Source organism: Physella acuta, unplaced genomic scaffold (assembly GCF_028476545.2).
Source record: "Physella acuta isolate Inbredline_101_S28 unplaced genomic scaffold, ASM2847654v3 ptg000648l, whole genome shotgun sequence".
NCBI classification, from domain to species: Eukaryota; Metazoa; Mollusca; class Gastropoda; family Physidae; genus Physella; species Physella acuta.
In genome coordinates, this window is record NW_026732167.1 from 27,479 (window position 1) to 148,385 (window position 120,907).

A 120,907-nucleotide genomic window follows, 5' to 3' on the forward strand; every position below is an offset into this window, starting at 1 on the left:
TAGTACTCAAGTTATAGGCTTTTGGAAAATTCAAAGTAGAAAAAGTACCACTTCCGATTATCGGAAATCGCTCAAAAGTTGATACGGATCTACGATTTTGATAAAATACTTATATATAAAATTTCATAAAACTAGCTGTAACGGTACTCAAGTTATCGTCTTTACACACACACACACACACACACACACACACACACAGACACACACACACACAGGTATACGGACAAGATTGCAAAATTATGTTTTTCCGTATCAGTGAGGTGTAAAACGTCGAGATTTGTAAAAATCTCGGTTTTTTTCTTTTTGCACGATTACAAGACTTTCTCTATACTTCGTATATACGAGAAAGTAAAAGTGAGAAAAAAAAAATCTGACGCTGCTCTTATTTTCCTTATTTTTCCTTAACTTATAGCAGCACTGTACATAACCGAGCTAAAATATACCTTAAAATATCTCTTTAAATTACTAGACAAAAGCCCAATAATTTTTTGAGTGGTTAAACTACAGAGATAAATGTAACTTTTTTGTTAAGTCATTAGACAAAACTACATGATAAATTTAGCTTTTTTATTCGTTCAACGGTTAAACCCAAAAGGATAAATTTAGCTTTTATATTCGTTCTGCGGTTAAACCCTAGGGATAAATTTAGCTTTTCTGTTATGACGGTAGTTTTCTGTTCTTACATTGGTTAAACCTACAGGATAAAGTTTAGCTTTTCTGTTATGACGGTAGTTTGTGTTCTTACATTGGTTAAACCTACAGGATAAAGTTAGCTTTTCTGTTACGGGTAGTTATGTTCTTACATTGGTTAAACCTACAGGATAAAGTTAGCTTTTCTGTTACGGGTAGTTATGTTCTTACATTGGTTAAACCTACAGGATAAAGTTAGCTTTTCTGTTACGGGTAGTTATGTTCTTACATTGGTTAAACCTACAGGATAAAGTTAGCTTTTCTGTTACGGGTAGTTATGTTCTTACATTGGCTAAACCTGCAGGATAAAGTTTAGCTTTTCTGTTACGGATAGTTGTGTTCTTACACTGGTTAAACCTGCAGGATAAAGTTTAGAAATGTGTGTCTCCCTCAGCGGTTCGTTCAAGCCGTGCTGGTGACCGGTGTCAACGAATTCCCTCCTTACTTCAACACGTCAGAGATACGGATGGCTGTCAAAGAGGTAACTGTCTGTCTAACAAGTGTCTAATACTCAGTGTTTCTTCCAGACTTTTTTCTCCGGGGAGGGGGGGGGGAGCGGCACTTGAAATTTTCAGGGGGCGGGGGAGGCGGTAGACTTTCTTCGGGGGGGGGGGGGAGGGGGGGTGGACACTGTTAAATGTACATATTTTCTATATAAATTCCATTTCGTTCGGGGCGGGGGGGGGGGGGGGGCGGTAGACTTTTTTCGAAGAGATGCCTGGAAGAAACTCTGGTGTCTAATAGGCTTGATTCACACACAAGGACATGTAAATACCTGATGTGGTATGGATTTTACCTCATCGGGTTTGGATGAATGGGGAAGCTTGTCGTAGTAAAAAAATCGGAAGGGTGGTGGTGGGGGGGGGGGGGGGGGTCTCAATTTGTAGGCGAAAATTTACTTCCGAATAGACTTTTGACTGCTTGTTTTTTTTCAAGCTCGATAAAGTAGAGGCCTTGACACAAAGTTATCCTGAACTTCAGATTATTTTTTTTTTATCTTATGGATGGGGGGTGGTATGTGTGTTGATTTTTATCGGGAGCCATATTTCCGACAGACCCATTTATCTGTTGTCAACACATACATATTTTATTTTTAGAGAGTTATTTTAACTAAAATATTTTGTATAATTAGCACTGGAGATTTAAATAAACAAGACACACAAGTATAAATCCACCCCTTCTATCAAATCACAGATGAAATAACTGGTTACGAGTGCATTTTTTAAATTGAAATAAATAATTGTTTCGTTTATTTAAAAACTGCTCCACATTTTCCAATCACCAGACAGCCCCGGTAGGAAAAACGTTGCTCAGTCTGATCACGTGGTCACGAGACGATGACGTCAACTTCTCCGTGAGAGAGATCGAGGGATTCAGCCTGACTTTTGCTGGAGCACCTGATCAGGTGGTAAATGCCAGAAGTTTCTCACTATACATATTGTATCTCTACTTCCTATCTGCCCACAGCGTGTAGAGTTTGTTTAAGTGTTCACTTGACGAATTGTCCGTGTTTTCATTTGTCCTATGTCTGGTGGTGGGTTGTACCTTTCTCCGTGTGTCCCTTTGTCCATGTGTCAATTGGGTCGTGTGTCCTTTTGTCCATGTGTATTTTTGTCCGTCTGTCAATTTGTCCGTGTGTCCCTTTGTCCATTAGGTCGTGTGTCCATTTCTCCGTGTGTTCTTTTGTCCGTGTGTCCATTTGTCTGTGTCCTTATTTATCTATTCTTTTCCTGTGTTCATTTGTCCATACGTACGTTTTTCTTTTATCCCATTATCCTATTTATCTGATTGTTCGTGTTTCCTTTTGTCCGTGTGTCCATTGATTTGTGTGTCATTTTGTTTATGTGTCCATGTCTTCATTAAGTGCGTGTTTTCAAAACGACTTTGGTTCATATACTCAAATGTTCATATGAAGATGTATCTTAACTCCTCGGATTCTCGATAAAATCACGTAATAGATATAACTGTTATCTAACCATCCATTGAGCAGAATGACAGCGAAAAATTTCTCCAACTTACCAATGTCTACAATGGCGACATCGCCTTGAAGGTCGGTCTGGATTTTGAGGCGTTTCCTGCGGGACACAAATTTCTTACTGCTGGCGTGGTAGTAAAGGTGAGGGAAACATTTTAAACTGCTGGTATTCAAGTACATTTAAATTTTAAACTGCTGGTATTCAAGTAAACTTAAATTTTAAACTGCTGGTATTCAAGTACATTTAAATTTTAAACTGCTGTTACTGCACTATAATCATCATCATAATTTTTTCCCCGTTCGTGCCCAAGACAAATGGGGCAGATGACGTAGAGCTCATCTGTTTCATTGACCGCGGCTTATGAAGGGATAGTGTATTCAGCACTATGCTCAGCCGCCTTTGTTTCCATAAAATGAGTCAGTTACTCATCATTGCTGAGTAGATTCAGGGACGTCTTACATTCACGAATCTGAACCGAGATCCGAACACTAGCAGCCGAACGCTCTACCATTCGACCACATCGTCCCACAAATTTTAAACTGCCAATATCACAGAGCAATAATTACCTCATAAACGCTAAATTATAATTTGCTGCGATTCTCGCAAATTACCTATCCATCTTTAACTGCTATTACCACAGCACAATGATTGCAGTGTTTCTTCCAGACTTTATTCTCCGGGGGGGGGGGGGGCTTTTGAAAATTTCGGGGCGGGGGGTCAACATTTTTCGGGGGGGGGGGGGGGGGCGGACACTAGTAAAGATGTATGTTTACTTCGGAGCCCCCCCCCCCCCCCCCCCCCCCCAAAAAAAAAGATGCCTGGAAGAAACTCTGAATGATTGTCTTAACATTTTAAACTGCTAATATTGCAGGGCCATACATATCTCAGTTAATCAGCTAACAATAGCACGCATTGTTCAGTAACCTCCTCTTCCTTTTTCAACAGGATACATCTGGGCTGACAGGGGAAGCTACTCTAAGACTTGACGTGCTAGACGACGATGATTTGCCTCCCTTGTTCTACTACCCAGACTGTGAAGAGCCCTGCAGCCCCTTGTACCAGGCCAGCATCAGCCCAAGCCATGTTGTACGTCTTTCTCGCTTTACTTCCAGCGGTTGCTATGGAAACCTGAAATCTGTCTAGGAAATACACTACCTAAAAACTGCTAAATCAGCAAAATTAAAAGCCTATAAAACTTGAGCTTATACAATTGATGTTAAATGTCATTATTAGGCGTTATATCGATTATTGTAGTATAAGAGTGTCCACCAAAGATTTTTTTTAACAGACCATTATTTATATCCCCTTGATCCCCTTGTCAATCCTCTACCCCCTCGTCCACCCTCCACCCCCTAGTCAACCCTCCAGGCTCGACCCCCACACCAACTCACTCGTCCACACTCCAGCCCCTCGACACCCCCCCCCCCCCTTGATAACCCTCTACCACCTCGTCTTCTGACGCTACAGCTACCTATTCTAATGTATTTTTTGTTGTATTTTTTTCCAGGGAGAAATTGAATCAATAACACCTGGACCTATAGCGGCTAAAGACGGGGACTCTCTCAACTACACGGTGACATTCTCCCTTGTTGACGGTAAGTGTCGTCTGTCATAGGTAGATGTCGTCTGTCATGGGTAGGTGTCGTCTGTCATAGGTAGATGTCGTCTGTCATAGGTGTCGTCTGTCATAGGTAGGTGTCGTCTGTCATAGGTTGGTGTCGTCTGTCATAGGTAGGTGTCGTCTGTCATAGGTTGGTGTCGTCTGTCATAGGTAGGTGTCGTCTTTCGTTGAACCTGTCTGTACCTGACATTGAATAGGTGTGCATATGACCATGAACTATTTTGTATATGACCTTAAAACGTCTTTGAACCGTGTGTTTCACCTTGAATCATTTTGTATCTGACCTTAAATCCTTTTGTATCTGACCCTGAACCATTTTGTATCTGACCTTGAACCCGTGTATCTGACCTTGAACTCGCGTGTATCTGACAGGACCCCCAAACTTTGAGAAGTGTTTGACCATCAACAGCAGCACGGGTCAGATGTACGTCATTCAGGCCTTGGGTCAGTTCTACACGCAGAAGGAAATACTGGTTGTTGTACAGGTAGGTGAGATGATGAGAAATACTGACAGATGGCACTGACAAGTGGCACTGACAGATGACACTGAAGTATGACACTGATAGATGACACGAAAATGATACTGTCACATGACACCGACATATGACAGCGACAAACGACATTGTCAGATGGCACTTTCACATGGCCCTGACAGATGATATAGAAAAATGACACTGTTAGATGATACTGACATAAGACAGTGACAGACGACACTGCCATGTACCATTAACAAAAGGCAATGAAAGAAGATGGCACTGACAAATGACACCGACATATCACTATATGATACATTAACAAGATGACAGGCCGGCAGGGTGTCGTCTGTCATAAGTAAGTGTGGTCTATCAGATGGTGTCAGATGGCACAAAACACGTGACATATGTCACATGGGTGACTGACGGCTAAACAGTCAGAATAAACATCAACGACACATAACGTTATCAAGACACCTTAATATCACTGACAACTAACAGAACATGATGAACCCACCTGTTGTAAAATTGTGTATACCAAACTCACCTGTTCTAAAATGTGTATCAAACTCACCTGTTCTAAAATATGTACACCAAACCCACCTGTTCTAAAATGTGTACATCAAACCCACCTGTTCTAAAATATGTACACCAAACCCGCCTGTTCTAAAATATGTACACCAAACCGACCTGTTCCAAAATTGTGTACACCCAACTCACCTGTCCTAACACTGTGTACACCAGGCGACAGAAACCTCCCCGCTACAGCACCAGACCAGGACGACCCTCCTGCTGGTGGTGGGGGAGGACCCTCCCACCTCTGGACTGACCACCCTCATCCTCCTGCCCATCACTCTAGTCCTCCTCCTGCTCGCTGTCGTGTGTGGGCTCTACTGGTGGATGAAGAACAAGAGACCTTTCCTGCACCAGATCGTCCCTGCCATAATGACCGGCACAGGTAGGTTATGTACACTTTTAGGTCAGACAAAAGACCTTTCCTGTGCTAGATAGTCCCTGCCATAATGACCGGCACAGGTAGGTCATGTACACCTTTAGGTCAGACAAAAGACCTTTCCTGCACCAGATAGTCCCTGCCATACTGATCGGCACAGGTAGGTCATGTACATCTTTAGGTCAGACAAAAGACCTTTCCTGCACCAGGTAGTCCCTGCCATAATGACCGGCACAGGTAGGTCATGTACACCTTTAGGTCAGACAAAAGACCTTTCCTGTGCTAGATAGTCCTGCCATAATGACCAACGCAGGTAGGTCATGTACACCTTTAAGTCAGAGAAAAGACCTTTCCTGTGCCAGATAGTCCCTGCCATAATGACCAGCGAAGGTAGGTTATGTACACCTCTAGGTCAGACAAAAGACCTTTCCTGTGCTAGATAGTCCTGCTATAATGACCAGCGCAGGTAGATCCTGTACATTTTTAGGTCAGACAAAAGACCTTTCCTGCATAGTCCCTGCTATAATGACCAGCACAGGTAGGTCATATACACCTTTAGGCCAGACACGAAACCTTTCGAACCTTGTGTTTTGGAAAATCTGGCAACTGCTTTTCAAGCAATCGTCGCAGACGTCTGTAATTCATATTAGTCATAATTGGACATTTATATTTCTGTTTCTAAAAGTTTAAATTACAGAACTAATAAATAATCCGTTTTTATGACATGTGCTTTACAACTGATCTAACTATTTACAGAATCAACAGACCAATGTATCAGTACTGTCTCCGAGTATTCCTACATTGATACCATCTCCGTCCATGACAGAAGAAAACAGGTAGGTCAGTTGTCACAGATAGGTCATTTGACATTGGTAGGTCAGTTGACACAAGTAGGTCATTTGACATTGGTAAGTCAATTGACACAAGTAGGTCAGTTGACACAAGTAGGTCAGTTGATACAAGTAGGTTAATTGACACAAGTAGGTCAATTGACACAAGTAGGTCATTTGACACAAGTAGGTCATTTGACACAAGTAGGTCAGTTGACTGAGGTAGGTCAATTGACACAGGTAGGTCAGTTGACTGAGGTAGGTCAGGTGACACAGGTAGTGTCATGTCGAAGACGGTAGTGACATATCCATGAAGCTAGGAGTTTATCAAAAGTTTATTTTGTTCATGTCATTATTTCATCTTCAACATTACGTTAATATCTCTATGTAAAGTATCACTAACAAGGCTTAAACTTCTCTCACCGCATGGAATTAATTTTCTCCGTAATGATGTGGCATTAATTAATTGTTCCTGGCTAGGTCTCGTGTTCTAAACTCGTGGAGGATTGGCCAGCAGAATCCAGTACCCAGCAGACGCTGCACGTGATGGATCACAACAGTTCAAACGGTAAATATTAGGGTTGCTTTCAGACATTTTGTTCGGGAGAGGGAGGGGGAACACATGACACTTTTGGGACGTGATAAAACGGAGGGGGGGGGGGGGAGTGGGGGTTAAATGGTTTAAGTATATAATTTTTATTTTCGTTAAGGGGATGATTTACCAAAGGGAATAACTATATATAATTGGGGCGGGGGGGGGGGGGCTTAGGGGTCAAAATGAGTCGCTACGCCTCTGATAATCAAAACCATCTTTGGCAAACTTTGAAACAAGGATTCTTTCAAGAATTTATTCTTCCAGGGAGCGGGGACTTAAAACTTAAGTGGGGGAAAGGGGTGGGGGCAGATAATAATTAAAGTGTGTATTTTCTATTCAATTTTTTTCCTATTTCGTCCTGGGATTGGGTGGGAGGGGGAGAGGTGCGGTAATCCCAGTGATATGCCTGAAAGAAACACTGTTCTAAACGTGAAACTATAAAGTTGAATGAAATACATACACACATATATATATATATATATATATATATATATATATATATATATATATATATATATATATATATATATATATATATATATATATATCTGAAAGAAACACTGTTCTAAACATGAAACTATAAAGTTATATATATATATATATATATATATATATATATATATATATATATATATATATATATATATATATATATATATATATATATATATATATATATATATATATATATATATATATATATATATATATATAATGATATCAAAATTTTATATCTGTGTTGTTGTTTTTTTTATCTGCACCAGAATCTTCCAGACCACGGCCTTCTGGGCTGGATATTTACGACCAGTTAGAAACCCCAGCATCACGTGACGGCTCGTGGAGCAGGCAGACGTCCCCCGCCCCCAGCAAGTTCAGGCTGACCGTCGACCCTCCCCAGCCGTCAAGTTCAAGGTCGTCCCCCTACAGCCCGCTGAGGGACGAGGACGAGGGTAGCTCAGACTCGCACCGGGTCCAGCACAACAACCGCCACGCCCACCACCCACTTCCGGTTCCGCTGGCCGTCCAGGAACAGCGTCTGAGCAGTATAGATTTTAGGTTACATCACGACGCGAGGGACGGGCCCAGGGGGGAGGCCCCCCGGAGCGGGGACTACGCCCCGGATGTGTACGACGCCACGGCGGACTACCAGGAGCTGGAGGTGGATGCTGGGTTCTACACTGACGTCATCAAGCTCAAGCGTCAGAGGCACGTGACGGAGATACCCTTGGATACGCTGGAACCGCGGTACTGGACAACGGTCGAGGCGCTGGACTCGGCGGAGTCGGACATCTAGTGAAGCCGGTTGTCGGACATCTAGTGAAGCCGGCTGTCAGAGATCTAGTATAGCCGGCTGTCGGACACCTAGTGAAGCCGACTGATTCGGACATCTAGTAAAGCCGGTTGTTGGAGATGGAGTGAAGCCGGCTGTTGGATATCTAGTGAAGCCGGCTGAGTCGGATATCTAGTGAAGCCGGTTGTTGAAGATGGAGTGAAGCCGGTTGTTGGATATCTAGTGAAGCCGGTTGAGTCAGACATCTAGTAAAGCCGGTTGTTGGAGATGGAGTGAAGCCGGCTGTTGGATATCTAGTGAAACCGGCTGAGTCGGATATCTAGTGAAGCCGGTTGTCGGAGATCTAGTGAAGCCGGTTGTCGGAGATCTAGTGAAGCCGGCTGTTGGATATCTAGTGAAGCCGGCTGTTGGATATCTAGTGAAGCCGGCTGAGTCGGATATCTAGTGAAGCCGGTTGTCGGAGATCTAGTGAAGCCGGCTGTTGGATATCTAGTGAAGCCGGCTGAGTCGGATATCTAGTGAAGCCGGTTGTCGGAGATCGAGTGAAGCCGGCTGTCGGACATCTTGTGAAGCCGGTTGTCGGAGATCTAGTGAAGCCAGTTGTCGGACATCTAGTGAAGCCGGTTGTCGGACATCTAGTGAAGCCGGCTGAGTTGGATATCTAGTGAAGCCGGCTGTTGGATATCTAGTGAAGCCGGCTGAGTTGGACATCTAGTAAAGCCGGCTGTCGGACATCTAGTGAAGCCAGTTGTCGGACATCTAGTAAAGCCAGTTGTCGGACATCTAGTGAAGCCGGTTGTCGGACATCTAGTGAAGCCGGCTGAGTTGGATATCTAGTGAAGCCGGCTGTTGGATATCTAGTGAAGCCGGCTGAGTTGGACATCTAGTAAAGCCGGCTGTCGGACATCTAGTGAAGCCAGTTGTCGGACATCTAGTAAAGCCAGTTGTCGGACATCTAGTAAAGCCAGTTGTCGGACATCTAGTGAAGCCGGTTGTCGGAAATCTAGTGAAGCCGGCTGAGTTGGATATCTAGTGAAGCCGGCTGTTGGATATCTAGTGAAGCCGGCTGAGTTGGACATCTAGTGAAGCCGGCTGAGTCAGACATCTAGTGAAGCCGGCTGTTGGATATCTAGTAAATCCGGCTGTCGGTTAACTAGTGAAGCCGGCTGAGTTGGACATCTAGTAAAGCCGACTGAGTCAGACATCTAGCAAAGCCGGCTGTCGGGCATCTAGAGAAGCCGGCTGTGTCGAAAATATTTTGTGAAACTCGTTGAATTGTACAGCTAGTTTGGTCAGTTAAAGCGGGGATCTAGAAAAGCCATCTAAATTGGATATATAGCTTAGCCGGCTAAATCGGACATATAGTGAAGCCGGTTGATTCTCACATATAGTTAAGCCGGTTGAATCTGTCACCCAGAAGCCTGACACCAGTTTACAAAAGTCGTACAGGCAAATCTTCTCAAATCAAACATGTTTATTATTTACACAATGTAATGAACACGTCAACCAGCCATTGCGAATCTTGACCAATAAACAACACGTTTTCCCTACTAAAACTTGTCATTGTTTTTTAACAAACCAGTGTATAGGCCTACATCACACAATCTTGCTCCTTGACAATTATGGTCAAGCTATTTTGTGACCAAATTATAAATGAAATTACTAGTAGATCCATTATGATCAATTCTGCGAAAAAAGTCAAAATGATTTCATCCTAACCCTAACCCCATGGGATGTATTATCTTCAACGAAGAGTCTAGCTACCTAAGATTTGCGGGTAAACCTATGTCTAATCCAGTGGCGTTACACGGTCGGGCAGTAGCGTAGCGAGGGGGGCGGGGGGGGGGGGGACATATGTCCCCGGGCGCCGACCTTAGGGGGGGCGCCAAATTGAAAGTTTGAGGGGGGGGGGGGGTGCAAATGAAAAGTTCGAGGGGGGGTGCAAATCGAAAGTTTGAGGGGGGGGGTGCAAATGAAAAGTTCGAGGGGGGGTGCAAATCGAAAGTTTGAGGGGGGGTGCAAATGAAAAGTTCGAGGGGGGGGGGGGTGCAAATCGAAAGTTTGAGGGGGGGTGCAAATGAAAAGTTCGAGGGGGGGGGTGCAAATCGAAAGTTTGAGGGGAGGTGCAAATGAAAAGTTCGAGGGGGGGGGGTGCAAATCGAAAGTTTGAGGGGGGGTGCAAATGAAAAGTTCGAGGGGGGGGGGGTGCAAATCGAAAATTTGCTCCCAAGGGGGCGCCAAATTGAAAGTATGTCCCCGGGCGCCGGGAAGGGTCGCTACGCCTCTGCGGTCGGGTGTCACCCGGGCGGTAATTGGGAGTGTCACCCACGCCCTCTAAAAACATTTTTACATTTTCGGTTTGATGTCACCCATATTTTGTTATCGTAAATTGGATAAAATGGATTATAAAACTGGATTACAAAACTAGATAGTAAGTTATTATGATTTTTTGACATGGTGTTCTAAATGGTATCAACCGGTGCAGACTGCCACCCCCCCCCCCCCCCCATGTGTCGCCACTGGTCTTATATATACGAACCCAATAGTTTGGGGTTTCATAAGCTCACATATACAATTGATAACATTGCATCACTCAATTTCAAGGTTAAGGTTATAGATTAAGGTTTGGGTCAAGTTTAGTTTAGCTAACTACATCATTGAGACTACAGAAACAATTACCCCGAATACACCCCAAGTGTAAAAATAACCCATTGGGCTAAAATAATAATCCAAGCTGAAAGCACTTGAAAATCAAATTGGGCGCAAACTATTGAACGGAAGTTAATAAAAACAGGTAATGTTTCTAAATTAAAAGAATAAAACCACAAGTCGCTAATACATAACATCAACATTATAAGATCAACATTTAACAAACATGTATTAGGACTGTCTTGAATGTAGCGAGACACTTCACGTCCGCCGTTTGTGATGTTCAACTCATTCAAATATCGCAAACGTACGAAGTAAAATATTAACTGATTTCCAAATCTTAGCACTTGCGGTTTAGTCTAGGCCTGCAGTTTACAATTTTAAACTAAACTTACTGAAAATAGTAACTGAATTCAAAATCTTAGCACTTGCGGTTTAGTCTGGGCCTGCAGTTTACAATTTTAAACTTAACTTAGTAAAAATGTTTTTCTTGTCATCATAAGCAGACCGACAGAGGCGTAGCGAGGGGGGGGGGGGGGCGGGGGGGGGGGGGGGACATATGTCCCCGGGCGCCGACCTTAGGGGGGCGCCAAATTGAAAGTTTGAGAGGGGGGGGGGGTGCAAATGAAAAGTTCGAGGGGGGGGGGGGGTGCAAATCGAAAGTTTGTCCCCGGGCGCCGGGAAGGGTCGCTACGCCTCTGCAGACCGGTCAGCTGAAATATCATTAACGTTTAAAACACATAATTTAATTAGTATACGTCATCAATGGTACTTGAAAAAAAAAACGCAGATGTTTATTATAAGGTTAGGCGGTTATGGTTACGTGCAAGTATGGCGGTTAAGGTTAGGGCTAGGCTTATGGTTTTGTGTAGCTATACAGAGGCGTAGCTAGGGGGAGGGGCGGGGGATACATATGTCCCCGGGCGCCAAAATGGGTTTGAAAAAAAATTGAAAGCTCATTTTAGCTGCAGCTTTGGATTATTAATATTAAAAAATATATGGGGGGGGGCGCCAAATTGAAAGTTTGTCCCCGGGGGATGGGGGGGGGGGGCGCCAAATTGAAAGTTTGTTTCCGGGGGATGGGGGCGCCAAATAGAAAGTTTGTCACCGCGCACCGGGAAGGGTCGCTACGCCTCTGTAGATATACTATACATAAAAAAGAAGCTCCGAATACATTATGATTATGGTGTTGTTGTCATCAGTGTCCTTGGGTCGGTAGAGGCTACAGCTAACCCTGACATACTTATCGCATAACCTAGCCCTGACCCAATTTAATCCTGAACTTAGCTGAATCTGATCTTCAAAATAAAATATATTAAAATAGTTTATAGACGTTTAACTTAACTAAAAGTGACTTAAAATTGTTTGTTTAGATTAAATAGTAATGTGAATATACAAATATTAATTGGTTAGAAATTAATATGAATAAAAAAAATACTTAACTTAAATTAAAGTAATAAGAATTTATTTAGCTTGAATTAAAATAATAATATGTTATTTACCTTTGATTAAAATAATAAAAATAGTTTAATAACTTAAATTAAAATAATAGTACCAGTTTATTTAGCTTATATTCGAATAATAAAAATAGTTTATATAACTTAATTAAAATAATAATAATACTATTTCATTTTGCTGAAATAAAAATAATAACACTAGTTTAATTTACTTAATGTCTATAAAAACAACTTTTGTATTCGTAGCATTGGCCTGTTGAGATGAGCATCTGAAGAAAACATGGAGTCGATTACTTTAGGCTGAAGCCCGCATGGTATCGGTTACCCTGTGCTAGAGAAATCATGGTATCGATGTCTTTTGGGTGGCTGACGGACAACTGGCTTCTACGTGGGCTGTTGACGTCTCTATTCTCTGGCTTGTAAGTCACATGTTTGAGTCATGCGCATTCGGTCGGTAGACTCTTCTTCTTCTTCTCCGTTCTTAATTTTAATGTTGGGATCCCCCCTCCAACACAATTAAGGACATGTGTCAACTGGTTATGCCCCATTGAGGCCATTGGCTCCGATTTCAGCCTGCTTTTCTTTTTGGATTTGCTTCCATAACCTTTGTCCAACCAAGAACAAACTACAAGGCAGCAGTTGTTTGATTTTAAAGCTTTACCGACTCGACCACGCCGATCCATCGTCGGTAGACGAAATAAGCAATACCCCTGAGTCAATTATTTAAGAATAGAAAAAAACCACTGAGTCATACGGGATTGTGTTCTTGCTATTTCAAGTTTATAAAATGTTGTTATATTTCAGCGTTATAGAATATAATGACCTTTTAGTTAAAAAATAGTTGTAAAAATTATTTATGATGAAAAGGAGAAACACGAGAAACCAGTTTTTCTGTTAATTTATACTTCCAATAATCCAGAATAGAAAATTTAGCCGCATTAACTATCAAATTTCAGTTCGGGGGCCAGTTTCTTCCAGGCATGTCCTTGATTTTTCTGGGCAAAGTTCCTCGGTCATCACCAACAAACGATTTTTCCTTGGACAAAAAGATCACCGCGGGCCGGATCCCGCCCGCGGGCCGTAGTTTGGAGACCCCTGATGTAAACAATCAATGGCAGTTTAATATTGCTGTTTAACATGCCCTTTTCAGACAGTACACATATAAAAACCATTTACACTGGGCTACCCTCCATAATGTTGTACAACATATGCTTGCGTACACTAGCCGATATTTAGTACTTCCTCTAAGTTCAACTTAGTTGTGGAAAGCGGTTAATTCTAGAACATTGAATTTTTTAAAATGTGTTGATTGTTTAGGGGTCGGCATGGTAGAGTCGGTAAAGCTCATGGTTGCTAAACCGAAAAGTCTCGAGTTCGAACCCTCGGGCAGATGAGGCTCGTTAGCTGGGGTCAGCCACTGTTCTAGGAGAGACAACTCCAAAATAAAACAACTGCTGCCTTGTAGTTTGGACAAAGGCTATGGAAGCAAATCCAAAAAGAAAAGCAGGCTGAAATCGGAGTCAATGGCCTCAATGGCTCATAACCAGTTGACACGTAATCCTTAATTGTGATGGAAGCATGGTTGATAAATTCGAAAAAAAAGTCTCAAGTTCAAACCCTCTGGCAGATAAGGCTCGATCCCTCCCAACACTAAAAATTAAGAACGAAGAAGAAGAAGAAGTTGATTGTTTTTTAATTATAATATTATTCTCACGTTAAAATATCAAGCATTTTAAAACAATTAAAAATCCTAGTTATCAATATTTGTAATTTTAAAAAATCCCAGATGCCAAAAAATGTAACTCAGTTTAAAATCCACCATAATCAAGATTTATAACAAAAAAGTATTGTCTACAGTGGTTTAATGTTTATAAATCCAAAATGCCAACAATTTTATTTTAACTCATTAAAGAAAATCCATCGATTTCAAGATTTGTACCAAAACATTATCGTCCACAGTGGCTTCCTGTTTATAACGCTAACACTGGACTACGCCAAGAAATATTGCCGTAAGAAGAAACATCAGGACAAAGTGGTAATATATGTGGGATAATAGGGGATAAACAGTGGTAATACATGTGGTGGGATAATGGGGGATAAACAGTGGTAACACATGTGGGATAATGGGGGGGGGATAAACAGTGGTAATAAATGAGGTTTAATAGTAGGATAAACAGTGGTAATACACGTGGTGTAATAGTGGAATAAACAGTGGTAATAAATGTGGTGTAATGGAGGATAAACAATGGTAATAAATGTGATGTAATGGAGGATAAACAATGGTAATAAATGTGGTGTAATGGAGGATAAACAATGGTAATAAATGTGGTGTAATGGAGGATAAACAATGGTAATAAATGTGGTGTAATAGTGGGATAATCAGTGGTAATAAATATGATGTAGTGGGTGGGGGTGGGGAGTGTATAAAATGTTCTTCAAGTAATCTGCATAAGTAAAAGTTAATGAGAGTAATTTACAAATGTTAATTAGCAATCCAACATAACACAATTGTGTACTTGGACATCACATTTGGTCGAGTTTTATCATATTTAAAGCTGGTTAAAGATATTGTTAAAAATGAGGTGATTTGAGTTGTTCACATAGTATTACATTTCGTCTCAACAGATAATATAATATAGATACAACACCGGAGCTAAGCTAAACACGACAGAACAACAGATAATATAGATACAACACAGAGCCTAAACTAACCAAGAAACATCAACAGATGATATAGATACAACACCGGAGCTAAGCTAAACACGACACAACAGCAGATAATATAGATACAACACAAGACTAAGCTAACAACAGATAATATAGATACAACACAAGACTAAGCTAACAACAGATAATATAGATACAACACAAGACTAAGTTAACAACAGATAATATAGATACAACACCGGAGCTAAGCTAAACATGACACAACAGCAGATAATATAGATACAACACAGAGCCTAAACTAACCAAGAAACATCAACAGATGATATAGATACAACATAGAGCCTAAACTAACCAAGAAACATCAACAGATAATATAGATACAACACAGAGCCTAAACTAACCAAGAAACATCAACAGATAATATAGATACAACATAGAGCCTAAACTAACCAAGAAACAACCAACAGATAGTATAGATACAACACAGAGCCTAAACTAACTAAAAAACATCAACAGATAATATAGATACAACACAAGACTAAGCTAACAACAGATAATATAGATACAACACCGGAGCTAAGCTAAACACGACACAACAACAGATAATATAGATACAACACAAGACTAAGCTAACAACAGATAATATAGATACAACATAGAGCCTAAGCTAACCAAAAAACATCAACAGATAATATCGATACAAAACAATCCCAAAAAAAAATCAAGCAGAAGACAATCTTAACTTTCGGCACGCGTTCTATTTTTAGGTACTGCTCCACGAGTTACTCAAAGGTCAAGGCCTTTTGGACTGGGAGGACGATACACACGTGGTACCCCCGGGCCGCATGCTGGGGACAGGGTCGGCACTGAACCGGCGACCCAACCTCTTCCACGCCTACAAGCAGTACGGCTGCTTCCTGGGCATGGGGACGGGTTACTACGCGGATCCAGTGGACGTTAGAGATTCGAAATCTTCCATCTGCGACGAGCCCGCGTCGACCGCGCCCAGGTGGTCGAACCTTCAGCTGAGTCAATCGGAGTTACCGAACTTTATGGCTAGCGATAGCTCTAGATCTCAATACACGCGCTACGCCAAGTCCAACATCAAACTGTGGAGCCAGCCCAGTGTCGCCATCCCGCAACCCAGCGAGGCCAAGAAAGACGAGGTCTACATGCGAATGATCAAGGAGTACCCTTTCATCGCGCCGTTTCTCAAGAAAACGGATTACCCGCGGGAAGCCATTCCCAAGATGACGGTGAAAGGTGACGAGAAGTATCCTACGCCGCGCGTAAGTAAGGCCAACAACGCCAGCCAGTCTGAACTCTTCAGGACGCCGAGCAAGAAAACGTCACTCAAATCCGTGAAAGAAGCCTCGAGGACTAGCTTGAAAGGAAGGCCGAATTCCCGCGGTCATTCGCCTCACAACACGGGTCTTAAAAATATCTCGGACAACAAAACGGTGTTAAAAGAAGACAAGTCAAGTCCCGTCGATGCTCAGAGTGTTCAAAATAACCCGGCGCAAAAAACGGGCGCAAAAGTGAAATCTTTCTCGCGGTGCAAATCCACAGACAACATCAGATCTTTCTCAAGATCGAAAACTCGGAGTCTCTCATCTTTAAAGAACAGCGCACTGTGTAAGAAAACGGAACAAAAAAGTGAACAGCGTCGTGAGATCGCCACGGAGATTACCGCAAGTTTCATTGAAATTTTCGGCTCCTCTGTCGATTCTAAGCCTCGTGGTGATGGCGTTGCCTCAACAACGTCACTTCCCAATAGCCCCAAACGTCGAACGGGCGCCAAAATCAAAACGGAGGATGAGCTGTGGAGAACATTGAAGCAAAGCTTTGAAGAGGCTGAACGGAAGTCTAAAATTCCAACGTCGAATAACAGACAGAAAAAAATGAAAGTGAGTGAAATGAATACCCAGCTCAAGAAGTTTAGAAAATTTCAAATAAAGAAAGCAATCAATGCTAAACTAGTGCCGACGGAATCAAAGAACCAAGAAGTTACTAACCACTCTCCTCGATCTAAGCGTACTGCTTGTTCAAGAAAGTCTAAAGATATTGACCACGCGTCTCATTCAGAAGACACTGAGCATGCGCCGAGGCTAAAATACACTGACCATTCGCCAAAGTCTAATCCTGTTGATCATACGTCTCAGTCAAAAGGTTCTGATAATTCACAACGGTCAAAAGACATTGACCATACGCCTAAGTCAAAATATACTGACCTTTCATCAAAGTCTAAAGATAGTAATCATACATCTCGTACAAAAAGTAATGATGATGCGCCAAAGTCAGCATATAATGACCATTCGCCAAAGTCAAACGATACAGATCATTCGTCACGGTCTAATGAAAGTGACCATACGCCACAATTAAAAGCTTCAAAGTTGAGGTCAGAGCGCACAGAAAATGAATATCTGGATCTGAAATCACCAGATAAGACCCCACGAGGGACCCCAATAAAAGAACTGACGTCACAACATACGAACCTGACGTCAACAACAAGATCCTCCGAATGGACTTCACAAGAGCAGCGCGTGACGTCACCAGCCATATTTTCCGGAAGGACGTCACCACAGCAGTCCTTTGCGTCACCGCCCAGATCTTCCGGGAGAACGTCACAGCAGCAGCACGTGACGTCACCACCACGGTCCCTCAATTGGCCTTCACAACAACACCCACCTCACGTGACGTCACCAACAAAATCTCCCGGAAAGACGTCACAACGGAGTCACTCACCGACCGCCCCGTCCTTCGAGACACTTACAAAAACGCGAGATAAACAATATCTCTGTCAAGCCCTGCAGCGAAGCCCTTCCGACTTTACTTCCGCTGAAGGAACCATTGATCCAGCATCGGATGAAGAAAACCCTGTGGTAACATCACCGAAATTCGTGACTAAGAAAGAAAGTATTTACGTTGAATACACTTTTGATTCGTTATCCCCGCGGGACCCACGCAGGGAAAAAAAACGCGCGATTACCACGTCTTTGGAGAAGGATCGCGAGGACACCAAGATGATGAAAACACGAGAAGAACTCACCATAGCGAAGACTCCAAAAACATCCCACAGTACAAGAGACACAGCGCGCAAAAAGCAGTTTTTGTGGAGTCAACAGCGTGAGATTTCTGTCGAGAGAAACCCGCCTGAGCCCAACGTTTCTTTGAAACGTTCATCGTTTACAAAAAAATCGAAAAGAAAACCAAGCGCCAGCAAAAGTCCAGACCGCCCTAAGCAGATCGAAGACAACCCTAAGAGTAAAGCTCTTACAAAAGGTGCCGATGAAAAACAGGATAAAGAAATTCTGCCTTCGGATCGACTCAAAGCCAAACGATTCATAGAGCAATCGGTGTCTCGCAAGATAGTTTGGAGTAAAAAGGGCAGAGATTCAAATAACACGGGTGAGATAGAAAAGGAAGGTCCACGCTCCGTAGCGCTTGCACATGAGTTAAAAAATCATAAAGATGCTAAGGGTATGTTTTATAAGGAAATATCAAAACAGCTTAAATCAGAACTGAGGCCCAAGTCTGACGCGACGAGATCTAAACCGAACCAAGATCTGAAGCGCGGGGTCAAGTCAGAATTGAAGGAAAAAGTGCACACGCAAGCTGGGCCCTTCCCAGACGATCACAAAAGCCGCAAAGAAACCAGGGAAAAAACCGTTAAGAAGGTGCCAAAACAGCCGTCGACTGAACGAAAGCCGAAAAAAGACGCGGGTAAACTCAAATCGAACCCAGAGTCTGTATCAAACAGCCTTGTTAACGTAAGGGACAAAACATTTTCGCAACTCAAGAATGTAATTTACAAGCAGCCAGCAAAAGATCGAAATTCACCAGAAAGGAACCCCAAACTGCCGCCCAGTACGCATATCAAAGACAAAGTCCAAACACCCGATACGTATATCACCAAGAAAACAGATGTCAAACTAAAGAAAAGAGTTTTCGACACGAATACCTCTCTCTTCGATGAGCCGACTTTGAATCGTGTCCCTAGCATCCAAAATTATAGAGTCCTTATAAGGAACGAAAAGGTGTTGGACACTATAGTTCCTCTCGTAACTTACTCAAAAATCGAAACAAAACAAACAAAAACGAAACGCAGGTCGCCTTCACCGGAAAGGCTGAAAATAGAAAAACTGACCTCCGTTCCTAACAACGAATCATCGGACGATTATTTACCCCGAGTTAACAATACGAAAACCCCATCGTTTCATGACCTAGAATTAGAAATCAACAACCAAAACGAAAGTTCAAGTGAGATCGAGAATCAAAAAATGCCAGATTTAGTACACTCTAATCCACGCAACGCAGAGAAACCAACCGAGAAACAACTAGAGAATTTTTACTCGGACTACGCGATGAACACGTTTTCCTCAGGGCCCATGTGTGAAGAGGACGACAGCGATGTCTCGCAGTGTCCGGAAACGTCAGACTCGGAGAACATTGAAGAGTTCGGTGACCAGATGCGGAGAGAGTATTTCGACAATGTGGTCGCGCCACGACGCAAGCAAGACAAGCAGGTCGCGTTAAAGAAATCCGTGCTGGATGATGTCGTACGGGACTTACAAATATACCAGTAGGGTCTTCATCATAACCTGCGGGCTGGGTTTTTTTTTCAACATTAAATTACATGTTCTAGATCAGTAGGGTCATCATCATAAACTGGGATTTTTTTCAACATTAAATTACATTTTCATACAACTATTGTGCGGCTTTTTTTTTTTTTATTTTGAAATGCGTGTTTATTGATGAAATATAATAGAGTAACTATAATAAACAAATCTAGTCTTTCAATAGGTTTTTTTTTTGGAGTTGGTTAAGATGTTTTTTCCCCTTGTTTTGGAGGGGGGAGGGAGGAGTGTTAAGCCTTCATGTATCTTTTTAGATCGATCCAGAAATATACGTATATACATTCGGAACATAACATTTTATTCTATAACATAGTTAAAAATTACTAATATCCAAATATTTATTATTTGATAAAATTTACATTGTCTCTTAAATTGTTTTGTTTGGGTTTGGGTTTGGTTGAGAGGGTCCACCTACGAACAAGACAATACTATATATAGTTAGGCCTAGTTACTAAAACGATAACAGGAGGGAAATATTTATGTCTATTTCTGATTCTGAAGGCTATCGCTGACATAACACTGACCCTAATCATAACCATGTCCCGGTCCTGACCTTAATTATACACTAATTATAACAACAATACCAACAGAAAAACTTCTATTCGATGTTATATTATTCTGCCTGTAGTGCAAGTGTACTTTAAAATCGCACTTTCCATTTGATCCACTAATATGAAAAAAGGGGGAGGGGAAGGGTATCAATCAGAGGCCAACTATCAACTTTGCGGACCCCCCCCCCCTTCCTGTCATTTAAATATGTAACTCAGAAAGGTTTGGGCGCTTTTACCAGTCACTTTTCTTTTTTATTATTATGATGTCACACAATTAATGTAGAAAACAGTTAAAGAAATCCCTTAAGCCAAGTAGCCGTTTATTTTCTTAACGTCGACTGAATAATTCAGTTACATTGCTGATGATGATTCTCTTTTTAAGCATGTACCAAATGTTTTTCTTAGGTCAAGAGATGCGAGCATTTTAAATAAAGCTTCTGCAACAAACTGACATTGGAAGGATCTTATGTTAATCCGACAAAGTCGAGTAGGGGACGGCATGGTCGGATGGTAGAACTTACGCCTGCTAACCCGAAAGTCTAGAGTTAAGATCAAGGAATCGAGCCTGTAAGACATTCCTGAGTTCACCCAGCTCTGATGGGTACCTGACTCAAAATAGGAAAACCAAGGCGGCTTTGCAAAGTTCTGACCACATAACCCCCTCCCCAGAGGCGTAGCGACCCTTCCCGGCGCCCGGGGACAAACTTTCAATTTGGCGCCCTCCTCGGGAAAAACCTTTCAATTTGCACCCCTCTCAAACTTTCAAGTTGCACCCCCCCCCCCCCCACCATAACTTTCAATTTGCCCACCCATCCAACTTTCAATTTGTTTTTCCAACCCATTTTGGCGCCCCCTAAGGTCGGCGCTCGGGGACATATGTACCCCCTCCCCGCCCCCCTCGCTACGCCTCTGCCCCTCCCCCGGTATGCCTGGGGCACGAACGGGAAAAGATTATGATGCGTAATGAGCAAAGGCAACTAATTATTAATAACTCGACAACAATTATCCTGACCACTTACACGAATGATGAAGCAGAGGTAATACTACAGCAGACACATCTTACACAGACCACGTGGAACACCGCAACATCCCACTTCAGAAGAAACTGTTAATCAATTTAATGGTGTCTGCACATAGGCGTAGCGAGTAGGGGCGGGTGGGGCGGGTGGGGCGGCTGCCCCTGGCGCCGACCATAAAGGGGCGCCAACCATAAAGGGGCGCCAAACCGGGTAGAAAAGATTATTAAAAGCTCATTCTCAGCTGCATTACTGAATTATTCACAGTTTAGGTTAATTAGCTTCACGGACTTGTTGTCTACATCGAATGTGTGACATCGTAATAAAAAGTGACTGGTAAAAAGTGCCCCGACCTCTCCAAGTTAAAAAGGGGGGGGGGGCGTTTTTTCAACAACGTTAATATTTATGTGTAAATGGGATGGGGGAGGGCAAAATTGATAGTTTGCCCCGGGCGCCGTATCTGATCGCTACGCCTCTGTGTCTTTATTGACCAACAGCTGCCGAAAACATTATAGGCGCCTTCGCTGACCAACAGTTTAAGACAGAAGTCAACCTCAAGATAAGCGCATCTATTTCACTTTCATTTATTTAACTGACTGATCTTGTTTATTTTAACTCATTTTTATTTACCCAAAACGGCGGCAGTGTTCTAAAAATGGTCCTCCCCTGGATACGCCACTACATAATTGTTTTGGGCATACAGACTCAACACTTTTTTCACGCAGCAAATACCATAGCTTTATCTTATAATATAGACGAGCTAGCCCTACGTAGACCTGATAGAATTTAGATCTAAATATATTTTGTTTTCTTATAATATAGAGTATAGAGTTAAAATTCTGATTAATGTTTTTAATCTAATACTCTTTACAGAGTTTAGCCGAGCATTTTATATATGTTAAAATGTATTTCGTTTATTCCGCAAAATACATAGCACATACGTATATTAGAAAGATAAGATAATTTTGATAGAGCTTTTGGGTATGTTTTTTTTTCTTTCAAATTTTGTTTTAAATGAAAAGTTTTCAGTAGCCTTCTTGCTTTGAGAGTATTTGTTTACAAGCGGTTGCGATGCAAGCATAAACTTTGGTCCAAAAAACTACCATGACCGGATCGATAGCAGAAACAATGTAGGTTTCAAATAATTAGAAGAAATGTGACATTTTTTGTGATTTGTATTTGTTATTTCTAAACCTTTGTACATTAACATCTTTTTGGATCGCTATGGATCAAATCTAGATCTAGTTTTTGTTTTTTTAGAGTAGAAACTGTGAGATTCAGTGCACTCTTTGCACCGAAAACGGAAAAAACCGTGTCAAAACGAGCACGAGCTGCTAAAATAAATTAAATAATATAAATCGTTCTTCAAGAGGATCTAGACCTAGATCTAGGTTCTAATTCTGATATTTCAGTTGTTGAGAATTAAATAAGATTAACTGGTGAAATGGAAACTGTATTATTATTTTAATTTTTATAGTTTATGACTTTATGTATGTAGTATTAGTATTAGTTACTTATTAGTATTAGTGATGAAGGGCCTACAGTAAGCTATTGTACTTGTAGGCCTAGTATAAAAAAAAAACTGACTATATATAATAATAATATATACTGAGACTATACTGAATAAGTGATGCCACTGTCCTTTATGCCTGGTTTATGGCTATTTTCAGTAATTCTTAATCAAATTCCAGATTTTTATCATAGGGCCTTTAGCTACCTCCTCACATGAAATCACAAATGGGTTTGGCCATCAGTTTTTCCTACATGCAGGCCTATCAAAAGTAAACAAGGGGTTAAGTGGGCAGCTACCCCTGGCACCAAAATATCTTGGCTACTACTTCTGTGTGTGAATGTTAAGTGTCTATTCATTATTGTTTAAAACAGCTTTTTTAGAACATTATGTGTATTGTTATTTTAGTGTAAGCCCATACAGCTTATAATTTATATAATTTGTGTTTAATTGGTGTGTTGTTTTTTTTCATAGGTAACCGTTGCATGTTATTTTTATGCAGCTGTGATGAACAAAGATTTAGTTCATTGTGAAGAGTGCTTTTGAGTGAAACAACAAAGAATGCAGCAAAACTCATCAAAGAAGTCCAACAAGAAAACCCCACGTCGTCCAGGTACCATATCTCCGAGCATCTACTCTAATAAATTTGTTTTGTTTTGTAGTTTATCTGTACTTTTCACTGTGGTGAACACATTGTGTTTGTCTAGACAAACATGTAGTTTCTCAAATATCATATAGGCCCCGGGTGGGCGTGGTCGAGTCGGTAAAGCTCATGGTTGCTAAACCGAAAAGTCTCGAGTTCGAACCCTAGGGCAGATGAGGCTCGTTAGCTGGGGACAGCCACTCTTCTAGGAGAGACAACTCCAAAATTAAAACAACTGCTGCCTTGTAGTTTGTTCTTGGTTGGACAAAGGCTATGGAAGCAAATCCAAAAAAAAAGCAGGCTGAAATCGGAGTCAATGGCCTCAATGGCACATAACCAGTTGACACGTAACGCTTAATTGTGTTGGAGGCGTGGTCGAGTTGGCAAAAAGCTCATGGTTGATAAATTCGAACAAAGTCTTGAGTTCAAACCCACTGGCAGATAAATCTTGATCCCCTTCAACACTAAAAATTAAGAACGAAGAAGAAGAAGAAGAAAGACGATATAGGCCCACATGAGAAGGTCCATAAAATATCAGGGATGCCCACAAAGATCATTACAAAACAGGTCCATACAAATCTCTCATTCTGCGCACTAAATCATTAGAAAGCTTTTATATCAGTTAGCTTCTGTACCTTAATATAAAGTTGGTTAACACAACCTGATCACTGGTTGGTAGAATTATCATTGTTAATGCTACTGTCACACCCTTTTTATTACTTTAAAATATTGTCTTAGTTTTTAATGTTTGATTTTTATGTAATACAGAAATACTTGTTTTGGTTCCGAAGACTCTTTAATATGTCATAAAAAACTCTTTTTTAAATACATCTAGTGACCCCAGGGAAATCTAAAAATGGCAAAGAGCTATGGATGAAAGCATTGAAAAAGAGACAAACACGTATGTCATTAACGATAAGCGCTAAAACAACTAAACATTTGCAACTAAAAGGTGTTATTTTTAATAATCATAACAATAAAATTTCTTGATTTCACTTACTAAAATGAAGCTGCTCTGTTTTCAGTAACAATGTCTAATGCCTACCGACCAACCACCCCTCGACATAAAACATCCACAGAATATTTTATTGAAAGTTTACGCAAATCCGGTGTGGGTAAGCCACCATCCCTGTTTGAAATAAACTTGATCCTTCATGGGACTGTCACAATCACAATATTAGTGTAGATTCATATATTAACAAATTTCACTTTATTTTCACCACAACCATTCATACAAAATTTTATATAGATAAAAAGTTCTGATTTTTAAAAATTAACACACTATGAAATGGTTTCTTTTTTTTTTTAAACTGAAGGAATGAGAAGGGAGACTACTCTAACTGGATTACCACGAGCTAACAATGAACTAATGCCTTACATGAGTACACCCCATTATCTCAGGCAGTTCATGGGCACAGAAAAGATAGGACGAAATGATGATTTAACTGGTAAGAATGGTTATATGGGACGTTAAGTAAAGACACTCATTAGAGCTGAGTGGACTCAGTGACAGGTTAGGAGCTCTTTCCATGTATATAACATATAACAATCAGCTGCTTTGATGAAAATAGGTAACATTTTAGCCAAGTAGGTGGTCAGACACACTCAGGAAATATTTAGGGTAGAATAACAGCATCAGCTACCTACATTTTATTTTGAATAAATTAAGGTTGACAGCAAAAATCTGCAACTAGCAAAAAAAAGTTATTGAACTTTTGTTTCTTATCCTATAATTCTATATTTTTTTCACAGCTAGGCCTAATGTTGGAACTCCTGCTTATAAAACACCAGAGGAATACTATGATGAGGTCTTAGAACTTAGGAAGGTTTGTTTTATTTCTTTTAAAATTCTGGTTTATTTCATAATGCTTTTCTGATGATGAGCCATGTGGTAATGGGGGAGGGGGGGGGGGGGGAATGGGAGTGGTTAAAAATGGTACAGAAAAATCACCTAAACAAGCTATTTATGAATAACCCTTTATTATTTGCAACAGTTTTGACTTCCTGTCAAATTAAATATTCACATAATTTTATGTTGTTAAAGTCTGTTTAATTAGTAATAATTTTTCAAAAAAGTCTTTTTATCTATACTATTTAAAATACTTTTTTAAAAAGTTTTAATGGTTGTCAGTCAGTTTTGTAAAAGGTTTCTTTAATTTATAAATAACTTTGGACCACTTTGTAAATCTGTTACAAATTTAATCCCCAGCAAATTTCTGGTTTGGCGCTAGAAAGTTCAACAAACAAAACAAAAATTAGGCGACTAGAAGAAGAAAATCAAAAGAAGGCAAGATTTAATTTATTGATGTGGTTGTTTAAGTTTTATTGCTGCTTGTGTTTATTGATCTCTTATTAGTTAAGGCTGCCAAACTTAGATGATCAAAAGTGTTTATAGCCTATGCATTTCTTGTTTGATTTGGTACCAACATATAAATTTTTACTTATAATACAGGAAAAGGAAATAGAGGCTCTTCTAAATCCTGGAAAGGTTAGAACATCTAATAAATTATTGCTTAAAACTGGTCAATTTTTTTTTTTATCATTTACATTGTTTATTTATAATTGATTTTTTAACTGTAAACTATTTTGAATGTTATATAAATAGAAATAATTATGCTTAAGTAGGCCTACTGATTATAAAAAAGAAAATGTTTTAGATTAAAGTAATAAGTAATATAGCATGAGACTTGACCTTCTGTTTTACATTAAATAATTTAGCTTGAATTTTGACCTTTTATCTGTTGTAGAATGGTGAAATACGTAGAACAATGGCAGATAAAAATGCTGATTCAGGGGCAGTAATCCACAATTACAAACAGAAAATTTTAAAACTTGAAATGCAGCTGAAAGATAAAGAAGCAGCGTACAGGTAACAATTTAATAGTTATACATATTAATTATTATGCAGTAAACATGAACAAAGCTTACAGCATACATAATGCTAGTTATTTTTATAGTTGGAATTTAAAAAAAAAACAAGTGTGCTTAATTTTTACTTTAAAAAGTGAGTACAATTTTATTAAAACATTGATTAAGGTACTCTGTAAAAACAAAATACACTTTATAAATAGTAACCATAGTTCTGATATGCAAAAGCACGACTTGCACTGACAATGAATTTTTGTTCCAGCAAACTGCAAGGGGATTTGAAAACAACAAAAATAGAGGAAATGAGGGTTCAGCTGGAGGCTGTGTATGGGGAGGTGATTAGACTGCAGATGACAAAAGATTCAGATAAGACCAGGTAGGTCAAGGTCATTAGAAAAGTCTAGGCAAGATAAGGTCTTTTTAGACAGTCCAAGTCTCTAAGGTCTTTTTAAAAAAAAGTAAAGTCTTTTAGGTAAAATCAGGTCTTTTAGACAGTTTAAGTAAATAAGGTCTTTTTTAGTAGGCCTACCTTCTAGATAAAATCAGGTCTTTTTAGACAGTCCAAGTCATTAAAGTCTTTTTAGAAAAGTCTAGGCCAGATCATAGTCATTTTAGAGATATAGACATGAGAAGGTCTTTTTCAAAGCTCTAGACAAGACCATATTGTCTTTATATTAGAGATTCTAAAATCTTCTTACCTCCTTGTGTATTTTCTTCCACCTTGTTGATTTATTGGTTTGAATTTTTAAAACTATTAAACAAAGGAGTTTGACCTGTTTTATTAAAAAAGTATGGATATCTTTTGCAAATAAATTGTTGTGATTTTTTACAGTATAAAATTTTGTTGGTCTTATTATCTGTAAATATAGTTTTAAGTCGTTAGTTTTAATGGCTAAACTAACTTAAATTAACTTGGCATCAAAATCATAATTACTGAAAAAAATGTTTTTTTAAATTTTGAAAAATAATAATTTTGTCCAACACTTTTTGTACTAGTTGATACTAAACATCAGCTTTTTAAAACAAACTTCTAGGAAAGTAAAATATTCATTTATAAATTTTCCATCTCTTGTGAAGCAAACTTGTACTTGTACAAAAGTAAATTGTTCACTCACTACCTTCCAGTTCCACCAAGGAGTCAGCAGCCAAAGTGAAGGCTCTGAGTGAGACTGTGATCCGCCTGAGTAAAACCAATGAGCAACTGCAGATAGAGAACAAATCCTTGAAGGAGGACCTTCACAGGGCCATGGAGGATTCAGAGAAAGCCCAAAGTTTGTAGCCCATTATTTTTTATGCTACTCTTTAGTTTGTAGTTATCTGACAGAAATTGTGCTTCGTTAGTTTCTTCTCCAACATACTTAAGTATTAATAAATGCAGGTTATCTGTGTTTATAATATGTGATAAAACCTAATTTGTATCTGTAATTTAATTTAAATCATAATTTTTTTTACTGTTTTACTGGTATATCAATGAATATATAAATTGATATGAAAATAAATCTTATATATATGAAAATATATTTTCTAATTGATATCTAAAAGTATATTTTAATTGGTGTCTTACTAATTACCAGGTGATTTTGCTAATATGAAGAAAAGGGATCAGACCAGTTATACAGACAAGGTACATATTTAGTTGATTACAAGACATGTCTTGTGTCTTACCATATATATGTAACAAAAACTTTACTTAAATGTCATACGATTTACATGTGACTAAGAAACCTTCTAAATATATGTCATAAACATACATGTAACAACGAAACCTTACTTAACATATTTCCACTGATAGATATTTAACTAAACAAACCTTCCTAATGCTACACATTTTTTGTTTGTGTTTCAGAGAGTTTCAGACAGAGGAAGGGGGGAGAGAGATCAGCTGTCAAGTAGAAGTAGACATCAAGGTAACCATAGCAACTGTTGTTACTGTCTGTCCAACAGTCAAATATTTGGTTAGATGTAGGAGGATAATTTTGTGTTTGACTGACTTGTCTCCCTTTACACAGTATATGCAAGTCAATTGTTATCTAACAATGTATATTTAGGTAAAATTGACCTGAAAGGAAGTTTAGAGGAACGGTTGCATCAGCTTGATCAAAGGGAGACAGAACTTTTGCAACAAATTGATGATCTAAAGGCAACTCTTCAAAGAAATTTACAAGAAAAGCAGAAAAAAGAGAGGTAAATTAGTGTTGTTTGTAAAAGTGAAAAGCTATTTTAGTTTTATTAATTACATGTTAGTAATCCATAATATTGAATATATATGCTACATAAATTATTTATAGGAAATTTAACTTAAAAGTAAAAAATAAGATGAAAAGACTGAATGTGACTAAATTAAACATATTTCAAGAAACAAAACTAAATAGTTTATTCAACATTTCATGAAAAATTATAGACCTATGTTTATTCTATTAATATTTATTTCACTCACAGTATGTCATCCCTCCCACCAACACCAAGAAGAAGACAAAGGTTAGAAAATTACCTTCGTCTATGTCTTAATTAACATAGTTCAAAGTCTTAGTACTAACGTTATTGAAAATAAATCAGCCAATCCTATTTTTGCCAGTTGATTTTTTACATTTTTGTTTGATGTTTCTAGCTCAGCCAATCATTTTCAATCTGAAGATGTTGTAGATGGTAGACTTTACTCAGAGCCAGGTTCAAGGCCCAGCAGCTCCAGGTCAAAATCTTCAGAAGTTGAAAACTTCAAACAAAAACATGCAGCCAAAAATATTCAGCGTCAGTGGAGACAACACAAACAGCATCAGGTAGATCACCAGGTAATTCTTGACCCGATATTTTGACAAGATGATATTTTTAAAAATCTAATACTAACTAGATCAGGTAGATTGTTATACCTGGGTTCTATATGTGTCCCGCAGTTATGTAGTGAGAGGGTAGAACTACTTGATCCAATACTATATTTCAATACCACTACAATTTGATTATGTTTAGCTATGCAATAGTGCATCTTGAGACACGACGACATCAACGCTTACTAATGATTTGACAGAATGACATTGTTTGCTAATTCCATTTATTGCACTATAGAAATAGACATCGGACAGCTTGAACAAAAGATACTAAGACTGGACAACCTAACCCTAACATAACATGAACAAGACTAACTGAAGCTTCTTCTCCGGCAACAACGAACTCACCCTAAAACGTCACTTTCTTGCGTACCGCGTCACACTTTCACTTGTTCAATATTATAGCTTCGCACCAGCATTCATGCGCACCAATTTGTCTATTCAAATATACATCATAGCATAGATAACCAGGCAATTCTTGACCAGATATTTTGGCTAGATAATATTTTTAAAAATCTTGCACAAACTACATCAGGTAGATCACCAGGTAATTCTTGATCAGATATTTTAGCTAGATAATATTTTTAAAAATCTTACATAAACTACATCAGGTAGATCACCAGGTAATTCTTGACCAGATATTTTGACAAGATAATATTTTTAAAAATCTTACACTAATAGCATCAGGTTATACTTGACCCGAAATTTTGGCTAGATTATATTTTTAAAATATTACACAAACAGAATGAGGTAGATCATCAGGTAATACTTAACCAGATATTTGGGCTAGATTGTAAAAAAATCTTACACTAAGTAAATATCCCTTTAACCTGACACTCCAGAGGGCAGATGAAGTAGAGTTCATCTCTTGGTCAATGATTTTTCCAGTACAGCTTCCTAACACCTCTGCTTCCCTAAGTCTAATACCTCAACTTGATCAGTGAACATTTATCAGACTGGGCTAGGAAAGTAAAATATTTGGGTTAATAGTCCACACCTTCCTGATCCATAGGCTGTACATAAACCCTTACTAATCAGTTGGTATTTTAACTAATTAAAATTACTAATTATGGTTACCTATTGACCCCTAAGATTTTAAATTCTATTTCCAACAGATGGATGATGAAGTAGAAGCCTTTAAAGAAAATTTGGCAGCCAAAAGAATTCAAAGAGGGTGGCTGGATCACAAGCAACATAAATATAATGAGGAACTGGATGATGTGAGCTATTCATTCAGTCCACAAAATTAGCTTCTAAATTTGATGAAAATGTGACATGTGTTACTGCCCTTGCTCTATTTTTTAAACATCTTTAGTTGTTTTGATTCCTTAACTTTTGTATAAATACTCAGTTGTGCTTTGAAAATAGTTTTTTTAAGTAGGATACACAATATAACACATTACATTGTTTATAAACAAAATAGTGTTAGTAACCTAAAAAAAAACTAAAGGCAATTGCAAGTACTCTTCAGTCTTCTTCAGCACAGAACACTGATTACAGTAGAAAAAGTTCTACTTTATTTATACTTACTTCATTTATTTCACTGCAACTACATTGATCTTTATTACATTACATTATCATGTGAAATATTTTCAGGCTGCCTATATGATTCAAGGCAGTTTAAAAGCTCACCATACAAGGAAAAAACAAATGAACCAGTGGAGTTTCAAGTACCGAGATGTTGATGAAGAGGATGATGATGATGAGGATATTGACCTCATACAGTCCACTTTCAGAGGTCACAAGGCCAGGAAGCAAGAGCTAGGCAACTTAAAAAACATGTGGGTTTCCTGTTGTTGCTTTTTGCTCCAAGTGGTCAGATTAAAAAAAAAATTATCTGGCCACATGTTGAAGTTGGTTTTTAATTGATTTAATGTTACACACGAGTCAATTTTAGCATTGATATATTGGGTTTTGAATTAAATTTAAATGCTTGCCATACGTACTAGCTAGTTTTAGCTTGTTATCTGTTTTGCATAGCTTAATTTCTTTAATACCTTGAAACATACTTAACTTTTGATTATATTCAAATACTATCATTAGTAAATAAATAAAAGATTTTACTGAATTCAAAACTGTTAAATTATTGACCTGTTTTTGTATGATGTACGTAATACTATTTAATGATGACAGGTTGTTTTAAGTTTGTGTCTCAGCTGAATCTAGCAACAAATAAGTAGCTAAAGGATAGTTCTCACAGCACTTTACCAACTATTTTAACTACCATGCCAAAAGTAATGATTGGGCTCTAGTGATATCTTATTACCATACCATACCCACATGAGTTCATTGTTTTAAAAAATATTTTTACTTAGGTTGTCTAGGAGAGAAGAGTCAAAAAGTGCAGGCAGTGTCAGGAGTTTGTCACATCAGTCCCTGTCTGGTGCAAGAGGAAGTGCCTCTAGAGACCCTTCACCTATGGGGAGTCAGATTTTAGGAGACTCTCTGAGTCGACGCCCATCATCCGCTTCTTATAAATCCAAGGTAATTCTTTCACTTTAGTTTGTTAATGTGTGGGGGTTTTCAAGTAAATATATCACACATAGCTGTTGTTTGGGGTTTTAAATTAAGTAAATACATCATTTATGACAGTTGTAAAGTTAAATATCACAGAAGGATGTTATATGGGGTTATTTAGTAAACGTGTTACAGAATTCTGGTATATAATTAAATAAGTTAATTTGCAAATTACTTTTTTTTTGAAAACGCAAAAATAAACAAGTTTAATTTCTAAATGTTAATTAAATTTTTTTTTCCTAGCGCGGATCAGTCAGTCAAGTTTTTAAAGCCAAATACAACGTCCAACCATCCAACGATGATGATGATGACATCATGTTTTGAAGACAAAAGTTCAAATATTTATTTCATTGTACAGAAAACATTTTGATCTCAACATTCTGTATGACAGGCTGTGACATGTGACCTTTTAGTGTATCGACCTTTTAACATTCAACCTTTAACCTTGTCTAAAACAATCTGCTACTTTACCCTCAATTTGACATGCTATTATATAAACCAGCTGTCTAAAGCAAAAGCTATTGAGCTTAATAAGCTGATAGATTTATTTCCCTTTAGTTTCTGTGATCCAACATTTTTCTGCACTCAACAATGCACTCTTTTTTTTTTAAACCTCTTAAAATACAAAATGTAGGCTAAAACAACAATTGTAGCTAACATCAGTGGCCCTGCAGTCCTTTCTTTCTGACTGGTATGTTTTCTGATTTGTTGTACACAAACTTCCCTTCCCAATAATAGACCAGATGCCTTGTTATTTCAATCAGTTTACCAGACAGCTCTACTATATAGAAATATATTACAAGGGGAAGTAATGTCACCTAGCAGCTCGTTCACAGCTACTGCTAGTAAACATTTCAGTTACCTACCATACTCTTAAGGACACTGAATCTGCCTCAAGTGTTTGTGTGTGAATAGTCTCCCTTCGTTTGAGTAAAATAACCAGATTTTTAATACCTTATTGCAATAAGTTTTAAAAACCATCTAGATTCTAGATCTACATTTTCTGTTTTACTCAATACAATGGTTATAATTGTTATAATATAATCCATCACATCAAATCCAAAATGGTTTAAAGTACAGTAGATAATATAATAAATACTCTTAGTCATAATTATCTAATATTATTAAGAATCAGTACTAGCCTTGTTATATTAAACTTTAGTGTAATTTTACCAATAAATGTAATTGTTCATGTGATATTGATTTGTAAGTCAAGTTCGTGTAAATGTTAATGAACATTTTTTTTAGCTTATACCACTTGCACTTGTTATTATTTACAAATAAAGGACAATATTTTACACCATTTTATCAGGAGTTTGTCTTTATTTTGTAACACGTCTCTCCTGGAAATCTTAAAATCCCAGGAGAGTCCATTGGATGTGCTTGAGTTCACCCAACACTGCTGGGTACCTGAATTCCATTAGGTGTTTTGGCATAGTGCTGACCACTAAGTTCCTTAAACTGTCTTTAAATACTTGTTTTAATTTTAACAGAAGAAAAGCTATAAATCTAGAAAACTTTTTGCAATTTTCTAGTATAGATAGTGACACAACAAAAGCAAGCAAAAATGTCATGTGGAAACTAGTACACAAGAAAGAAATGAATGATATCAATATTTCCATTATTTTTAATTCCTAAGTTAACAATGGAATAGTCAGTAGTTTCCAACATATTACATACAGTTCTAATCTTACAATCTTTATTACTGACTTGTCTCAAGTGGAATTTCATTTGAGTAGGATTCTGTAGGACATTCCAGTGTCTTAGTCAATGTAGGACATTCCTCAGTCTTAGACTCTGTAGGGCATTCCTCAGTCTTAGACTCTGTAGGGCATTCTTGTGATTTAGATTCTGTGGGACATTTTTGTATCCTAGATTCTGTAGGACATTCCTGTGTCTTAGATTCTGTAGGACATCCCTGTGTCTTAGCTTCTGTAGGACATTCCTGTGTCTTAGATTCTGTAGGACATCCCTGTGTCTTAGCTTCTGTAGGACATTCCTGTGTCTTAGATTCTGTAGGACATTCCTGTGTCTTAGTTTCAGTAGGACATTCCTGTGTCTTAGCTTCTGTGGGACAACCTTTTGTTTCAGATCCTGTAGGGTGTACCTCAGATGATTCTTTAGGACCAAGTTTCTCTATTATTTTAGGACCCTGCTGCAGCTCTTGTAGGTTGTACTTACGCAGCCTGATATAATCAGGTGCTACCCCTATACAGCACACAGTGCACACAACTTCTACCAGTATAGCCACCTGGTAGTCATTCCATGAAAAAGTTAACCTGGAATTAACCTTCTCCACAGCCCGCGTGACAGCTGGAATTACCTGTGTTTTAGGACATGTGTTCCCATTGTTGTTCCTAGATTTAAACAAAACGGTGTACGAGGTGGGGGGATAATCACAAAAGATGGGATGTAACACAGTCAATGCAGTGGTTTCAATGTCATCTGTGTGTGCTTTGCAGGTGCCTACAATTGGCAAAATACGAGCTGCGTAACGAGCTTTCTTCAAACCATGCTGGGCTATATCTTCCATTATAACTGTCACCAGTTTTATAGGATCTTCCACAGTTGTGCTGATGAAGACACAATTTTTAGCATTGCTCAGTACATTTTGGAATCTTTTTTGTACTGGTGTTTCGGTTTTTAATCCTGCAACTTCTTTTTTTAGTGCTTTTTCCAGATCATCATCATCATCTTCATCATTACTGTCTTGATTTGTATTATTGTTTACCTGGTTGCTGTCTGTCATTACCTTAAGATGTTAAAAGAATGTAAGAGAGAAACATTAGCTTAACATACCTAAAAAGCAAATTTTAAAGGAAAAATAAAATAAAATTTAAGCATCTTCATAAAATTCTCTATATAAAATTACTAAAATGCAAACAGCCTATTGATCAGTATTTGTTAAAAAACTTTATGGATTACAATATTATAATTTTAGCAGCCATGATTTGAAATATGAGCAAAAGTTAACAAAAACTGATCAGTTTGAAGGGTATTTTAAATCTCTACTGACAAGTCTATTTGTTTTACAAAGTTATTTGATGCAGGAAGTAACTAAATATTATTTGTTGTACTTATACTTTTATTTTAAAAAAGATAAAACATACAAAATAATTTCTCTTGCTCAAAACACTATATTTTCAAATCTAAACAAATTTTAAAAGATCCAATTAAAAAAAACACAGCATTGCACTCTTGCAGATTGAACATGTTAGAATTAAACCAAAACTTGCGTTATGAAACAATTGAACTATATCTAACAAAAAAAAAACAGAACTTAACAACATTATCCCAGTTATCAGTATTCATAAAAAATAACTATACCTGACTTGGACCATATAACTGATCGGCATATTCATTTAGGATATTGTAGCACTCTCTGACTGCACTACTTTCATTGCTATTGCACATGACAAGAAATCCTTTCATGCCTTTTTGTAAAATATTAGCCCCAGGACGAGGACGCTTTGATCCATATGCAGATTTTCTATAGAAGGACTTGCTTCTTTTCTTTCCTTTTTTCTCACTTGACATTTTGCTGCACAGATTCTAGAAAAAAAAAGTAGCCAACTATAATATCATATTACATTTTATATTATATTTAATTTAGGCCTATAATTATAATATGACAAATTTGGTATAGGTAACTATAGGCCAAATACTTATACATGAAATTTCATCAATCTAGCTGTAAGTTTAACAAGTTATCATGTTCACAGACAGACAGATAAACAAACACAAACATAAACAAAATTGCAAATCTTAAGTTTTCCAACTAAGGGAGATTTTGTGAAAATCTTAAATCTGATTTTCTGCACGATTGCAATACTTCCTCTATTAATAAGAAAGTAAAAAAGTGATTAAAGTAAATTAATAAATTAAGTTGACCGGAACTCTACTAAAGTTTAGTGTACTAGATCTAACTAGTAAAAAAGTAATTAGTCTAACTAATACTAAATAGGCCTTAGGGGGTCATCCATAAATGATGTCACACTTTTTTTGACAATTTTTACCTCCCCCGTCACATATCGTTACAAAAAGCCAGACGCCCCCCTAAAATGACGTCACATCTCAGCCTACAACCCCCCTAAAATTACAGTTGAATTTTTTTAAAACATCAATATTTTTCAAAAATCTTGTCTGAACTCTGTCAAAATAGAGTATTTTAATCAATTCCTATTACAATTTATTAAAACAGTTTTCTAAAACGCGAAATAACGCCTACAATTCGGTTTCTAACATTGCTTTTTTATAATGCAAAAGTGTGACGTCGCAGCATCTGAACCATCCCCCCTCCCCTTCATCACACACCGTCACAAAATTACGGACCCCCGTACGAGTGTGACGTCATTTATGGACGACCCTTTAGCCTAGGCCTAACTAAGTTTAGTCTAACTAAAATTAGTTTAGAAAAATATCTATTTTCTAAAAACTGAGAATCTACTTGGAGTTAAGATTAAAGAGAGTCTACTGCTGCTTAATTTAGTTAAATTTATTATACAAAACTAACGTACTTCGTACACTACACCAACACGGTCCACAGGTATAGCAGACTGTTAGTAGTGTAGTTATTTAGTTAAGTCAGCAGCTAAGTGTAGTAGTACTAGAATCTAGATCTAGTGTAGTAGTAGTAGTAGTAGTGTTACAGTACTCAGTACAGAGAGACTCAGTATTAGTATTACAGTGTACTCTGAGTGTACAGTTACAGTTCAGTACAGTCAGTACAGGAATACAGTTACAGAGTCTGTAACAGACTTATTGATTTATTAATATAATAGATTGTTTTATTTGTTATTACTAGATGCGGCACATCATATCTATCGTTCTTATGATATCATATTGGAGTTGGACCAATGATTGGTAGATCTAGTTCTATTAGTTACTTTAGTTAGTCTATCTTTTTCTAAAATCAACTAGATCTAACACTTGACCAGATACATACTTTAAGATTCTAACTAAACGTACCTCCTATTACAGAAGAACATTTGTTTAGTGGCTAGTGTAATTTTCTAAATGATTGAAATACGAAAGGTACAGAAGTAGATTTCTAGATCTGGGCGATAATTAGTGATACTGGTTTCCCCCCCCCCCCCGTAAACGCTGTAAACATAACTGTAAAGGTGCGCTAGTGACAAATTAAAAGTTTAAATGATCTCGAATCGCATTTTCTTTCTATACTTATGATAAATGTAAATATAAATCGATATAGAAAGAAATACGATTCGAGATAATTTAAACTGTTATCTATAACTGCATAATTTATACAGCGTTATTCTATTGAAAGACTAACAAAAAAGTTAATCAATGACAAAGTAAATGGTTTTCTGTTCAAGCACATTTTTATTGTATTTTTTGTGTGAAAAATTGTTACAGATTGTGTGTGTAATCGCTTGTAAATACAACTGAAATTGCACCTACGCCTTTAAAATAATAAATATGGCTCCGTGATGATTGCGCATAGGAAATCCAAGCACAATGCCTGGGCAGTAAAGTGAGAAGGGTAAAATGATACTTTCATCTGATAGCTGATAGACCCAAGGAACAGGACGCTACCTAGAATATAACTTGGAATCAGAGTGTCGCAGGAACTACCGAAAAAAAACAACAACACAGGGCTGATAAACCAGTCGTCATATCGCCTGTGAGGTTCCACTTTTGTTTAATTTAGGAATTTTGCTATCCTATAAGGGTTGCTGTACCCAGCTAACGAGTCTTATGTGTCTGAGAGTTCGAACTCGAGACTGTGGCTATGGCAACCGCATGCGTTTACCCGCCCAACCACTCCGACCCTAAACTCCATTAAAAAGCATATCGCATTAGTTTCAAACCGCGTAGTTATTGTGCGCAATTTACAAACGTTAATGAAAAATATAACATTATATATTTAACAGTAATTTAACAGTATTTAAGTGAATACACAATTATCCGAATGAAAGGTGTGTTTTTTTATGCACCGGGAATCGCACTTTTGTCTGACACTTAAAAGATGTAATTAGTGTTTTCAAATGCGATTAAAAAATAACCTGTCAGTTTTAATTTATAACTCATGCATAATTAAACTCGAATCAAGAAACACATAATATGGGTGCCAGTGTTTCTTCCAGACTTTTTTCTCCGGGGGGGGGGGGCACTTGAAATTTTCGGGGGGGGGGGGGGGCGGTAGACTTTCTTCGGGGGGGGGGGGGCGGACACTGTTAAAAGCATATATTTTCTATATAAATTATATAAATTTCATTTCGTTCGGGGGGGGGGGGGGCGGTAAAATTTTTTCGGGGGGGGGGGGGCGAAACTCTGATGGGTGCAAGCAGAATATCGCCTCGGGATGTATTAATAACATTCTTTTCATGTTTAATATGTTCTGAAAATGAATCATCGTGGTTTTCATAATTGTATATTAGCGGTAAAAATATATTGATCTGATATAAAGCAAATTTCAAAGTATTGAAAGGTGTCTACTCAAGACGGATCGGGCTTGAAAAAAAATTAATACGAGGTCGTCTATAAATGATATTACACTGCTTATTGGTGGTGGTGGTGGTGAGACATATATTACAATGTGTTATGAGCGGGCGTGGCTCTAGCTGTTTTTTTTTTCTTTAACGTCGAAGAACTGTTTTGAAAAGATTTTTAGAGCTATCAAAGGTTTTTACTTTTACTATTCATCTCTAGTAGGTCTTAATTTAACTATAGCCTATAGCTTAAGAAAATTAATTATATACTTTCTTACGTTTATTGGGCACATATAAAAAGAGTTATAAATAGACCACTAGTTTTTATATAGATCTAGATTCTAGATTGTACTATTTATTTCGATAGCAATTCGGTAGTTTTCAAAAATGCACAGCAGTTAGTATATACGGTTTATAGATCTAGTTATCGTTTACAAACGCTGAGTATCTCAGTGTTGGAAACAGAAACAAATTCCTATATTTTATCGTAATAATTTACACTCAAAGCAAAGTAAGGGCAATTATGTAACAAATTTATTAAATTAAATATTTTCATTATGCGCAGAGAATTTTGTTGCCAAAGTTGTGGAGGATTTGACAACACAATGAAAATGGGTTAGTTAGCCGGAGCCGGCACACTCAACAGCAGACTGCAGCAGAGATTCAGGCTGGCAGTCTCCTCTCGTCAAACAAAATATTATTGAAAATAACACTAACTGAATCTAGATCTAGAAAAACCTAGTAATATTAGACATTATCAGTCTGGCATTCTCGTCAAATACTCGTACGATTTTAAGATACTTATTACTTACTTAAAATACTTAAGGCTACAACTACACTCTTCTTTACTGTCTTCTTTATTACACAATAGTAAATAGAATCTAGTAATTAGTACACACACTAGCCTACAGTTTTAAAATTCGAGTACTTGGAAGAAGCTTCTTCCTCCATGTGTGCAGGCCTTTAGACGGTGCAAAACTCAATGACCTTAGTGCATTGGGCTTGGGCTTAAGTTTAAATTAAGTTATCATTTTACAGCTGTGGAATGTGATCAAATTACCCATGGCATTTAGTATTTAGCCTTATTTTTCTGACAAAACTATCTGTACAGCCTGGTCAAACAGTTGCGTTTCGGGCAGGTTATCAGGGGTTGAGGGTTCAGTTTAGTTAATACCCTAACCCATAGTAGGGCCTAGGTCTAGTAAAGAGTTCTAATCTATAAAATCTATTTAAATTTACTATTTATCGAGTAAACCCCTGACCCATCAATCAAGAACAACACATAGGCCTAAACAATGTATGTTTGATGACAAGAAAAATCAGGTAGCTTTAGCACTATGCGCATGCTTCTTCCAGCTACAATCAGCCTTTAAATTTTTTACTTTATATGAGCTTGTGTTGTAAGAATAGCAGACTATTTTTTCGGTGGGGAGATTGTGCTGAACTTGAATTATTAACTCAAGTGCCTTAGTTAAAAGTAGCATTTGGATTGTCCAAATGACACCACTTCATTCTTGATATACTAGTACTACTAGGGCATGGTGCTTTGCAGGATTGTCCTTGACAGGCTGCTGGGTTGATTTATTTTTAAGAGAATCACGTATTTTTTAAATCTAAGATTGGTTAGTAGATACTCATGAATTACTTAACTCTTTGTGGGGGAGAGGGGAGAAGATGTTTTAAATAGGGGGAGGTACATGTTAGGAAAGTGGGATGCATACTTTGACAAGTTGAAAAGTTATTTTTTAAACTGAATTTTAGCAGTTATTTTGTATTTTAAAATATTACAAACTATTGTAAAAATAATATGTTTACGTAATAGAGGTACCTAAAAAACAGCTGTTTCAGTAAAGAAAATTTGCAGTTGTGGGTGGGGTAGGCTTTTTAGATAATGTGTGACAATGGTAATAGGGATGGAGGTGTTGCAAAAATAGCATCACATCTTTTATGAAGACCCCCCCCCCCCCCCAAATTCAATGCAAGTGAAAATTTTCTGCAACTATTGAGTTTTTATTAGGCCTAAATACATCTTCAAGTTTATAAAAAAGTCACATTCTTTAAATACCTTGCTTTTTATTTCATTTATATTTTTTAAAATAAACATTAAATGGTGTATAGAGTTTAAAGACATGTATTGTTTTACAAAAACCTTTTTCCTTATTGTCTTTTTCTTTTGTACACAAGTAAGATGTCAGAGGAAATGAAATCTTGTACAGACTTGTATGCTGGCCCTCAAGAGTTTATGGAGGCTGGCACCAGAGGCTTTCTTGTTACTACCTTACCAGGAAAAGAAGAGTTTGCTATTGATGATGCTATTGATTTGTTAAGACAGGCTTCTATCAAACTTTATGGAGGGATCAAGGTAACTCTATACATTGAGTGGTTTAAAGAATATACTATTTTAACTACATGAACATATTTTTATTGGCTAATGTTTAGCTGAATCTATCAAATGTACAAAAATGAGGAATTTGTAAATTGAAATATGTATGGTAAAGAACATGAGCACAAGGATAAAATGTTAAAAATTATTATAAATGTAAATAATACAAGTCACCATTCATACATTTAATTGAACACAAAATTATATTCTTTTAGAGTTAAAATTTAGCTGAAATAAATACAATGATTATTTGCAATAACCTTGAACCATTTCTAATTATTTGCAAGTGATAAATATATTTTTCTCTCTCTCTTAAAATGTCTAGCCAAAAGGAAAAAAGTTTGACCTTAAGTTAGGGTATGTGAAAATTGATTTCATGGATCCACAGCTTATCAAAGTGTTGCCTACTCCAGAGGGTGAAGAGACAGAAGAGGTTTGTTTTATTTCATTAGTTGGCACATAGGCTTTTAAAAAGGTTAGGTTGCACATAGTAATTATTAATGTGGAAGAATACTAGTCAACATATCTTTCTATGTTAAAAATATTAAAATGATGTATTCTTCTATTTACTACCAATTTGATTTTTATATATTTTAACCAATATTAATTTTTACATGCATAATTTATTAATTAACAGGTGGAAGATGACATAAAAACTGAAACAGAAAACAATGAGTCAACCCCAGTTGAGGAAGCAGACACTAAATCAAATGAAAAAAGTTCTGAGCCCAGTGAGTCTCAGCCAGCAGAGATGGACACAGAACCATCGAAAGATAAAGAAACCAGTGACTCAACTGACATCAAAGAAGAGTATACAGAAAAAGATGACACAATGAAAGAAGAGACAGCTAAGGATGACTCAGAGAAGGGTGATGCATCAAAGGAAGATAAAGAAAAGGGCGATACAGAAAAGGATGATGCAGCAAAAAATGATAGCGACCAAAAAGCTGACAGCGATAAGAAAGAAGTCAAGAAAGAAGAAGTTGAAAGAATGCGCAGTATTCACAAATTCAAAGCCTTTCGTACAGAAATGCGAAATGTGCTGTTCATCAAGTCAAACATTCCTGATCCTATGGAGTTAGCAGAGGCTGCTATGGAGATCATTATAGAGAGGAAGAAAGTTACTGGAGATGCTGTTTGTCAACTGCTGCCAGTGCTGGGTGTCTGCGATTTCAACAATTTTCAGGTTTGTTTATGCATTCAGTTTGTACTTGTAGTATATATAAATAAATAACATCAAATAAAATGATTGTATTACAATGTGAAGTTTATATGTTTGTTTCTGATCAGATTTTTCACTTTCAAATCTGATATTGATTCTGGTTTCATATTTGCTAATTAAAGGGGACAGCTATTTTGTTGAACATCTATTTCGTAAATTAAGTTTTATACTCTGAAAAATAATTTGTACTTTATTGTAGAAATACTAGACTGATTTTAAAATGTATAAGATGTTTTAAAACGTTTTTTTAAAGGCAAAATAAGCTATTTCGTTCTAATTTTTCTAAATTTCAGCTTGAAGTAATGACTCGTCGAGTGTTAGCCCACATTTTTACTGAATCTGAAGAGCCAAAGTGTTTCAGTGTCATGCTGTTGGATAAATTATCAGAGCCTGGTTCAGAGTTGTTAGCGGAGATTGTGCGCAACACTATTTGGTCCATCAACCCATCAGCCTGGCTCTCCTCACCCCTGACTGAACCAGATGTGATTATAAGGCTGGAGTTGATTGGCAGTAAGCTGGTCTTAAGCTGCCTCAACACGTGTATGCGGTATGTATAAATCTCTAAATGGCTCATCATTGTTGTTTAATAAAGTAAAAATCTAAAAATTCTAATCATGATATTATGATACTTTGGAAAGTAAAGTCTCTTTATGTCATATTTGTGCAAAGTTTCAATTTTTCTAATATTTCTATAGAAAAAAAGTTTTCAATGAAAAAAATTTATTTATTAGGAAATTAAAAAACGAAATTTCCTATACCATCTGTCAATATTTACATATTTGTATTGCAGCTATCGTCATTACAGTCCAACTTTACTTGTGGAGCTTGGAGTGGGTGAAGCTGAAGACGATGATGGAACATGGACGTCCACCGAACAAAGGAAGCAGCAAGAAGTCTGGAGGCTGGCTAAAGAAAAGCTCAAAGAGTTGGAAAAACAAAAAGAAGAAGAAAGGAAGAAGGAAAGAGAAAAAAGAAAAGCCGAAATAGAGTCCAGGAGAAAAGCACGCAAAAAGGATGACGAAAAAAATAAATCCAGAAAATCCAGTGAAAGAAAGAAGAAGTCAGATGAGCACAGAGACAGCGAAGAGAAAGATGAGAATCACCAGTCAGAAGATGATAAAAAACATGCATCGTCTCACAATTCAGATGAAGAAAGAAAGGAAGTTTCACCACCAAAAAAGAAACCAAAGCTGGAGACAGAGGAATCAAAAGAAGAGGTAACCTCAGGGAAAGAGGGAAGCGAAGAGGAAATGCAAGAGGTGGAGGACAATGAGACAGAACATTCTGAACAGACAAAAGAGTGAAAGAATCTGAAAGTAATTTTATTGTTAGATATTGTTGCATTTTTGTGTCAAATAACTTTGAAACATTTTGATATTTTGTCATGTGACATGGTAATACACAGAAAATATTTCTTAATTTATTGACTTGCATTGTGTTACAGTTCATTTCATAACATAGTCAAATGAATAGTAGCATAAACATATGTAAAATTTATTAGATGGCACTCATACTGAAGGCTAAAAGTAAATAAATAAAAATATGTGCAATTAAAATAACAAGATGGTGTAACAAAGGTCAAGGTTACAACAAAGGTTTCAATTACATTCCACAAAGGCACTTCAACACAGTTTGGAAAATATCACATTAAAATAAAAAATTCACACTACTTTTCACTCTCAGGAGACTTGGTCGCTCTTCTTTTCCAATGGTTTTTGAACTGGTTTTTAGGAGATCGATTGAGCCTGACCTGAGGTGGGCTTAAGGAAACTGTGTCATCCTGCTGCAATAAAGTTCTGGGCGTGCACGGCTTTAGTTTACTGTTAGGGAGTAAAAACCCCTGACCGTTTGTGGAATGTTGAAAGTTTTTAAAACCAAGCTGTGGATCAGGCAGGGGCCTTTCGTCATAGTGATAGGGCTCTGTGGTTTTCTCTGGAAATCTTTGATCACAGTGATAATAGGGTCTCATCAGTTTTTCATGTTTGCAGCTCTCCATGGCGATGTATGTGTGCAGCAGTAGAAGTGGGAACCGTGAGGTGAAGTAGGTAACAAACTCATCAGGGACAGTACCCAGACTCATCTTCACTGGCTCTGGCAGCTGTCTGTAGTGATGTTTCTGTTAAATGGAATCACAAAGTGATCATTTTTGCTTGGTAAAATTAAAATGCATTGTGACATTTCTGTTAAATGGAGTCACAAAGTGATCATTTTTGCTTGGTAAAATTAAAATGCATTGTGACATTTCTGTTAAATGGAGTCACAAAGTGATCATTTTTGCTTGGTAAAATTAAAATGCATTGTGATGTTTCTGGGTATAGACAGCCTACATATTACTATATTTTAATCAATTAAAAATAATTAGTTTTCTATTACTTCATAATATTATATCTGTTCAATAGATCATGCTACAGTAATCAAAATTCAACAATATCTAATGCATCAAATACTTACTTTGTTTCTCATTGCTCTCAATAAATCACGCACTGAATCACCTCTATAAGTTCTAAATTTCCTTAAATCTGAAATAAGTGAAGTATTAAATTAGAGCTAAAATAAAAGAGTTATTACTTTGGAATTAATAAGCTAACAACTTTTCTAGGCTAACAACTCTAAATTTCAGATACTTTTATAAATACAAGTAAAAATAATTCTGGAAAAATATCACCCAAGTTAAAAAGACTTTCTCAATTTTTATTGATTAAAAGCTTTTATATAAAAAATTATTTTTAATATCTTATAGATTTCCAAAAGAGAACTGACAAAATTTCAGATTAAGTATTTGCTCCACAGCTGCTGTTGCGGCTATTACTATTAGATATAAACATGGGAGACAAACCTTCCTGTAAATATTGACAGATGTGTTTCCTCCAGTCTCCACGAGTTACTACCATGCCCTGTTCTTCCAACTTTTGAACCAGCACACAGTCTTCCTCTTCTTTCTCTACACGGTCACTTACATCCTGTTGGCACCAATTTTTAGTCTTAACACTAATATGTAAATCTAACAAGTAAGTTCTAACTTCAATTTTTAGTCTTAACACTACTATGTAGATCTTAACAAGTAAGTTCTAACTTCAATTTTTAGTTTTAACACTACTATACTGCACTTAACAAGTAAGTTCTAACTTCAATTTTTAGTCTTAACACTACTATGTAGATCTTAACAAGTAAGTTCTAACTAGAAATGATTTGAAGACAAAATTCTGTCTTTCTATAATTGAGTTGAACAACAAAGACATACTCAGCTTGATCACACTAATCACAGTAACATTTCACTGACCTGGAAGAACGCTAGCTGTGTTGATTTTGACCAAAAGAAAGGATGTTTTAATACAGTATCTGCCAAAGGACGCTCATCAGGAGAATGAGAAATCATTTTGCCTATAAGTCGGCTAGCTGTGCAGTTTTCTGGTAAAAAAAAATAATATACAACTTGAGCACCTATTCTGGGAAATAAATATGATAAAAGACAGACAGTATGTATAGGTTTCCATTTGATGAAACTGATTCATAAAACTGAAGCTAACGGAAAACAGCATAGCAGAGAACATGAAACAAAAACATGTTCTCGTAGAATAATTTTAAAATTCTACATGCAAACAAATATAAGCAAAAGAAAATATAGTTTTACCGTCTCCTTGCAATTGTTGAAGATTTGATTCCCCAGTTAAAATATTTGCTTGCCTTCTTAAATTATTTCCAAATGGATGGTGGCCTTTTGTAAGAACATAGTAAAATACACATCCTGCAGAAAATATGTCTACAGCACACGTCTGCAAAATTTAAGAACAGAGTATTTAAACCAAAAAGCAAAATATCGATTTTTTAACATGTAGGTAACACCAGTTAAGAAAATAAGAGAACAAAATATTAACTTGTGAAACACTAGAAATTAGAAAAAATATGTAACACTTCAGTAGCATTTAATAATGACCTGTAACACTTTACAAATAAAGATCTAAGGTAACACATTACAAATTAATCAGTAAAAGAAAGACTTAAAGTAACACTATTTACAAACACAAAACAAAGTCATACAGTAACACTTTACACACATAAAACAAAGACCTACAGTAACATGCTTAACAAACACAGAAACTTCAGTTACACTTTAAGGTTAACACAACACAAAGATCTACAGTAACACTTACACTTAACAAACACGATGACCTATAGCAATACTCTATGGAAAAAAAAGACCTCGAGTAACCCTGTTCAAACACAAAGACCTACAGTAACCCTGTTCAAACACAAAGACCTACAGTAACCCTGTTCAAACACAAAGACCTACAGTAACCCTGTTCAAACACAAAGACCTACAGTAACCCTGTTCAAACACAAAGACCTCGAGTAACCCTGTTCAAACACAAAGACCTACAGTAACCCTATTCAAACACAAAGACCTACAGTAACCCTGTTCAAACACAAAGACCTACAGTAACCCTGTTCAAACACAAAGACCTACAGTAACCCTGTTCAAACACAAAGACCTACAGTAACCCTGTTCAAACACAAAGACCTACAGTAACCCTGTTCAAACACAAAGACCTACAGTAACCCTGTTCAAACACAAAGGCCTACAGTAACCCTGTTCAAACACAAAGGCCTACAGTAACCCTGTTCAAACATAAAGACCTACAGTAACCCTGTTCAAACACAAAGACCTACAGTAACCCTGTTCAAACACAAAGACCTACAGTAACCCTGTTCAAACACAAAGGCCTACAGTAACCCTGTTCAAACACAAAGGCCTACAGTAACCCTGTTCAAACATAAAGACCTACAGTAACCCTGTTCAAACACAAAGACCTACAGTAACCCTGTTCAAACACAAAGACCTACAGTAACCCTATTCAAACACAAAGACCTACAGTAACCCTGTTCAAACACAAAGACCTACAGTAACCCTGTTCAAACACAAAGACCTACAGTAACCCTGTTCAAACACAAAGACCTACAGTAACCCTGTTCAAACACAAAGACCTACAGTAACCCTGTTCAAACACAAAGACCTACAGTAACCCTGTTCAAACACAAAGGCCTACAGTAACCCTGTTCAAACACAAAGGCCTACAGTAACCCTGTTCAAACATAAAGACCTACAGTAACCCTGTTCAAACACAAAGACCTACAGTAACCCTGTTCAAACACAAAGACCTACAGTAACCCTGTTCAAACACAAAGACCTCGAGTAACCCTGTTCAAACACAAAGACCTACAGTAACCCTATTCAAACACAAAGACCTACAGTAACCCTGTTCAAACACAAAGACCTACAGTAACCCTGTTCAAACACAAAGACCTACAGTAACCCTGTTCAAACACAAAGACCTACAGTAACCCTGTTCAAACACAAAGACCTACAGTAACCCTGTTCAAACACAAAGACCTACAGTAACCCTGTTCAAACACAAAGGCCTACAGTAACCCTGTTCAAACACAAAGGCCTACAGTAACCCTGTTCAAACATAAAGACCTACAGTAACCCTGTTCAAACACAAAGACCTACAGTAACCCTGTTCAAACACAAAGACCTACAGTAACCCTGTTCAAACACAAAGGCCTACAGTAACCCTGTTCAAACACAAAGGCCTACAGTAACCCTGTTCAAACATAAAGACCTACAGTAACCCTGTTCAAACACAAAGACCTACAGTAACCCTGTTCAAACACAAAGACCTACAGTAACCCTGTTCAAACACAAAGACCTACAGTAACCCTGTTCAAACACAAAGACCTACAGTTCTTTCCTCAGAGCTGAGCATCTCCGGAGCAATCCACCCGTCTGTACCAGCAGCGCCGGATCTCCGAGAGAAAGAGTACCTCCCAGCAGCAAGTTTTTTACACAAACCAAAATCAGATATCATCACTCGAATCTCATGTTTAGCATTGGGTTGAGATATGAGAACATTTTGAGGCTTGATATCTCTGTGGACTGGAGTGAAAATAAAGGTAGCATTAAGCATCTATAGACAGAGCTTCATCCCAAGCCATGTTAACGTTAAGAATGTTTTAATTTCCTACTGTAAAAATTCCCTATTGAATTTTATTCAGACACAAAATTACGCTTAGATGACCAAGACTGCACAATTATACCTAGACAGACCAAAATTAAACTTTTAAAATATGGCTGACCCTTACTAAATTTTTAAAAATTTGGCTAACAAATCCACAAAATTGTACACAGATGATCAAACCTCATACATGAGAGATGAACCGACTCTACATAATTTATTTCCCACTGATTAACATAACCAATTAAATTTTATTTTACTGTTACATAAATATTTATGACTTTATAAGACATAACAAATCAATAACATTTTATTTGCTTAAACAAATCCAAACTATTTAAAAAATGTTTGAGACTGACCAATGTCAAGTGAATGAAGATGGGCGATGCCCGACATAGCCTGATGCAGTATGTCCCTTGCCTGCAGTGGCACAGGAGGAACGTACTTCCTTTCTATATAGTCATGGAGAGTGGCAACACACAGCTCCAGGGCTATGTAGCGAAACTGACTGTCAGATTCCTGGTGAAAAAAAAATATGATAAAGTCTCATGTCAATAAAATAAGTTTTTTTTCTTTTTCTTTATATAGACTTACTTTGCAACATAGGGAAAAATACTTTTTAATGCAAACTGCATTGATTACTGTATTTTAATATTAAATTTGTATAAATAAAAAAATTTACATTAAAAAAAATTAATTTCTGTACAATCTGAATAAACAAGGCATCTTACTTATTTAAAACAGAGTATCTAGTATGTGTGTCTACTTACCATACAATAGTATCTAATAACATTAGGATGCTGGTCAGATTCTCGTAGAAGCTCCACTTCTCTGTCAGCAAAACTAAAACACTCGGGCAGCAGTCTTTTCACAGCCACACTACGCTTGTCAAACTGTCCACTAGAATAAAAATATCAACAATACATATAAAAAAAACTAAAACATTCGGGGAGCAGTCTTTTCACAGTCACTTGTCAAACTGTCCACTAGAATAAAAATAACTCAACATATAAACAAACTAAAACATTCTGGGGGCATTCTAGAATAAAAATATCAATTCAACATACAGTCAGTTAACACAGATAAATATAGAGACCCAGAAAAAAATATAATATCAAGTCTGGCGGCTTTTATAAAAACTTAAAGCAAAACTGACCTGTATACAAAAGTACCCTCACAGCCATGGCCCAAGACCTCTTTTGGATTGAAGACAATTTTACCAACTTTTGTCCAGCCGTTGGGGTGGATTTGCACTGGTAATAAACAGTAAAGCTAGAGTAACGCTACTATTTAATGTTCATACTCAGTAATTGTTTTAAAGTACACTGTAAATGATGAATTATTTATTTGTTGTAAATTACAAAACACAACAACGCTGTGTATATAAAAGGTAGTTATTATAAACCTTATTTTTAAAATTTATTATTACCACACATACATATGTAAAGTAAATTTTTTAATGAATGATTTAAACTAAACTTACTATCACTAATTTCACTGTTGTGATCAGAATTCGTTTGACTGTGTTTTTGTTGCTCAATGTGTTGTGCTATGCTCCTTAGTGATTTTTCATTTTGCTGAACAGAAAAATGCAATCCAAAATAAAGTCTATTTCTTATTGAAAAATTTTTTAGAGAAGATAAATATGTACAAAATAAAAAGAAATAAAACTCATAACAAGAAAAATGTGATGAAAAAAAAAATAACTTACTTTCGAGGTGTAGAACAGGGCCACCAGCAGTATGACAAGGAAAGCACACCCAACTCCCACAACCAGGTTCCCTTCACTCATAAAGAATATTACCCAGAAGCCATCAGTGTGGTTTGTTTTATTCTCACTGGTAGTGGGTATAATTTTATCTTGGCTGTTGTCAGGCAGCTGGTAGGTTGGAGATATCCTTGACACTATTTTCTCTGGGAGCTCATGGTAACCTGCACAAGGGAAGGAATATTCTTTATTATCTTCTCCTGTATTTATAGAAAGAAATATAGTGTGAAACTATTAATTATACCTATGCGGAAATAAGATCCATTAATGAGAGAAAGGGAGACTTAAAAGAACAAAGTTTTATCAATAAAGCCAAACAAGTAAGAGACGTGATTATAAATAACTTTCATTCTTGCTAAAAATAAAATTGATTAGAGATTAATGATTATGATTAAAAGTAAAAAAGCTGAAATGAAATGTACCCATCATGTTAATACAGCTAAACACTTGTTGAAAGCCAACTATTGTACCTATCATGAGTACAGCTCCACCTCTTCTGACAGTTGTGGCTTTGATTACATCAATATGGGAATGTGTATTTATTTCTGGACTATCATAAGTCTTTTCTGGGATATTAGACAGTGGTCCCTCGATTTGAGGAATATCTGGCCATTGAGCCTGAAATAAGGTGTAAAGGTTATACTTTTCACTGTACCAAACATTAACTGCAGTTTTAAAAAACAAATTTTGTCTCAGTAAACTTGTTATTGCATTCTGTCAGGTCACAATTTTATGAGAGGTGTAGTGAGGCATTTAAAAACAACAATCTGTTTAAAGAAAACAAAACACTTACAGCAATTGTTCCTGTTGTTTCATCAACTAGTGTGATGATAGCATATGCACCATGTTGGGATTCCCCAACATATAGTTTTGGGCTAAGAGGATAAAAAAATAGCATTTATAAATATCAGTAAAATAACAAAACAATCATAATTTTTATTTTACAATCTAGAGGTGAAAACAAGCAGATGATTTGTATGAAATCCTGCAACATTGCAACAACTTTCTATATATACAGGCCAGACAGGATGGTTTTATAAAAAGACCCAAACTTACTAAAACGTCTGCCTGAGATTCAAATCCAGAAATCTGTTCTTCCACTGTGTGGACTCCAACTGGCCAGTTAAATGGTCAAGAGTGTCTGCAGCAAAGATGGCAAACGGCACACGCTGAAGCCCGTCTAGATGCATCTGGTACATGGCCACAACAGGGGATTCAAAATCTTTCTGCCACAAAATTTCTCCTACAGAAAATAATGCAAAGACCATGAATTAAAAACACAGAGGAAGGTTCTTTTTAATGAACATATAGTTTATTAATACTAAAATAAAAAATAAAAAACACTTAAAAATAATTACTCCAATACCTGTATCACTATCCAAAGTAACGGCCACTCCCGTCGAACTAGACACAAAATGGCGAAAACCTGAGAAATGAATTTTTTGTTTTTAATCCTTTGCACTAATCTGATTCTACAAACAAATACTAGGTGTCTGTCAATTAATGTGTCTTCATTCTATAAGTCAGTGGACAGTTAATTCTCAGTCATAGTTTTGTTTACACTGTGACTTCAGAAGATATGTAAGTCAATAATTCATGGGCCATGTTCTAGAACTTGGCTGATTTTGTTTTTTTCTAGGATTTACAATAATTTCTGACACAAACAGAATAAAAATCACAAATGTAAGAAGAAATAGCTGACACCAGGAGCAACAACTGTCATCGTAATCTTTGATATCAAGGGCTACAACTGTAAAGGCTTACCATAATCCCTAACATCAGGAGCCACATGAGAAGAATAATCCATGTATGTTGCATTCCAACTGAAAATAAATAACATATAAAGTAAAATTGATTTAAAAAAAAAAAAGAACAGTCTTCTGAAATAAAAGAAACTAAAATATCAAGTTTTTTAAAACAGCCAACTGAAATTTTAATGTTATAACATTCTAAACAGGTAAACTAAAAAGTTAAAAGTTATCTCTCTCTTTTTAATAGATGGCTACTGATATAAAAAACATTTCTGGAAAAAAAAACCTTTGGAATTCATAACAATATTTCACTGATTTTTTTTTACTTAGGCTAGCCCTGCCTGTAAATTATGAAGCTAGGTAGTAGACTTTGACACATTAGCTAACTGAAGTCTGAAATCAAATCATAATGCAATGCATTCCTCAGAAAATATAAACAATTGAATACATAACCCAATCACCACAATTTTTAATGTTGCATGAAAAAAAAAACCAAAATGATAAATGGTACCAGTCTGGTACCAACTGATGAGCCTCACCTCTCTTATGCCTCTATGTTTATCTATTAGTTTCAATAACAAAGCAATTCAAAGAGTGAATAAATAAGCAAAAAAGTTCATTTTAGAGAATATAATAATGCTGAATTGATGTACCTTCTGGGCCAAAAAAAAAAAGTTTAAAAAAATATGCAAAAACAATCTAACACATAATAATTTTTTTATATTATTACATTTGAAGTATACATTATGTAAAGTTCTGAAGCATCAGTTCAACACAGTGTAATACAACCATAGAAATGATGAGACCTACTCCTCTTCCGCTTATGTGATTTGAATTTTATTACAACACATAGGCCTACTCATCTAGCATAGAGAAAGCGTTAGGTAGATTTAAGGTCAATGAAATACACTGACAAGGTTAGATTCAGAAAATAATACAAGTACAATACTGTATTCTACCTTTTAGTTCCTGTCTTTCCATCAAACATCATTATAGAATATTCTAAAATAAAACAAATATCACATTGAAAGGAACATTTAGTTAGTATTTGATGATAATTTTATACAATCTAAAAAGAATTTGTGAATTTTTTTTTTGACTTGAAACTCTGATAGACCAGTTGAATCTGGTCAATGTGGGGCTAGGACATTAACCCCCCTCCCCATGGTTACCCCCCTTAGAATATGTCTGAAACCTATCCAACTCCTTACTTACTTATCCTTGACGACCTATCCCTACATAATTTGGGGATAATTGACAGGGAAGGGGAGGTAATGTCCAAATGCAGTTTATGGGTAGGGGGTATAAAAGAACCAGAGGGATAGTACCCTGCTCCCAGTAAATGTATCCTGTTATGGCACACAATTTTTGAAAAAAAAAAACATCCTTGTTGTTAAGTAACGCCACTTTTAAAGAAAAAAAAATGCAGTTTAAACCAAATCAGAGTAAAGTAAAAATATATAACATAAATAAAATTATTATCACCTGTTCGGCCAATGTACATCAGGTTCTCATTGGAAGAGGGACAGACTTTCTGGGCACCTTCAGAGGACAAGGTCTGAACTTTGGCACCAGTAGTTGGGTCAATGGCTATCCACAAATCCCTCTTGGATCCTAAATAAGGTTTTGAAAATATTATTTCAGCCCATTTAAAAATTTCACTATCAATATTGTAAATAGTGGGCCCAACTTGGAGAGGAATTGTTATGTCCCTTTGCTCCATAAGAAGTCCACAGGAATGAAGATGATTGTAAATTGTAACTTCAGTATTCTTACTTACCCTGTAGTTTATGACATGAGATTATTACAACATAAAAATGGCAAATATTTACCTGTATAAAAGATGCCCTCTGAACTCTTGCACGGAGCAGCCGTGACGAGTTCCGGAATAGTGAATGGAAGTTTTTTGATAGGTTCTCTAGAAGCACTAATGGCATACAAACTTCCATCTCTAGGGTCAGGAAGAAAACTAGGACTGAAAGAAAATACATTTGTCACATTATATCCAAAGATTAAAACTAATGCTGTGGATAGAAAAATGTAAACAAATCAAATGTCAGATATTTTCTGAAACCTAATGATGACATAAGAACGCCTAGAATATTATACTCAGTAGTGTTACTAGATTAAGGTTGAAATCATAAAAAATGAAATATGAAGGTTCTTTTTACCCAGCTGAAAAATCGAGAGGAACTCTTAAAACTGGATCTGTCGACAAAAAAAAACAACCCACATTTATTAGAATCAAGAATGATCTAATGTTATTCTTTTAGTAGTTAAAAAACTCTGATGTAATATATATTTAAATGTATATATACCTACTTAAAGGCATATTAATTAATTCATGTTAATGAAGATGTTTGGACATAATCTTATAATTTTTATCACTGCATTCTTTCAATACTGATAAATGTCTGACGTCCATTAGGGTAAATTTTAAAAAGACAAAGTATCTCGTATTAGGCCTATATCATTTTTAAAATAAAAAAAAAAACCAAAAAAAAAAAAACAACAACTATGAAATGAATAAGTTCTGTACCTTCTTTAAGAGACCAAAGAATTTTCCCACCACTGCGACTGACTGTATAGAATGAACCACTGAGAGTTGACACAAAAAGTACTGAGTCTTGTTTGCTTAGTTGATTTGTGATCTGAAAATAAAATGCAATTCTTGAAAGTTAAATATTATTATAGGGTTTTTTTTTCAAGATAAGCCGCTTCACTCATCTAAAAAGTGCTTGCACGGAAAGTTAAGCCCCGCCACTTTTTGCCAGCTCTATTTAATTTGAATATGCATGCATTCTTGAGGCTTAGAGTTAAAGTTACCAAAATGTAGACCTCTTCACTATTTATTATTTTTAATTCATAATAATTAATTCTTAATTATTATTATTAAACTATTAATGACATGTCCCAATTTCACCCTCTTGAATAAAAACTAAAAACATAAGTTTCATATCCTCTTTTTAAAAATCTTTTTTAGGTGGCGGGGGTCAACTTTTTGGCAGTGCTTATCAGGAAAAGATCCTCATTATATTTAACACAGAATGTTTTGATCATGAACACATTGCAAAAACAATTTTTTTAAAGAGCAAAATAGTATGGAAAAATATAGTATATAGTAAATATTATATCTAGATAGTTTTTCATGACACAAATCAGAGGACATTAAACAGTCCATTCAGTTAGTCTAGTTACCATGCTGGTGTGATTACCTCTTGTTCTCTAGAGGAAGCTGAATTAGCAATGTGTATCACAAAGAATACACATACAATTTTCCAATGCCTCATAGGTGAAAATAAAAGTGTTCGAATATCAAAACTGAATAAAGTAAACATCATCATTCTTGTTCATTGTCCACACAAGTCACATTAATTATCTCCACTTGTTTGAGAAATTACAATTTTTTTTGACCATATACTGCATAGCACAAATCAAAATTTAAAATATCTAGGCCTATATACTAATTCGTCTGTGAAGTTCTATAATAAAAAAAAAACAAGCTGAATAAAATTACTAATTTACTTGTAATATTTTTACACTATTTATTTAATTATTAATAATTAATACATAGAATGACATATCTTAATCAAGATCTCAATATGACTCAAGCCTTGCTCTAGGTCTAGAGTTGAGTGTATAATATAAAGTATAAGGTACTCTAAAGCTACCACTCTTTTAGCAGGATATAGTTGAAAACTAACTAAACTAATCTAACTACATTAGTTTTAAGGAGCAACCTACAATATTGAGAAGGCGGCACACGACATTAAATGATTAAACTAAGCCAGGGGCAGCACGTGGCGCCCCTACAGTAGTGTTATCAGGGGCTGATGACAGCGCCACTCTACGTCCCTGACACTCAGGTGGTGAGTGATAAACGGTGATATTACGGTGAGTGATTAACGTACACTCAAGGCTTTCATACAGCATGCCTTGGGGCAGGGCAGGTAAACCCATGCCCCGATAAATATGATCCAAGCGCAGGCATTGTTTACATTTAATTAACTCAGTTTTAGAAAACAAGATCAAACGTCTAAGGATATAGGATTGGTAAAGCATTTATGTAAACCTCCTAATATATTTCATCATACTTTATTTGACTTTTATGCATTACAACACCTTTCATCTGATCGCCATGAAACTTTGTTGAGAATACTCCTGAGGAGGTTTCTGTGGAAAAAGAAACTTTCATTTTGCATGGGTGGCGCCCTGGCAGGGTGCAATTTAGCGCCCTGAACTATCTCATGAGCGCTATGGCACCTACGTTTGTTTTAAACAGTGCAATAGATGGGGCGTTATAGTCGCTCATTATAAAAATAAAAGTCGGATGCGGACATTGTTCATCCGAGTGCTATGAAACTTAAGGGAGTTGATGAGTATACTCCCGAGAAGGTTTCATCAGGGGAAAAAATTCTATTTTGGACAGGTGGCCCCCGCCAAGGTGCGATTTTGCGCCCTGGTCTTTCCTGTGAGTGCTACCACCTCATTTGCTTTAAACAGTGCGAAAGACCATGCTTAAGATGGAGTATTAGAGTCATTCACTAAACATAATCAGACACATCACTCTGCGCCCGACAGGGTGCGATTTGGCACTCTGGACTATCCCTTGAGCACTATGGCACCTTTGTTTGTTTTAAAAGATTGCTCCTCTACATGCCTAACACCTGGACGGTCGCCAATGTGTGTTCTACCTCATTATTATATAATCTAGATCTAGAATCTAGAGAATTAGTAATGCAATGATGAAACCCTCTTAAAATATGATGTCATACTTTCTTCTGTGAAAGTGGCAAATATATAGTATATTATAGTAGTAGTACTAGTCTAGTAGGCCTAAACAATCATATTGTTGGATATTGACTATGAATGAGATCTGTGAAGTGGTAACAGACGGAGACTAGAGTAATCCATGTGATAGAATGTTACACTCCAATGTGTGCGCCCATCACAAGTAGACAACGAAACGAGTGGTTTGTTGATGAGACGCGAGTGTGAGTAATGAACTAAAACTAAACAGACAGCTTACTTCTCGTTTTTAATAATGACATATTAATTACTGCTACGATAAATAAAAACGTATGCGTACAGAATTTGTACTCGTTTCATAATAGATTAATAACCACAAAACATATTTCGGTTTAGCTTTCAAGATAAAATGAGACATTAGTCTGACGTAAACAAACACTATCGACATGTAACATTAACTCCGTGTCTAACAGGAAGCTAAATAAAAATAGATTCTGGATCTAGGTCTAAATTGTTTGGATTTTGTTGACATGAACTTACTGCTCATTTGAATTGTGCTACACTAGGCCTAGTTAGAGAGAGTAGGCCTAACCAACTACATACTAGAATCTAGATCTACATTCTAGATCTAGATAGTCAGACTAGACAGAGTCTAGATCTAGATCTAGATTCTAGTAAAGTTCAGAGTACATAATGAATCTAGAATCAAGATTCTATCTGATTTTTAATAGGAAACATTTTGAAATCCATTGTTAAAAATAAAAATGTGTTGGCTTTTTTTTAAAGTTACTTGTTCTTGTAACTTTTAGTTTTATAATGAAGAAATAATCTTTACTTTTTTAAACTAACCTAAGAACCAGATTCTACTTCTAGACACTGGAGTGACTAGACTAGATTAAAGATTATGATTAAAAGATTTCTAGACTAGATCTAGAATAGTAGAATCTACTACGAGTCTGGATTGTAGATTCAGTCTGCAATATTATATCCGCCCATCCCCCCCCCCTTTTTCTTAAGAAGTTAATGCTTTAGTTTAGTAGTTTAACTGTTTAGATTAAAAATAATAAATAGATCTCAACTTAATACTTAATAATAAGGGGTATGTGTTAAAGACTTAATCAGTACTTGTATACTGATACTCAAATATAATTAATATATTTACTACAAATAGCCCTAAGAAGGCTATTCGTACTTCGCTATTTTTAGCCGACCAATCAAATTTATTTTTAAATTCACTATCCTGCGCATGCATGCATAATTATTTTTATTAGTTTGTTTATGACATTCAAATTTTGTATCACATCGTAACTGTTCCGGTGGTCGAAGTGGTTGTGCATTGGCTAGTTTGTTTTCGAGGCGTGGGTTCAATTCCCTTTGGCTCAGAGTTTTTTTTTCTAATTTTTGCTTTTTTTAAAAAATTTTATTTAACGATTAGGGTTAAGCATTAGGGTTAGGTTTAGGGTTAGTGAGATCTAAAAAATAATTAGTTCTAGATCTATACAGTATGTAAAAGATGAAACAGGGAATTCAAGAATCACAGAAAAAATGCCTCACGCTGATTGGTCAGAGTACGAATAGCCTTCATAGGGCTATTTGTAGTTAAGTACGAATAGCAGCAGCCTATATATTATCATATATATTATATAATATATATCTACTAATCAGTAATGAAGGGTAATGTTTGTTAGTCAATGTCATACCAGATTGGTATCTGACATTGACTTGAGTGATAAAAAATGCCATGCCCATGGCACAGCAATAATACAATCTTAAAAAGAATAGTAAATACTAGGCCTACCAATTATAAATTAATTAAATTATAGTAGGGCTTATATGTATAGTTATACCAATGCATGTAGGGAATGAGGTGTAAATGTTAAAATAAACAAAAAAATAACTAAACATAAAAGTCTTAGGCCTAAATAAAATATATAAATAATAGGCCTCAGAGGCGTAGCGACCCTTCCTGGCGCCTGGGGACAAACTATTTGATTTGCACCCCCCCCCCTCAAGATTTCGATTTGCACCCCCCTCAACCTTTCAATTTATTTTTCCAACCCATTTTGGCGCCCCTAAGGTTTGGCGCCAGGGGACATATGTGTGTCCATCTGTCCCCCCCCTCGCTACGCTACTGATAGGCCTAACATTAAATAGAAGGCCTAAGTTAACTAAGTATTAGTAAATGCAAAGCGCCTACATAACACACGAACTATACATATAACATACACTCTTTCCACCTGTTCCACTGACACTAGAGATCTAATAGACTCTTCAGAAAATAGATGTGTTAGGTCGTTAACAGTATTGTAATTTTATCTAGTTTTATGGTTAGAAACTAGTGATAGGTGTATTGACAGTATGAGTATTGTATTATTTGTAGGACTGGAGTTAGGGATAACAAAGCAAGTTATATGTGTGTTAACTACCAGTAAACTAACACTCTTTTTTTTTTAAGAAGATTCTATTATCATGCCATTATTGGCCAATGGTATAATAAATTCAATTATCTTTTTGCAGTTGAAAGATGAGCTCCAAAAAAGTTGTAAAACCGGCCAACCCTTCAGGGTTGTCAAAAGGAGGTATTAGTTTATCTGGCTTCAGTTTCAAACAGCTGGAGAAGGAAGAAGAAGAAGATTTAACAGAATTTACTGGGAAATATGAAAAAGTTGTTGAAGAATCTCAAAAAAATTTGAAAAAAAATCATGAACGCTCTCCATCTACTTCTTCCATTTCATCTACTTCTTCTGGACAAGGAGATTCAAAAGGACTGGACAAAAACAGTTCAGAAGTGTCAAGTGATTCACCTAAAATTTTACAAAAACCACCCAGCATTCTTTCCCTTGACACTTCTAACTCTCCGCTAAAGAATGCTGCAAGGGCAAAGCTTGAATCTTCGAAAGAAATATTTTCAGGGCTAAAGGGTAAATTAACGGAGAAAATATCTCGTACGATTGAAGAGTTTTCTGGTGACTCTAATAGCCCAAGTCCAGATAAAGAAAAAACAAAAGCATTCCACTTGCAAAAAAGCAACAGTTTTGGGCCCATTGAAAAAGTAACTAATACTCAGGTACATTCAGCATCTCATGAAACAATGACAGTACCAAATTCATCCATTAAAAATCCTGAAGAATCAAACACACACTTGGAAAGTAATATCACCACGTCTATTATAGAACAAAAAAATTCTAATGACAAAGAATCTCTGGCTTCCCAGTCAGATTTAGATAAGACTTCAGAGGTAAGCTTAACATTCCCAGAAATTGTTGAAGATCACCCTTTAGCCTTGAAGGAACCCGAGGACAACTTTGAAGATGCCATTGAAGCTACGACGAACAACAGCTCCAAATTAAAAGCAGCTGTTAGTAATGAATCACTAGAATTCCATGATCCAAGAAATGAGGATTCCCTTGAGTTTAAAGAACATTTCACTAGTGAACCTTTTGAAGACTTCACAGGACTTCACACTTCAACAGAGTTTAGGCCTCAGTCTAGAATACGACAACTGATTAAAAAAAAAGAAAAAAAAACATCGGTCATCGCTACAATGTCCGGTTTGCACTCGACACCGGACGAGGAACTGGCAAAGATGTGGGAACCAAACAAAAGTGAAAAACCTGAGAAGACTGAAATTAAAGGAAGTAAACCAAATGAAACAATAAAGCCAGCAGTCGCTGAATCTTCGTCCAAAACTATTCTACGACAGTTGAGCCTTGAAGCTGCCTTGCCATATCAAAAGCTGGTATCTGTGATAGCCGCACTGTTTGCTTACATGATTATTCCTTTGCCGCCTTATATATCAGGACTATTTATGGGAGCACTCGTCACAGCCTTAGGCGGCTGTTTGTACATTTGGCTGATGAAGCCGCCCCCTGTTCCAGAGCCAGTTATTCTCCCTCCTGTTGATCAAGCACCCATTCCTGAAATGAAATCAGTTTCTGAAGGGGATGAATTTTCATATAAGGTAGGATACATACATCTACTACCTGGTAATACAAGTATTTTTTTAGTATCATAGTCAACCAATGAATAATCTATTTTTAGTCTCTATAGTTTTGTTTAAAAAAAAGCAAATAACTATCTACCACAATATAAGTTAACTAAGGCAACATTCTACACCAATTAAGTGACAACTTCAGTTAAACCTAATGAATATTAATTAGGATATTACTTAAGATAAACAATATGGGAGACAAGGTATTCATACATTAGCAATACCTACCACTAAAAATTTGAATATTTATTTTTTCACAACTGTTGAGTCTGTATCAACCAAGTGGTGGGATTTCCAGATTAGTATTAGGGTTTAGTGCTTTTGTTTGTAATACCACCATTAGTATTATTATATAATTATCAGTTTGTTTGTCGTGTTAAGCAGCATAGTAAAAAAAAAAATCCCCTTAATTTTTTTAATTTCATGTTTTGGTCCATTTACCTCCCTTTAAATACATAATAGGGTCTAGATTATTTTTGGAAAACAAAAAACCCTGTCAGACATGAACTGCTATTTTTAACTGTCCTCCTGCAGGGCTGGATGAATGAACTGACAGACTACAACTTAAATGACTACCACATCAACCGAACGCATTCTGTTTTTATCAGCCTGGAAGGCACGCGCCTGAGAATGCAGCGTCCAAAGAACCCAGTCCCTAAGCGTGCCATGTGGGACGAGCAACCTATCAAACCTAATTTCATCCACCAACGTCACTTTGATCTCAATGGTGCTAGTGTCTATTTACTTCCGGAAGGTCTCGTTAAAAAAAGAATTTGGAGTAAAAAATACCCAATTTGTATCACCCTGCCTAATAGTAAGAAGCCGGATAGTGAAGATGTTAAACTCAAGCACACTTCATCTGAGCCTTTGATGACTCATAAAAAAGAGGATCTCTCTGACATGGGCTTTGAGATCATCACAGAGGACAAGTGTGATCACAATGTGTTGTATCTGTTCGCCAGGACTGGGAGGGAGAAGGAGGAGTGGTTCAAGAGATTCTTTGCTGCTGCTTCCGCCAGGCCTTTAGGTAAAACTTTTTCTCAGCTGCCTCTCACAGCCACTGTTAAAAGCTTTAAACACTGGTAATGAACAACAGCTTTCAATACTTAACAAACAAAACGTACTTTCTGCTATCACTGTTAACAGATAATTAAATAATAAACAAGACTTTACAAATACACCCACCCACACACATATATATATATATATATATATATTTGTATATATATATATATATATATATATATATATATATATATATATATATATATATATATACATATTTGCACTTAAGTGCAATAAAGCTTTGAATACTTGTACTAGGATTTAAAGCTTTATTAGTACTTAACAAAGAAAGCTTTAACTACTAGTATTTAGCAAAGTTTTGAATACTGATAGATCTACTTAAAAGATTTTAAATAATAATAGTTAACCAGTTTTATATAAACTACTGGTAATAGTAAGAAAAATATAGGACAAAAATTAAACGGGCAATATGGTCTGGTGATATAGCATGATTATTAAACTTAAGAAATATCTTCACTTATATCATTTTATTAAAGTGTTTATAAAATGGTTTGCAGGTAATCATATTCTAGAGATGAAACGAGCCGTATCCAATTGTTCAGGTACACAAAAAAAACCAGTAGAGGCTCGACATAAGCGAGAAGGTTCAGTAGATTCAACATCGTCTGATACTGATTCTCCAAAAAAAGAGGTTTAAACTGATATTACATTATCATTAACATAGTGATTCAAAATTTTATGAATAGGTTAATTTTTGTAAAAAAAAATACCCAAGTGTACGGGACACTTTAGTATGATCAGACCACCTCTGTTCAGCTTAAACTTTAGTTGTTGTCTCTTTAGACTGTAGATATTGTGATTGTGCCTGTTTGATTTGTTGCTAATTATAAAAAAAAAATCTTCTGGTTTTCTTAATTAAAAACATGGTCTGTGTAGGTATTGTGGCTGTGCATATTTGATTTATTGCTAAATAAAAAAAAAATCTTTTGGTTTTGTGTAGGCTGTAGATATTGTGATTGTGCCTGTTTAATTTGTTGCTAATTATAAAAAACAAAAAAATCTTTAGGTTTTCTTAACAAAAAACAATGTCTGTGTAGATATTGTGGCCATATATATTTAATTTGCTGCTGCTAAGTATAAAACAAAAAAATCTTTTGGTTTTGCTAATTAAAAAAATAATTGTCCTTGTAGGCTGTAGATATTCTGACATTTGCTCACTACATGGGGAGGCTGATGCCAGCTGGGTCTGATGCTTCAAGCCCCGTACATTCAGCAGGAGAGAAAAACAAGGATGACAGTGGCAATACCTTGGGTTCAAGGGTCAGCACATCAGGCCCTATCATTTGTGATAGCCAGCTGTTCTGGGTCAACGCCTTGATTGGACGATGTTTTTTTGACTTCTTGCGTGATAAATGGTGGATAGACAAAGTGACTGAAAAGCTCCAGCGTAAACTTAGTAAAATACATGCAAGTAGTTTTTCTTATTCTTCAGTTTTCCTGTACTTTTAATTTCAACCGTCAAATTATTTATTTTTTTGTAAATTAGTATGTGTTATTTAATAACAATAGCTAAAATTTACATATATTTTTTAATCATTTAACTAATGTAACTACAAACTTACATTGGAATGGAATACATTTATTTTGAACTGCTAGTACTTTGAGGTAGGGGATAAATAGGTTAAGATAGTGAGAGATTTGTTCTAATAATATTTAAATATTTTACAATTTTTTTTTATTGAAGTTCATTTTATGCTAGTATTAGAAATTTATAGACGTCACCTTTTTCTGTTGAGCCTCTGTTAATTAAACTCGTAAACATACTTGAACTGACTTCATACAAATTATAACTTGCAACAGGTGCCATACTTTATAGAAGAGCTGCAGGTCACTGACATCCACATGGGCTATGAGGTTCCAGCCATTCGTCATGCAGGCAAGCCCTATTTAGATGAGCGAGGGTTCTGGATTGACATGGACATTACCTACTCTGGCAGCTTTAAGATGACCATTGAGACCAAGATCAATTTGATGAAGTTGAAGAAGTCACCTCACGTGTCAGCAGGGAAGGGTCATTCTGTTGACCATGCTAAGTAGGTTTAAAATCCATTGCTATATCACCTTGTTGACCAAAGTAGGTCTAAATTTCTACTGGTTGGTGACTTTTTTGTTGACCATGCTAAGTAGGTCAAATTTCTATTGGTGGCAGACATTTAAAATATCAGATTTGAAAAGTGGCTAAATATTTTTTTTTTAATATACTCCTCTTTTATTTTAATTAAAATTCCAGCTTAAGAATGTGAGATATTTTTTGTTTTATCTATCTCCAGATCTCCTATTACTGATTCTGAGGAGGAAGACAGTGCTGAATCCTCTACTGATGAGGAAGAGGAAGCGCCACCAAGTAATGAAGAGAGGTAGAAATGATATGTTTATTTATATATCTATAAAAGTTTTACTGTTATTCAAAGTTACAATTATAGTTTATTATCATTTGGATTTGGATTATAAAGAAATTATATTGAAAAGTCTGTCCTTTAAAAAAAATGTATATTAATTTCTCATGGACTATAAAGAAATTATGCTAAAAATTAAAACTAAAAAGTTTGTTTTTAAAATAAAAGTTTAAAAAAAAAGAAAATGTATCTCAGTTCATCCTAGTTTGCTTAATTGTTGAACTTATTTTCTCAGTCCCTCTGGCGGGGGAACCAGCAAGAAACTTTTGCGCTACCTCAACAAAATCACTCAATCCAAGTATTTTCATAAAGCCACAGAGTACGGAGTCATCAAACGTGCCATGGAAAATGTCTCAAACACACCTCTCACATTGACTGTCACAGTGAACAGTCTCATAGGGACACTAGCACTCAACATTCCCCCACCACCATCTGATAGATTATGGTAGTTTTATTTTTGTTTTTGTCATTTTTTTCTATGATACAATATACATTTTGAAAATAGGATGGGGTGGCTGGGTGGTAGGGCACTTGACTGCTATCTGGAAAGCCTTGAGTTTAAATATTGCATTTGTTTTAGAACATCCTTGAGTCCCAGCTCTGATGAGTACTTGACCTATGTTAGGGAAAGTAAAGGTGGCTGGGCACCACACTATCCTTTCATATGCCAAGGTCACAGAAACAGGTGAATTCTGTCCCATGGATCGACAGGTCCAAAAGTATCACTTGAAAACTTTTGTTTTGATATGATGACTTGTGGGTTGTTTCTGACCTAGACCTACTTTATTATCAGAGTGAGAGAGTGTTAATATGAATTTTTAAAAAAAATAGTGTATTTTTCAGCAACAAACTCGACAGTTAAACAAATATAAATTTTTAAACAATTATTTACTCTTCTTTGTGTGATTAAGTTTCTTCTTGTTGTGACTTCAGGTATGGTTTCCGTAGGAACCCCCATCTCCGCCTCTCAGCCAAGCCACAGGTTGGTGAGCGCGCAGTCACCATAACACACATTACAGAGTGGATTGAGAACAAATTGGCCATTGAGTTTCAGGTAAAAAGATATTTATCAAACCAACATTGAGTCAAAATATTCAATGAATAATGTTTTGTGATTATGTAATTAACAACTATTGTGGTAGAGAGTTATAAATAATCCACATACTCATTTCACTAGCATTGTTAGTTTAGGCCCAAAACATAAATTTAAGGAGCTGTTAAAGCTTTGGAATAGGGCTAAAGTAAATATCGTTGATGTTATACTAACAATTATAAAAGTCTATAAAGTTCATCAAGTACCTAAAACTGTTTTTAACTAATCTGATTTAAATACGTTTAATGTTTCGATTTAAAAAATGTGTTTACTTATTTGTAGCGTGTGTTTGTGATGCCCAACATGGATGATCTTGTCATTCCAATTTTGATTCCTGGACCTCAAGGTGCAACATGCATCTCAAGATCAGTCTCTTTGTGATACCCTGAGGAGCACCCGGTCCCCTTGCAGTTAACTGCCCACGCAGTACAGCTTTTGGCTGTCAGTATTTTCATCCATCTTTGTTTTACCTAGTCAGAACTTTTTGTTTTATTAAAGAGTGAGTAGTCCCCTTTTTTTAAACTGTGAAACTACTATAGCAGCTACAGTAGAATCACACAGATGTTATACATTTTTTTAAAATGTAAAGGTCTTTTTATTACTTTTGAGTTGGCAATATCAGTGCTGTAAGGTGCAAATTTGCTCACCCAAAGGTAATGTTCAGAAATTGATTACGAACTGATCTTTAATTTAAATGTGTTGTGTCCACCTTGCATTTATCATTATCTGATGAATGCCAGATAAATAAAGGATGCTACTGCTAGACATTATACAGGCCATACTATGCCTTCATATGCTGTGACAATAAAAATAAAAAGATAAACTACTTCATTTTTTATTAACTACATACAATAGGGTATTTTACTTTACTTTTTATTGCCTAACTATAGCTATCAGTAAGTTGTGTTGCTCATTCTTAGACGTTTTACATTGTATGACTTTGAATTTCTTGCATGTAGTGCCTCAACACAAAACGTGTACCTTAAACACAGTGCTTTAATTTATTTTAATCGTTAAAACATTACCTGAGTCATTTGAAGCAATGCAAATGAGAACTAGCTAAAAGTTAATGCAAGCATAATTTAAAGCAGTGCACACGGTTTTGTGTGAGAGATGCCACATAATATGAATTTAAAATTTTATTTAAAGACAAGCCTGTGATTCATGACAATTTATTTTTATTTATGCCTTCAATATTTTGTTAATTTTTGTTGCAATATTTTTTAAATTGGCTTATAATTTTGTTTTAATGCATTTTTTCACATTCGTGGAAGAAAAAAAAATATCAAGCAACTTACATTAACATGGTTGTGAATATTATGATGTGATTATTTTACATGCTGTACTCTATCAATTTGTTGAGCCATGTGTACTCACTGTACAAGGGCTCATGGTTACATTGCTTCTGGTAAAAACTAAAAGATAAGGAGCTTGAATAAAAGTGAGTTAAATATAAAAACTATGGACTTCTATTTACCGCTTTAGCCATAGAAACCCCAGCTAAAAAAAAATTTTTACGCAAGAAATTATTTGAAAAAAAAAAAAAAACATTGTTTATAAAAAATTCCTGATTTATAAACCTCTTATGCTATGTTGTATAACAGAAATACAACTGTAAGTTGATTGTTGATGCTAGTCCTGTGATGGTGTTGTTACACATATCAGCAAAGAACCTTGAATGATACAACCCTCCTTCCCCCCGCCCCTCCTCCCTGTGAGTTCAGTAGTCATGTTGCTGACCATTAATCATGGAAATTAATTTATATAATGAGATGAAACTGGCTAAATACAATAAAAAGATTGAGTATATCAATTAAATTATTGTTCATGTTGAATTTTATCCATACTATGTGAAAACCAGTAATAAAATAGTGATCTCTTTCACTAATTGATGTTGCTATGTAAGTGTGTCATCTGTTTTTTAGTGCATATGCTAGTAACTAGCTTGGTATTACAAAGTTGGTGTGCTCTTATGTTAGCTTGATGTATTACTTTCAGAAGAATTTGTGTGATGAATGCTCTCATGATGAATTGTCAGTAAACTTTATACATTGCTCTTTACCAAGAGACTGCCATGTGTGTAGATGCAGTAATGAAAATAAATGTTATCAGCCATTTTCTGTTTCCTTGTTATTTGACTTTCAGTCTTATTTAACGCCTCAATTGTCTTGGTTAATAGGGACCAGATAAGTGGAAAAAAAGTAGTGTTATCCTATCATATCAACATGCTTACATTTTTTGTGCATGTTTAAGGGGATATGCGCGGAAAAAAATCACAAAATTTCTTGTTTTTCCTCATGATGGGTTTCTTGCACTTTTGGATACTTTGTCCATTTTTGTATAAAGAAAATAATAACTTTAAAGAGAAAAAAATATTTTATGTGTTTGAATTACGATTTTTATGACCCTATTAATTAAAAAATAATCAATTTTTCCCAATCTTACAAGCTCTCTTTGAAAAGTTTTATATCCGTCATTATATTGTATTTGACATCATTGGAAAGCTGGATTTCTCATGTATCTAATAAACTTAATTTCCTACATCTCGGAAACACCCAAAGCTTACAATCGGCTTTGCAGTTTACACAGATATGGTACTTTCATGACCTAGTTTTCGTTACTTTTGGCTGTTTTTCTCAGTTTGCATGTTTTTAACACTAAAAAGCCTACTACTTTTTTATTTATTAAACAATGCCAACCATATTTTCAGAAGTTGTTCTTTGTGCAAAAATACAACTTTTGTCACGAGGGAATTGTGATTGCTCTCATAGAAAAAAAGTATTTGGTAATTAATATGCACGTTTTGAAACTTTTGAATACTAAAAAGGGTACGATTTTTTAGACCTTGTAAAATTCTTACTAGTAATTATTTCAAAAAGTTGTCGTGACAAAAGTTTTAATATATACTGAAATATAAGCAGTTTAAATTTGATTGCTATAGGTACATAAATAAGAAAGCCTTAGTATTTTTAAAAGTACCGAAAAATTCAAAATGGCGGCGGTTTTTTGGGGTTTCCATGACAACCAAAATTGTTTTCGACCTTTTTTTTTGCTGTTTAAAACTTACTTTTAGATGCCATATATGATAAAAGTATTCAAAAGGCTTTAGATCTTAAACTGTAAAAAATAGAAAAAAACATAGCATATCCCCTTAATATCAATAAGTGTATATGAAACTATATAAGTATATATGTTATCTTGTTTATCCTCATCAATACCATGGATTCCCTGGAGGATTTAGAGAGTGGAGGATGTTAAGCAGCCATTTTCAAAAGCACTATTTTCACAAAAAGACATGAACAGCAACAACAACAAAAAATCTGTGACATACTGAGGCAGTGTGATGACGCAAGATTACGTCAGACATGTTTAGCAGATATAGGTTAGCAGAAACAGACTATAGGCCTAGTTGGTTGGGTAGAGAGGCCAATGGGCGCACAGGGCTGACCGGTCACGTGGGACGGTCAGCTGACCACTGAGGCGTGGGGCAGTAGAGCGATAGGCCAGGAGTTGTTAGGTAGCGGTCAGAGACGGCCGAGAATGTAGATAGTTAGGAGATCATGATTAGCTAGCGAAGGTAGAAGGTGTTAGGTTGTAGAATGTAGAGAACAGTTAGTGTTAGGATTGGTCATGGGAGTGCGTAGTAGTAGGTAGCATGTGGTATGAACAGTCAGTAGTAGAAGTAAATAGTACAGTGTAGATCAGTTAGGTAGAAACTTTTAATAAAGAACAATTATAGTTGAACTTGAACTGTGTGTTATTGCACTCATTCGTTTCGCATCATAAAATCCCCGCCCCCACAGGCAGTGATAACTGAACCACAAAGTAGCGAGGGATTACTGTACATGTATTACATTATCTCTAGTGCTTTAAAGTTAAGTTTCCAGATATAATACACTCGCTCACATTTATTTATAAATTTGTTCTCAGATCCTTACTAATTTATCTAACATTTAGAAGTATTCTCAGACATTTATTTAAAAAAAAAAACTACCTGCCATTTAAAAACTCTGTCTAATTATGCAAGATTTAATTTTAAAAAAAAAGGTAGCTGCTTTTATGTGGCTTTGTGAAGTAGTAGTAGTCATCAAAGTTTGTATCACCTTTGATGTACAATTTAAAAGAACTTGAATTGCTTATACTGCATTATAAATATATATCTTAATCAGCTATGGCAAAACGATTAAATAAATATCAAAGAATGTCCCTTTGATCTGTTGTCCCTGATGTTACAATTTAGGCATATTATTATATTATAACAGATCAAGCAGAAAACCTGAATTTCTAGTATCCATATCAATTATAAGTCATAAGTAAGTAAACGGTTGCATAATTTGTGAAGAGATGTGTCCTGGGGGGGGGGGGGGGGGAGTGAAGAAAACTATTAGTGGTAAATTTTAATATTTTAACCATGACGATTAGGTATCATGACTATAATCAGTGGTGTCGCTATGTCGGGTGTCACCCGGTGAGGCACTGTGATGTCCAGTAGTGTAGCGGGGGGGGGGGGGGACATATGTACCAGGGCGGCAACCTTAGGGGGCGCCAAAATGGGTTGGAAAAATAAATTGAAAGGTTGAGGGGGGTGCAAATCATAAGTTTGAGGGGGGGGGGTGCAAATCGAAATCTCATGGGGGGGATGCAAATCGAAAGTTTGAGGGGGGGGGGGGGGTGCAAATCGAAATCTCGAGAGGGGGTGCAAATCGAAATCTCGATGGGGGGGGGGGGGTGTAAAAAATCAAAAAGTTTGTCCCCGGGCGCCGGGAAGGGACGCTACGCCTCTGGTGATGTCTATCTTTAATCTGTTAATAATACAGTTGGATGTAGCATTGTAAAGTTGACACGTTTACGTCATAGTGTCACCCCCAACCCTATAATAATTGTACTTAATAATTTGTACTTAAAAGACTATTTAACTTCAATTAATCATTAATGGAACTGGCAAAACAAGCATTTTTCTGCTGTACATGACGAATTTTTTGTCTTGGTGTCACCCCTCAAAATGGTGTCACCCGGTGCGGTCCGCACCCCCCGCCCCGCCCTCGCTACGCCTCTGACTATAATAACACACTACTGTCAGCACATATTGTCTCCTTAAATATAGGTCTAGGCTTATTATTATAATAATATAGATCTAAAGTTCATTAAAATTGTAATGAAAGCAGTGACTCTGAATCTAATTCTAATAGTCGAGAGTCGTTTTGCGGCTTTTCTATGGGTTTTTTTTTTTGCATGGGGAGGGAACATTTAAGGCAGGAAAAGTGCCAATCCAATACTCTGATGCCTTTCCATTCGCAAATGTATAGTAACTAGACCAGATCTATAGTAGATCTATTAAATTTGTAAAAGAAAATCGCGATTCCCTCTTAACTATTTATTTACGGCGTCGAGGGCAGTATCTCAACTTGACACGCAAACATTTTTTCCCCTGGTTGTCAAGGGAAATTTTTACTAACCGGAAGCACTTCATAACTGACTGCGCATACTCCTTACTGTTACCTAGCGGTAGCTTCCTTAGATACCAGATCCGAACTGGAGGAGGTTGGTGGTAGCATCGCTATTTAATACCAACACCAAGGCATTGGTTTTTTTAAAGGTAAATCATTGCATTTTATAAAAACCTAATGTTTTTACACCTAGAATTAGAATAACAAAATTTGTCTGATAAATTACAGTAAAATCGAACTAAATTTTTACTAAATCGTGGTTGGCTAGACCAGCGGTTGAGATGTTGAGTTCAGAGTTGTTCAACCAGTTCTTTCCATTCTAATGATATAATCTAGTTCAATAAGTTCGGTTGTACTAGACTGCTACTTGATCTAGACTCTAGATCTACTAGTTATAGCTAGTTCTACTTCTAGACTATGGCGTCTATGGATTGGAATGAGTAAATGACCATGAATGTAAATAAAAATATGTAATATGTATAAAAGTATAATTGTATATAGATCTATATGAGTATGTAATTAATAATTATGAATGAATCATTGAATGTAACTCAGTCAACATCCTCATCTATTCTTTATTCTTAGAATTGGAGGAGAAGCAGATAATTAGTATTAATATTAAAATTTTAACAGGTTCGGCTTTGGCTTTTGCAACCCCATTGATTAACTGAAATAAATTATCATATTAATTCAATAATTATAATTATGTCATGGACGGTCATAACATGATACAATTCAGCTTTAGTCTTAAGACAAGAGAACTAAAATTATAAATATTAAATAAAATTTTGTTAATTAGTATTGGCTTTATCATCATAAGCCATGTAAGCACACATTTAACTAGAATTTTTATGGTTTAATTTGTCTTTCAAAGTAGGGTTAATATTTATTTTTTCATTAAATCTCATAGTAGACTTTATATTCCAAAGGGTTTATCCATAAATGATGTCACAATCATAAGGGGAGAGGGGAATCCGTAATGGTGTAATTTTGTGACAATGTGTGATAAGGGGTGCTAATACTGTGATGTCACACCCTTGCATTTAAAAAAAGTAATGTTAGAAACTGAATTTTAGCGATTATTTCACATTTTAGAATACTACGTTAATAGAAAAATGATTAAAATACTGTATGTTGACAGAGCTTAGTCGATGTTTTAAAAATAAATCTGCAATTTTAAGGAGGTTGTAGGCTGAGATGTGTCATCATTTTAGTTGGTGGGGGAGTCTGGCTTTATGTGACGATGAGTGACTGAAGGAGGGCAAAAATTTTCCAGAAAAGTGTGAAGTCATTAGACATTTATGGATGACTCCAAATGAACTTCGTTTTATTTCTGTTACGTATTTTTCTCATACCTGTAGTGATGAGTAGTGCATATATAAACTTAAATTAGTCCTAACATGGTTGAAATTTATTTTTGTAATAGCTATACTTATAAAACTACTAATATCTGTCTTTAATTAGTTTGTAATCATATTTACAAGTTAATGCACATAGACTTTACTATCTTTACTGTGCCCATGTTTATTGTTGTATATAGGTATTTGGCTAATTAATTGAAACAAAGACAGAAAATACATCAGTTTGTAAATTAAAAACCATAGTATAATAAATAGACATAGGGGTATGTGCACATGATCATGTGCTCTATGTTATATACAGTAATTACCCTGTGTTTTTGTATTGATCCATTGTTTATTTTTAAAGTAAATATTTTTTAAATGTATTATTCTTCTTAAAGATGGAGTACCTTGGTCAAACCCAAACAGCAACCTATTTGACCGGCCCTCGCCTTGGTCCATACACTCAGTTACCTACAATTGGAAATGTGCAAAGTACTTTCAAGACAACTGATACCTACCCAGCTCCATCCCCCATGAGAAGGTCACTGACAACCTTACCATGGAGGCCAAGCACATACTACCAGTCTGGAAAGGTTATTTTGAAATAAATTTTTTATATTTTTCACAATACAGCAATATTATTATTTCAATTTTTAAAATCCATTGAATGCCATATATCGGCTTTACAAAAAAAAATCTTTTTGTGACTGCTGAAATAATGTATAGATGTAAAAATAGAAAATGTCAGTGTATAATATTTTGTGGTGCAATCAACACAATTTTGATGTTTGAAAACATGAGAAGGTACAATGAAACATTAAAGCCAAACTCAACACTAACATTAACCTATATTATAAAAGTAAAATTAAAGCAAAAACAATTTTTTTTTCTCTCCGCAGATGAATCCTTCCATAGCAGTAACAAAAAGTCTAGCAGAACCCATTTCACAAAGGAGTCAGCTCACTGCATTAGATGATATGAAGGTCCCACCTGTTTTTGCAGCAGCAAGAAATGCTCTGTACACACGATTCACCCCCAATGACTGGTTGGCTTCTAACCAAAGCAACTATCTTGCTTCAGATAGGGTCAGAAGTGGGGCTGAACGTCTTCGTTTGGATACTGTCCGCTTATGCAGGTAACACCTTAATTCATTGAAAAATTAACAGCTAAAATTTTATTTTAAAAAAGGTATTAGTATTCATATGAGTGTTATGATAAAGGTGAAAGAACAGTTTTCATTTTAAATTAAATTGTAATGTATTATTTTGAATTGTTTTTTTTTTAAAACAAGAATGGTGTAACTCTTTTTAGGGAAACAGATGACAAAACAAAACGATCACAAAGTGAGGTTGGAAAACGACTTGGGGAGCGTATTGGGGACATCAATTTTTGGAAGAATGAGCTCACACATGAGACAGATAACCTGATCACAGAGACCAATCAGCTTCAAGAGGTAATCAAAAAATGTGTATCTAGACTGGCTATTTTAAGTCAGTCTGCTTATGTAGTCTACAACACTCAGTTAAAGGCCTGTACGGGAATCAAATGTGTACTTTCAGGCAAAGAGAGTTCTGGAGAAGTTTTTAGCAGAGACTGAGAATCCCTTACATCTTGCTCAAGAATGCCTGTACCACAGAGAGAAGAGACAGTCGATTGATCTTGTCCATGATAATCCTGAGAAGGCTCTGATTAAGGTATCTTTATATTTTATAATTATCTTATTTCCTGAGCAAACTTGTCTAATAAACTTAGAGGATGCTAAGAAATAATACAGCAGTAGGTAGCTTAGCACATGTAGTAGTCATTGTATGTATTCACCCCAAACCACACACATAACTTATTAAACAATTAGGATATGAAATTTTTGGGACATGTTGGGGGATGGGGGTGGGGACAAGAGGATGCACTTGGAATGCCATGTAATATAAGGGGTGGTGATCCATGAAAATGCTATAATTAATAGTGTTTTATGAGGTAAAATAACATATTTCTGTGGTTCCCAGAGTGTGGCTTGATATCTACAAAACCAATGAACTCTTGAAAAAGTTAATTTTAACAAAAAAAAAGTTTTTGATTTTTTTTTTGTCTCCAGGAAGTTGATGTCATTAAAAGATGCCAAGAAAAAATGAGAAACATGGTTGATAAAGCTAATGTTCAACTAAGGTTAGACTAGAAAGCGTAGTTTATTTTTTCATTAATAATTTTAATATTTCTTTTGTTACTAAAATAAAAACATTCTCTTTCTTTAATTATCACAATAAAAAAACTAACAAAAGACAGTTGAATATATTTAACAAAACATGCCTTATGAACGTTGGTTGAACACTTCACTGATATTTAAAGCCTATAACATCTGAATTATTTTTGTGACATTAAAGAAGATAATGATAAATCAACATACGCAATTTATTAAGTATTTTTTATATATATACCGTATGCAATTGTATTTGAACCAGACCCACTTTTTGATTTTGTCACCATCTGTGAAGAATACTTAGATGAAAATTTGTAGTTGGCACTATAGAAAATCATCACCATTGGCGTTTGGGGGTTAAACTTTCTTCATATGAAGTTATATATAGAATGGTGCATTATTTACAAAGAATACAACTTACTTTCAGCTTGAACCGAGCATCCCAGCATGAACTTGAGAAAGATTCAAGTGACAAGTTCATTGCCGAGCACCTGGACAATGCTTGCCATGGCCTGAGGAACACAAGCAGGGGGTTGTCCTACCATGATGGTGTACACAGGGTTGATAACAGGTAAATATTGTCAACCATATTATAACCTGTTCTTAGAAGTATTTTATGTCCCTTCTTTTGTTTTCTTCTTTAGGTTTGAAATCTCTTGATTTGTGAAAAAAAGATTGATTACTTTATATTTTAGGGAGGAAAAATAGCTTTTATCATTCATATAATAAATTATTAGCTGATTTTCTTTATGCGACACAACTCTAAGATAGATGTGCAACTAACCCTTTTGTAGCTTTCTTTCAACTTTGTGTATGCAGCTTATCTGTGCCAGAAACCTGGGCTAAATTTAGTAACAACAACATCCAGAGGTCACAGGCTGAAAGGGCTGCTACCAAGAACATGAGGAATGAGATAGAATCTGTGATTAACGCTTGCAACAATGAAATGTGGCAAGAGTGGAATGCTGTCAATGTGGCATTAAACCAGCGAGCCCAAGAGACAACTGATGCCAGAAACAGGATTCAAACTCACCTGTCCAAAGTGAGAATTTTGTTTTGTTTTGTTGCAAAGAAGTTACAAACACTTTAATGTTCCCACATATCATATAGTTTTTTTTTTTTTTTGGTTTTGCAATTATTTCTCCAATGCTATCTATGAACATAGTCCTTTCCTGATGTAAAAGTGTGTTGATTATTTAGTTAGAAAATGAGTTTATGCTAATTACCCCTGTTTCATTAAAGTTAAAGTCTAATAAGTTTTAATTTGTAGTTTAACTTTTAAAAATATGAACGCATATAAACAACCAAAACCTTAAAAATTTAAAAAACAGGTGCTGCAAGAAACTTTTGAAATGGAGAAGAATATTGAATTACTTAAGAAAGCCATTCAAGACAAAGAGGCACCAATGCAGGTTGCACAAACCAGGCTGGACACTCGCCTGCGGAGACCTAATGTGGAGCTTTGTCGGGATCCTGTGCAACACAGGTATATTTTAATGACATGTCATATTTCTTGCAACCGTGTTCTGTCATTTTAGTTGGTGTTATATGAAGTAATAAAAAAAGTAAAGTACCCTTTCAAACCTTATGGGCGACTGGGCAGGTGAAGTAGAGTTCATGGATTCTGTGAAGGGATAGTATGGTTAGCATTATGCACAGATACCTTTACTTTATATAACTTAAGTAAGGTACCAAGAACAGCTAGGAGGACTCATGGACATCCTTTGGACTCTAAGTCCAGGATCCAAACTCAAGACTTTCGGGTTAACAGTCATATGCAACCACATCATCTAATTTTTTTCTCTTATTCTTCTGTTGCTACAATAATTGAGCTGTTGAATTATTTTATTACAGACTTGTGGAGGAAGTCTATGAGATCACTGACTCAGTGGATAGCCTTCAGCACAAGCTAAGGGAGGCCCAGAATGCTTTGAATGCTCTGAATCTCACAAAAGCCACACTTGAACAGGATCTAAGCATTAAGAACAACAGCCTGTTCATTGATCGTGAAAAGTGTTTGGCCATGAGGAAGACATTTCCCATGGCTCCACGCATCGTGTCAGTTTAATGGCTGTTAAACAGATACGCACTCATTTTTACATTTTGACTGTTTTTTAAATTTAAAAAAAAATTGGTGTCATTTTTAATGTAAATTTTAATAGTTTTGCGCAATTTACAATAACATGAGGAGAAAATGTAAAACTTAAATGTTTAAAGACATCTACATTCATCTGTGATATTTTTGGCAATTAAAATTTTTTGTTTTGATTCCAAAACTTTTTTTTTACAAAAATTATGAAAGTGTTATTTAACAATGATAAAATTTTGCTAAATTGTTTTGCCATTTTACTTTAATATTTAAAATCTATTTTTGTCTGCATGTGTGGCCTTCATTGCTGGTTTATTTCATGGGAATATATATATCTATTATTAGCAACCATAATAGAATGTTCTTGTTACTGCTTCTTTTGTTAACAGAAACCAATAGTTATCATTTTTAAAAATGTTAACAGTATTATTTATACTTTGTACAGTCTATATAATTAAATTATTACCTAAATTTCAGAAGTTATATATGCCAAACTGTACACATTTTTTAGCTTTTTATATAAAGTAAAGCCAAGCATTATTTTAAAAATATTCGCTTACATTATCATAACACAGGTTAACCATCTTTTTTTAAAATCATAATTGAAGTTAATCAGTTGATTGAAAAAATTCAAATTATTTTTTAATTAAATTCTTTTTCTAATACTTTTCAAACTGGTTTAGGTTGTGTAAGATATTTTATTACTTAAAACTAAGAAGCATTTTACCATTATAGTACACTAGTTCATGGTTTGATTCTGCGTTTGGAATTGTTTTAGAAAAATCATTGTAGTTTTATTTTTTAAATTCAATTTTTTTATTTTTCAATGGAAAAAATTTGCTCCTGTACAATACATTTGTTATTTTTTTCCAAGGCTAGTGTAAGCTTTTTTTGCTGGAAGCTTAAAATATCAGTATTACTATACATGTTCATTTCTATGTCTTTTAAATACAGCTGTTGTCTACAACTTATCCTTCTACACATTTGATCTTTTTAATGAAATTGAATAATTATAACTTATGCATTTCTAAATCACACATTTTTGCACTGTAGTTTTTTTAATTTTTGAAATGTAGCCATATGTAAAACATTTACAGGATGAAAATGTTAATCTTGAGTTTAAATTTTTAGTGTTCATCAACTCACTATAACAGTGGAAAAATGATGGAACAATTACATCTATACTAGCAGCTGTATAGGACGTTCACCCATGAAGGTGGCTTAGTTTAATCATCCAAAAAAAAAATAATTCTGACAGCTGAGTCACCTTGCCTGTAAGACTAAACTTGGTTTAGCTCTGTTTATCATTGATGTAGATGTCTGACATTATTTCAGATGCTTTCAGACACACTTTCGTATAGTACCATAACTTTGGATACTGTTGGAGTTGTGGATAAAATTAGATATGCTCCGTATGCTGCCAGACAGCTTCAGATAAACATATAAACAGCCAGGAAAAGCTAATTATTTCAGAAAATTATTTGTGCTACATATCAAAAAATATTTGGTCTTTGAAACACATTTAAAAAAAAAACTATTAATTAAAAGAAATGCACACTTTTTGTTCCATCATTTTCAACTATAATTATTGATCAGTTTAATTGTATTTATTAATAACACTCTTTTACAGACTTAAAAGCAGTTTCAAATCTCAAAAGAAAACATTTTCACGATTTCAAGATTGAAATAAACTTTTTATAAACAATAGAATATTATGTTGTATTTTTTAGAATGTGAAGGCAGTGTGATCAATTAAGTATTTAGAAATGGCATGGTAGAATAGGCTGTTAGTCCAAAGTTCTCGAGTTTGGATCTTGGTACAGACTTGTGACTGATGGAGTTCAACTTGCTCTGAAGGGTACCTGGCTTACGCTGGGGAAAGTAAAGGTGGCTGGGGCATAGTGCTAAACCACCACTTCATATGCCGTAGTCAAGATACATGATCCCTACTTCATCTACCCAATGGATTGCTAGGTCTAAAAAGTAATCTTTACCTTTAAATGGTTTCAGTTGATATGCAATGTACATAGATCTATGTTTGCAATGAAATAGTTACATCCTATTAGATCTGCTTACTAGGACCATTTCCCCTAGGTGTTAGGTAAAAGGGAGAGGTTGAAGTGGCCTTGAAATTATTATTTATTTTACATTAAAAACAAACAAAACAATAATTTTAGATGATTATACTTATAATAATATTGATATGAATGTGAAAAATTAGCAGGTAGGTTTCAGTTTGCTTGTGTTAAATCAAATCTTAAGATTTAAATAGGATGAGGTTCTATCCAACCTGATAGAGTAGGTCCCTTTAATTTTTACAGATACTGGACATTAACAAAACACTTGGAAGTACTGGAGACTAACACATTTCTTCGGTGCCCCCAGAAAGAGGCCAACCTAAATGTAAATCTACCATCAATGGTTCTTCAAGAGAAAATTTTCATGCTAGGACTTTCTTTACCTTTAGTATTTTTGCTACTTCTTTGTAATTTTATGATGCATCAACAAAAAGAATTGATTTAAAAAGAGATTTAATAGGATATGAAACAAATACTTTTTGATAAACTTCATTTTTGTTGGCTGTAAATTATTTCTAAAACTGTGGTGATGATCGACTCTGTTTGATAGAAGATCTAATTTTTTTCTCACGCAGAATTCCTGCTTTTGCCTTGGCTTGTCTGAAAAATAAATGAATCAAGTGTTAACCATAGACATAATTTGTATGTTATAGTTTCCAGGTAAGACTTACAATCGTAAGTTAAAAGGATGATATATTCTGAATAAAAATAAGGCTAAAGGTAAAGATTCACTCAATAATTTTAAACAAGCTGGGCCAGTTTAAAATAAATAAGTAATTTTGAGTAATTTTACACTCTAACTAAATTTAAAAAAAAATCCAAGTGATCAAGTTACACTACCAAAATACAGAATTTAAGCAACAAATGCTGGCATTTTAAAATCATTAAACAGGTAAACACAAAAAAATAACAAAAAGAAATCCTGTAAAATTATAATAAGATAAACTATACCTTTCTTCTCTTAGCTCAATTTCCTCTTTTGTTGGTTCGCGAGGCTCAACTGCAGCACCATAAATCATTTTCCTAATTTTATTGAGGCAATCTGCCTGATTCAACATCTGTTTCCTTGTCATGTCTGACTGCACCACCAGGAAGCCATCTTTGGTTAACCTCCCAGACTCCTAGTTTAAATCAAATGGAAAGTTTAAAACATGTTTTGGTTTCTGTTAATAGCTGAAGAGTTAAACAATGCAAAGCAAGGTAGTTGATTTGAATTTAAAAAGATAGCTTATCAAACACACATTAATTTAAAACAACTTTCTTGAGCCAGTCATGGTTCTTTTCCCATTTGTGTCCATGGCACATGGGACAAATAAAGTAGAGTTCATCTGTTTCAATTACCTTTATTTCCTAATTAGAGTCAGATACCCTTCACAGTTGGGTGGACTCAAGAAGTCCTACAGACTCAAGCCTGGGATCCAAACTTGAGACTGTGGGTTAACAGCTGTGAGCTCTACCATCCAACCACACCGTCCCTTGAGAAAATAGAGTCAGTAAATAAAATACACTTACCTGATCTGCAAGTTTAGGTTTGATCCATTCTGGAATCCAATTAGCCGATTCAAGGTGAAATCTTATTTCCACTTTACTATTTACTGAATATGAAATGGTAAAAAAATGTAATGTTCACAGTAATACAATAGAAAAGATGTAGTAAAAACAACTACATTTTGAGTTGAAGAATTAGTCAAACTTTTATAGTAAAGATAATGTGATTTAAAGCTCTGCATACCTTTATTGACATTCTGTCCACCAGGGCCACTGCTTCTTGATGTGGTTATTTGTAAATTTTCTGAAAGGAGACAGTTACAATGGTAGAGATGGATCTTGAAATGGAAGTTATCTCAAAAATCATTTAACATAAAAGTCAATCGAGTTAAAATATTATATGTACTACTTTTTTGTATAACTGTAATTACGGTATTTTACTGATCAATTAATATTATGAACACACATAGTTTTAAACTTACCTATAGGGATGTAACCAGTGAAGGGTTCTTTCTTAGGCTGAAATGGAAAATAAATTGACCTTCAATGCTACTTTGTAATTTTAGTATGGATGATTTATAAGCTTACGCACACTCTAAATTGTTACTAATATTTTTAAATGGTTAAAAATATGGTATGGATGTTGTCATGTTATTGTGTTGAAAGTGGTTTGTTGAAAATAATACTATGTACTTGTTTACACTGTTTGATTCACCATAATTTAAGTGAAAAAGTTTGAGTTGTATGTGGTTGGTTTAGTCAAAAGACAGGTAGTGAGATTAGCATAACAATTCACTTTAAAATTTGAGATTTAGAACTACTTTACATATTGAGGAAAGGAGAAGTGGACCTTGATGTTATTTGGAGGGAGTGGAATTTTTTTTTGGTAACAACATTTGAGAGTTGTGTTGGGGGAAGGGGAGAAGGGTGGAGAACTACTAAAATAGTGTAACATCATATGAATAATAAAATCCTTAAATGTGATAAGCTATAATTAAATTTGGGATAGATATTGTGATAGAAGACAATTTCTGGTAAAAGTCTGCATATAAAATATCAAGTATGGAATTATTTTAGGTTTAAGTAAAACATATTGACTGAGGATGAGCTATGGGTGTTAAGTAATAAAGCCTGGTTCTGCACAGAGGGTTGATATTTTGAACTAAACCTTTAAATCCCTGGCAGAATGAGGCTCCAGCCATGCCCAAAAATAATTATTATGATAGTTGACTTAGGATTAGATCTAAATACTAAAATAAATAGTAAATAGTGAAATACTAAATAAATATTATATATGTTAGTCAGATGCGTATCCAGGTTTTCTTTGTAGGGGGAGCCAAAAAGACCAAAAAAAAGGCGCAGAATTTCTAACACATTCTATATATGTGTATTATATTTATATATATATATATATATATATATATATATATTTTTTTTTATATATAATTACTAGCTGTATGTCATTACTTCGCTACGATGTAAAATAAATTGAAAGTAGCACTCTGAAGAAATAAGAAAAAAAAACACAATGTAGGCCGGCAAAACAAAAATTGTATCAATCTAAACAAAACAAGTTAATAAAAAGTCTAGTGACAATTTAAGCGCAATTTCCTTAATTAATGTTTTAAAAAATGTGAAAAAATTATTAGGCCTAGCGAAACAAAACCTTGTAATTGTAACTCCCTATCACTCTCATATAAATTATAAATAAATTAATAGGGTACAAAAATAACGTTTGAATTAATAAGTAAAAAAAAAAGACAACTATATTAACCTATATCAACTGAAATAGTTTTATTTTAACGAGTAGGCCTACAAGATGCTCAGTTTTAAAAAGTAGTAAATATAAACCTAGGCCTACACGATGCTCAGTTTAAATATTCTTAATTAATTTTTTGTGACCGAACGAAAGGATATTTTTGAAAACTTTCTTCGGCAATATTGGTCTAAATTATGGCAGGAATCGATTGGTAAATGTTTCAAGTCGCTAAGTGGTCTGGTTGCCGAGATATGGACCAAAAACTGCATTTGTTCGATGTTTTTTGGCTTTTCCGGGAAATCCAGGAAGGAATTCCGGGAACTGTTTTGGCCCACAATCATCCTTGGAACTTGCTTAACATATTTGCTTTTGGAACTAGTCCTCGATATTGCTTCGTTGAGGAGGAGATACGACTTAAAGCTGCGGACACACATCCATCCATCCAGAAATGACGCATTATTAAACGCAATTGCCAGTATGGAAATGGCGCTAAAAAAATATATACACACACTACAACCAAAAACAATGAACGTAACATAATCTGTTTTGTAATTCTTGTAAAAAAAATTTCTTACATAATAATTCCTAGGAAATTATTTAAGACAAGTGAAATAGGGGAAATAATCACTCTCTTAATATAAATGTGTATATATCTACACATTTAATTATATATGTCAAAACAAATAAATAATTACTTTAGAATATAATGAAATTGTTTAACACTATTTGTGTTTAACAAAATATTTTTGTCTATAATCAGAATTTAATATATCGTCATCATAAATGCTAAAGTATTACTGCATAATGAAAGTTTTTAAAATCAGAGTTGGCATAAAACCACGCTTTTCGATAAAATAGAAATACATTAGGAATAACAGCCTGCATTTAACTAAATATTGGTCTTTTAGTTCAGATCATATATTTTTAATTAACTACTGCTTCTTTGTGTTCTTTAAAGATCAATTTTTAACATAGTGATAGGTATGGGTTAGATCACTGTGTTGATCAAACACCTTTTTACTGGTAATTGCAAAAACAATATTCACAGAGTTTTACGTTTAAAAAGCTTATTTTCTGGCGGCATCATACTTTGGTACATCATTACGCGTTTTTCTATATGTACTTAACAGATCAGTTCGGGGAGGGGGGTTCAACTTCATTCACCACTGTCCGGTCACGCCTTTAGATCAATTATCCAACCCAGTGTATACCCAGGTGTGACATTAATTGTGGTGGTGGGGTGGGGGGGGGGGGGGAGAGATAACCAACTCAGAGTGAACGTAGCGTCAGTTTTTAGATGACTGTTCTAAACATACATATATATTACACAAATATATATTACACAATTATATATTACAGAAATAGATTTAAATAAGTAGCAGTGGTATTTTGACAATATTTTTTTTACAGAGGGGTCCATGGGGGAGGGGGGTTGTAACTGTTTCATATAATTTGTAATCGTAATCACTATCGCCCAAACTGTAAGAATACTACTACTTTATCGTGATGGCGTTGTTGACCTTGTCAAAATTTCCCCACCACTACGCAGTTTGCTCATAGGTAAATTTAAATAGAGGTGCCACATCAGTTGTATTTGTTTCTGTTTTGTAATTTAAAAAAAAATAATCACATGATTCAAACTGTATATATAAAGTAATTATGTGTGAATTTTATGTATAACATTTTCTAATTCAATTATTCGTAAGCAAATGCATTATACAGTTGCCTTAAATTTAACACCCCTCTTGCCAAGTGGCACTAACCGTAGAGGTTTTTTAAACATTGCAATGCATGCATCGTAATGGTTATTTTTAGAATGGCAAACTGATGCAGCTGTTAATACGTGTTGTTAACGTAGACACTACTAGACTAGTACAATCATGTTTAATTGCTGCGTGAAAAAGAAATCTTGTGATTTATATAGATGTGCCGACCAACAATATTTTTAACAAATATCCCTTTTTAAAACTTTGAGTTTAAAAAGTTTCCAAAAAGACGCCACTTTGCTGCTAAAAATGGCGAGAGGGGGAGTGGCCACTCCCCCTGCTCCCCCCATGCATACTCTACTGATGTTAGTAATAATTTAGATCTAGGTGTAGTATATTTATTATTTAAGTATAATATTAAATATTAATAGTCCTAGTACAGGAATATAGTATACTGTCATTTCTCAAACTCAAGGATAAAATCTACAAACTATTAGTACTATTACTAATACTATACTAGTATTTCTAATGTCACCTCTTAAAACAATGGGGTGAAAGTAAAAGACTGTAAAAAGAAATGTAATTGTAAACATCAAAAATGCACCTTTTCAGCCTTTTCCTGTTGTTGACTTTGACTCAAAGTTTCTGTTTGTTCTAGTTTTCTTAAAAAATTAAGATTGCTGTTTGGGTATAATTTTTCTACATTCACTTCGCTTTTGTACTGTGCTGTCAATATTTTAACATGTGTCAAACACTTATGATATCGCTGAAATGAAATATTATTTTTACAAAGTACATTCGCATAAATTCTTAAAATATTTAAGTTTCTCATTGTGAAGGCAGTCTGCAGGAATGAAATATCTCACAAGAAATGAGAATTTATGATTGAGTAGCATCCCTTGATTTTAAAAAGAATTGCGATAATTGCGGTATAAATATCATATTCAAAGAAACATAAGAAAAATCACATTGTGGTTTCATAGCAAATGTTAATTATGTTAACGTAATAATATCCCCATTCATAGCTGCTTAACCGTAATGCATATGCCTAATGATTATGCATATTTTCGCCTCAGCGAACAGTAAATTAAACGGGCCTAGGCCAACATTTCGTCAATAAATGACGTCACATTCCCAGGGAGAGGGGGGCAGAGTTCGGATTTTTTGTGAGGGAGTAACACGTCACACATATGCACTCATTGGAAGAAGAGATTTTAAAATCTGAAATTTAATAGTTATTTCACATATTAGAAAGACTTGTTCAAAAGAACTAAAAACGAATTAATATAAAGCCCATCTATTGTTGACCCAGCTCCGTAGCATTATAATTTTTTTCTTGGGAAATCGCTGGTTAAAAAATGCAATTTTAGGCTGTTTGGGAGGAAGGATGACGTGTGCATTCGTTTTAGGTTTTTTTTTAAACGATGGGGAAGCAAAAATTGTCCAAAATCGTTACATTATATATGGACGATCCCTAGACATAAAATAATTGCGTTTATTTAGAAAAAATAGTTCGGGAGTTAGCGACCTTTTAACCGTGAGTTTAGAAATAGATCTTAACATTTTCAATATACTTTACTTTTACTTTAAATTTACATTTTTTGGACTCACTTAAATGAGTCTTGGGTGATTTTTATAGCCTTTAACAAGACCTGCACCATTATCAAATTATTGTCCACACGTTGAGTAACATAAACATTATTTTTTGTTTGCTAAGTGGTCGTTTTTATTTTTTAGTCTAGATCTAAATTATAATGTGCTTAAAGCATGATATTGCTAATAAGGTTAGAAGGGTACCTATGCCCCCCAGTGTTTCTTCCAGACTTTTTTCTCCGGGGGGGGGGGGGGCACTTGAAATTTTCGGGGGGGGGGGGGGGCGGTAGATTTTCTTCGGGGGGGGGGGGGGGGGCGGACACTGTTAAAAGTATATATTTTCTATATAAATAATATAAATTTAATTTTGTTCGGGGGGGCGGTAAAAAATTTTCGGGGGGGGGGGGGGGGCTTTGCCGAAGAGATGCCTGGAAGAAACTCTGATGCCCCCTCCCCCCAGCCATAGGTACACACCCCAGGTCCACTAATGTTGAAATGTTATTTCATGTAGGCATCACTATTACTATTTTAACAAAAAAAAAACGAGATTAGCCTACTAATGACAAAAAGACGTAAAGGGCCTATACTATACAAAAATATATCAATTCCCCCCCCCCCCCCCCCTTTATATTATAAATCTAGGAAAATGCAAGAGTGACCTTCCCAGTTACCGCTCCTAGAAACTCCCAGCGCTGCATTGGTGTTTTGTATTAAAATCTACTTCCGGATTTGTGTGTACACAGTAAACTAAAAATATCTAGCCTAAGCCTAGCTTTAGCTTGCTTATTCATTATTTCATGAACCAGTTTTGGTAGGCTGTGTAGGAAAATCCGTATTGCATAATTCCACAGGCTGATTTTATAGGTAATATTTCCTTATAAAAATAATTTTTCTATTTGATCTCCTATCTATCTAGATATAGATCTAGTGTAAGTGTAGAATCTAAAAATTTAGTATTTTTAGTTTAGTTGTTTAGTTAAGTTTAGTTAAGTTTAGTTAGTAGTTCAGCTGTGTTGTCCGGGTGGGGAATGGGGGTATGATTCATGACCGTTCAGTTCAGTGATCTGATTACCCCTTTCTCTAGAACGCCAGTGAACAACTGTCACTGATTTTATATATTTAATCACTCATGAACTCATGATGTTGTGTTATTTTTTATATATTCTAGAATCTACTAGATTTCTAGGCCTAGTACTTAAAAGTTAGAATCTAGTTAGTTAGTTACTGTTGGTTAGTTGATGAGGGTTGATGAGGAGGCCTATCACTATGAATATGATGATCATGATACTATCATCTACTTAAATCTACTAGATCTATACCTAATTACTTAGTAATTACTAGTAATTACTAATTAGGCTTAATAGATCTATCTCCTAGTAACTTTTAGGCCTAAGTAAAAAGTTCCCATTTCAAACCTGACGATCTATAACATATAGGGCATAATATAATAGGGCAAGTGAAGTAGAGTTCACTTGTTTCTGTGACCTCGGCATATGAAGAGATAGTGTGGTCAGCACTGTGCCCAGCCACCTAACTTGAGTTAGGTAGCCATCAGAGCTGGGTGGACTCAGGGACGGTCTATTGACTTGAACCTGGATCGAACTCGAGACTTACAGGTTAGCAGTCCAGCTCTCTACCGCTAGACCACTCCGTCCTTAGGCCTAAGTATTAATTATTATTTACCTATAGAGGCCTACTTACTTAGGCCTAACTAATATAGCCTACTTTAGTTTATTAATAATACTTCAGTTAACTTTTAGTTATATTAGTTAGGCCTACTTTAAGACTTCAAGGCATAACTGTGTATGCACAATAATAGGCCTAAACTCTTCTTAAAAAAGAGGTGTTAGGTAATCAGGTTACTGGTAGTTAACTAAATAGGCTACACTTAATAATAATGACTTACAACTTGCTTTTATATCAATACTAACCCTATCTTCTAACCATACAACTAGACAAGAATACAAAAATACTATTAAAAACCTAACACCTATTTTTGTTTAGAGTCTATAATTGCACACCGGCATCCTCAATCATCAGGCATAACTATATACTTTATATAGTTATATATGACTGGACTAAGGATTTGACTTTCTACTGGCTCTAGCTAGTCTGGGATCTGAACTAAGACTTTCAGTTCAGGTTAGCAGTTGAGCACTCAATCACCTGAGCCATGAATAAGGTGTTACCAAAATGAATACTTAAGTTTATTTGTGTTTTATACTAATTTCTAGTTTTTTTTTTAATGAATAGAAAAAACAAACCATGAGTTACCCTCCATATGGTGGTGGCTACCCCCCTCAGCAACCCGGCGGATATCCAGCTCCGGGTGGATATGGAGGTGGACCTGGTTATCCACAGCCTGGAGGCTACCCTCCTGCCGGTGGTGTAAGTATAGTATGATTGTATCTGATATAGTCTTGTCTTGATTCAAATCTATGGGGTGGTGTAACTGTAAGTATGATTGTATCTGATATAGTCTTGTCTTGATTCAAATATGTGTGGTGGTGTAAGTATGATTGTATCTAATATAGTCTTGTCTTGATTCAAATATGTGTGGTGGTGTAAGTATGATTGTATCACATATTGTGTCACATAGTAAGGAAACTTGCTATATTTTAACATTATATTCTATACAGAACAATAAATATGGCTAAACAAGGTAATAATTTCATGCTTGTATGCTTAACCTGCTGGTTTTTGTGTTTTGCTGTAATGCATGACATTTATTTTTCTGCCCTTCAACAGATGGGTATGCCAACCCCTGAATCTGCTTCTGCTGCTGCATATGGTAGTGCCCCTGGTGGTCTCCCATATGCTCCACAACCAGGTGGAGCACCAGGCTCTATAGGTTTTAATGTAAGTCTTTTGTAACTCTTCACATTAGAGATCGCTGCATTTTAAAATATTTCTTTATGTTTTAGATTATGTTCATAGTATTTCTAGATTATATGGCAATTTATATTCAATGCTTGAGTACTTACTTTCATATTTTGGTGTTGGTATATCTTATAAATAAAATATATACTTCTCTTGTAGTTTGTGATTTTTGTAATATGCATTTATGCTGTTTGGTGTTTTATTTTACCTTTCAAGTTTATGTTAAACCACATTTCTGTTCCCCATCCCCTACCACTCTGTCCCTAGATCACCCATATTATGAACTCCTACTTGGCAATATTTTCTTAACGCAATACAGCTTGTTTCTGTGTTTTTAACATGTATTGACTCTGTATCATTTTCTGCAGAAATTTACACATTATTAAAGCTAGACAAAGCACATTTGAGAATTGTCATTTATATTGGTGCCGATGTTTTTTCTCTCATGATTTTAACAGTGTCAGCAACAGTTACAAAAGCAACATTTCTTCCTGTTCCGTCCCATAGTCTAGATGGAGCGCCACCCCTGTACTTCTGATCACATTCCTCCGACCTGCTGTTCTCAACTGTTATCCTCAGTGCCCCATGTCAAACCCATCTATTCCACTGTTGTCTTTTCCATTTTTATTCTTTTGCTGCCTCATTTTCAATTGCCAGGCACTGTTTCTCGTAAGAAATATTTTTTTGCTATACTTGATGACTTTGTGGCATGTTTGTACCATTTTTAAAATTTTTTTTGGTCAGCTTGTCATTCTAAAGACCAATCACCTGTCATGTCAGGCATAAATTAATATGGTGTCTTTGTATGATAGTCCTAGTAACTTTCCATTTGTATTAATCATTTAGTAACATTCCATGAAACCTCATTTCTCCAGTTAGGATTTTATTTTCTAATTAAGCGGTCAGTGTCAATGTCCAAGTTTCTTACACATATAGAAATGTGGCCAAGACTATTTAACACACCAGTCAGATTTGTTTGTGTCCTTCCTTACTGTCCTGAGCCATGTGAGTGCCACTTGTCTCAAAATTCTGGCTATACAGTTGTAAAAATAAAATACAAGTAGTTGATCATACATTTCATTTCACATTTCATCTGTTTCCAAATTTAAGCTGTTAATGTGCTTAACATGCAACACTTATTAGTTCCATTTGATTTATAAGTGAATAATACAACTCAAGTCGTTAAGACATATTTCAGTATTACGATTAAATGGTGATTTATGAAGTATTATTAGGTAGGGAAAAAATTAATTCTAAAACCTACTTAATCCTTAATTTTACAGGATTTGGCTGATAAATAAGGTATGCCATAGTTGTAGATTTGCAAGAGACCAAATACATATCAGCACAGATATGAGAAGAAAATTTCAATACTTGTGTTGACAATGTCATTTTAACATGTAACGCAACTCCCTTACATCAGGTTGGCGGTCCACTACCAGGTCTGGGATATCCTGTCCCACCCTCCATGCCATACCCTTCTCCCCAGGTTTGTTGTCAGCGTGTTGTGGCCTTCTGGAGTGTTGCTTGTGATGTTTAGATCCATTTTCCCATGTTTTAACTTCAATGTTTTAACTTTAATCTTGATCAGTGGTATAAAATTTATTTAAGTTGTGCTATTTTATACCATCAATTAACTGTTTTGCTAATGTTTCATTTGTTTTGACTATCAATTAACTGTGTGCTGTTAGTAATGCTGTTCAGTTTTACTAATATTTTGTATTCGGCTGTCAGTAAACTGTGACGTAATTAATGCTGTTCTGTTAACCATAATTTAATTTGTTTTGACAATCAATTAACAATTGATGAAAGTAATGTTCTGTTTTACTAATAATTTTCAGTGTATTGTAAATAATGTTGTTCTGGTTTGCTTATGTTTTGTTTTGACCATCAATTAACTATGAGATGTAATTAATGCTGTAATGATGTAGTAATACTAATGATTGAAAGTAACTATTTCAAAAGTTCCATCAACTTTAGTATACAGCACTTTGTCTGTGTATAACGCTAGTGTTTTTAGATGGAACCAACATTCCCACTATGGAGAAAAAAAACTAGTGTGCAAAATATATTTATAAATTATATTTATGTGCATTGATCTCAAAAACATCTTATACTATGTTATTTGTATTTTACTAAATGACTACACTTCAGGTTTGCAACAGCTGAACAATAGGGAACATTGGATACAACTCTTTGGTCTTTGTAAATACATCATTATATCCTTGTAATAAAACTATGATTTTTTTGATGCTTCATTAACTTTTTTAAAGTACACTGTTAGCTCTTCATTATATAGATCTGTAGCTTCTTTCTGAATTGTAATTTTGGATGGAATTTCCTCCAACTCAATTTAGTCTTTCTTAGAAAATCTAGTGTTTGCGGTCCATTCTTAAACCTTTGAAATAAAAATAGGATTTTAGTCTATTTAAAAAACAAATTTACTCAATTTAGTGTAAAATAAAGTTATCAAATAGTATTTGTTGTATATGCTTAATGCTATAGCCGCAAATATAAAAATATGCCAGGTGAATGCTTTTTTTTTGTTTTAAGTTTGGTCAAACTAGTGTCAGATTTAGTTCAATAGAGATAAAGCCTTATCTTTGCATACATAATTATTACCTGGAATTTGCATGGTTATTTTTGTAGGGTGTCATTTGAGTACCACGGCACATAAATCTTAACTTTGGCGTGCTGTTTGTTTTTAAAATTCTAATCCCCCCCCCCCCACCACACACACAAGCCCGTTTTCATTACCAAAGACCCATTCCAGAAAAGTTTTTACTGTCACCATTAATGCTTTATGCTGCATATTTTAACACTAAAAGAAAGACACTAACTAACCTTTTCTTTGTACCTACATGATCACATGACCACGTTGGTCTGACAAGGGGATACCACTCTTTTTAAATTATTTTACTTTTCAAAAACATGTTAATGTAATTGGTTAGTCTTACTCTAGCTTTCCATGTATGTGTATATATAGATGTATATATAATAATAGTCTAGATGTTTTAATTTCTTTTTTTAATATCAACAATAAACAGTCTCAGGCTAGTTATTTTAATTTTTTAAAGTCTATGGTTTTTATAAGTTCTAGTCAGTCGTTAACATCCAGCACTTTTTATCCCCACAGAGTGGCTACCCAGCCCAGCCTGGCTATCAGCAGCAACCAGCTAGTGGATATCCAGCTCAGGGCTACAATCCACCCCCACCCGGTGGATACGGTGGAGCAGCTCCACCTTACGGACAGACACAGGGTTCGGCTCCCCCACCAAGTCAGTATGGAGCCGGAGTCGGAGGTCCAGCCCCGGGGTACGGCGCCCCTCCCGCTGCCGGCTATGGTGCCCCGCCCGCACAGGCGGGTCAGTACGGCGCCCCCGCATCACAGCCTGGCGGGTATGGAGCACCTCCTGCGGGAGGCTATGGCGCACCACCCGCGGGGGGTTACGGTGCACCCCCAGCAGCAGGGTATGGTGCCCCGGCCGGTCAGCCTGCTGGGCAGTATGGTGGTTATGGGGCTCCCGGTCAAGGTCAGGGTCAATACGGAGGAGCAGGGGGAAATTATGGCAATGTTCCAGGGCCTGCATCTTATAAAATATATGTAAGTATATCAAAGTATCCACAGATTATAAAAAATCTTACAGAGCAAGCTTTTAAAAAAAATATCTTTCCATAGATTGATTAATTAACAGTTTTATAAACATAATAGAAGCCTAGGGCTTTAGATTTAAGGCTATTCATCCTATAGTCTTGTTTGTATTTTCCTTTTCTCCCCAAAATGTACACAGTATGTTTAGAGAATCAGTTGCTTGCTATAAACCATATCCTTAAGTTGTATGTAATTTCCTACTACTAGCAGTCAACAATCCTATTGCTTTAATTTAAATATGTGTGGTCTGTCATTGTATTGGTTACCCCCAGAGAGATGTTAAGCTCGTAACAATAGCATAATCTTTGGTTTATTGAATTAACATGAAATTTTTTTAACTTTGATTGCTGTGAACATTGATAGCTGCAGGGATGTTGTCATGGGCAGATGAAGCAGAGTTTCCTTGAGCACATGAACCACCTAAATAAAAAAATTTCATGTTTAGACCTAGTGATCCATCATACAGATGAAGTAGAGTTGATAATTTTCTTGACCCTGGCACTATGCCCTGCCGCCTTTACTTTCCCCAAGGTGAGGTACCCATCAGAGCTAGGTGGACTCAGGGACGTTCTACAGCCACAAATCTAAACTCGAGACCTTTGGACGAGCAGCCCAATGCTCTACCTTTGACAACGCTGTCCCTTGAACCTACATTTCCCAGTAGAAATTTTTTTTAGTTGAAAGCAATGTCCAAGACAATAATTTTGACTTTACAGCTGCAGATTACAGTCCAGTCTGAAACTGTTTTTACAAATTTTGTCATCATTTATATTCCATCCCATTTACTGTCAACAGGAGGAAGGAACTTTGAAGCCATTCCCAAATTTTAACGTAGAACAGGACGTTCAAATACTGAGAAAGGCAATGAAGGGTTTAGGTATGTAGAGCTGTATGTTTAGCGTACACATATATGAAATGTTAACACCTTCAGAGTATGTTATATTGCTGTTTGAAATTTGATAACGTACCTTTTTTAATAAAATTGCTGCTTTATAATAACCTATTTTTACTTATGTGGTTTTGTTTTAAAAACGTTTCATTCATGGGTAGTGGGTCACCGTTCATGGGGTGAGTCAAAATGACAGTAGCTGAGAAATATGGGAAAAGTGTAAGATAAAATATGATTCAGGTTGATAAGGACTGTGAAATTGGTTCAAATAGATAAGGATTGTGATATTGGTTCATGTAGACAAGGTATGTGAAATTGGTTCAAATAGATAAGGATTGTGACATTGGTTCATGTAGACAAGGTATGTGACATTGGTTCAGGTTGACAAGGACTGTGACATTGGTTCAGGTAGACAAGGACTTTAATATTGGTTCAGGTACACAAAGAATGTGACAATGATATGCCATAATTTGAAATGTTTGTATTCAGGAACTGATGAGAAAGCTATCATAGATGTCCTGGGTAACCGCTCAAATGACCAGAGACAGAAGATAAAGCTGATGTACAAAACTTGTTTTGGTCGGGTGAGTTGATTCTCATGCATTGTAAATTTGAGTTCACCAATTTTTGCCATCGATCGTATCAATCTTCTTACAACTTATAATCATTATGTAATGTAATTAAACATTTTTTATTTGTTCCTAATACTTTTTAGGTTACTGTTGCTTATTTAAGAAAGATCAACTTACTTTTTTTGGTGTTTTTTTTTAATATTGTTTTTTTAACGAAATTATTTTTTAATTATCACCATTAGTTCTTTTTATCTAATTAAGGTTGCTTGGTTTTAAGAGTATTTGCACTGTTAAGCATTCTTGACATAAATTATTGATAAATGTTGATAGTATTACTTATTGGTAAAATTAAATTAGAATTATTGGGTTATTTTTGTAATAACTGAACTAAATGGCTTTGTATTGTATGTAGGATCTAGTGAGTGACCTGAAGAGTGAGCTTGGTGGCAGGTTTGAAGACGCCTCTGTGGCGCTAATGATGCGACCTGATGAACTTGATGCCTATGAGCTTCGCCGCGCAATGCGAGTATGTGGCTAAAGCTTTTTATAAATTAAGTGACTTACCTGACTTATTCCTCTTTACTCCTTGTGGATCGTAGGACCTCAGCCATAAGATTCCATTTTATCTGGTCACAGCTGTTAATTTTTACAACCTTTCAAGACATTCCTTCTGTCTTTAGTTCTTAGAGAAGACTCAGCGTCCAGGTGTGTCTAGGATGCCCTGGGGGTTCCACTCAATTGTCTTGTTACTTATGAAGGCTGAATAAAGTTTGGAATAAATACTAGTGGGTATTACAGAGGCATATCAGGAAATGTGTATTACACGTTTTTTTTTACCTTTTTAAAGAAAAGAAAAAAAAGGAAATTATATATGATGAAAACACAAAAGTCAACTAACATACAAATAGGGAGATGAATGCATACAGTAAATATCCTTGTTCTAATGTTTTCAAATGTTCAAGCATGTAACACAATACAAATTGTTCCAACTTGTTCTAATGTTTTCAAATGTTCAAGCATGTAACACAATACAAATTGTTCCAACTTGTTCTAATGTTTTCAAATGTTCAAGCATGTAACACAAAACAAATTGTTCCAACTTGTTCTAATGTTTTCAAATGTTCAAGCATGTAACACAATACAAATTGTTCCAACTTGTTCTAATGTTTTCAAATTGTTCCAACAGGGTGCTGGTACAGATGAGGCAGCTCTGATAGAAATCCTCTGCACCAGAACAAATGACCAGATCCATGCAATAACAGCTACATACAAACTCAGTCAGTTCTTTGTTTTTTTTTTTTTGGCTCTATCATAGCTACATACAAACTCAGTCAGTTCTTGATTTTTATTATGGCTCTATCACAGCTACATACAAACTCAGTCAGTTCTTGATTTTTATTATAATGTGGCTCTATCACAAACTCAGTTCTTGATTTTTTTCCCCTGAAATATGGTTCCATCACAGCTACACATAAACTCAGTTCTTGATTTTTATTTTATTATGGCTCTATCGCAGCTACCTAGCTATTGATTTTCATTATAGTTCTATCACAGCTGCCTACAAACTCAGTCAGTTATTCATTTTTATTTTATTATGGTTCATAACATCTACATACAAACTCAGTTCCTGATTTTTTTATTGATCTATCACAGCTACATACATTTCTTGAGTTTTTTCTGTAACATGGTTCTATCTTATACATTCAAATACATCTACTAGCATTATTTTATAAAACAACTCAATATTTTAAAATTGTAAGATAATTTTTTTTGACATTGGCCTACTTCAAGTAGACAATTAAACAGGTGAATCCATTACAAAATTAGAATTATTCTTTGATAAGTTTTGAGATGAGGTAGAGGTAGTTTGTATTTTAAAATATTTCCTGATTTTCAGTGTATGGAAGAAAGCTCGAGGATGACATCATTAGTGAGACATCTGGACACTTCAGGAAGTTGCTGGTCTCTATGTCTGTGGTGAGTTGTGGTGTTTTCTTAATGTTGGGATTATTTGTGTACTGATTTTAAGCTCACAGACTTGTAATGTTTTTAATTAAAGTAACACTTTAGAATTTCAGGAACCCTTAATCATAAAAAAATTTAGTCTGAAAACATAATTAGTAGAAAAAAATTTAATTTAATTCACAAAATTCAGTAAAACTTATAGCTGTTAGCAATGAATAATTGTTTTTCAATCATAGAATACACAAATAAAAAAACAATGTTAAAACTAATGCACATTGAGAGTTTTTAAATTTTCTAAGCTTCTGGTGATGGGTCAAAATGGATTTTAACTTTTGTTCCTGAAATTTAAGCCACGGGTCACTTAATAGTTTTACTTTTTGACTTGCAGGGAGGCAGACAAGAAAATATGCCAGTTGATATCAACAAAGCCAGAACTGATGCACAGGTAATTATTTTTGTGTGTGTGATGGCTTGTAAACATCAATCTCTGCCATGTAAAAATGTATTGAATCCTGATTTCATTACTTACCTAGAATAATGTGTAAGTGCATTACGTCATCATGTTTCTTGTTTACCTTGAACTTGTACCATGTATATTTGTATTAAATCCTCATGTTCCTTACTTACTTAGAACTTGTACCATGAATATGTGTATTAAATCCTCATGTTCCTTCCTTACCATAACTTGTACCATGTATATGTGTATTAAATTGTGACCATAACTTGTTCCATGTATATGTGTATTCAATCCTCATGTTCCTTCCTTACATAAAACTTGTATCATGTATATGTGTATTAAAATCCTGATGTTCCATCAACAGCGACTGTACCAGGCTGGTGAGAAGAGATGGGGAACAGATGAGAACACATTCAACATGATCCTGGCCTCTCAGAGCTACGAGCAGTGCAGGGCTGTGTTTGACGAGTACAGCCGCATCTCCAAGCATGACATAGAGCAGGCCATTAGGAATGAGATGTCTGGAGATGTGGCAACAGGGATGTTAACAATAAGTGAGTCAATGTTGCACATACTTGACCCTCAGTCTGTAATTGAGTCAATGTTGCACATACTTGAGTCTGTAATTGAGTCAATGTTGCACATACTTGACCATCAGTCTGTAATTGTGTCAATGTTGAACATACTTGAGTCTGTAATTGAGTCAATGTTGCACGTACTTGACAGTCTGTAATTGAGTCAATGTTGCACGTACTTGACAGTCTGTAATTGAGTCAATGTTGCACATACTTGACCCTCAGTCTGTAATTGAGTCAATGTTGCACATACTTGACCCTCAGTCTGTAATTGAGTCAATGTTGCACATACTTGACCATCAGTCTGTAATTGTGTCAATGTTGCACATACTTGACCCTCAGTCTGTAATTGAGTCAATGTTGCACATACTTGACCCTCAGTCTGTAATTGTGTCAATGTTGCACATACTTGACAGTCTGTAATTGTGTCAATGTTGCATATACTTGACCCTCAGTCTGTAATTTTGTCAATGTTGCACATACTTGACCCTCAGTCTGTAATTTTGTCAATGTTGCACATACTTGACCCTCAGTCTGTAATTGTGTCAATGTTGCACATACTTGACCATCAGTCTGTAATTGTGTCAATGTTGCACATACTTGACCCTCAGTCTGTAATTTTGTCAATGTTGCACATACTTGACCCTCAGTCTGTAATTGTGTCAATGTTGCACATACTTGACCCTCAGTCTGTAATTGTGTCAATGTTGCACATACTTGACCATCAGTCTGTAATTGAGTCAATGTTGCACATACTTGACCCTCAGTCTGTAATTGTGTCAATGTTGCACATACTTGACCCTCAGTCTGTAATTGAGTCAATGTTGCACATACTTGACCATCAGTCTGTAATTTTGTCAATGTTGCACATACTTGACCATCAGTCTGTAATTGTGTCAATGTTGCACATACTTGACCCTCAGTCTGTAATTGACTCAATGTTGCACAAGTTGAATCTTCAAGCAGTTATTGAATCCATGTAATACATATTTGACACTCAGCAAATGAGTCAATGTTGCACATATTTAACACTCCATGACGGATTAAAAATTACCTTTTTCAAGCTTGAGTTGAATATATATGGGGGTGGGGGATGGGATCTTGAATGTAGATTGAGGAATATTAGTTACTATTGTTAAATTGTGGGAAAATATAAAAAAAAACACCTAATTTTATTGTCCTTTTAAAATAGAAAACTCATCTAAAAATTCAGATTTATAACTTTAAAAATTTTCTTTTAAATTTTGGATTAAACACACATTAAAACCCCAAACCAGCTGTATTTGTTTACTACTAACTGTTGTGGAGGGCACATGTTTGATATGCTTAGTGAACTTTTGATGTGTTGCGAAAGAAATATTTCATAAATTTAAATAAAAAAAAAATTTCTTCTTTAGTTCGTATGATTAGAAGCAAGCATGGGTATTTTGCTGAACGTCTCCACCAATCAATGAAGGTAAGTAAATACATAATCACTGAAATAAATAACAAATATTTGTCACAACAATTAATGTAAAAAAAAAATTATTAATTATTTAGAACCAATAAGTCTGTTTCTTATTTGTTTACTAATTTAAAAATTCCTCTCTTTTCTTTTTATATGTGTACATTACAGATCAAGCTAATTTATGAAAACTTTTCTCACTAAAAATAATTTATCATTATGTCATACAAAAAGTTACTTTCTACACACAGTAAAAACATTGTGGTATGTGTAACCACCTTAATCCAAGATCCACCTTAATCCAAGATCCACTTTAATCCAAGATCCTGTTGCCGTGTGAGTTTGTTGGCCTGTTTTAACACTACTGTCATGTTTCAGGGTCTGGGTACAGACGACAGGACTTTGATACGCATCATAGTGTCCAGGTGTGAGGTGGACATGAAGCAGATCAGGGATGAATTCCAGAAAAGATTTGGGCAGAGTCTTGATGCTTTTGTGCGGGTAAGCTTTCTGTTAAACCTGGTCTAGTGATGGATTGCATGCTTGCTGAGCCGAAAGTCACGAGTTCAGTACTCAGGCTTGAGACTGTCAGTTGAAATCTCAACCAAACTCCACTCATACGCAATTCAGTTGTTGAGATGTACTGTGGGAGGAAGAAAAAGCCTGTTGCAAACCCACAGGTCTAGTGGTTGAGATTTTTGGTGTAAGAAAAGCTTCAATGCTGTGGAGGTCTGGCTAATGAGCATTGCTTGAGACAGTTTTGCCTAGATAAGAGATGGAGCTTTTAGAACTAACCCCATAACCTACTGTGTGAGTAGCTTTAGTCACATGTTAAAATAATTTTAACTTCTTTAATAATATGTGTAGATAGAAATAGTAGCAGGTTTTAGTACTAAATACTACTAACTACTGTAAAAATATTACAACTAGCATACTAATTACAGTTATATATATATATATATATATATATATATATATATATATATATATATATATATATATATATATATATATATATATATATATATATATATATATATATATATATATATATATATATATATATATATACATATATACATATATATATATATATATATATATATATACATATATACATATATATATATATACATATATACATATATACATATATACATATATACATATCTATATATATCTATATATATCTATATATATCTATATATATCTATATATATCTATATATATATCTATATATATTTATATATATCTATATATATCTATATATATCTATATATATCTATATATATCTATATATATCTATATATATCTATATATATCTATATATATCTATATATATCTATATATATCTATATATATCTATATATATCTATATATATCTATATATATCTATATATATCTATATATATCTATATATGTAACATATATATATATATATAAAATATATATAATATATATACATATATATCTATATCTATATATATATATATATATATATATATATATATATATATATATATATATATATATATATATATATATATATATATATATATATATATAATATATATATATATTTCTTTAGTGTGTAGAATAGAAATGTATTAGACAAAGCACACAATAATCTGTTTTCTTAATATTTTTGTCTATAAATCCCCCTCACCTCCCCTTTTTCTGATGTAACCTCACTAATTATTTCTCTTTTAGGGTGATCTATCTGGTGACTACCGCACATTGATGCTGGCTCTAATCACCCCTCACTAACGGAAGTTTCTCTTGTAGGTTGATGTTTCTGGTGACTACTGTCTCTTGATGCTGGCGCTAATAACTCCTCACTAAACGGCTCTTTCTCTTTTAGGGTGACGTGTCTGGAGACTACCGTATGTTGATGCTGGCTTTAATCACCCCTCATTAATCGATGTCAGGCTGCAAAGAAAATAGATCATCAGAGTCTAGAAGGGTTTTTTAATCATTTTGACTGGAGCATTTTCGTTGAAGAATGCCAACACAATTATACAAGTGAACTTTATTTACCAGTTTTTAATCTATATTTTCATATATGCAAATTTCTGAGTTTGTTTAATCCATGCGTAGATTCTGTATGGTAATAAATGTTTTGTTGTTTTAATTATGGTGTCATCATATTTTTTTTTGTAAAATTAGATGTAACTTTTTTTGGCTATTTTTAAAATTTGCTAACTAATTTTAAAATTATATTTTACTTGAGAAAGATAGGGCAGGGATGATAATGATGAATTATGTTTTTGTTGCCTGTAGACATTTAAAAAAATTATTTTTAAAATTATTAAAATTATTTTCACAATTATTGTTGGTAGAAATTGGGAAAAAAAGATTTTAACATAGTTATCTACCTTGAACCTTGCAACATATCTTACTTGGCTAGCTGGGTTTAGCAGCTGGAAGGATCTAGAATGGCAGGGTCACAAGTGTCAACAATGGTAGAACTTCTTGAAGCCAACCAATGTCAATTGGCTAGCTGGGTTTAGCAGCTGGAAGGATCTAGAATGGCAGGGTCACAAGTGTTAACAATGGTAGAACTTCTTGAAACCAACCAATTTCAGTTGGCTAGCTGGGTTTAGCAGCTGGAAGAATCTAGAATGGCAGGGTCACAAGTGTTAACAATGGTAGAACTTCTTGAAGCCAACCAATGACAGTTGGCTAAGCTGGGTGTGTTTTTTAATCCGAGATCTCAAGGGAGTTGCAGTGTATTTTATTAGATTTAGTATCCCTCTTCGTTTACAATTTCAAATTATTTCCTGATATTTTTACATAACTTAACTAACCAACACTTAATGAACAATGCAAAAAAAACAAACAAATCCATTTAATTAAACTAATGGATAGAAAGCAAAGAAGCGCATAAATATTTTTTTGACTAATGGCTTAGTTTTTAAAAATAATTTATTAATATAAGTGAAATCTTCAACAATTGTGATCCTCATCTTTTTACATTTATTTGTTTTGTCTATTTTTGCTACAATCACATTTATTCAATGCTTTTGTTCTATTTAATCCAACCATTAGAAGCTCAATGTGTGCTTGAATGTTCTACTCCATGTCAACTATACTATTCTCCGACACGGTCTTCAGATAATGTTTTCCTTTATACTTATTTGTACTGTATGTTAAATTAAATTAATCATATAATAACCCTTTTAAAATTAATGTTGTATATGCTATATAATATCAGATATATTCAATACTTTTTCATCTAAAATTATTTTCTTGCTCCCAAAAATTATTCATAACATTAAATAAATTTCTTACTGTTAGGTGTTATTACTTCCAAGTTTTAAATGTTAAAATTCTGTTATGTGATGTAGTGTAGTTGAAACATTTCTTTTTTTAGTGCCTTGCCAACTATTTCCAATGAACTAGGTTTGGTTGTATGGAGAAACAGTTTCCTTAAAGGCTGTGTAATGTTTATTTTGATTATTGTTGTTGAGTGATTGCTTAAGGAGGTGAACTTAGATATTCAATCTTTGTAGCTTGTGTAATCCAAGATTATTTTTTAATTTAGTTGAAATAAATTATAATAATTCTGCGGTTTTTTTTTGTGTATTAATTTCAAGAAAGAAAACTGGTCGGTGAAATAATATTTTATAAATGGAATTGTTGCGAAAGCTTATCTGAAAGCAAGCTTATCTTAAAGCGGAAGGAAGGGCAAGTAAGACATAACACACCCATAGGAGGGCTAGAAAGACATAACATACCCATGGGCGGGCAAGTAAGACATAACATACCATGGTCGGGCAAGTAAGACATACCCATGGCGGGCAAGTAAGGCATGATACGCCTATGGTTTCTTCCAGGCATCTCTTCGGGGGGGGGGGGGGGCAGAGCCCTGAAGAAAGTCTACTCCCCTCCCCCCGAACGAAATGGAATTTATATAGAAAATATATTCTTTTAGCAGTGTCCGCCCCAGGAAATTTTAGTCCGCTCCCCCGAAAATTTCAAGTCCCCCCCCCCCCCCCCCTTGGAGAAAAAAGTTTGAAAGAAACACTGCTTTTTCAACTTTTCCACCGACCGCATCAGAACGTAACCATCGCCTCACTGTTAAACCAATTGTTTTTTTAGACGCAACGATTACAAAAAAATCAGATAAGTGCTTTTTTCTGAGGGAAAAATGTTTCCGTTTACGAAATACCCTAGTCGAGAAAGCTAACAGGAACAAGTACATTTTCATGAGCGGGCTGGATGTTTGCTGATGTTTTTTAACATGATACGTGTTCTCGGTATATGGGGGAGGGGGGGGGGGGGCAGGGCATGTGGTGAGGTGGGGGGTAATTGACAGGGGTAATATCTGTGAGGTTTTCATCTGGCTGTGGGTAGTGACACACATGGTAATGATCGTAGGAATGTAACTGACCCGAGTAATTTCTTTAGACCATTTATCAATACATATATAAATAAATAAGGCATAATTTTTATAACTACATATATGAATAAATAAGGCATATAGGGCCCTATATATATATATATATATATATATATATATATATATATATATATATATATATATATATATATATATATATATATATAACTTGAGTACCGTTTCAGCTAGGTTGACGAAATTATTTAGTTGAGTATCAACTTATTCTACTTTCGGCTTTTTAAAGTCTATAAATTAAGTACTATTTCAGTTATATAGACGAAATTTTACATATTAGTAAAATTGTGTCCTGTGGAGTATTTTTGTGAAAACACCTACATAGAAACTATGTGAAGTAAGGTAAGAGGTCACAACAACACATACCACGGGAGGTCAAGAAAGACATAACACACCCATGGGAGTTCAGGTAAGGCATAATTATAAAGAAAATGTTTCATTTTCTATAGAGTTGCATGACTAAAAACTATTGCGCGCCTATAAAGATGATAACGCTCGTGTAATAGTGCGGAATGATTGGATAAGTCTGCCTATTAATTTGGACAAAATTGTAATTAATTCATAAAAAAATAATTAGGCATCCAATTAAGTCAAATTTAAAGTCAGATTGCAACTTTGAAACGAATATGTCAGTTAGAAGTGCCCGAAATTTCGCTCGATCGTTTCGATCTATGACAACATACTGACGACAGACTGGACGAGGAAGAAAGTTAAATAAAAGCATGTGCAAATAAATATTAGTATAATATATAAGTATTGTCGATACAATTTTATGGCTTTGGATTTCTCTAAAATGCCGAAAACGGCAAATAATATTACATTTGCCATGTAATAAATTTTGTATTTAAAGATAATGTATTGTATTGGTGGTTGCATAAATATTTGGCAATATTTTTGTTTACTTTAGATTTATCTCGAATTGTATTCCAATCAGTGGCGTAGGCAGGGGGGGGTTAGGGGGGGTCATAACCCCCCCCATAGACCCCTCGGTATATGTAAAAAGTATGAGGGGGGGTGCAAATCGAAAGTTTGAGGGGGGGGGGGGTGCTAATCGAAAGTTTGAGGGGGGGGGGGGTGCAAATCGAAAGTTTGAGGGGGGGGGTGCAAATCGAAAGTTTGAGGGGGGGTGCAAATCGAAAGTTTGAGGGGGGGGGGTGCAAATCGAAAGTTTGAGGGGGGGGGGGGTGCAAATCGAAAGTTTGAGGGGGGGGGTGCAAATCGAAAGTTTGAGGGGGGGGGGGGTGCAAATCGAAAGTTTGAGGGGGGGGTGCAAATCGAAAGTTTGAGGGGGGGGGGGGTGCAAATCGAAAGTTTGAGGGGGGGGTGCAAATCGAAAGTTTGTCCCCGGGTAAAAATTGGAACCCCCCCCCTTGAGACGATCCTGGCTACGCCACTGATTCCAATAATCCATATTAGGTTTAAAAATACATTGTTTGCGTATTTGTTAAGGGGTCGTCCATAAATGACGTCACACTCGTAAGGGGGAGGGGGGTCCGGAATTTTGTTACGGTGTGTGATGAGGGGGGGGGGGAGGGTTAGATGGTGCGATGTCACACTTTTGCACAATAAAAAAGTAATGTTAGAAAACGAATTTTAGACGTTATTTCGCGTTTTAGAAAACTGTTTTAATAAATTGTAATAGGAATTTATTAAAATACTCTATTTTGATAGAGTTCAGACAAGATTTTGAAAAAAATATCGATGTTTTAAAAAAATTCAACTGCTATTTTGAGGGGGGTTGTATACTGAGGTGTGACGTTATTTTAGGGGGGGGGGGGCTGGCTTTTTGTGACGATATGTGAGGGAGGGGAGGGGGGGGGGAGGTAAAAATCGTCAAAAAAGCGTGACATCATTTATGGATGACCCCTAAGCATAATACAGTCCCTTTTTCCTAATGACAAATCAAAAGTTTATGCTGGCTTAATATTTACCAGATCGTAAGAAATAGTTTCAGATACTTAGATGAACCTTACGTTTTTACCTACATGTTTTAAATCTCTAATTTATTTCATACTACTAATAATTGAAAGGACGATAGTAATATTATTACATTCGTAGAGTAACAATGTATGTATAATTATATAAAACTAAGGATACTGCTTTAACAAGATTTTATTAAATGCCAAAAATAAATAATTAAAATTTAAATCGGCCTTATTTTTATTTCAGTGAAGGTTGCTGAAGCAGTGTGCGTAGTGGTATCCCACCAGATCACACCCTTGGCATGTTGTGTGCTTCCCCAAAGTCCGTTCAGATTGGACACGTGACAATATTTATACCACCAGGCGGCACAGTTTCCAGGACCAGCATCGTTAACTTTATCAAACGTGCTGAACTTCTGATCGTTGTGTGCCCAAGCAAAGGAATCACCAGCGTTTCCCGAGTAATCGCTGACCTTTAACCTGTATCCCTCCACCTCTCCATACACCCGAAACCTGGAATATTTCGCGAAGTAGTCCGTGTTGTTAAATTTAAAATCGACCCTCAGCTCGTATCGTCTTTGTGACGTCAGACGGTGAATGTTCTCGTTGCCCAGCCAAAATTCTCCGACATCCACATCTCCAAACCCATACTTGTATTCCTCCCACCCCCGATAGAAATCTGTTTGTCCGTTGAATCTTCTCTGTATCACCGTCCATACTCCACCGTCTGTCTGTGTGTCACACATCACCTCAATTTCACTTGATAGGATGACCACTGGTCTAGGTGAAGAACTGACCACATCCCTGCATGTGTCTGGTGTAGTTTGGCAGGTAAGGTCAAGATTGGGCACTAGTTGAAGTTTTATTGCCACTGCCTAGATAACAATAAAAAAAAGCGTTGTATATATTTTGTCTAATCTAAGAGACACCAACAAGCGGGTTCCAGAGTGTAAGTCTAACTATTGTAACAGAAATATATTTTTATATCAACACGTTTGTTGAAATGTCTTTGAGGTAAAGTTTTAGCTCCTGACAATTATAACGGGATGGTAAAGAGCAGTACTGCTAATCCAATTTCAGATCATGATCTCGAATTTATATAATGTCCTTAAATCGATTTAGCTCTGATAGTGATTTACTATCTTTAAGATTATCTGTCATAGAAGTGACCACATCACCTTGCATATGTCGTAGTCTTAGAAGGTGAGGTCTTGAGGCAGACCGTGAAGACATTTGTGGTCTGTCTACCATGCACTACACTGTGGCTCTACTTATCAGAATTATAGAGACCACATACAGCTGGGTATCAGTACCGCGAAATGCACATTAGCGTGTAAAGAAAACAAATGTTGGTCTGAAAACATTTAGACTAAGTAGGCGGTGACGTTAAATATGCCCAATCAAAAGCATAGTAACACTTATAAAACAGTTTTTTAAAATGTCAATAAAAACCCAACTTACTTCGTGCAACCATACTACAAGCACACAATAGCAGAGCAAAGAGTCTCACGATGTTCCAAATGCTTTTCAACATTTGCAGCAAGTTATGCTTGTAACGAGGTAGTTTTTTTCTGAAAATTTTTTTTTTTAAATTAAAAGTCCGCTTTCAAGTAAAGCAAGTTGTTTTGAAAGGTTTCATTTAATCTGCCTCCATTTATACCTGCCCGAACATATTTGTTTGACACTCTTGTTTGCATCAAATTATGTTAAACAAATATTGTCTTGTATGAAAAGTAACAGCTCTGTTAACTGAACACATAAAATATGTGACTTGTTAATTTACAAAAGATCACTTGACACTGTTGCAAGTCATAAGATAAAGCGAAACATATCATCTGGAACTGCATTTTGACATCCACGTATTTAACGGCCTGACGTAGCCTATATAAGGTCACATATAATGTTTGAAATAAGTTTCCATTCAAGTACCTAAATAAATATGACATACAGCTGGAAGAACTGATAAGTAGCCGGTGGGTAATTATAATCATTAAATACACCACCGTTTATTGGTCTAGCGACTCAATTCTCGTGGTAGATTCATGAAAAGATATGAAACATTTTACAAACGGTGAAGCACTTTTGTTATCTTGAAGTTGTTAAAATAATCGATATAAACAAAACAAAACCCCTAGTATACATGACATCCACATCTCCAAACCCATACTTGTATTCCACCCACCCCGATAGAAATCTGTTAGTTGAATCTTCTCTGTATTACCGTCCATCCTCCCCCGTCTGTCTGTGTGTCACACACAAACCAAAGTCCAAAATGACCATCTGTCTCGACTGAGAGGTGACCACATCCCTGCACGTATCTTTTTGCTGTTTGGCAGGACTGTTCTAAAGTATCGCGCGTCAAAGTTTTGGATGTTGACATTGTCTACTTAAATATTGAAAACACGGAAGCTAAAGTTAAAGTTTTTACATACTTAGCGTAAAAAAACGTATACACCGAAGTGTTATTTTTGCTTTCAGATAGGTAGAGTTTACCTTTATGCTAACTCGGCATAAACAAGGGTACTGTTCTTAGCTCCTTATGCAGCCTTTGTCAAACTAATCATATTATAGGAAATTTTAACTTATAATTTGATCGCGCATAACATTACTGATTATACTATGTTTGAAAAGAATAACTAATACATTCATGCTTTTGAACTGCTGCGAAATGCTTAACACTTCAGGCTACGTGGGCATGTACAAAGTCGTCGTACATCGTTGTACACACGAAAGATAAAACAAATATCAATCTAACGGTACTCGAGTCCTCATTAAAACTACAAGATACCTGACTCAACCTATAGGATTTTGAAAAATTCAAAGTAGAATAAGTTCCACTTCTGGTTACCTGAAATCGCTGAAAAGTTGACTCAAAACTACACATTTGATATTATACTTATATATGAAATTTAAAAAACCTAGCTGTAACGGTACTCAAGTTACCGTGTTCACAGACACACATACACAAACACAACACACAGACATAAGGAAAAGATTGCAAATTTATGTTTTTCCGACTCAGGGAGTCGTAAAACGTCGAGATTTGCAAAAATCTAGATTTTTTTTCTTGCACGATTACAATACTTTCTGTATACTTTGTATACGAGAAAGTAAAAACAACAGTTTTCATATTTAAACGATGGCATTCGTTTGACAGGCATTGGAAAATTTCCTGCAAGGTTGAATAGTTGTATGTTATTAAAAAATGCTTACGTTTTCTAGGCTATAGGGTATTGTATCACCTTGAACATTTTATTAATTGGAAATCAGGGAAATACTAGCTAGGAGTAATTTTAACAAAATGTGTTTTTTTAAACAATAAGGTAATTTAGGTAAGTGGTACATTAAAACAAGGTTAGGTTTCAATTTGTGTGTGAATAATGATTGAAATACAGTCTGGATGGGCATGATGAGAGAGAGAGAGTTATGTGGCGTAAAATAATCTGTCTGTATTAAACTCAATAAATTAGTTTGCAAAATCAAAAGGAGTTTAATTTTACTATATATATATATATATATATATATATATATATATATATATATATATATATATATATATATATATATATATATATATATATATATATATATATATATATATATATATATTAATACTAATAGTTTCGCTGTCTGTCTATCTATCTGACAAGAACGCTCTGTCTGACAAGAACGCTCTAGAGAAAACACAAGCAATTTAAAAACATGCATAGTATTTCGAAAAACGAAGTATGACGTCGACACATTTAGCACAGAGTAGAAAATAATCTCAAACCGGAGAGTGCACACAGTAATATAATGACGTCATTGATTATCGCGTAAACATTGAAAAAAAAAGGAAATTTTGTCTTATCTAAGTGGTCTGCGTGAAGAGTTTCTTTCATACAATTCTTCGGGTAGGGGCGAAGCCCCACCCCCGCGTAAGAACGTCTGAGCCCCCCCCCCCTCCCTAACTCAAAAGAAATTTCTTTATCGATACTCTATAATAAAATTACCGCCTAATTAATGTGTCTAATCTAAAAAGTGGTTTTCTTGCAATTTCTTTAATGCAATTCTTCGGGTAGTGGCTAAGCGCGACACCAGTGTTTCTTTCAGACTTTTTCCTCCCCGGAGAGGGGTGGGGGTACTTGAAATTTTCGGGGGCGGGGGTAGAATTTTCTGGGAGGGGGCGGACACTGAAAAAAGTATATAATTATATTTCGTTGAATGGGACGGTAGACATGTTTTGGGGGGTGGGGGGGGGGGGGTGGGGGGGGGGGGTGGGGGGGGTGGGGGGGGGGGTGGGGGGGCGCTGTGTGGGGTGGGGGGTGGTATGTGGGGGGGTGGGGGTGGTGGGGGTGGGGGGTGGTATGTGGGGGGGTGGGTTGGTTTTAGTTTAGAGAAAAGAGACAGCACTATCAGCCTAGCGCCCGTTGTACCCTTCCTCAACGGGCCATTTTTCTCGTATATATATATGTGTGTGTGTGTGTGTGTGAGTGTATGTTTTTTTGGCACTACCCCCATCATTTTCCAAATGCTACCATACGACCTGCGGTCAACTAATTGGTCGTCCTGCACAATTGTTAGGGCTCTGGGATTCTTCTTGAATCAACGGTAAAACTATATATGGGGTATCCTTTGGCTAGTTGGCGGTCATTTGACCCATGAGCAGTATGGCGCCTTCAATTGTTTCAAGAGCGCTATACACAAGGGGTACTGCAGCCTGCTATAAATCAATTTCATAAACAAAATAAGGGCTGGCACCTGCCTGCTATTGGGTTGATGTATCTTGTAGCTTTCCCCAACGAACTTTACATTTTCTACCTTAGAGTTGTTGATGTCGATTAAGTACACTCAAGGGTTTTCTGTAACGCGTTCTGGGGCTTAAAGGCAGTAGTATGGACGTACCAGTTTCCAAAGAACGAAGTTCCAAGGAATGTATTACCGATATAGTTTGCATTTCAATAACTCGAGCTCTAATCAAGATCATACTATAAATATGTTATTTAAGTACACCAGTGGTTTTTGTATGGTGAAATACCATTCAGTTTAGCATTTATTTTAATGGTATTTCAGCATACCATATTTATGTTGAAAATTAAAAAAACAAAACAACATATTTTATTATTTCTATAATGTTTTCTGTTTCAAAAAAACTAGTCACTTAACACTATTAGGGTTAGTAGCAAAAGATCATTGAGTATACGATCAATAAATATGTTAATTTATTAACATTTAGACCTCTACAAAAGGTAGTTTTTTTTTAACATCGTCGCCGTTACCACGGAAACCATTTTTTCAGAAGATTTCCTGATGCATGCACATTTATTCCTTAAAGTAAGAAGTTTTTTTTCTGAAGCCTTCCCCCTTAAACATCCTCACACTTACTTTGGGTATTAACGCCGAATTAGTAAGTTATTGGACAATGTCCGGACTTGAAATTGTTTTTTCTTTTTTACATTTAATTACCATAGAAAACCTTTCAAATAACGTTTGGTTTGTTTTAAAAACTTTGTCTAATCTCTATTTTGTCAACCTCGTTTCTCTATGGCGTATCATTCCTGTAATATATTGGGATTTGTGAGGTCAGGGGAACTCACTCTTCTTGTATTAGTTATATTTATAATGTTGTTATTGAGTGATGTCCCTTGTATTTATCTATTGTTACTTCCTGTTCCGGTCTTCCATCATGTAGTCGAAGGCCCAATAAAATCTAGATACAAACAGCATGGCTTCTCGTCAGTGTGTTATAATAGAACCACTCCAATCTACCTCAATTGGCGACGAGGATAAATAATCCACTAGAAAGGGCACCTACTTACTCAAAAAGAGGTTTGCTAGAGCATATTGGCTAAGTATTTCTAGAATAATGGCGCTGTATGGCCAAATAAAAGAATTTGATTCGAATGATGAAATCATTCATGATTACCTAGATAAGTTAAGCTTTTACCTTGAAGCTAACAACGTGACGATAGAAGCCAAAAAGAGAGCTGTTTTGTTAACAGTCATAGGGCCTCAACAATTTAGGCTACTAAAGGACTTATGCGCACCAGCTAGTCTAACTACTAAGAGCTTTAACGAGCTGAGCAAATTGCTAACAGACCACCATGCGCCTACCCCATCAAAGTTTCTATGTCGAACTAGATTTGACAGTAGGACTCGTCAACCAAACGAGTCAATATCAGAATATGTTGCTGCTTTACGTCATTTAAGTGAAATTTGTGAATTTGGAGACACGCTGTCTGACAGACTATGTGAAAAGTTTGTGACAGGTGTAAACAGTTCAAAGAAAGTTGCTGCTCGAGTCAGATCTAACATTGGAAAAAGCAATACAACTAGCAACTTCATTCCAGCAGTCATCCGAGGCGGCGAGATCTCTAGCACCTTCAGAGATCCATGCAGTAAACAGCAGGTTAGTCAACAAACACCAACCCCATCAGAGCATTCCAACTTATGCTAAACAGCCTGCACGTTTAAAGCCTAGATCTAAATCTAGTAATAATTATCAAAAATGTCATCGATGCAAAGGTCCCCATGCATCTCATCGGTGCAAGTTCAAGTTATCAACTTGTTATAAGTGCAGTAAGCAAGGTCACATTGCCAAGGCCTGCTTTGCAAAGTCTTCGTCTGTTGCTAAATCTAGCCAGTCAAGACAGTACCGCAACCAAAGGCAGCACTATGTTAACTCTCACCAAGACTACCTAACCCAACCAATGAACCACTCTACCTGTGAAAATGCTCAAACTGATTCGCAGCCGGATTTCAACCTGTTCTCTGTGAAATCAATAAGTCATGCTCCCATCAATGTACTAGTTAATATCAACAGTAAGAGCATCAGCTTCCAACTTGACACTGAAGCATCTCTAACAGTCATCACAAAGAAGGACTTTGACGCTGTCACAGGAGGATCAGTGCCTCTACAACCATGTCACAAGTGTCTAACAACATACACTGGTGACAATGTTCCGGTAATAGGAGAGTGTATGGTTCATGTAAGTTATAATGGTCAAAGTGTTAAACTTCCTCTTCTTGTGGTTGAAGGAAATGGACCACCATTACTAGGTAGGAACTGGTTAAGTAATCTTAAGTTAAATTGGGAGAGTATATGTTCATTGAACAATGCAAGAGAATCTAGTCTTACTTCAATAGATAAAGTTATATCTGAAAATAAATGTGTTTTTGGTAATCCAGGATTACTAAATGATAGAACAGTGAAGATAAGCATTAAAGACACAAATCCAAGATACTGCAAAGCTAGAGTTCCACCTTATGCAATGAGGAATAAAATTGAAAATGAGCTAAGTAGATTGGAATCTAATGGCATCATAAAGAAGGTAGACTATTCCGATTGGGCAACGCCCATTGTGCCAGTGTTAAAGAAGGATGGTTCTGTACGAATTTGTGGAGACTATAAAGCTACACCGAATAAGCAAATAGAGCTAAATAGGTACTCCATTCCTAACATTGAGGAAATTTCTTTGAATTTGGCAGGAGGAGACAAATTCACTGAATTAGACTTTAGTCATGCTTACACTCAACTAGAACTGCATCCAGATTCAAAAGTCTATACGACAAAAAACACACATAAAGGACTCTACCAATATGAAAGACTATGTTTTGGTATATCATCCAGCCCTGGAATTTTCCAAGCTGTCATGGACAGTATTTTTAAGGATATTCCAAATGTTTGTGTGTACTTTGACAATGTGTACATAACTGGTAAGAATGACACTGAACATCTTAAAACACTAGATAAAGTCTTGAAAATAGTTGGTGAAAAAGGTTTAAAGATAAACAAAGATAAATGTCAATTCATGCTGACAGAAATTAGTTTTCTTGGTTATCTATTAAGCAAGCAAGGCATCAGACCTCAACCTGAGAAAACAAAAGCCATTAAAGAAGCACCCAAACCTGAAAATACCCAACAACTAAGAGCTTTTTTGGGCTTGATAAATTACTATGCAAAGTTCATAGGGAATCTATCTGGTAAACTATCACCACTGTACAAGCTGCTACAGAAAAATGCAACTTGGCACTGGGGTAAACAACAAGATGCTGCTTTTAATACAGCAAAAGAAGCTTTGTCTTCTGACACCTTACTAACTCACTATGACCCAGGGAAAAGACTTATATTAACATGTGATGCTTCACCAGATGGTGTAGGAGCAGTCTTGTCCCACATGGATGAAAAGGGTGACAGACCCATTGCTTTTGCCAGTAGATCTTTGAACCAGGCTGAGAAAAATTATTCTCAGTTAGATAGGGAAGGCTTAGGCATCATTTTTGGTGTTAAGAAATTTCATAAGTTTCTGTTTGCAGAGTTTCTTCCAGGCATCTCTTCGGGGGGGGGGGGGGGGGCTAAGCCCCCCCGAAAATTTTTTACCGCCCCCCCGAACGAAATGAAATTTATATAATTTATATAGAAAATATATACTTTTAACAGTGTCCGCCCCCCCGAAGAAAGTTTACCGCCCCCCCGAAGATTTCAAGTGCCCCCCCGGAGAAAAAAGTCTGGAAGAAACACTGTCTGTTTGGTAGGAAGTTCACCATCTTTACAGATCATAAACCATTGCTAGGTTTATTTGGAGAAAACAAAACCCTACCTGAGCATGCCTCACCAAGAATTCAAAGATGGGCTATCACACTAACTGCATACAATTATGAATTGAAATACAAACCTGGATCTGAGAATAGTGCAGATAGTCTTAGTAGATTACCTTTAAAAAACCAAAGCCTTAGCTATGTACCAGAAGATGTATTTGTTCTCTTCACTATCATGGATAACTCCAATATAGATGTGAATGATATTAAAAGAGAAACACAAAAAGATGAGTGCTTAATAAAAGTATATGAGTACTGTAAGAATGGTTGGCCTGAAGAGTCTGTGAATGATGACTTAAGGCCATATTAAATAAGAAATAAAAACCTTTGTGAAGATAATATAAAAGATGGAGAAGATGCAGTCCATTATCAGTCAGAGTTGCCTAAACAAAGTATTTGTAACTTAATAAATGATTATGGTGATATGGCAATTTCAAATACATTAGTAAGAAGGAATGTGATCATCAAACAACTTTGCTAACATCATTAGCACTTACAGAAACTAAAAGGGTAACATCAAAAGAAAAAAAAAAGATTTTTGCCATTTAATACACCCACTTCAAATACTGGATCACAGTTGCAAATTGATATGGTCCAGGATATTACTTGTAAACAGTATTTTTGGTTACCAGGAAAACACTATCAGATTACCTGAGAAAATTGATCAATCAAAGAAATCTATGTCAGTCAAGGATCTGAATAACAGCATAATACTTCCAGATGCCAATTCAAAAATAGTTCCATTAAATCATGACAAGACATGCATTGAAAGAGAATTTGGTGTTAATGAGAATGTGTATCTAAGAAATTATGGGAGAAAGGAAAAATGGATACCAGGTCAAATTGTTCAATGTACAGGACCTGTGTCTTATAAAGTAAAAACAAATGATGGACTTATTGTCCGTAGACATGCAGACCAGTTAAAAATAACTTGTGCAGATAATAAGTGTGAATCTGTCAATCCCACCAAATCTGAACAGTTCACACCAACTCAGTTTGTTCCACAACCAAGTTCTGTTGATATGAGTGAACCAAGTTGTCTAGAGTCAGAAAATGTAAATTCTGGAGTTAATGATTTAAATCCTAGACCTCCTGAGATAGAGAATCCATATGGTCAGAATCTTGAGTCACCAAATCAAAAGCCACTGAGAAGGTCAAGCAGGACAATCAAAGTCCCAAATAAGTTAGAGCTATGATTTTAAAGGTCAAAAGGACTTTGACATCATTGTGTTGTATCTTAATTATGTTGTAACATATTGTGCATTGTTTGTAAGGATGTAATCTACCATAATGTTCATGTTGCAATATATTGGTGATTTTAAGATACTGTCAATTGTTCTATTGAGAAATGTGTTGTGTTTACTAAGGGTAAAGGGGTGTAATATATTGGGATTTGTGAGGTCAGGGGAACTCACTCTTCTTGTATTAGTTATATTTATAATGTTGTTATTGAGTGATGTCCCTTGTATTTATCTATTGTTACTTCCTGTTCCGGTCTTCCATCATGTAGTCGAAGGCCCAATAAAATCTAGATACAAACAGCATGGCTTCTCGTCAGTGTGTTATAATAGAACCACTCCAATCTACCTCAATTCCTAATTTTGATGGTATAAATATCTGTTTGCATGGAACTGCGTGGTGGGACGGTAAAGTGTACGCCTGCTGAAGTCTTGAGTCCACCCAGCTCGGACTGGTACCTGACATGGCATAGTGCCCATCACACTATCCATTTTCATGCCGAGGTCATGTAAAGAGGTGAACTCTACTTCATATGTCCCATGGATCGCCAGGTTCGAAAGGGAAACTTTACGTATTACTTGGTTTTTTTAAAATTATAAATAATAATTAGGGTTAACAAGTTCCGAAGTCATTATTTTAAAAATTACATGTAGTGTGTCAAACTTTGTATTTCTAGCTTTCAAACCCAAGTGATACCGCGTGGTCAAATGGTAGAGCGTTTGGCTAACCGAAAGTCTCGAGTTCGGATGTCGGTTCGGACTTGTGACTTTTGGACGTCCTTGATTCCACCCAGCTGTGACGGCAACACGTCTTATATATCGAGGTCATAAAATATATTAACTCTACCTAATCTTTTCACATCCATAGCTAAATACCTGGATGGCAATGAAACTGGGGTTTGATATTGTCGACTTTTATGAGTTTAATATTTCTGGCTAAGATCTAGGTCTACTTCACCAAAGAGCATTTTTCAAGTTGCCGAGTTTTTAACCACATTAACAGATTGCTGCCATCGTTTTAAAAGAGCAGCGTTCAAAAGGTAGGGTATATTGTTCAGCTAAATAACATTCAGTTTTTATGTTATTTTGTTATCTCACATAGAACGAATGCAACCGGTGTAGGCTGTTCGTTATTTCTACGAGTTGTTTGTCCACCTAAACACTATGTACCCTTTCCAGGCAGATGAGGCTCAATAAATGGGGACAGCAACACGTCTAAGAAAAAACCCTCCAAAATCAAAGAACTGCTGCCTTGTAGATTGTTCTTTGGCGGACAAAGGCTATGTAATGTAAGCAAATCATATAATAAAAACAGGCTTAAATGGGAGTCTACGCCCATAATTTGCGCTTAACTGCTGTTATATCGAGGAAAAAAGAAACGCGGGCTTTGAGACACTGTTGATTTTGTTCCAGGGGTAATTTAAAAAAAAAAAATTCAGTCAAGGTAATTCATTTAATGTTTGTTTGTATAGTGTAGAGTTTTATTGTCGATATATTTTTTATAAGATACCAGATAACCATCCGAATAACAATATAAATAGTAATGTTATAACCCGAGCATTTGGGTTAATTATAGATTCTTTAATGAGTTACGTTTCTTTATGCAAAATATTTTGCGACATACTTGACCAAATTATGTTGTTATTACACAGTAGGCTATAAGACAAAAAATTCTTATCAAAGAAAGAAGTTAGAAAAAATTCATAAAAAAGTTTTTAATAACTAGCTTTTATTTAATAATGCACTAAAAAGTAGTAAATAAATTATACACTACTATTTAAATACCTTTAAAGAAAAGCGTGGGTCACTTTAGTATCTATTGGATACCTTTACTAATATTTAGGAAGAGACCCACGCTTTTCTTTAAAATTATTGAGATAGTAGTGTATTATTTTGTTTCTCCTTTTTAGTGCATTATTACATAAAAGCTTGTTATTAAAACGTTTTTAATGAATTTTAAAAAAGAACTTTACATGTTTTATTTGAAATAGTTACATGACTAAAAACCATTGCGCACCTATTGAACGTGATGACGCCCAATTGAGCGTGATCACGCGTGTCGAAAAGCGCGGAGTAGTTTGATGAGACAGCCTACTAATTTGGACAAAATTTTAATTAATTCATAAAAAAATTAACCAGGCGACCAATTTAGTCAAATTTAATGTCATGTTGCGTTGTCTTCATGTCGTGACCCACGTACCAACCGTATCTGTCAGTTAGAAGTGCCTGCAATTTCGCTCGGGCGTTTCGATCTAGACAGACTGACTGACGACTGATAACATACACAGGGAAGTGAGTTAAATAAAAGCTTGTAAAAATCTTTTTTAACATTAAAGATTTTGAGTACTTAACTATAGTTAAATGATAATTATGTAACTATTTTAACATTAAACTTCTTGAAATTTTATTGATTAAAAATATTTTATTTAATTGGTCGTATCTTCATTTCAGTGAAAGTAGCAGCCGCTCTCCAGAATGTCGTTGGGTGCCAGTTAAGGCCCACACCGAATTCAGAACTTCTCCATTGTCCGTTCAGGTTTGAGACGTGACATCCATTGTACCACCAGGCGCCGTGGTAGGTTTCAGCGCAGTTTCTGCTGTCAGGATCGTTGTCCTTGTCGAACGTGCTGAACTTCATGTTGTTGTGTACAAATACGAGGGCATCCCCGGCATTGCCTGAGTAACCGCTGACCTTTAACCTGTATCCTTCCACCTCTCCATACACGCTAAACCTTGAATATTTAGCGAAGTAGTCCGTGTTGTTAAATTTAAAATCGACCCTCAGCTCGTATCGTCTTTGTGACGTCAGACGGTGAATGTTCTCGTTGCCCAGCCAAAATTCTCCGACATCCACATCTCCAAACCCATACTTGTATTCCTCCCACCCCCGATAGAAATCTGTTTGTTCGTTGGTTCTTCTCTGTATCACCGTCCATCCTCCCCCTTCTGCAGAGTTTCTTCCAGGCATCTCTTCGGGGGGGGGGGGGGGCTAAGCCCCCCCGAAAAATTTTTACCGCCCCCCCGAACGAAATGAAATTTATATAATTTATATAGAAAATATATACTTTTAACAGTGTCCGCCCCCCGAAGAAAGTTTACCGCCCCCCCCCCCCCCCGAAAGTTTCAAGTGCCCCCCCCCCCCGGAGAAAAAAGTCTGGAAGAAACACTGCCCGTCTGTCTGTGTGTCACACATCACCTCAAGTCCACTTGTCAGGATGACCACTGGTCTGGGTGTAGAACTGACCACATCCCTACATGTGTCGTATGTATTACGGCATGATGGTTTTAAAGCTGCACTTGTTGAACTATTATTTTCGCCAGTGGCTACAAAAATATGAAAAACATGTGTGCTTAAGATAACATTTCTTGTCTTATATTGCTTAGCGTAAACTAATTTGCACGTGGAAATCTAATTGTTTTAGACCAGACTAACAATAAGGCAGATGGGTAGAGGTCAGGTATTACCATTGCCTCGGCATTTACACCGGTATTACCCTCGTCTCCTTACCTATCCGTATTTACTTTCCCTGAGCTAGATACAGTTTAGCTCTGAGAGGACTCGAAAACGATACTCTTAATTTTCGCTTTAATAATCTAGACCACAATCACGCCGTTCCGACGACTTTATCAACTTCTTATGTTACAAAAAAAAGACAACCCCGCAATTAGCCTGCATTATTAAACATCAAGCTGTTTACAAACCTGAAATCATTTATTAAAGCTTGTAGCCTATTTAAACCATCTACGAATCTACAAGCACAGGCGTAGCGAAGTGGGGGGGGGGGGGGGGGGGGCAGGCGGTACATATGTCCCTGGGCGCCGACCTTAGGGGGCGCCAAAATGGGTTGGAAAAACAAATTAAAATCTCATTTTAGCTACATTTTTGCTTTATAAATATAAAAAAATACATGAGGGGGGGGGGGGGGATGCAAATCGAAAATTGAAAGGTTGATCCCGAAGGGGGCGCCAAATTGAAAGTTTGTCCCCGGGCGCCGGGAAGGGTCGCTACGCCTCTGTCTACAAGTAAAATTTTCAAGTAAAATACAAATTCTAACTGTAAATGTAGCGAAACATATTTAAATCACAAAATTAAATTCACCATGTAAATTAGTGATTTTTCAACTTAAAATTAGTCGAAACAAAATTAGTATTAGTGAATTAAAACATTGAAATCAGCTAAACATCATTAACACTACATACGTGGTTTTTCAAGGTTGCATGCAAAAACTAGCACGACCGTTAAACTCAAGGTGCACAAAAACGTGATGGTCATTCTCAGCTCCACAACAAAAAGATATCAGTTATGTTGACGTTCTGGGAATCTGTAAAATCAAGTTTGAACCCCAAGAGGATTTTTTTTTTCAATAAAACGTTATGCTATATTTACCTCTATTTATAGATCTTCACGCGCTTGTAATTTCTCACCTGTTGTTACCCAGTAACCAAAATAAACATGGCCTGATAATGATACCACGTGTCACTACTATTTTACCTCATAAAATATACGACTGTTTATTTGTATTGTGGTCATGTTTCTGTAAGTCAAGTACCGATTTTTCATGCAACAGCTTCCTTTGTAATCGGGTAAAGTGTTTGCGATTCTAAGACTTATTGCAGACTTCCCACTTGCGTTTAACTAGTTTTACGCTCCTGTATATGTTTTTAAATAGAAGTTCCAAGTTCCAACGGTAATAAACATTTTTATTAGCTGCAGGTTCTATTGTCAATAGGTTTTGAAAGCTAGTTCCATATGACTGTTCACAGAAAGCATTTTTTTCAACCAAAATTGAATATCTTATAACATTTGTGAAATAAGTGCAAAATGGCTTCCGGTTTTATTAAGGCTAGAAATATTCAAACAAATAATTACTAGTTATAAAATAGTAATTTAGCTAACACTTTTATTTCTAATTTGGATAAGTAGAGTCAGAATATTTCTAGAGTGTTTTCTTGTACGAAACCTAACCAGCTGACTCTATTAGTGTTAGTACAAGGAGGATCAATGATTATATTGCCGATTTATATATGTTACTTTTTTTCCAAGATGACCGCCGTCGCCATGGCAACCATATTTTCAAAAGAGTCCCTGATACTTGCAAATATTTTCATTTAAGTACCCTAACTTAGAAATACACAAATAAATCATTAAAGCGTTTTAATAGGGCTGGTAAGTAGGTCACCAACCAGTTCTACGGCTCAATAAAACCTGCATGAGCCATAGAACTGGTTGGTGACCTACCTACCAGTACTACTGAGGAGTTGGTTTTTTTTTTGGAGCCTTTCCCCCTTAAGCCCTTAAGCTAGAAGAAAGTATGACGGAATATTTTAAAATGGCTTCATCAATGCGCTACGAATCCTATATTCTTAGACGCGTGATCCTGTTTTCTAAAACTGAGTAATTTAATTGTAATTGTAAACAATGCCTGATTGACATGTCTTATATCACATTTGTCGCCAAGCACTCCCGCCCCCCCCCCCCTATAAAATAAAACAAAATAATTAAATAAATGAATAAATAAATAATATGGTGACAGTACAAATGATCTCAGGACAAATGATCTCAGACAAAATATCTCAGACAAAATATCTCACGGACAAATGATCTCAGGACAAATAATCTCAAGGACAAATGATCTCACGGACAAAAGATACCAGGACAAAATATATCAGGACAAATGATACCATGGACAAATGATCTCAGACAAAATATCTCAGACAAAATATCTCACAGCAACATTTTAACAGTGTATTGAATGATTTTAGTTGATCTGAACATTTTTTCAATTGACTGAAATATGGTTTTGTTTACTATGGTTAATATATTTTATAGGCCTATATAATAATTGTGAGAAATGCTTGCCGTATAAATTTGTAATATTGCAATAAATATTTTAAAATTAAGATTGCTAATATAGTATGCGAAGATTATAGAAATGTTTTTGATAAACAGCGTAGGTGGTCTTGACAAACATGAGACAATCCTACCACGTCAGGTGGACGAAACTAGAACAAAGGGGATGAAATAACAATAAATACACACCTTTGTATCAAGGTGGCCGCCTGCTTTGATGGCGGAGACATGCCTTAAGAGAAACACATCCGCCCTTCGGTCATACCTTGGTGATCAGGTGACAAATGCTTATTTGAACTACAGCGGTCATCGTAAGTTTGTCGTAGTGTGCATGCAAACAAAGCAATATTAGTGGTACTTACTAAGCTATGGCCTCATTCGTTACCTAGCAGAGAGGTTTTGGAAATTAGTTTCTGGTGAATTTCTGTTTATAAAAGCCAAAAATGGAGCAGCAGGCAAAGAGGTTTGAAAATGTAAAGTTAGAACATGTCGAGCAAGAGTTCACACAATAGGTGATCACAGAGTGATCATAACGATGTACCTGCCAGCAAAGAACGTAAACGTTTGTGTTGATGATGCAATAAAAACAAAAGTTTTTATGTTACGAACCTGAAGACCCATTCACATTTTTGAAAAATATTTCGCGTGTTTTGAACATTAATGTTATTTTATTTGTTTTACACATTATCATTAATTATACTTTTCAGGCTAAAGGATTAAATTTGTTTTAAATTTTACTTTTTCAAAACAATTACAGAGATTAAGTTTAATAAATCTTTTGATGATTTGTTAAGTATAACAATTTCATTTTATTCAAAATTATTATGCGTAAAAAAGTAAACAAAACCATACTGACAGGCAATAAAAAAAAAGTTCAATTTAACTAAAATCATCGTACATGCTATAAATTTTGCTATGAGATATTTTGTCTGAGATCGTTTGTCCATGATATCATTTGTCCTGATATATTTCGTCCTGGTATCTTTTGTCCTGAGATCATTTGTCATGGACCCATATATATATATATATATATATATATATATATATATATATATATATATATATATATATATATATATATATATATATATAATGAATTAAAAATGAAGAAGTAAATAAAAATAAATAAATAGACTGGAAAAGTGGTTCCAAAAGTGGTTCCACTTTGTGTTGCCAGAAAGCATATTTTTGAACCAAAATTTATTATTTTATAACATTTGTGAAATAAGTACAAAGTCACTTCCGGTTTTTACTAAGGCTAGAAATATTAAACACAAAATTACTAATAATATAATAGTAATTTACCAAACATTTTTATTGTAATTTGGATTAGTATAGTCAGGGTGTTGTTGTGCAAGGGGATGTTATATTATTTAATATAAATAAACTACTAGGCTATATTTCATTGTAATAATAAGTAAAGCGTAATTAACATCAACATTTTAATATAGGCCTAATCAATCTAGATCTACCTCTGACTATCGGGTCATTTATTAACGATGTCACAACGATGCCAGACCTCCCGCTTCCCCAAAAAAGTAAACCTAATATCCCCCCCCCCCGTTGCAGCGATTTTCTTAAAATATTTAGACCTATGGGCTTTTTCAACATTCAATGTAGGCCTATTGATGAATTATTTTATAACAATTTATAAAACAACTTTTAATAATGCAAATAAAGGCTTAAATTCAGTTTCTTAACATAGTGTTTGTTGAACATGGAAAAGTGTCATCTTACTTTCTGAACCCCTCCCCCTTGACACGAAGGTCCAAATCTCCCCCACCACCACAAAGTCTTTTATGGACGACCACTTCAGCATTTTGCTATTATTTATAGGATATTTATTAATTAGTCATAAAAAACCTAATTACATTTGTTGCTGTGATGGTATCTCTGTCATTACAATTATTAAAGTTTACTTAACTCAACATTTCCCCTAACCTCATTTGCTATAGCTGCCTATCCTTATAGAAAACATCTTTTCCTCAAATATCTGGAATGCATCTGATGAGCAAGTCTTTTTCTTTTGTAATATATAAACAATTACATGTTCATAAACTTGCACGGCCAATAACAACACATTACTAGGAAACTGGCAGTG

The 120,907-nt window shown here is 35.7% G+C and overlaps 12 protein-coding genes across 35 annotated transcripts; 7 read left to right on the forward strand and 5 right to left on the reverse strand.

Moving 5' to 3' along the window:
* The first annotated feature begins 1,156 nt into the window (after positions 1-1,156).
* Positions 1,157-8,437, forward strand: LOC131948540 (uncharacterized). Its single transcript, XM_059310100.1, has 10 exons — positions 1,157-1,171; positions 1,976-2,098; positions 2,681-2,806; positions 3,612-3,752; positions 4,174-4,261; positions 4,660-4,772; positions 5,505-5,718; positions 6,469-6,548; positions 7,023-7,110; positions 7,902-8,437. Exons 1-10 carry the CDS (start codon positions 1,157-1,159, stop codon positions 8,429-8,431), a joined length of 1,518 nt encoding a protein of 505 aa, XP_059166083.1. The 3' UTR covers positions 8,432-8,437.
* A 2,793-nt stretch (positions 8,438-11,230) lies between these two features.
* LOC131948562 (serine/arginine repetitive matrix protein 1) lies at positions 11,231-19,912 on the forward strand. 2 transcript variants are annotated; one of them, XM_059310155.1, is made up of 4 exons: positions 11,231-11,391; positions 12,781-12,953; positions 14,494-14,569; positions 15,969-19,912. In XM_059310155.1, exons 2-4 carry the CDS (start codon positions 12,877-12,879, stop codon positions 19,785-19,787), a joined length of 3,972 nt encoding a protein of 1,323 aa, XP_059166138.1. In that variant the 5' UTR covers positions 11,231-11,391; positions 12,781-12,876; the 3' UTR covers positions 19,788-19,912. The 2 variants fall into 2 exon arrangements, with proteins under 2 accessions (XP_059166138.1, XP_059166137.1); XM_059310154.1 differs by having other exon boundaries at positions 11,231-11,384.
* A 2,544-nt stretch (positions 19,913-22,456) lies between these two features.
* Positions 22,457-33,058, forward strand: LOC131948547 (IQ domain-containing protein E-like). Of its 2 annotated transcripts, none has more exons than XM_059310120.1 (20): positions 22,457-22,535; positions 23,390-23,528; positions 24,394-24,459; positions 24,584-24,673; positions 24,875-25,006; positions 25,311-25,384; positions 25,768-25,845; positions 26,011-26,046; positions 26,306-26,427; positions 26,689-26,802; positions 27,552-27,697; positions 28,001-28,050; positions 28,273-28,333; positions 28,475-28,610; positions 28,866-28,904; positions 29,035-29,215; positions 30,361-30,468; positions 30,845-31,029; positions 31,564-31,732; positions 32,009-33,058. In XM_059310120.1, exons 2-20 carry the CDS (start codon positions 23,477-23,479, stop codon positions 32,087-32,089), a joined length of 1,920 nt encoding a protein of 639 aa, XP_059166103.1. In that variant the 5' UTR covers positions 22,457-22,535; positions 23,390-23,476; the 3' UTR covers positions 32,090-33,058. The 2 variants fall into 2 exon arrangements, with proteins under 2 accessions (XP_059166103.1, XP_059166104.1); XM_059310121.1 differs by having other exon boundaries at positions 30,364-30,468.
* Positions 33,059-33,270: 212 nt separating this feature from the next.
* LOC131948549 (THUMP domain-containing protein 1) lies at positions 33,271-36,758 on the reverse strand. 5 transcript variants are annotated; one of them, XM_059310128.1, is made up of 3 exons: positions 36,734-36,758; positions 35,093-35,317; positions 33,271-34,517 (listed from the first exon to the last, which is right to left on the reverse strand). In XM_059310128.1, the coding sequence occupies exons 2-3, from the start codon at positions 35,300-35,302 to the stop codon at positions 33,468-33,470; spliced, it is 1,260 nt and encodes a 419-aa protein (XP_059166111.1). In that variant the 5' UTR covers positions 35,303-35,317; positions 36,734-36,758; the 3' UTR covers positions 33,271-33,467. The 5 variants fall into 5 exon arrangements, with proteins under 5 accessions (XP_059166111.1, XP_059166109.1, XP_059166108.1 ...); XM_059310126.1 differs by having other exon boundaries at positions 36,711-36,741; XM_059310125.1 differs by lacking the exon at positions 36,734-36,758 and adding an exon at positions 36,652-36,678.
* Positions 36,759-38,619: 1,861 nt separating this feature from the next.
* LOC131948548 (uncharacterized) lies at positions 38,620-43,245 on the forward strand. Of its 2 annotated transcripts, none has more exons than XM_059310122.1 (6): positions 38,620-38,728; positions 40,402-40,579; positions 40,926-41,033; positions 41,238-41,786; positions 42,116-42,369; positions 42,613-43,245. In XM_059310122.1, exons 2-6 carry the CDS (start codon positions 40,406-40,408, stop codon positions 43,124-43,126), a joined length of 1,599 nt encoding a protein of 532 aa, XP_059166105.1. In that variant the 5' UTR covers positions 38,620-38,728; positions 40,402-40,405; the 3' UTR covers positions 43,127-43,245. The 2 variants fall into 2 exon arrangements, with proteins under 2 accessions (XP_059166105.1, XP_059166106.1); XM_059310123.1 differs by having other exon boundaries at positions 40,406-40,579.
* On the reverse strand, positions 43,124-56,566 carry LOC131948546 (serine/threonine-protein kinase/endoribonuclease IRE1). Of its 10 annotated transcripts, none has more exons than XM_059310115.1 (23): positions 56,445-56,566; positions 54,571-54,676; positions 53,895-54,006; positions 53,527-53,563; positions 53,188-53,330; positions 52,841-52,969; positions 52,315-52,357; positions 51,369-51,427; positions 50,971-51,030; positions 50,661-50,847; positions 50,398-50,479; positions 50,027-50,222; positions 49,548-49,768; positions 49,320-49,413; positions 48,993-49,089; positions 48,607-48,736; positions 48,196-48,355; positions 47,564-47,757; positions 45,454-45,595; positions 45,103-45,230; positions 44,659-44,782; positions 44,274-44,341; positions 43,124-43,938 (listed from the first exon to the last, which is right to left on the reverse strand). In XM_059310115.1, exons 1-23 carry the CDS (start codon positions 56,462-56,464, stop codon positions 43,489-43,491), a joined length of 2,982 nt encoding a protein of 993 aa, XP_059166098.1. In that variant the 5' UTR covers positions 56,465-56,566; the 3' UTR covers positions 43,124-43,488. The 10 variants fall into 10 exon arrangements, with proteins under 10 accessions (XP_059166098.1, XP_059166097.1, XP_059166095.1 ...); XM_059310114.1 differs by having other exon boundaries at positions 54,571-54,739; XM_059310112.1 differs by having other exon boundaries at positions 54,571-54,775.
* A 37-nt stretch (positions 56,567-56,603) lies between these two features.
* Positions 56,604-66,787, forward strand: LOC131948550 (testis-expressed protein 2). 5 transcript variants are annotated; one of them, XM_059310131.1, is made up of 10 exons: positions 56,604-56,685; positions 58,622-60,065; positions 60,630-61,122; positions 61,679-61,812; positions 62,313-62,588; positions 62,982-63,214; positions 63,452-63,538; positions 63,813-64,022; positions 64,511-64,631; positions 64,953-66,787. In XM_059310131.1, the coding sequence occupies exons 2-10, from the start codon at positions 58,629-58,631 to the stop codon at positions 65,049-65,051; spliced, it is 3,090 nt and encodes a 1,029-aa protein (XP_059166114.1). In that variant the 5' UTR covers positions 56,604-56,685; positions 58,622-58,628; the 3' UTR covers positions 65,052-66,787. The 5 variants fall into 5 exon arrangements, with proteins under 5 accessions (XP_059166114.1, XP_059166117.1, XP_059166115.1 ...); XM_059310134.1 differs by having other exon boundaries at positions 56,637-56,675; XM_059310132.1 differs by lacking the exon at positions 56,604-56,685 and adding an exon at positions 56,762-56,790.
* Positions 66,788-70,169: 3,382 nt separating this feature from the next.
* On the forward strand, positions 70,170-77,497 carry LOC131948541 (tektin-3). 3 transcript variants are annotated; one of them, XM_059310102.1, is made up of 10 exons: positions 70,170-70,266; positions 71,859-72,053; positions 72,360-72,595; positions 72,772-72,913; positions 73,020-73,154; positions 73,553-73,623; positions 74,082-74,225; positions 74,474-74,696; positions 74,986-75,140; positions 75,509-77,497. In XM_059310102.1, the coding sequence occupies exons 2-10, from the start codon at positions 71,859-71,861 to the stop codon at positions 75,720-75,722; spliced, it is 1,515 nt and encodes a 504-aa protein (XP_059166085.1). In that variant the 5' UTR covers positions 70,170-70,266; the 3' UTR covers positions 75,723-77,497. The 3 variants fall into 3 exon arrangements, with proteins under 3 accessions (XP_059166085.1, XP_059166084.1, XP_059166086.1); XM_059310101.1 differs by having other exon boundaries at positions 70,181-70,262; positions 71,856-72,053; XM_059310103.1 differs by having other exon boundaries at positions 70,181-70,259; positions 71,853-72,053.
* A 760-nt stretch (positions 77,498-78,257) lies between these two features.
* LOC131948543 (large ribosomal subunit protein mL62) lies at positions 78,258-83,667 on the reverse strand. The gene is made up of 6 exons (XM_059310104.1): positions 83,379-83,667; positions 79,792-79,828; positions 79,554-79,613; positions 79,334-79,416; positions 78,773-78,942; positions 78,258-78,421 (listed from the first exon to the last, which is right to left on the reverse strand). The coding sequence occupies exons 1-6, from the start codon at positions 83,604-83,606 to the stop codon at positions 78,337-78,339; spliced, it is 663 nt and encodes a 220-aa protein (XP_059166087.1). The 5' UTR covers positions 83,607-83,667; the 3' UTR covers positions 78,258-78,336.
* Positions 83,668-85,072: 1,405 nt separating this feature from the next.
* LOC131948544 (annexin-B12-like) lies at positions 85,073-100,369 on the forward strand. 2 transcript variants are annotated; one of them, XM_059310106.1, is made up of 15 exons: positions 85,073-85,231; positions 86,621-86,755; positions 87,116-87,226; positions 90,384-90,851; positions 91,695-91,776; positions 92,278-92,372; positions 92,773-92,886; positions 93,547-93,637; positions 94,258-94,337; positions 94,714-94,770; positions 95,147-95,336; positions 96,755-96,813; positions 97,180-97,302; positions 98,512-98,582; positions 98,663-100,369. In XM_059310106.1, the coding sequence occupies exons 2-14, from the start codon at positions 86,633-86,635 to the stop codon at positions 98,566-98,568; spliced, it is 1,650 nt and encodes a 549-aa protein (XP_059166089.1). In that variant the 5' UTR covers positions 85,073-85,231; positions 86,621-86,632; the 3' UTR covers positions 98,569-98,582; positions 98,663-100,369. The 2 variants fall into 2 exon arrangements, with proteins under 2 accessions (XP_059166089.1, XP_059166088.1); XM_059310105.1 differs by lacking the exon at positions 98,512-98,582.
* Positions 100,370-103,084: 2,715 nt separating this feature from the next.
* LOC131948553 (ficolin-2-like) lies at positions 103,085-104,373 on the reverse strand. The gene is made up of 3 exons (XM_059310142.1): positions 104,280-104,373; positions 103,372-104,011; positions 103,085-103,109 (listed from the first exon to the last, which is right to left on the reverse strand). The coding sequence occupies exons 1-3, from the start codon at positions 104,371-104,373 to the stop codon at positions 103,085-103,087; spliced, it is 759 nt and encodes a 252-aa protein (XP_059166125.1).
* An 11,004-nt stretch (positions 104,374-115,377) lies between these two features.
* On the reverse strand, positions 115,378-117,293 carry LOC131948560 (ficolin-1-like). The gene is made up of 3 exons (XM_059310149.1): positions 117,156-117,293; positions 116,121-116,279; positions 115,378-115,898 (listed from the first exon to the last, which is right to left on the reverse strand). The coding sequence occupies exons 1-3, from the start codon at positions 117,226-117,228 to the stop codon at positions 115,378-115,380; spliced, it is 753 nt and encodes a 250-aa protein (XP_059166132.1). The 5' UTR covers positions 117,229-117,293.
* Positions 117,294-120,907: the final 3,614 nt, after the last annotated feature.

Bases quoted from the DNA above. Each gene is read 5' to 3' on its own strand.
- LOC131948540 (XM_059310100.1), top strand. The intron at 2,807-3,611 runs GTGAGGGAAACA...CTTTTTCAACAG, and splicing joins CTGCTGGCGTGGTAGTAAAG to GATACATCTGGGCTGACAGG. The intron at 5,719-6,468 runs GTAGGTTATGTA...AACTATTTACAG, and splicing joins TGCCATAATGACCGGCACAG to AATCAACAGACCAATGTATC.
- LOC131948562 (XM_059310155.1), top strand. From the start codon at position 12,877: ATGGTATCGATGTCTTTTGGGTGGCTGACGGACAACTGGCTTCTACGT. The intron at 12,954-14,493 runs GTAAGTCACATG...TATCGTCCACAG, and splicing joins ACGTCTCTATTCTCTGGCTT to TGGCTTCCTGTTTATAACGC. The intron at 14,570-15,968 runs GTAATATATGTG...TTCTATTTTTAG, and splicing joins AGAAACATCAGGACAAAGTG to GTACTGCTCCACGAGTTACT.
- LOC131948547 (XM_059310120.1), top strand. From the start codon at position 23,477: ATGCAGCAAAACTCATCAAAGAAGTCCAACAAGAAAACCCCACGTCGT. The intron at 25,385-25,767 runs GTTTGTTTTATT...TTTAATCCCCAG, and splicing joins AGGTCTTAGAACTTAGGAAG to CAAATTTCTGGTTTGGCGCT. The intron at 25,846-26,010 runs GCAAGATTTAAT...CTTATAATACAG, and splicing joins AAGAAGAAAATCAAAAGAAG to GAAAAGGAAATAGAGGCTCT.
- LOC131948549 (XM_059310128.1), bottom strand. From the start codon at position 35,302: ATGTCAAGTGAGAAAAAAGGAAAGAAAAGAAGCAAGTCCTTCTATAGA. The intron at 34,518-35,092 runs GTATAGTTATTT...TAACATCTTAAG, and splicing joins AGTTATATGGTCCAAGTCAG to GTAATGACAGACAGCAACCA.
- LOC131948548 (XM_059310122.1), top strand. From the start codon at position 40,406: ATGTCAGAGGAAATGAAATCTTGTACAGACTTGTATGCTGGCCCTCAA. The intron at 41,787-42,115 runs GTTTGTTTATGC...TCTAAATTTCAG, and splicing joins GCGATTTCAACAATTTTCAG to CTTGAAGTAATGACTCGTCG. The intron at 42,370-42,612 runs GTATGTATAAAT...TTTGTATTGCAG, and splicing joins TGCCTCAACACGTGTATGCG to CTATCGTCATTACAGTCCAA.
- LOC131948546 (XM_059310114.1), bottom strand. From the start codon at position 54,699: ATGATGATGTTTACTTTATTCAGTTTTGATATTCGAACACTTTTATTT. The intron at 53,564-53,894 runs GTACAGAACTTA...TTTTGTCGACAG, and splicing joins TCTTTGGTCTCTTAAAGAAG to ATCCAGTTTTAAGAGTTCCT. The intron at 50,480-50,660 runs GTAAGTTTGGGT...TTATCCTCTTAG, and splicing joins AATCTCAGGCAGACGTTTTA to CCCAAAACTATATGTTGGGG.
- LOC131948550 (XM_059310131.1), top strand. From the start codon at position 58,629: ATGAGCTCCAAAAAAGTTGTAAAACCGGCCAACCCTTCAGGGTTGTCA. The intron at 60,066-60,629 runs GTAGGATACATA...GTCCTCCTGCAG, and splicing joins GGGATGAATTTTCATATAAG to GGCTGGATGAATGAACTGAC. The intron at 64,632-64,952 runs GTAAAAAGATAT...ACTTATTTGTAG, and splicing joins AATTGGCCATTGAGTTTCAG to CGTGTGTTTGTGATGCCCAA.
- LOC131948541 (XM_059310102.1), top strand. From the start codon at position 71,859: ATGGAGTACCTTGGTCAAACCCAAACAGCAACCTATTTGACCGGCCCT. The intron at 73,155-73,552 runs GTATCTTTATAT...TTTTGTCTCCAG, and splicing joins CTGAGAAGGCTCTGATTAAG to GAAGTTGATGTCATTAAAAG. The intron at 73,624-74,081 runs GTTAGACTAGAA...ACTTACTTTCAG, and splicing joins AAAGCTAATGTTCAACTAAG to CTTGAACCGAGCATCCCAGC.
- LOC131948543 (XM_059310104.1), bottom strand. From the start codon at position 83,606: ATGAGAAACTTAAATATTTTAAGAATTTATGCGAATGTACTTTGTAAA. The intron at 79,614-79,791 runs GTAAGTTTAAAA...GTCTCCTTTCAG, and splicing joins CACTGGTTACATCCCTATAG to AAAATTTACAAATAACCACA. The intron at 79,417-79,553 runs GTATGCAGAGCT...TTTCATATTCAG, and splicing joins TGGACAGAATGTCAATAAAG to TAAATAGTAAAGTGGAAATA.
- LOC131948544 (XM_059310106.1), top strand. From the start codon at position 86,633: ATGAGTTACCCTCCATATGGTGGTGGCTACCCCCCTCAGCAACCCGGC. The intron at 87,227-90,383 runs GTAAGTCTTTTG...TTATCCCCACAG, and splicing joins CAGGCTCTATAGGTTTTAAT to AGTGGCTACCCAGCCCAGCC. The intron at 97,303-98,511 runs GTAAGCTTTCTG...TTTCTCTTTTAG, and splicing joins GTCTTGATGCTTTTGTGCGG to GGTGATCTATCTGGTGACTA.
- LOC131948553 (XM_059310142.1), bottom strand. From the start codon at position 104,373: ATGTCTTCACGGTCTGCCTCAAGACCTCACCTTCTAAGACTACGACAT. The intron at 104,012-104,279 runs GTAAATCACTAT...TTATCTAGGCAG, and splicing joins GACAGATAATCTTAAAGATA to TGGCAATAAAACTTCAACTA. The intron at 103,110-103,371 runs GCCGATTTAAAT...ATTTGTCATTAG, and splicing joins TTCACTGAAATAAAAATAAG to GAAAAAGGGACTGTATTATG.
- LOC131948560 (XM_059310149.1), bottom strand. From the start codon at position 117,228: ATGACCATCACGTTTTTGTGCACCTTGAGTTTAACGGTCGTGCTAGTT. The intron at 116,280-117,155 runs GTATGTAGTGTT...ATATTTTTGTAG, and splicing joins ATGCAACCTTGAAAAACCAC to CCACTGGCGAAAATAATAGT. The intron at 115,899-116,120 runs GTTTCTTCCAGA...ACTCTGCAGAAG, and splicing joins CACACAGACAGACGGGCAGT to GGGGAGGATGGACGGTGATA.